Source organism: Gymnoscopelus microlampas (genome assembly GCF_963454915.1).
Source record: "Gymnoscopelus microlampas genome assembly, contig: SCAFFOLD_70, whole genome shotgun sequence".
In the NCBI taxonomy this organism is placed as follows: domain Eukaryota; kingdom Metazoa; phylum Chordata; class Actinopteri; order Myctophiformes; family Myctophidae; genus Gymnoscopelus; species Gymnoscopelus microlampas.
Genome location: NW_028155780.1, coordinates 67,447 through 198,953, shown reverse-complemented (window position 1 = coordinate 198,953; position 131,507 = coordinate 67,447). Strand labels below are relative to the sequence as shown.

Here is a 131,507-nt window from a genome sequence, read left to right as displayed (position 1 = left end):
GTGACGAAAACAGAAAAAAAATTGTTCCCCCAAAAACCTGTTAGGAGCACGTTTCAGGCAATTAAAGCTGATTGGTAGTGATTTTTTTTGTGAATTTTTTTTTCCGTTTCGGTAGTGACGAAAAGTGACGAGTGACGAAAACAGAAAAAAAATTGTTCCCCCAAAAACCTGTTAGGAGCACGTTTCAGGCAATTTAAAGCTGATTGGTAGTGATTTTTTTGTGAATTTTTTTTCCCGTTTCGGTAGTGACGAAAAGTGACGAGTGACGAAAACAGAAAAAAAATTGTTCCCCAAAAACCTGTTAGGAGCACGTTTCAGGCAATTTAAAGCTGATTGGTAGTGATTTTTTTGTGATTTTTTTTTTCCGTTTCGGTAGTGACGAAAAGTGACGAGTGACGAAAACAGCAGAAAAAATTGTTCCCCCAAAAACCTGTTAGGAGCACGTTTCAGGCAATTTAAAGCTGATTGGTAGTGATTTTTTTGTGATTTTTTTTTTCCGTTTCGGTAGTGACGAAAAGTGACGAGTGACGAAAACAGAAAAAAAATTGATCCCCCAAAAACCTGTTAGGAGCACGTTTCAGGCAATTTAAAGCTGATTGGTAGTGATTTTTTGGGATTTTTTTTCCCCGTTTCGGTAGTGACGAAAAGTGACGAGTGACGAAAACAGAAAAAAAATGTTCCCCCAAAAACCTGTTAGGAGCACGTTTCAGGCAATTTAAAGCTGATTGGTAGTTATTTTTTTGTGAATTTTTTTTTCCGTTTCGGTAGTGACGAAAAGTGACGAGTGACGAAAACAGAAAAAAAATTGTTCCCCCAAAAACCTGTTAGGAGCACTTTTCAGGCAATTAAAGCTGATTGGTAGTGATTTTTTTTGTGAATTTTTTTTTCCGTTTCGGTGGTGACGAAAAGTGACGAGTGACGAAAACAGAAAAAAAATGGTTCCCCAAAAACCTGTTAGGAGCACGTTTCAGGCAATTTAAAGCTGATTGGTAGTGATTTTTTTTGTGAATTTTTTTTTCCGTTTCGGTAGTGACGAAAAGTGACGAGTGACGAAAACAGAAAAAAAATTGATCCCCCAAAAACCTGTTAGGAGCACGTTTCAGGCAATTTAAAGCTGATTGGTAGTGATTTTTTGGGATTTTCTTTCCCGTTTCGGTAGTGACGAAAAGTGACGAGTGACGAAAACAGAAAAAAAATTGTTCCCCCAAAAACCTGTTAGGAGCACGTTTCAGGCAATTTAAAGCTGATTGGTAGTGATTTTTTTGTGAATTTTTTTTTCCGTTTCGGTAGTGACGAAAAGTGACGAGTGACGAAAACAGAAAAAAAATTGTTCCCCCAAAAACCTGTTAGGAGCACGTTTCAGGCAATTAAAGCTGATTGGTAGTGATTTTTTTGTGAATTTTTTTTTCCGTTTCGGTAGTGACGAAAAGTGACGAGTGACGAAAACAGAAAAAAAATTGTTCCCCCAAAAACCTGTTAGGAGCACGTTTCAGGCAATTAAAGCTGATTGGTAGTGATTTTTTTGTGAATTTTTTTCCCGTTTCGGTAGTGACGAAAAGTGACGAGTGACGAAAACAGAAAAAAATTGTTCCCCCAAAAACCTGTTAGGAGCACGTTTCAGGCAATTTAAAGCTGATTGGTAGTGATTTTTTTGTGATTTTTTTTTTCCGTTTCGGTAGTGACGAAAAGTGACGAGTGACGAAAACAGAAAAAAAATTGTTCCCCCAAAAACCTGTTAGGAGCACGTTTCAGGCAATTTAAAGCTGATTGGTAGTGATTTTTTTGTGAATTTTTTTTCCCGTTTCGGTAGTGACGAAAGTGACGAGTGACGAAAACAGAAAAAAAATTGTTCCCCCAAAAACCTGTTAGGAGCACGTTTCAGGCAATTAAAGCTGATTGGTAGTGATTTTTTTGTGAATTTTTTTTCCGTTTCGGTGGTGACGAAAAGTGACGAGTGACGAAAACAGAAAAAAAATGGTTCCCCCAAAAACCTGTTAGGAGCACGTTTCAGGCAATTTAAAGCTGATTGGTAGTGATTTTTTTGTGAATTTTTTTTTCCGTTTCGGTAGTGACGAAAAGTGACGAGTGACGAAAACAGAAAAAAAATTGATCCCCCAAAAACCTGTTAGGAGCACGTTTCAGGCAATTTAAAGCTGATTGGTAGTGATTTTTTGGGGATTTTTTTTCCCCGTTTCGGTAGTGACGAAAAGTGACGAGTGACGAAAACAGAAAAAAAATGTTCCCCAAAAACCTGTTAGGAGCACGTTTCAGGCAATTTAAAGCTGATTGGTAGTGATTTTTTTGTGAATTTTTTTTTCCGTTTCGGTAGTGACGAAAAGTGACGAGTGACGAAAACAGAAAAAAAATTGTTCCCCCAAAAACCTGTTAGGAGCACGTTTCAGGCAATTAAAGCTGATTGGTAGTGATTTTTTTGTGAATTTTTTTTTCCGTTTCGGTAGTGACGAAAAGTGACGAGTGACGAAAACAGAAAAAAAATTGTTCCCCCAAAAACCTGTTAGGAGCACGTTTCAGGCAATTTAAAGCTGATTGGTAGTGATTTTTTTGTGAATTTTTTTTTCCCGTTTCGGTAGTGACGAAAAGTGACGAGTGACGAAAACAGAAAAAAAATTGTTCCCCAAAAACCTGTTAGGAGCACGTTTCAGGCAATTTAAAGCTGATTGGTAGTGATTTTTTTGTGATTTTTTTTTTCCGTTTCGGTAGTGACGAAAAGTGACGAGTGACGAAAACAGAAAAAAAATTGTTCCCCCAAAAACCTGTTAGGAGCACGTTTCAGGCAATTTAAAGCTGATTGGTAGTGATTTTTTTGTGAATTTTTTTTCCCGTTTCGGTAGTGACGAAAAGTGACGAGTGACGAAAACAGAAAAAAAATTGTTCCCCCAAAAACCTGTTAGGAGCACGTTTCAGGCAATTTAAAGCTGATTGGTAGTGATTTTTTTGTGATTTTTTTTTTCCGTTTCGGTAGTGACGAAAAGTGACGAGTGACGAAAACAGAAAAAAAAATGTTCCCCCAAAAACCTGTTAGGAGCACGTTTCAGGCAATTTAAAGCTGATTGGTAGTGATTTTTTTGTGATTTTTTTTTTTCGTTTCGGTAGTGACAACTAGTGACGAGTGACGAAAACAGAAAAAAAATTGTTCCCCCAAAAACCTGTTAGGAGCACGTTTCAGGCAATTTAAAGCTGATTGGTAGTGATTTTTTTGTGATTTTTTTTTTCCGTTTCGGTAGTGACAAAGTGACGAGTGACGAAAACAGAAAAAAAAATGTTCCCCCAAAAACCTGTTAGGAGCACGTTTCAGGCAATTTAAAGCTGATTGGTAGTGATTTTTTTGTGAATTTTTTTTTCCGTTTCGGTAGTGACGAAAAGTGACGAGTGACGAAAACAGAAAAAAAATTGTTCCCCCAAAAACCTGTTAGGAGCACGTTTCAGGCAATTTAAAGCTGATTGGTAGTGATTTTTTTGTGATTTTTTTTTTCCGTTTCGGTAGTGACGAAAAGTGACGAGTGACGAAAACAGAAAAAAAATTGATCCCCCAAAAACCTGTTAGGAGCACGTTTCAGGCAATTTAAAGCTGATTGGTAGTGATTTTTTGGGGATTTTTTTTCCCCGTTTCGGTAGTGACGAAAAGTGACGAGTGACGAAAACAGAAAAAAAATGTTCCCCCAAAAACCTGTTAGGAGCACGTTTCAGGCAATTTAAAGCTGATTGGTAGTTATTTTTTTGTGAATTTTTTTTTCCGTTTCGGTAGTGACGAAAAGTGACGAGTGACGAAAACAGAAAAAAATTGTTCCCCCAAAAACCTGTTAGGAGCACGTTTCAGGCAATTAAAGCTGATTGGTAGTGATTTTTTTTGTGAATTTTTTTTTCCGTTTCGGTGGTGACGAAAAGTGACGAGTGACGAAAACAGAAAAAAAATGGTTCCCCCAAAAACCTGTTAGGAGCACGTTTCAGGCAATTTAAAGCTGATTGGTAGTGATTTTTTTGTGAATTTTTTTTCCCGTTTCGGTAGTGACGAAAAGTGACGAGTGACGAAAACAGAAAAAAAATTGATCCCCCAAAAACCTGTTAGGAGCACGTTTCAGGCAATTTAAAGCTGATTGGTAGTGATTTTTTGGGGATTTTTTTTCCCGTTTCGGTAGTGACGAAAAGTGACGAGTGACGAAAACAGAAAAAAAATGTTCCCCCAAAAACCTGTTAGGAGCACGTTTCAGGCAATTTAAAGCTGATTGGTAGTGATTTTTTTGTGAATTTTTTTTTCCGTTTCGGTAGTGACGAAAAGTGACGAGTGACGAAAACAGAAAAAAAATTGTTCCCCCAAAAACCTGTTAGGAGCACGTTTCAGGCAATTAAAGCTGATTGGTAGTGATTTTTTTGTGAATTTTTTTTCCGTTTCGGTAGTGACGAAAAGTGACGAGTGACGAAAACAGAAAAAAAAATTGTTCCCCCAAAAACCTGTTAGGAGCACGTTTCAGGCAATTTAAAGCTGATTGGTAGTGATTTTTTTGTGAATTTTTTTTTCCCGTTTCGGTAGTGACGAAAAGTGACGAGTGACGAAAACAGAAAAAAAATTGTTCCCCCAAAAACCTGTTAGGAGCACGTTTCAGGCAATTAAAGCTGATTGGTAGTGATTTTTTTTGTGAATTTTTTTTTCCGTTTCGGTGGTGACGAAAAGTGACGAGTGACGAAAACAGAAAAAAAAATGGTTCCCCCAAAAACCTGTTAGGAGCACGTTTCAGGCAATTTAAAGCTGATTGGTAGTGATTTTTTTGTGAATTTTTTTTTCCGTTTCGGTAGTGACGAAAAGTGACGAGTGACGAAAACAGAAAAAAAATTGATCCCCCAAAAACCTGTTAGGAGCACGTTTCAGGCAATTTAAAGCTGATTGGTAGTGATTTTTTGGGATTTTTTTTCCCGTTTCGGTAGTGACGAAAAGTGACGAGTGACGAAAACAGAAAAAAAATGTTCCCCCAAAAACCTGTTAGGAGCACGTTTCAGGCAATTTAAAGCTGATTGGTAGTGATTTTTTTGTGAATTTTTTTTTCCGTTTCGGTAGTGACGAAAAGTGACGAGTGACGAAAACAGAAAAAAAATTGTTCCCCCAAAAACCTGTTAGGAGCACGTTTCAGGCAATTAAAGCTGATTGGTAGTGATTTTTTTTGTGAATTTTTTTTTCCGTTTCGGTAGTGACGAAAAGTGACGAGTGACGAAAACAGAAAAAAAATTGTTCCCCCAAAAACCTGTTAGGAGCACGTTTCAGGCAATTTAAAGCTGATTGGTAGTGATTTTTTTGTGAATTTTTTTTCCCGTTTCGGTAGTGACGAAAAGTGACGAGTGACGAAAACAGAAAAAAAATTGTTCCCCAAAAACCTGTTAGGAGCACGTTTCAGGCAATTTAAAGCTGATTGGTAGTGATTTTTTTGTGATTTTTTTTTCCGTTTCGGTAGTGACGAAAAGTGACGAGTGACGAAAACAGAAAAAAAATTGTTCCCCCAAAAACCTGTTAGGAGCACGTTTCAGGCAATTTAAAGCTGATTGGTAGTGATTTTTTTGTGAATTTTTTTTCCCGTTTCGGTAGTGACGAAAAGTGACGAGTGACGAAAACAGAAAAAAAATTGTTCCCCCAAAAACCTGTTAGGAGCACGTTTCAGGCAATTTAAAGCTGATTGGTAGTGATTTTTTTGTGATTTTTTTTTTCCGTTTCGGTAGTGACGAAAAGTGACGAGTGACGAAAACAGAAAAAAAATGTTCCCCCAAAAACCTGTTAGGAGCACGTTTCAGGCAATTTAAAGCTGATTGGTAGTGATTTTTTTGTGAATTTTTTTTCCCGTTTCGGTAGTGACGAAAAGTGACGAGTGACGAAAACAGAAAAAAAATTGTTCCCCAAAAACCTGTTAGGAGCACGTTTCAGGCAATTTAAAGCTGATTGGTAGTGATTTTTTTGTGATTTTTTTTTTCCGTTTCGGTAGTGACGAAAAGTGACGAGTGACGAAAACAGAAAAAAAATTGTTCCCCCAAAAACCTGTTAGGAGCACGTTTCAGGCAATTTAAAGCTGATTGGTAGTGATTTTTTTGTGAATTTTTTTTCCCGTTTCGGTAGTGACGAAAAGTGACGAGTGACGAAAACAGAAAAAAAATTGTTCCCCCAAAAACCTGTTAGGAGCACGTTTCAGGCAATTAAAGCTGATTGGTAGTGATTTTTTTTGTGAATTTTTTTTTCCGTTTCGGTGGTGACGAAAAGTGACGAGTGACGAAAACAGAAAAAAAATGGTTCCCCCAAAAACCTGTTAGGAGCACGTTTCAGGCAATTTAAAGCTGATTGGTAGTGATTTTTTTGTGAATTTTTTTTTCCGTTTCGGTAGTGACGAAAAGTGACGAGTGACGAAAACAGAAAAAAAATTGATCCCCCAAAAACCTGTTAGGAGCACGTTTCAGGCAATTTAAAGCTGATTGGTAGTGATTTTTTGGGGATTTTTTTTCCCCGTTTCGGTAGTGACGAAAAGTGACGAGTGACGAAAACAGAAAAAAAATGTTCCCCCAAAAACCTGTTAGGAGCACGTTTCAGGCAATTTAAAGCTGATTGGTAGTGATTTTTTTGTGAATTTTTTTTTCCGTTTCGGTAGTGACGAAAAGTGACGAGTGACGAAAACAGAAAAAAAATTGTTCCCCCAAAAACCTGTTAGGAGCACGTTTCAGGCAATTAAAGCTGATTGGTAGTGATTTTTTTTGTGAATTTTTTTTTCCGTTTCGGTAGTGACGAAAAGTGACGAGTGACGAAAACAGAAAAAAAATTGTTCCCCCAAAAACCTGTTAGGAGCACGTTTCAGGCAATTTAAAGCTGATTGGTAGTGATTTTTTTGTGAATTTTTTTTCCCGTTTCGGTAGTGACGAAAAGTGACGAGTGACGAAAACAGAAAAAAAATTGTTCCCCAAAAACCTGTTAGGAGCACGTTTCAGGCAATTTAAAGCTGATTGGTAGTGATTTTTTTGTGATTTTTTTTTTCCGTTTCGGTAGTGACGAAAAGTGACGAGTGACGAAAACAGAAAAAAAATTGTTCCCCCAAAAACCTGTTAGGAGCACGTTTCAGGCAATTTAAAGCTGATTGGTAGTGATTTTTTTGTGAATTTTTTTTCCCGTTTCGGTAGTGACGAAAAGTGACGAGTGACGAAAACAGAAAAAAAATTGTTCCCCCAAAAACCTGTTAGGAGCACGTTTCAGGCAATTTAAAGCTGATTGGTAGTGATTTTTTTGTGATTTTTTTTTTCCGTTTCGGTAGTGACGAAAAGTGACGAGTGACGAAAACAGAAAAAAAAATGTTCCCCCAAAAACCTGTTAGGAGCACGTTTCAGGCAATTTAAAGCTGATTGGTAGTGATTTTTTTGTGATTTTTTTTTTTCGTTTCGGTAGTGACAACTAGTGACGAGTGACGAAAACAGAAAAAAAATTGTTCCCCCAAAAACCTGTTAGGAGCACGTTTCAGGCAATTTAAAGCTGATTGGTAGTGATTTTTTTGTGATTTTTTTTTTCCGTTTCGGTAGTGACAAAGTGACGAGTGACGAAAACAGAAAAAAAATTGTTCCCCCAAAAACCTGTTAGGAGCACGTTTCAGGCAATTTAAAGCTGATTGGTAGTGATTTTTTTGTGATTTTTTTTTTTCGTTTCGGTAGTGACAACTAGTGACGAGTGACGAAAACAGAAAAAAAATTGTTCCCCCAAAAACCTGTTAGGAGCACGTTTCAGGCAATTTAAAGCTGATTGGTAGTGATTTTTTTGTGAATTTTTTTTTCCGTTTCGGTAGTGACAAAGTGACGAGTGACGAAAACAGAAAAAAAATTGTTCCCCCAAAAACCTGTTAGGAGCACGTTTCAGGCAATTTAAAGCTGATTGGTAGTGATTTTTTTGTGATTTTTCTTTTTCGTTTCGGTAGTGACGAAAAGTGACGAGTGACGAAAACAGAAAAAAAAATGTTCCCCCAAAAACCTGTTAGGAGCACGTTTCAGGCAATTAAAAGCTGATTGGTAGTGATTTTTTGGTGAATTTTTTTTTCCGTTTCGGTAGTGACAAAGTGACGAGTGACGAAAACAGAAAAAAAATTGTTCCCCCAAAAACCTGTTAGGAGCACGTTTCAGGCAATTTAAAGCTGATTGGTAGTGATTTTTTTGTGATTTTTTTTTTCCGTTTCGGTAGTGACGAAAAGTGACGAGTGACGAAAACAGAAAAAAAAATGTTCCCCCAAAAACCTGTTAGGAGCACGTTTCAGGCAATTTAAAGCTGATTGGTAGTGATTTTTTTGTGAATTTTTTTTTCCGTTTCGGTAGTGACGAAAAGTGACGAGTGACGAAAACAGAAAAAGAATTGTTCCCCCAAAAACCTGTTAGGAGCACGTTTCAGGCAATTTAAAGCTGATTGGTAGTGATTTTTTTGTGAATTTTTTTTTCCGTTTCGGTAGTGACGAAAAGTGACGAGTGACGAAAACAGAAAAAAAATTGTTCCCCCAAAAACCTGTTAGGAGCACGTTTCAGGCAATTAAAGCTGATTGGTAGTGATTTTTTTTGTGAATTTTTTTTTCCGTTTCGGTAGTGACGAAAAGTGACGAGTGACGAAAACAGAAAAAAAATTGTTCCCCCAAAAACCTGTTAGGAGCACGTTTCAGGCAATTTAAAGCTGATTGGTAGTGATTTTTTTGTGAATTTTTTTTCCCGTTTCGGTAGTGACGAAAAGTGACGAGTGACGAAAACAGAAAAAAAATTGTTCCCCAAAAACCTGTTAGGAGCACGTTTCAGGCAATTTAAAGCTGATTGGTAGTGATTTTTTTGTGATTTTTTTTTTCCGTTTCGGTAGTGACGAAAAGTGACGAGTGACGAAAACAGAAAAAAAATTGTTCCCCCAAAAACCTGTTAGGAGCACGTTTCAGGCAATTTAAAGCTGATTGGTAGTGATTTTTTTGTGAATTTTTTTTCCCGTTTCGGTAGTGACGAAAAGTGACGAGTGACGAAAACAGAAAAAAAATTGTTCCCCCAAAAACCTGTTAGGAGCACGTTTCAGGCAATTTAAAGCTGATTGGTAGTGATTTTTTTGTGATTTTTTTTTTCCGTTTCGGTAGTGACGAAAAGTGACGAGTGACGAAAACAGAAAAAAAAATGTTCCCCCAAAAACCTGTTAGGAGCACGTTTCAGGCAATTTAAAGCTGATTGGTAGTGATTTTTTTGTGAATTTTTTTTCCCGTTTCGGTAGTGACGAAAAGTGACGAGTGACGAAAACAGAAAAAAAATTGTTCCCCAAAAACCTGTTAGGAGCACGTTTCAGGCAATTTAAAGCTGATTGGTAGTGATTTTTTTGTGATTTTTTTTTTCCGTTTCGGTAGTGACGAAAAGTGACGAGTGACGAAAACAGAAAAAAAATTGTTCCCCCAAAAACCTGTTAGGAGCACGTTTCAGGCAATTTAAAGCTGATTGGTAGTGATTTTTTTGTGAATTTTTTTTCCCGTTTCGGTAGTGACGAAAAGTGACGAGTGACGAAAACAGAAAAAAAATTGTTCCCCCAAAAACCTGTTAGGAGCACGTTTCAGGCAATTAAAGCTGATTGGTAGTGATTTTTTTTGTGAATTTTTTTTTCCGTTTCGGTGGTGACGAAAAGTGACGAGTGACGAAAACAGAAAAAAAATGGTTCCCCCAAAAACCTGTTAGGAGCACGTTTCAGGCAATTTAAAGCTGATTGGTAGTGATTTTTTTGTGAATTTTTTTTTCCGTTTCGGTAGTGACGAAAAGTGACGAGTGACGAAAACAGAAAAAAAATTGATCCCCCAAAAACCTGTTAGGAGCACGTTTCAGGCAATTTAAAGCTGATTGGTAGTGATTTTTTGGGGATTTTTTTTCCCCGTTTCGGTAGTGACGAAAAGTGACGAGTGACGAAAACAGAAAAAAAATGTTCCCCCAAAAACCTGTTAGGAGCACGTTTCAGGCAATTTAAAGCTGATTGGTAGTGATTTTTTTGTGAATTTTTTTTTCCGTTTCGGTAGTGACGAAAAGTGACGAGTGACGAAAACAGAAAAAAAATTGTTCCCCCAAAAACCTGTTAGGAGCACGTTTCAGGCAATTTAAAGCTGATTGGTAGTGATTTTTTTGTGAATTTTTTTTCCCGTTTCGGTAGTGACGAAAAGTGACGAGTGACGAAAACAGAAAAAAAATTGTTCCCCAAAAACCTGTTAGGAGCACGTTTCAGGCAATTTAAAGCTGATTGGTAGTGATTTTTTTGTGATTTTTTTTTTCCGTTTCGGTAGTGACGAAAAGTGACGAGTGACGAAAACAGAAAAAAAATTGTTCCCCCAAAAACCTGTTAGGAGCACGTTTCAGGCAATTTAAAGCTGATTGGTAGTGATTTTTTTGTGAATTTTTTTTCCCGTTTCGGTAGTGACGAAAAGTGACGAGTGACGAAAACAGAAAAAAAATTGTTCCCCCAAAAACCTGTTAGGAGCACGTTTCAGGCAATTTAAAGCTGATTGGTAGTGATTTTTTTGTGATTTTTTTTTTCCGTTTCGGTAGTGACGAAAAGTGACGAGTGACGAAAACAGAAAAAAAAATGTTCCCCCAAAAACCTGTTAGGAGCACGTTTCAGGCAATTTAAAGCTGATTGGTAGTGATTTTTTTGTGATTTTTTTTTTTCGTTTCGGTAGTGACAACTAGTGACGAGTGACGAAAACAGAAAAAAAATTGTTCCCCCAAAAACCTGTTAGGAGCACGTTTCAGGCAATTTAAAGCTGATTGGTAGTGATTTTTTTGTGATTTTTTTTTTCCGTTTCGGTAGTGACAAAGTGACGAGTGACGAAAACAGAAAAAAAATTGTTCCCCCAAAAACCTGTTAGGAGCACGTTTCAGGCAATTTAAAGCTGATTGGTAGTGATTTTTTTGTGATTTTTTTTTTTCGTTTCGGTAGTGACAACTAGTGACGAGTGACGAAAACAGAAAAAAAATTGTTCCCCCAAAAACCTGTTAGGAGCACGTTTCAGGCAATTTAAAGCTGATTGGTAGTGATTTTTTTGTGAATTTTTTTTTCCGTTTCGGTAGTGACAAAGTGACGAGTGACGAAAACAGAAAAAAAATTGTTCCCCCAAAAACCTGTTAGGAGCACGTTTCAGGCAATTTAAAGCTGATTGGTAGTGATTTTTTTGTGATTTTTCTTTTTCGTTTCGGTAGTGACGAAAAGTGACGAGTGACGAAAACAGAAAAAAAAATGTTCCCCCAAAAACCTGTTAGGAGCACGTTTCAGGCAATTAAAAGCTGATTGGTAGTGATTTTTTGGTGAATTTTTTTTTCCGTTTCGGTAGTGACAAAGTGACGAGTGACGAAAACAGAAAAAAAATTGTTCCCCCAAAAACCTGTTAGGAGCACGTTTCAGGCAATTTAAAGCTGATTGGTAGTGATTTTTTTGTGATTTTTTTTTTCCGTTTCGGTAGTGACGAAAAGTGACGAGTGACGAAAACAGAAAAAAAAATGTTCCCCCAAAAACCTGTTAGGAGCACGTTTCAGGCAATTTAAAGCTGATTGGTAGTGATTTTTTTGTGAATTTTTTTTTCCGTTTCGGTAGTGACGAAAAGTGACGAGTGACGAAAACAGAAAAAGAATTGTTCCCCCAAAAACCTGTTAGGAGCACGTTTCAGGCAATTTAAAGCTGATTGGTAGTGATTTTTTTGTGATTTTTTTTTTTCGTTTCGATAGTGACGAAAAGTGACGAGTGACGAAAACAGAAAAAAAAATGTTCCCCCAAAAACCTGTTAGGAGCACGTTTCAGGCAATTTAAAGCTGATTGGTAGTGATTTTTTTGTGATTTTTTTTTTCCGTTTCGGTAGTGACGAAAAGTGACGAGTGACGAAAACAGAAAAAAAAATGTTCCCCCAAAGACCTGTTAGGAGCACGTTTCAGGCAATTTAAAGCTGATTGGTAGTGATTTTTTTGTGAATTTTTTTTTCCGTTTCGGTAGTGACGAAAAGTGACGAGTGACGAAAACAGAAAAAAAATTGTTCCCCCAAAAACCTGTTAGGAGCACGTTTCAGGCAATTTAAAGCTGATTGGTAGTGATTTTTTTGTGAATTTTCTTTTCCGTTTCGGTAGTGACGAAAAGTGACGAGTGACGAAAACAGAAAAAAAATTGTTCCCCCAAAAACCTGTTAGGAGCACGTTTCAGGCAATTTAAAGCTGATTGGTAGTGATTTTTTTGTGAATTTTCTTTTCCGTTTCGGTAGTGACGAAAAGTGACGAGTGACGAAAACAGAAAAAAAATTGTTCCCCCAAAAACCTGTTAGGAGCACGTTTCAAAATGTGTGCAAATCTGTGTCATAAAGGCTTCCTCTAGGCTAGAGTCAAAGGGTCAGGCTATCTAATACAGACACTTATCTGGACTCTTTATCAATCACAACATCTGGTGTATTAGCTGTTAACGATGTAAAGATGTCTGAGTTATCACAGAGATGGAACATGGATGAAATGACACACGAATGTTTCAAATACAGTAATAGCACCCATACAATCATAAAATGACAAATCAATATTTGACAGTCCAATATTGACATGCATGTTTTGTTTATAATCTCTTACTTGGCCATATTGCCAATTAGCTTATGGGCTTTATCAGCACTGGTGAGATGCAGTGGTGGACATTCACTTGAGTACTGTACGTTTTTTTTAGTACCTGTACTTTCAGTGGTATAAAGTAACTAAGTACATTTACTCAAGTAGGCTACTGTACTCAAGTAGAATTTTGAGGTAGTTTTACTTTCACAACGCGACGTGTTGTGAGCTTGTAGATACAGTATTTTCAATTGATTTTTTTCATGTGATAACATAAAAAATGATTTCAGTCTCATGTTAAAATGTGTCTACCCCCAAATAAATCTATTGAAAATAGCAGATCTACAAGCTCACAACGCGTTGTGATGTGTTGTGAGCTTGTAGATCTGCTATTTTCAATTCTTTTATCTGATAACACAATAAATTATTTCAGTCTCATGTTAAAATGTGAGCCCCCCCCTGAGTGTGTGTGTGTGTGTGTGTGTGTGTGTGTGTGTGTGTGTGTGTGTGTGTGTGGCTCACCTGCTGACGTTTCTGTTTGAGAGAGTTGATCCTTCTGCCGTTTTCCTCTCACATTAATCACATTAATGTATTTTTGTCAATAAAACACTGGTAGAATGTTGCGTGAAACCCAGCGTCCTCAGGAGGCTTGTAAGAACCCATATCCACACAATGTTGATGTTTATATAAGTAACGTTGGTGCACGTTCTGTAGTAGCCCTGAAACATTCAACCAGGTGTTTGCACTTTATCCATTAACGGCCCGTACATCTACATAAACATTCATATTTCATATTTAAAATGCTTACCCATGGCCATGGATGTTACAATTATGTACGGGCCCAGAGAAGTACCTGTATCTTCCGTATTGTTCAATAAAAAACCTGTTAATTCGATCGGTGGCCATTTTCACCATATCCTTTCAACGACGCGACCCTATCGGATGGGAGGTGTATTGCACTCTGATACATTATAAATCTATGAGAAAATGGCCACCGATCGGTTAAGAATACTCTTTATTGAACAATACGGAATATACGGGTATTTCTGCGGGACCATACAGATTCGTAACATCAATGGCCATGCGGTAAGCACTTTATATTTGAAATCTGAACGTTTATGTAGATGTACGGCCCGTACATTTCTGGACAGACATAAGATTCATATAGCATAGTTTCGAGTCCTTTTGACGTGCTTTTGAAGGATATTTTCTTTGTTTTGATTTATTTTCTTCGGACGTTACCGTGGTCCGTTGCTATGGCTGTTGTTGCAGGAAATTATAGAAATAAAGAGGCGACCCCATTGGTTGTAACGGGAATCACGTGCCAAAAACCGCACCACCCCTTTGAAAGTATTACTACACTGCTAAGAAAATAGTACCGACTTTTAAACACTGATTATAAAAATACTGCGCCAAATCAGATGGCGGTAACTTTATTTCTTACTTACTACCAATAGATCTTTTTTAAGAAGCAGAGATTATCTAGATCCACTTGATGGGAACGAAACTGAACAAAAAGGGCCTAGACAATATGGCCTAAAAGGGAAGCATTGGCTTTACAACATTTTGACGTTTATGGGGGCGGTAATCTGAGTTCCCAGAAGTTTTCGCCAGCTCTGGCGAGGAACTTCTGGGCCAGAGCCCTGGTATTTGTGGGCGGGATGTAACTTACGCTCAGAATGTGAGCGGACACGCCTCTTACCGGTCTGAGAGCTGTGCAACTCGTCTAAAAAGTCCGACGAGAGGCAAACAGCAGTACACAACAATGGCGGCCGAAATTTCTCAAGGGGAAATTGCTTCCCGTCGATCCTATTTAGATGCAACACCCACTGCATGTGGATCCCGCCCCCTTTTCTTCATTGGCTGTTGATTTGAATCAGAACTCAGTGGCCGCGCCCCTGTTGTCCAAGATCCAAGCCGAAGACTCCCAGACTATGGGGGCGGTAGTACCCCCGTTGTTATCTATACTGACCATAACCCCCTGACTTTCCTGAATTCTCTGCAGTGTCCAAACCAGAGGTTGATAAGGTGGTCACTGTTCCTGCAGTCCTATACCTTGGACATCCGTCATGTTAAAGGGACGGAGAACGTGGTGGCCGATGTGTTATCACGGGCTCCTCATGACTGAGGCCTTAACTGTCTCGGTAGGTAGGTCCTCCTCTTGCCTCTGTCTTTCACCCCTTAAATGCTTCCTTAAGTTGGAACCGGTTGCTGGGGTGGAGGTCTGTGACAGGGTGCGGGCGGCCATTGGAGTAGAGGTTTGGTATAGTAGATAGGTAGTATATTTAAAGTAAATTGGATACCGGTGATCCCTTTGGGACCCCGTCTTTAAGGGGGGGGGGGGGTGACGGTTCCCTGTATTGTATTATAGTATGATAATGTTATGTCACTCTTAGGTTATATGCTTATGGTTTAAAGTTGTTTTGCATTCATTTGTGTTTCTCATTGGTTCCAATAGGACTTGGGGAGCAGTGAGATGTTGGCAATCAGCCAAATTGGCGTGCACCTGGGCCCGGGTGTCCACGCCCTATAAAAGCCTGCCTCCCCAGTCCTCTTTCTCTCCTTCAGTTCAGTTGCTTTTGCTCCTCAACCAACCTACACCTCCTTGTTTCCACCTTATGTTCACACATTCAACACTCACACACTACACAATCCACTCATGCATACACGCATTACACTACTGACTTTACGGATTTCCACACCTCATCTGTTCATTTATGATCTATTTGTTCATTTTGGTTATTTAATTTAATAAACACTATATTCTTTGCGTCTCCCCTGTATTTTTGTAGTGTCCCCTGGCCCCCCTAGGCCAGGGTCATAACAATATCATGTACAGTATACATTTGCTGCTACTGTATGCTCACGCATCTTTATATCTTACCCCAGATCATTTGTTTGTGTCTTTGATTGATCTCTCTCTTCTTCTTCTTCTACCCTTTCATTTTTGGAAATAAAAACGACAGAACTTGCAAAAAATCTAATTCCACCCACTTTTTTATTTCTGTAGTGTAAACCTATTATGTGACAATACAGACGATTCTGATTCTGATTCACATCACAATTTAATAATGTAATACAACTTAATAATGATCATAGCTATTTCATTAAGTGTAACAATTACTGTCATAATTCATAAAACATACATGCAAAGTATTTTTGCCTCAGTTAACTGGTATTAAATAAGAAAGGTAATGAAATGGTGCCCAATTCATTGAGCATGTAATAGCACACAGCACAATGACATCAAATCATGATATAAATACTAAACTTCTGGAGAAACAGTCCTACCTTATACAATCAATATGGTTTGTCATTTTAATATAAATAAATAACACAACAATAATTTGGAATACCTTTAAGTAAAAGAAGAAAGAAAAAAAGGTACTGTTAACACTAAACTGATTGTATTAATGTTTTAAAATAAGAAAAGCAAAAGAGATGGAGAATGACTCCAGAAGATGCGTCCTAATGGAAACTTCTACTGACAGGAGCATTATAAATCTCCATGATAGTTTTGCTTGTCTATCCAACTCCCTGACAACATGCAGCCGTTTAATTTGATCCTCCCAATGAGCTGATTTATAGTGGAACGTTTTTTTCTCCCCCTTGGTGTGAACAGTGTTGGGACTAACGTGTTACAAGTAACGCGTTACTGTAACGCCATTATTATTTTCAGTAACTAGTACTCTAACGCATTCTTTTTTTAATTCAGTAACTCAGTTACCGTTACAACATGGTGCGTTACTCCGTTATTTTTTATATAATATTTATATATACAGCGAGGCGAACAGTGACTGAGAATTGTACTTAAGTACAGTACTTGAGTAAATGTACTTATTTACTTTACACCAGTCTTTGTCACAGGCGGAGACGCGCTGTGAGGTGAGCGGCTTTGCAAGCTCTCTCTCTCTCTCTCGCTCGCTCGCTCTTTCTTTCTCTCTCTCTTAACAGCGTGTGTGTATTTCTGGGACTAGGAATACCACGATAACGCAATGGTGACTATGAACCACGTACCCAAACCCGTTGGAGGCTGCTTTTCCCAAGCTGAAATCTGCACTTAAACTGCAAGGCTTCATGGCTGTGTTGTTGAACACACACAGTTTAACGTCGGGAAAGTTACACGACTCACTCGCCCAGGTGGTGTCAATAATAGGCTACTAATCACCGTAATCGTAACAAAATTCAGAATCACAGCGCTGCCTGTTTCGGATTCCGCATGTTAAAGTATATTAATTCATTTGTTCGTCTATTTATTAACTGCTATTGCAGTCTTACCCTGCGGTATCACCGTAATCGTAACAAAATTCAGAATCACAGCGCTGCCTGTTTCGAATTCCGCATGTTAAAGTATATTAATTCATTTGTTCGTCTATTTATTAACTGCTACTGCAGTCTTACCCTGCGGTATCACCGTAATCGTAACAAAATTCAGAATCACAGCGCTGCCTTTTTTAGATAATTGAAATAATGTCATGCACATTTTCCAGTGCATAGCCTACTGCAGGCCTTGTTGACTAGATTTAGAAGAGATTTTGAAGCTCTTGCTCCTGAAATGATCGATTATTTCTAAGGTGAAAAGCCATCATTTAACATGCAAGTCAATTGGTGAGAAGCAAAGATTGCCAGCAAATGGTAATGTAGGTAATTAATGTATTTGTGCAAGATGACCCTGCTACTGTATATAAAATGTGTATATTACTCGTTCATCATGGTTCATGTTCAAATAGCTCAATCCAAAATATAATGCTGTAGGCCTAAGTGTTAGGCTGTATTTACGCACCTGCTTGTAATTAATGCTTAAACATAATTATGACCGGTATTTTTATCAGATGTCTGATCAATTTGAATCATTCCGGACATTGGGACCAGCAGATTACAATCCTATAGCGTGACCCCTAGTATAGACCACATTGCTTAGCGCAGAGTTCAGTGATGCAAAAGCAGGTCAAGTTGCTCAACAGATTGTATTATTCTCCAATGCAATAACAGTACTGAAATGAAGGCTATAAGGGCAATAATGGGAGCCCTTTTTTTTTTTTTAAGTAACTAAAAAGTTACTTTTCACAGTAACGCATTACCTTTTGGTGTAAGTAACTAGTAAAGTAACTGAGTTACTTTTAAATGAAGTAACTAGTAATGGTAACTAGTTACTGTTTTTTAGTAACTAGCAAAACACTGGGTGTGAATGCACTGATATCTTTTTAGAGCACTTAAGTGACTGAAAATCTTCTCACACTGTTAACACTGTGACAAGAGTTTATTCCAGAGTGGATGCGCTGGTGTCTCTTCATGTCATTTAACTGTCTGAAACTGTTGTGACAATGTTTACAATGGAAAGTTTTTCTCTAGTGTGGATACGCTGGTGTGTCTCAAGAGTACTTGACCAGCTGAAACTCTTGTCGCATTGTTTACAATGGAAAGGTTTTTCTCCAGTGTGGGTGCGCTGGTGTGTCTTCAGATGACTTGACTGAAAGAAACTCTTGTGACAATGTTTACAATTGAAAGGTTTTTCTCCAGTGTGGACACGCTCGTGTGTCTTCAGATCATATGACCGAATGAAACTCTTGTCACAATGTTTACAATGGAAAGGTTTTTCTCCAGTGTGGATACGCTGGTGTTTCTTTAGGTCACCTGAACAACTGAAACTCAGGTCACAATGTTTACAATGGAAAGGCTTTTCTCCAGTGTGGACACTCTGGTGTGTCTTCAGATGACCTGACTGAAAGAAACTCTTGTCACAATGTTTACAATGGAAAGGTTTTTCTCCAGTGTGGACACGCTGGTGTGTCTTCAGGTGAACTGACCGACTGAAACTCTTGTCACAATATTTACAGTGGAAAGGTTTTTCTCCAGTGTGAACACGCTGGTGTTTCTTTAGGTCACCTGAACAACTGAAACTCTTGTTACAATGCTTACAGTGGAAAGGTTTTTCTCCAGTGTGAACACGCTGGTGTGTCTTCAGGGAACCTGACTCACTGAAACTCTTATCACACTGTTTACAGTGGAAAGGTTTTTCTCCAGTGTGGACACGCTGGTGTCGCTTCAGGTTAGATGAACGGCTGAAACTCTTGTTACACAGTTTACAGAGGAAAGGTTTTTCTCCAGTGTGGACACCTCCACTTGTCTCCCCCCAATCATCACTGTCTTCAGTGACTTCAGTGTCAGATTCAAGTTCAACTTCAACTTCAGAGCAGTGTGAAGAGATGTGTTCATCATCAACTTCACTTTTCACTGCTAGTAATGTCAACATTGATCCATCAGTCACCTCTGGTCTTTGAAGTATCTCCTCCTGTTCCTCTTTAATGTGTGGAGGCCCTGGTTCCTCCTGGAGCAGACTGGGGCTCCTCTTCTGTTCAGGAGAATCCTCCTCTTTACTCACAAACATGTGCAGGATGGCTAGGAGCAGAAAAATAACATGATAGTGAACACCTAAAATGTATATCTATTGTTCTATCGTCCATGTACATAGCTATTACCTACTAAGACTGACAAAACAGTTACTAAATAAGTACAGGTTGTTACAGGTGGTTCTGGAAACTCTAAAGCAGGCTCAAAAGTGTTAGCAAGATTATAGCAGCATACATATTTTTAAAAGCAACCTGAACCAATATATTTAGTTATATTACCCAACAAATGAATTACGGTGATAGAACAAATATTCAATTTGAATCATTAAAGATTTTTGTGTTATCCTTTTAGCCTAAATGTTTTACTGTACCTCCATGCTGTTAACCTTGTTTGACTGATAACGTATTAAATCAATCAATCAATATGTGAGCTCTGATTTGGGAGTAAGTGAGGCTGTAGGCCAAGCTATATACAACTGGATTTTCTGCATATACAGTATGTATGTATGTCACCTCCAAAGTAGACCAATCATAGCTCATGCCACTAAGTGCATGACGTTATGAAACAGAAGCACCTCCAAACACAAAAGCTTGACATGTCTGGTGAAAGTTAACTCACTGAGTGCCAGGATTGCCAGAATTATTTCAGAATTGATTCTGAAAAGTGCCAGAGTTTTTTTCACAGAAAACAAAAAGTGCTTAGGAAGAGAGATATAGCCTTTTTTAGTTCTAAGTTAAACAAGGAGTGGATGGAGCTGCACATCTTCAGGTAATGATATCTTGGGTTCTGAACTTTAAAAAAAAAAAAAATAAAAAAATAATCTTTTCAATGTTTTCAATTTTTTCAAAAACACGTCAAACACGTTAATGGCACGTTGCGCAATAGCGGTAAAACACGTGAAACACGTTAATGGCACTCAGTGAGTTAATGGGTCGTAGTTTAAAATGTATGTACACTTATTTTCATGACCAGGCCCTGTACAGTATGTCTAGAAATTAGTCTGTGAATCTGTCTGTGTCTGGGACTAAATTCACAAACCACTGTACCGATCAGCGCCACATTTCTTTAACAGGCAGACCCATATTGCAGACTGCACACCATTCAGACAAATCATCATATATAATTCACAATTCACCAGACGATCAGCGCCACATTTCTTGTGCATGCTGCCAATAGGTCAAGCAAGTTTTTTTCCACATCTAATAGAATGAGCTGCAAGTCATGGTCATTATATTATTCCGTTTTTTTTACATAATTACTAAAGTGCAGACTGTTTGCTTTCAAGTGACGAGCCATGCACTGAAATCTCCTTTATAGACCAGCTGAAATGGCTTTTTGCAACCATATCTTAACGTAATACCCAGTGAAACAGAAGTTGGGTGTCTCTGAGCCAATCACAGATGAGTTTTCGAGCTCAATATTTATAACAGTCACACAGCGAACATATGTGATTTAAAGTATGTGATCTATGCTTTGGTCTACGGCCACTCTGTAGAAAAATGTACAATTTGTTGCAGTTTTCCTTTTGTATTGCATTTGTGAAAAAGAGGACGTGCTTTTGGATATTGTAATGAGAATAAAACATGTTAAAAAGGAATATTGGGTGATATTTAATGAAGGCTATGAATATCCAGATATTATCATTGTCATTATATTTTTTGCCGAGATTATCGTATAGTGACAATACTTACTGAGGTGTGAGTGGTCTTCAGGTTCCTCCTGTTTAATAGAAATGTCCCTGGCTGAGTCTGGAGAGTTCATCTTCACCTGCAGTCTGGACTCCACACACTGGTCTGAAATGAAGCAATTGAATAAGGACTTTAATAACTTGAGACCGAGTGGTGTCAAGAATAACAATAATATTTTCAAAATGGCCTAAGCCCAACTCTCCAACGTATGAATCTTGGGTGCAAAGATTATAGGATTCACATTAGGGAATTATTCATGATTAACTTAACTCATTCAGTGCTATTGACGTGTAACACGTCCATTTTTTCCGAAGCCCAGAGTGCCAATGACGTGTAACATGTCCAAACAGTGTTTTCAGTGTTTACACTAGATGGCGCTGTTCCCCAACCTGTGATCTATCATTTCACTCTCAGGCACACAAAGAAACAGGAGATCACGTGATCGCAAAATCTCAGTCACCATTTGATTCCTTGTTATTCGATTTGGGAAAACGTCTGTATCTTGCCTCCCTTGTTCTCATCTGAACTCTGAATGTTTGGCCAGACATGTTAAATTAAACGGCCAAAAACTAGAGAATGGACGGTCGAAATGAGACGCTTTGATTTTTTTTGCGGAAGCACATTAAAAGGTAGGGTAAGTGATTTTCTTTGGTTAAAATAAAAGTTAAATAGCTCTATATTCTGATAGTACACATTGCTATAGAGTGTTTGTTCAGTAAAAGGAGTCTCCTTGTCTCTCCAGCTCTTTATAAAACAGAAAATGCATTTTCGTTTCAGTTTCATTTCCAATTGTATCCAATCAGGATAGAGAACTCAATCAGGATATAGATTAAACAAGTGAAATTGGAAGTGATGACACTAAGAAATGAGCAGGCAAAATTGGAACTGGAATACTATAAAAATGAAGCTTAAAAATGGGTACTTTCTCCTGATTGGCTGAGATTTTGACACCTACCGGAAAATGTATTTTCTGTTTATTAAAGAGCTGGAGAGACAGGGAGACTCCTGTTACTGAACAAACACTCTATAGCAATGTTTACTATCAGAATATAGTGCTTTAACCTTTTAACAAAATACTTTTTGTTTTAACCCAAAAATATCACTTACCCTACCTTTAAGACTACACATGGAAATGTGTCAAAAGATGGACTCCTGCGATGCACCAAGATATATTTTGTCATGATTGATGCATAGTAAAGAAATGATATTGCGACAGCTCTACAATAGAACAGAAACAATTTAAGAAAAAGAGAGAGAACATTAAACTTACTGAGGTGCGGGTGGTCTTCAGGTTCCTGTTTAATAGAAATGTCCCTGACTGAGTCTGGAGAGTTCATCTTCACCTGCAGTCTGGACTCCACACACTGGTCTGAAATGAAGGAATTGAATAAGGACTTTAGGGTTCCATGGTTCTACTTCCCCTAAAACATGATCATTGGGTATCAATATAATATAAGGAGATAGAATGTTTTTCCAAAACTTGTACAGTAAACTGTGGAGTGTCGCTAGGCAACCGCCTGTCAGGTAAGCACCTCAACAGGGAGAGTCAGTGGGGCAGCGACCCCAGCCGGGCTGCGTCATCGAGGGACGCTACCTGCCAATCCACCTATGGAATCAACCTGATTGTAGCGCACCTGCGTTTCCCAGCTGGGGAGCGCACCAGCACAACAAAAGCACCGTCTCTGCCTCAGTGTGGCCTGACTCTCCACGTTGACCAGACAGGTGCACAGGCGGTAAGCAAACCTCCCCACTCATTCTCCTCCTCATTATTTGGTGTGATAACTTGGAGTCTAATTGTAATATTTCTGTTCTAGGCAACATAGGATCCGACACTGACTTATGGAAATGTTCATGGACTGGAACCCCACGCAGTGGGCGCGAAGGAGAAACGCATGGACAATTATGACACAGAGCCACAAAGGACAAGAAGTTGTGTTTGTTTATTTAAAATGTCTTCACCTCCATGGCAGCAGGGGTTTCCCCCTTCCACTGTGACTTTTATTGAAATAAAACGCCCTGTGAGGCCTTCGAAAATACTGTCTCCGAGTGTTGGTCTGGTTCAGTCCTCACAAAACGTTAAAATATATTTGTATGTGGACACACCCACTAGTTCATTAAGTATACCTGGTTGGCACATGTGTCCGTTTTTTTTTCCTAACTACTTCCTAACTTCATATTAGGGGCTGTAGTCTGTTCTCACCAAGTGGGCCGAGTGGTCCGCTTCGTGGGGGGGCGACAAAAACTATGCCTAAACCTAACCTTAATCCTAATAAAATAATTTGAGACACATTTTAGATTAGATAAATAAACAACAGCGGGAGAGGGATTCAATCCAGAGGCGCTGGGATTGTAAATCCAATGTTTAACGTTGCACGCCACCGAACCATGTGGTTCCTACTGCATCACAGAAGGAGGCGTTGCCACGATTGGATAGGACAACGACACACGCTGACAGGACAGCCCATGGCTCTGCACAGTTGTTTACATAGGGTCTAGATTAGAACAGTGGTTCTAAAACTGAGGTACGGGGACCCCCAGGGGTCCTTGAGGGGGTTCCAGGGGAGCCCCAGCAAAATGTACAGCATCAAAATCAGTGCAACCAGTTTAAACCTATAATACGTAGGTGATCTGAAAATAGCAGATCTACAAGGTATTGTATAATGATGAATCCCGATGAGACATATTGGGCACTATTCACTAAGCTGTTAACGCACATATTTTTTACGTAAATGAATTTACACAACTTCCCATGTAAATAGTCTGATTCATTCATCTTTTTTGACGGTGAATTTTGCAGGAGGCACGCTCTTTCTCACGTCTGCTCGGAGGCAGACTTACATAGGACCAAAGCTTGTGTATGTCATTAGGATGCCTTATTCTTCATGAAAAATCAATTACAATAGTGCCAAACCTCATGTTGTGTGAACTTGTGTCCAACATTTGTCAACACATAAAAAAGAAAATATAGGCCGGGCCTATGTCACACGATCTATTGCTTGTATGCCTATTATAGACATTTTTTTTCTCCTTCTTTTCAGTATTTAGAGCTGAATCAATGTTCCCTTTGCGTGTTTGCCGTTTTTGTAAAATTGTGATTTAACAATAAACTTATGAAGTATACACACTATATAATTTGAAGAAATTAGGAGAAAACCTTTGTCAATTAAAGGTGAGTTTGGAGCTAAACTGTCAATTTGCAGCCCATGAAAGACAGGGAAACTATCACATTAACATTACTGTGGACAGAGTAAAGATCCTACTGCTTTACAAGATACGTTTACACCTCATTGCTTATTATGGAGATTAACCACAGTAATGCTATAAAACACTGATGTAACTATAGGGTTACAATGATAATAGTGACGTCAACAACAACATGCTTCAAAACAAAGTATATCAATGTCTTGCTGCTGCTGCTGTGGTGCTATAGCCTTATATCAAGACTCTCGTAGATGTATTTAATCTCTACGACAGTCTTACTTAGATTACCCTGGAATGCAAACTACTGTTTCAGATTAAAGTTTTTTTTTTTTACTTGGTCTGCTCTTTTTTCCCTCTACACCTATAGCCTCGCGCTGCAAGGCGTTGAGAGCTTGTAGATCTGCTATTTTTGGCAAATGTTCCCCTCAGAAAAGGAATTCTAGGGTTCAAGTGGTTAATGTAAAAAAAAAACGAAATCCTATCACACAAAGATTTGGCGGACCCCCTAGCCTATAGTAGCTCTGAGGACCCCCTAGGATTCCCGGACCCCCTGTTGAAGACCCCTGGCCTACACCATTGTGAGCTTGTAGATCTGCTATTTTCAAATGGCTGAAATGTAGGGCTGAAGTGGTTAATGTGTGTTCTGTAATAATAATCCAATCTAATACTCGGTAAGGCATGACTCTGTTTGTGTTTATGATCACTTCATAACAACCTAACAGCAATTATATTTGTTCCAAATTAAATGAGTTAATAAAGACAAAGATGGAACAAGACGTGATCCGTTCATCTTAAATGTTATAAATAGATGAAACAACATAATGAGTTGTTCTTTACCTGCTGTGTTTCAGTGGTTGAGCTGCTAACAAACGTCCTCCTGCTGCTTAACGACGACACTGTTTAGAAACGACACGTTTTACTTTTCTTTGTATTTTACTTTTATATAAATCTATGGTATTTTTAAGTGTCAACAACAGTCAGTCAACACACCATGTTGTTTTCACTACTGCATTGTGGGTATGTTCTTCTTCTGACAACACTTTGTCTAGACGCCAATTGGTGTATTGCTGCCCCCTACTGTTGGTCTCGGGTACTATCCATTGTTTATATACAGTAACAGTACTATGTGACCTTCCTGACCTGTAGACAAGAGAACATCCATCTAGGAGTAAAGCACTTCATCCAACTATTACATTTAATTTATCATATAAATACAAATAATTAATTAATTCATGATCAATCCCTATTGTGGGCATGTCATTATTTGCATAAGAACAAAACTTCCAAAGCTTAAAGAATGGTGAAAATAGCCAATCTACAAGCTCACGTGTCAATATGTGATGCATTTTCAGCTTGTAGATCAGCTACTTTCACTGTCTTGCGTGACACTTTTGTGCGTCAAAGTATAAAATAGGCCTAAAGTCATTGATTAGTTGATATATAGCCTATTTAAAACAATATACTGTATATAAAATATATTCTTGAGTTTTGGATTAATCAGGAAAGTAATCTATAGAATAATCGTGAAGAAAATCATGGATAATTAAAGCCCTACATCTATCACAGCTTTCATCAGTGCACATTGATGCTGCACAGGTCTGATCACGTCTCATAGAAATGCAGGATAGGCCTACAACATATACCAACCCATACCGTGTTACATGATACAACATTCACAACACCATGTATTAATCATGTGTTAACAATCATTTTCTAACCATGTAAATATATCACTATGTCTATGATAAATGCAGACTGTTTTGTATATTCAGACTGTGACACAGTAGAAATATCACAAGCTTTTTAGCAGCAGAAAGTGTTTATATTGATTGATTGAATACTTTAACAGTTTGCAAAAAAATCAGTACAGTTTAATACAAATACAATGCTAAAAGGATTGAACCCAAGAAAGCACTATGGCTTGTTTCCATTGGGGTCCTGTATTCAATTCATAGGAACATTTAATGACAGGAAAATATACAATACTATGCGAAAACATCATATAAATGAGTTGTAATAAAAAAAAAAAAAGTAAACAGATCTAGGGGGAGGGGGGGGGGGGGGGCATTTCTGGTTATAGGCTTGAAGTTTATTTAGAGGGGCCAGTTCTGAATTGCAGCCACCTGTAAGTGTAACACAAAAAGCCCTGGGGGCTCGTTTCCATTGTGGTCCTACTATGGAGCCCCATTGGGTGTGTAATGGAACACAGCGTGATTACATTAAATGGGATTGTCCATGATGGCCAGGTGTTTAGTCTTCAGCAGGATGAAGAACTCCTGACCATCATGGACAATCCCTCCCACCCCCTACATGACACTGTGGCAGGGCAGAAAAGCTCCTTTAGTTACACCCAAGTTACAAGAAGGAGCGCTATAGGAGATATTTCTGCCTGCAGCAATAAGACTGTACAACTCCACATCTGGTTGACCTGATCAGGCTGATCAGGCTGTTTAGGATGCATGGGGGATGTGGGATGCAAGCCATTGGACTCTTTAGCGTTTGGTCTATCATTTTTTTATATTGTAGGTTGACTATGCTTAGATGGATATTTTAGATATTTTTATTAATATAATGCATTTTTATTGATGTCTCTACTCTCTATGAGAGTTGCTGTAACACCTTAAATCACCTAAATCATAACATAAAAACTGTACAATTCTACCATATGAAATGTGTGGTTTACATGGTCATTCCTAGTATAAGTGGAAAAAAAACCAAAACAATTTGCAATACATGACTGCAGGGTCTGACTAATATTACGTACCCCCCCCCCAATACTTCTCCAAATGCCTCCTTGCCCTGCCTAGGAGGTACTGTTGCAAGTGGTAAATTGCAAATTTCTCTCAGTAAACAAAAACATCTACTGATGCACAAACTTAGACACATAATCAATGTTGTTTCCTGGCGTCACTTTGATTGATTGATTGAATACTTTATTTAGAAATTTGCAAAAAAAAGCACATGAAAGTACAGTTTAAATACAAGGTCAACTACATAGGATTGAACAGCCCATGAAAGCCTAATGGCTTGTTTCAAATGGGGACCCCATGTACTCAATTCATAGTGAAACACTGGGTGTTTCGGGTCTTGCAACCATAGACATATAAGGTAGACGCCTCCTCCGGCTCTGAGGCGTCTGTATCTCGGGCGCCATTTTGGAGAAGGCAAGCTTCCGGATTCTTGACCAATCACGTGCATCTTTTCCGGCGTTTGGCAGAATATAGTTGTATAAAAATATAACGGGATATTTTTACACAACTAGATTCTGACAAGTCCCGGAAAAGACGCGCTGTGATTGGCCAGTAGTCAGGAAGCTTGCCTTCTCCAAAATGGTGCCGCGATACAGGTCGCTCCAATGAACTGCAGAGGCCAATGAGGTATCTAGGTTTCTATATCTATGCTTGCAACAGACAACCTCCTCCAGGCGACCCGACCGAGGCTGATCAGATCCCACCCAAGTGGCATGCTACTGCCCCCAATGTCTCTTGAGGGTAGTTAGAGACAGTGCTAATTCGGGGGTTAGGGTTTAGCGTGGCAGGTGAGATGTTAGCAGCAAGTGTTGACACTAGGAGGCTCTGGGCACTGTGGGTTGACTCCGGGCCTCGCTCCTCCTTCGTCTGACCAAAAGTGGGCATTCACAATATACTTTTCAAATCCATTGCCTGTTGATCGTGTGTAAAACAATACAAAACATAAGTTTCTTAAATATAAATAAATACATAATTAAATTACAATTGGGTTCTAGGTTCCGGGCTCTAGGTGGCACCATATTAGGAAGTGTTCATCTCTTACTTTCAATGGTGTGACATCACGTTGTCTTTCTATTACTATACATCAATAACACCAAAATATAAATGTAATAGCGCAATATAATAAATAAAATGTGCTTTTGTTTTTAAACATTTAACACTTAAAACTATTTGTTGTGAGCTTTTGAAATAACAAAACAAGAGCTGGGATATGTGTCCAAAAGACGAGTCCTAATGGAAACTTCGGGACTGGTCTTCAAAATTGTGAATGCAGATTTGCCCGAAATGCCCCCTATACCCGCATATCTGTATAAATACCTCAAAAAGGTTAGTGACACCCACAGTCACGAAACTAGAAGGGGGCGTAAACAACAATCTGGTACCACCCACCCATAAAAAAACATGGGCAAATTCTCCTTCTACAGCACAGCCACCAAGGTATGGAATAGTCTAACACCATCCCTCAAAAAATGCAGTTCGCTGGGCTCATTCAAAACAGCCCTAAAAACTCATCTTTCTGGAGGCCAAAAGAGGAGCTAGTACCAGTTTCCCTGTAGACAGACGACCCCCCCTCCCCTTTTTTGGGCGGTGCAACCGCCCCTATATGTGAGGTTTGGACCCCCATCCATTTCACCCCCCCCAACCCTGCGCTGTGATTGGCCACCATTGTACCCCCCTAACCCTGCACCGTGATTGGCCACCATTGTACACTGGTTGACTCCATTCAGGACTGTGATTGGCTAGTGAAACACATGACACATGTGCAGTCCTATAAATAGGACTTAAAAAAAAACACATTTATGTTTTTTTTTAAGTGAATCACCCACTGTGATGACCACTGTGACCACACCGCCCACTTCACACTGGGTGTGATTTTTTGTATATACTTTGTATTTTTTTTCCTCTGTATTTTTATGTTGATTTTTGAACTGTTTAGTTGCTACTATATATGTCTATGAAATTAATTCAAGGACCCAAGGGACCCCAAACGGAAACAAGTCCGCAAGGACTTTTTTGGCCGGACCTTTTAGACATAAGGTATTATAAATGTAACTGTGTTGTTTTACATTCTTTTGCCTAATAAAAATTTCAATCAATCAATCAATGTTGACAAGAGCAGTATAAATATCCATGATATTTTTGATCGTCTATCCAACTCCCTGACAACATACAGCTGTTTAATTTGATCCTCCAAGTGAACTGATTTCAGAGCACTTAACTGACTGAAACTCTTCTATCACACTGTAAACATTGTGACAAGATTTGATGAGGACACGCTGGTGGACACGCTGGTGTTTCTTCAAGTCCTGTGACCGACTGAAACTCTTATCACTATGTTTACAGTGGGCAGGTTTTTCTCCAGTGTGGATACCCTGTTGTGTCTTCAGGTCACCTGACTGTCTGAAACTCTTATCACTATGTTTACAGTGGGCAGGTTTTTCTCCAGTGTGGCTACGCTGGTGTGTCTTCAGGTGACCTGACTGAGTGAAACTCTTGTCACAATGTTTACAGTGGAAAGGTTTTTCTCCAGTGTGGACACACTGGTGTGACTTCTGTGCACTTGAGTCACTGAAACTCTTGTCACAACATTTACAGTGGAAAGGTTTTTCTCCAGTGTGGACACGCTGGTGTCTATTCAGGTCAGCTGACAGACTGAAACTCTTGTCACACCATTTACAGTGGAAAGGTTTTTCTCCAGTGTGGACACGCTGGTGTCTATTCAGGTCAGCTGACAGACTGAAACTCTTGTCACACCATTTACAGTGGAAAGGCTTTTCTCCAGTGTGGATTAACTGGTGTCTTTTCAGATCGGTTGACCTAGTGAAACTCTTGTCACAATGTTTACAGTGGAATGGCTTTTCCACATTGAGGACACGCTGGTGTATCTTCTGTGACCTTGAGTCACTGAAACTCTTGTCACAATATTTACAGTGGAAAGGCTTCTCTCCAGTGTGGACATCCTGATGTATTTTCAGATTTGTTGAAATAGTGAGACTCTTGTCACAATGTTTACAGTGGAAAGGTTTTTCTCCAGTGTGGATACGCTGGTGTGTTTTAAGGTTATCTGACCGACTGAAACTCTTGTCACAATCTTTACAGTGGAAAGGTTTTTCTCCAGTGTGGATACGCTGGTGTTTCTTCAGGTCAGATGACCAAGTGAAACTCTTGTCACAATATTTACAGTGGAAAGGTTTTTCTCCAGTGTGGATACGCTGGTGTTTCTTCAGGTCAGATGACTGAATGAAACTCTTGTCACAATGTTGACAGTGGAAAGGTTTTTTTCCAGTGTGGACATACTGGTGTATCTTCAGACCAGATGTATCAATGAAGTTCTTGTTACAATATTCACACTGGTATGGCTTTTCTTCAATGTGGACACGCTCGTGTCTCTTCAGGTTACCGGAGCATCTAAAACTATTGCCACAATCTTTACAGAAGAAAGGCTTTTCCCCATTGTGGACACGCTGGTGTCTTTTCAGATTAGCTGACCAAGTGAAACTCTTGTCACAATGTTTACAGTGGAAAGGTTTTTCTCCAGTGTGGCCACGCTGGTGTGACTTCTGTGCACTTGAGTAACTGAAACTCTTGTCACAATATTTACAGTGGAAAGGTTTTTCTCCAGTGTGGACCCGCTGGTGTCTTTTGAGATCAGCTGACACACTAAAACACTTGTCACAATATTTACACTGGTAAGGTTTTTTTCCAGTGTGGACATACTGGTGTATCTTCAGACCAGATGAATCAATGAAGCTCTTGTTACAATATTCACACTGGTATGGCTTTTCTTCAATGTGGACACGCTCGTGTCTCTTTAGGTTACCGGAGCATCTAAAACTCTTGCCACAATCTTTACAGACGTAAGGCTTTTCCCCATTGTGGACACGCTGGTGTCTTTTCAGAGAAGCTGACCTAGTGAAACTCTTTTCACAATGTTTACAGTGGAAAGGTTTTTCTCCAGTGTGGCCACGCTGGTGTGACTTCTGTGCACTTGAGTCACGAAAACTCTTGTCACAATATTTACAGTGGAAAGGTTTTTCTCCAGTGTGGACACGCTGGTGTCTATTCAGGTCAGCTGACAGACTGAAACTCTTGTAACACCATTTACAGTGGAAAGGCTTTTCTCCAGTGTGGATTAACTGGTGTCTTTTCAGATCGTTTGACCTAGTGAAACTCTTGTCACAATGTTTACAGTGGAAAGGTTTGTCTTTAGTGTCGATACGCTGGAGTGTCTTCAGGGGACCTGACTCACTGAAATTCTTGTCACAACGTTTATCATCATTGTCTTCACTGGTCTCCTCCCAATCATCACTGTCTTCAGTGACTTCAGTGTCAGATTCAAGTTTAACTTCAACTTCAACTTCAGAGCAGTGTGAAGCGATGTCTTTATCATCATCTTCACTTTTCACTGCTAGTAATGTCAACATTGATCCATCAGGCTCCTCTGGTCTTTGAAGTATCTCCTCCTGTTCCTCTTTAATGTGAGGAGGCTCTGGTTCCTCCTGGAGCAGACTGGGGCTCCTCTTCTGTTCAGGAGAATCCTCCTCTTTACACACAACCATGTGCAGGATGGCTAGGAGCAGGAAAATAACATGATAGTGAACACCTATAATGTATATCTATTGTTCTATCTTCCATGTACATAGCTATTACCTACTAAGACTGACAAAACAGTTACTAAATAAGTACAGGTTGTTACAGGTGGTTCTGGAAACTCTAAAGCAGGCTCGGAAGTGTTAGCAAGATTATAGCAAAAATACATATTTTCAAAAGTAACCTGAATCAATATATTTAGTTATATTTAATTTGAATCATTAAAGCTTTTTGTGTTATCCTTTTAGCCTAAATGTTTTACTCTACCTCCATGCAGTTTACCTTGTTTGACTGATAAAGTATTAAATCAATCAATCAATTAATATGTGAGCTCTGATTTGGGAGTAAGTGAGGCTGTAGGCCAGGCTATATACAACTGGATTTGTCTGCATATACAGTATGTATGTATGTCACCTCCAAAGTAGACCAATCATAGCTCATGCCACTAAGTGCATGACGTTATGAAACAGAAGCACCTCCAAACACAAAAGCTTCACATGTCTGGTGAAAGTTAATGGGTCGTAGTTTAAAATGTATGTACACTTATTTTCATGACCAGGCCCTGTACAGTATGTCTAGAAATGAGTCTGTGAATCTGTCTGTGTGTCTGGGGCTAATTTCACAAACCACTGTACCGATCAGCGCCACATTTCTTGTGCATGCTGCCAATAGGTCAAGCAAGTCATGGTCATTATATTATTATTTTTTTACATATTATTAAAGTGCAGACTGTAAGCTTTCAAATGACGTGCCATGCACTGAAATCTGGAAATAGTTGAAGAAGATATACTTATTTGAATGTTGTTAACCACTTAAGGGACTACTTTACCCATTTTCAAGGCAGTGCTGAATCAAGTGTATGTTACTGCATTGTCTATTTCTCACCTCAAATGTTTTTGGAAACATTTAATGTACTGTTTATGACATAATCAACAAACGCACCATTTGGCCATATTCTTTGTTCAGATTGAGTGACACTGTCCTCTAGTATCTAGCATAGGCTGATGAATCATAGCTGTTTGAAAGACTACTTGACAAGTGTTTAATATAATAAGTTAAAATTGGTTAGTACCCACCGATTAGAAAACCCAGCTAATTGGCATGGTTAAAGTGTCCGCCCTGAGATTGGGAGGTCAGGGTTCAATACCCCGGCCGGGTCATACCAAAGACTATAAATAGGACGCAATGTCTCCCCGCTTGACACTCAGCATCAAGAGTTGGATTGGGGTAAGTCTGTGTACATCATGGCTGGAGGAGGATATACTTGTACATCAAGCCACCTCACGCCACAGAAACAGGAGATAAACTCCTGCCCTATGGGCCACATGGCTCTGGAATAATTAGTTCTCAAGGCTACCTATATTATGTATATTATGTACATATTATGTTATTTTGTTTTGTTTGACAGGAAGTGATTCAGATTGGAAAGATTCTCAACAATTATACATTTATATATTTTTTGGCATCTATTGTCAACTATGTCCCCATTACGACCACAGATATTCTCTGAAAGTTTGAAAAAAATGGTTAGTTAAAGGGCAAGACCACTTTGGTAGAGGTTTGGGTTGTGTAGTTACCAAAGTGGTCTTGCCCTTTAACTAATACTAATGTTGAGCAGGGTCGACTCTGTACTTATCCTTTCTCTTTTCCCTCTACACCAAATCTCTTGAATTTGTAGATCAGTATTTTTTCAAACCCCCCCCCCCTCCCCCCCACCCGCCAGCAAAGGGATGCTAGGGTTGAAGTGGTTACACCTCAAATCAAGAAGCTTCTAAAAAGCTTCTCAAAGATCTGTTAAGATTATGATACACCATAAAATCAGTTTTCATAGTTTTCACCTACTACCAAACTTTTACCAGGCATGTCAGGCTTTCATGTACTTCTGTTTCATGACGTCATGCACTTAGCGGCTTGAGCTGTGTGACAGACAAACCCTGTTCTAGATGCTTTGGTCTACGGCCACTCTGTAGAAAAAGGTACAATTTGTTGCAGTTTTTCTTTTGTATTGCATTTGTGAAAAAGAGGACGTGCTTTTGTATATTGTAATGAGAATAAAACAAAAAAGGAATATTGAGTGATATTTAATTATGGCTATGATTATCCAGATATTATCACAGGGACGCGGGAAGTACTTTAGAGCAAGGGGTGCTGGTAAACGGGACACATGCACGCGCGCGCAGCGCGCATGCATGTGTCCCTCGTGCGCGCGCGCTTCTCGCGATTTTTTTCGGGTCTCCCGCGGATAAAGTTACTTGTTTTGTTACTTTATTTCGGTTTTAGGGTTAGGGTTAGGGTTGGATTAGGGTTATGTGATTTAATTATTTTGGGGGAGCCGCGCCCACCGGAGAAAATCTCTCACACACACACACACGCACGCGTTCAGCCTTTTTTTTTTTTTTTTCTCACAACGGCAGGGGGTGCTGCAGCACCCTCAGCACCCCACTTCCCGCGTCCCTGTATCATTGTCATTATATTTTTGCCAAGATTCTCGTATAGTGACAATACTTACTGAGGTGTGGGTGGTCTTCAGGTTCCTCCTGTTTAATAGAAATGTCCCTGGCTGAGTCTGGAGAGTTCATCTTCACCTGCAGTCTGGACTCCACACACTGGTCTGAAATGAAGCAATTGAATAAGGACTTTAATAACTGGAGACCTAGTGGTGTCAAGAATAACAATAATATTTGCAGACGCTAAAGGCAAAATGGCCTAAGCCCAACTCTCCAACATATGAATTTTGGGTGCAAAGATTATAGGATTCACATTAGGGAATCATGCTTAACTTAACTTGTTCTGTGCCAAGTAAATAAATAATGGCCAATAGTGCGATCTCTCATTATTCTTACCTTTTCAAGTAGTCACAGAATATTTATCTCCGGTATGATCGATCCCCGATCGTTTCTAAATAGCATGTCTGGCCAAAAAATCAGAGGAAAACAAGGGAGGCAAGATACAGACGTTTTCCCAGATCGAATAACAAGGAAGCGAATGGTGACTGAGATTTTGCGATCATGTGATCTCCTGTTTCTTTGCGTGCCTGAGAGTGAAATGGTAGATCACAGGTTGGGGAACAGCGGCATCTAGCGTAAACAATGAAAACACTGTTTGGGCGTGTTACACGTCAATAGCACTGAATGAGTTAAGACTACACATGGAAATGTGTCAAAAGATGGACTCCTGCAATGCAAATAACGCCCTTAAGTGAATAAGGTTAAAGCAGCCAATCTGTTATTCATGTTCCTGCAACCATGCACAGACAGAGTGATTACTATAGGGCCGTAGACTTTGATGTGTCATGAGTTGTAGAAATGGTTTAATGTAAAACAGAGGAAGCACATGGTGCAAAGAAGTATAGTTAAAACACTGAGTTGTGACCCAAAATACATCCCCATGTTACAACTAATGTTCACAAGTAGGGATGGGATCACATAATCAGCCTTTATTTGACCTCTGTGAGGGCAGTGGTCAAAGTAGGACTGCTCAATTAATCAATGTTTTTTTATTTTTACACATTTTTTTACTGCTTACAATTATGAAAAAAACACCCATTATTTTATGGACCCGACAAACCTAAAATACTGTTCTAACACAGTATAGCTATAGTCCATATGAAATATGAAATGTAGTCTAGCTGTAGCAGCCTACGATAAGAGACAAGAAAAGACAAGAAGAGACATTCACTTGGATGAATAAGGAATCCATGATCACACATGCCACGGTGCACTTTGATTCCACGGAGGTTTGATGTGCTTTGTGCGTACGCTCTCTGCTCTCATAGCCTATATTGAGCTGCAGTAATCTGATCCCTGGTCAGTCAGTATCATAGCAGCATTTGATTATTGCAGCCCGAGGTTTGATGTGCTTTGTGCGTACGCTCTCTGCTCCCATAGCCTATATTGAGCTGCAGTAATCTGATCCCTGGTCAGTCAGTATCATAGCAGCATTTGATTCTTGCAGCCCGAGCCCCACGGGCATCTGCTTCTTTCACACCCACAGGCAGAATACAAAGAACAACGATTTGTTGTGTATTAGCTTGTCTGGCACCTAGTTGATCGATGAGAGAGCAACGTAGATACATAGCCAGTAACAGAACGGTAATTGCGGCGAGAGGCAACGATGGAGTCAATGCACAACAACGATTGCGCAACACAATGGGAACAGTGGGGTGCTAGACCAGCGCCGGTGGGGAAAACAAATTAAAATAAATAGACCAGCGGTCGGCGAGATCGACAAGTCGATTGCTAAATAGTGGGGGGACGTTCGGGCCCTTCTGACCCCCGCCTTCCGGTGCTTATGGTGTGTGCACCGCAAGACAACACAACCAATTTGTTTAATCATCGAGATATTATCATGATATATTTTGTCATGATTATTGCATAGTAAGAAATGCATATTGCGACAGCACTACAATAAAACAGAAAAAATGAAAGAAAGAGAGTGAACATTAAACTTACTGAGGTGCGGGTGATCTTCAGGTTCCTGTTTAATAGAAATGTCCCTGACTGAGTCTGGAGAGTTCATCTTCACCTGCAGTCTGGACTCCACACACTGGTCTGAAATGAAGCAATTGAATAAGGACTTTAGGGTTCCATGGTTCTACTTCCCCTAAAACATGATCATTGGGTATCAATATAATATAAGGAGAAAGAATGTTTTTCCAAAACTTGTACAGTAAACTGTGGAGTGTCGCTAAGCAACCTCCTGTCAGGTAATCACCTCAACAGAGTCAGTGGGGCAGCGACCCCAGCTGGGCTGCGTCATCGCGGGACGCTACCTGCCAATCCACCAATGGAATCAACCTGATTTGAGCGCACCTGCGTTTCCCAGCTGGGGAGCGCACCAGCACAACAAAAGCACCGTCTCTGCCTCAGTGTGGCCTGACTCTCCACGTTGACCAGACAGGTGCACAGGCGGTAAGCAAACCTACCCACTCATTCTCCTCCTCATTATTTGGTGTGTTAACATGGAGTCTAATTGTAGTATTTCTGTTCTAGGCAACATAGGACCCAACACTGACTTATGGAAATGTTCATGGACTGGAACCCCACGCCGTGGGCGTGAAGGAGAAACGTATGGACAATTACAATCTGGGAACCCATCGCCAAATAAAAAGGAAAAACAGTGCCCTCTGCTGTTTTTTACTCTTTCACTTGGCTCTGGGACGAGCTGAATGGAGCACCCGTGCGCAAGGAAACCGGGGTTTTGGCCTGCCCTCAGCGCTCCACTTCTGGTGGTGTGCTTATGTTTTCATTCCCACTAACAATATTTCTACACAGAACAATAACACCACTTCTACCAGAGAACATGGATCGTTTTGGTTATAAGCCCACTTGTTTCTATGATGAAAGAGCAAGTTAAAATGTGAATATCTTCCCGTGGTTTTGTCTGCTCCAAGGACGCTATTGTTAAATGAGTTTCGGTTTTACTTCAGTGGGAAGGAAGCGCACAGACAGTAAAACCCGGCCACTACATTTGATTGGGTAAAGCGCGGTCTGCTTCCTGATCTGAAGGCACGCCCACTTGTAAGCTAACGCGCACACGTTCTGAACGGGGCTCTCGACAGATTCAGTAGCGTAGCTCTGAATCTGTTCTTGAGAGATTAGGACAATTATGACACAGAACCACAAAGGGGAAGTGTCTTCACCTCCATGGCAGCAGGGGTTTCCCCCCTTCCACTGTGCCATTTATTTAAATAAAACGCCCTGTGAGGCCTTCGCAAATACTGTCTCCGAGTGTTGGTCTGGTTCAGTCCTCACAAAACGTTAAAATTATATTTGTATGTGTCGTTTTCCTACCTGATCGTAGTAGCTTGGCCACGCCCCCTTCTGTGACGCACGCGGAACTGCTAAATTACGATTCTGTCCTTATCGGTACATGACTCGAACGGCGCTGACTCGGCTCTAGTGGACGTAGAGGCACTAGAGACAGCGCGCCTATATGTCGTTGTAACAGTTTTTTTTGCATAACTACTGCCTAACTTCATATTAGGGGCTGTAGTCTGTTCTCACCAAGTGGGCCGAGTGGTCCGCTTCGCGGGGGGCGACAAAAACTATGCCTAAACATAACCTTAATCCTAATAACATAATTTGCGACACATTTTAGATTAGATAAATAAACAACAGCGGGAGAGGGATTCAATCCAGAGGCGCTGGGATTGTAAATCCAATGTTTAACGTTGCACGCCACGGAACCATGTGGTTCCTACTGCATCACAGAAGGAGGCGTTGCCACGATTGGATAGGAGAACGACACACGCTGACCACACACTTATCCTAGTCCCCACCCTCCCTCCTCATGAAAGGACAGCCCATGGCTCTGCACAGTTGTTTACATACGGTCTAGATTAGAACAGTGGTTCTAAAACTGAGGTACGGGGACCCCCAGGGGTCCTTGAGGGGGTTCCAGGGGAGCCCCAGCAAAATGTACAGCATCAAAATCAGTGCAACCAGTTTACACCTATAATACGTAGGTGATCTGAAAATAGCAGATCTACAAGGTATTGAATAATGATGCATCCCGATGAGATATATTGGGCACGATTCACTAAGCTGTTTACGCCCATATTTTTTTACGTAAATTAATTTACACAATGTTTTATCTTTTTCGGTATTATTTGTATTGATATTGAACTGTGGTGCCACTATATATGTCTATGAATTGAAGACCAAGGCCCTCATTGGAAACAAGTCCGCAAGGACTTTCATGAACGGACCTGTTAGACCAAGTATTTTAAATGTAATTGTGCTGTTTTACATTTTTTTGCCAAATAAAATATTCAATCAATCAATACACGGCACGCTATATACTTTGAAGAAATTAGGAGAAAACCTTTGTCAATTAAAGGTGAGTTTGGGGCTAAACTGTTCATTTGCAAATTGCAGCCCATGAACAAGACAGGGAAACTATTTTCAATGCCATACATTACCTGGATGGTCATTCTAGGTCTGACACACTACAGCATGATAAATGTTTAGTTGGTAAGGATTCAATGTCTGGTGCATGAAGACATGGAGCTCTAACTTCACTTGACAATCACATTAACATTACTGTGGACAGAGTAAAGATCCTACTGGTTTACAAGATAAGTTTACACCTTGTTGCTTATTATGGAGATTAACCACTGATGCTATAAAACACTGATGTAACTATAGAGTACAATGATAATAGTGACGTCAACAACAACATGCTACAAAACAATGTATATCAATGTTGCTGCTGCTGCTAAGGAGCTATATTAGATAAAGACTCTCGTTTATTGTACATATTTCTTGTTTTTCATACCAGTAACCTGTAAGGTGATTGCATGACGTTCTGATAGTAGTGTATATCTGTCTGTTTTCATGTCATCATGATTTGAGTGTGTGGGATCTCATTTTAAATATAAGCCATTGTGCTTTTATGAGCGATCCATTTTAGAGGACCTTGTATTGTGAATTGTACTTCCATGTACTGTTTCCATGTGTTTTCTAAATAAAGTATTCAAGCAATCAATCAAAAACTCTCATAGATGTATTTAAACGATTTTGACAATTTTATCTCTACGAGTCTTAGATAACACAATGCGCCCCCTCACTGACGCCCATTGATAACTTCCGACAGAATCGTCAACAAAGGGGATTAAAACACTTCTTTGTTAAAGAATATGGACTAATACATTACACAAACACGACGGACACACAGTTAACATTTGGGGCAAGCGGGAAATCACCTTATATTTTACATTTGTACATGTTTGAAGAAATACAGGCTTTACTGGTGACATTCCAGGACAATCTGGGGGGTGGGGGCACTAAGACTACTAAAAAAAAGTCTAAATCGATCAAATACATCTACGAGTCTTTATCTAAGGCTACTATGGAGCTGTTGTTTGTGTTTATGATCACTTCATAACAACCTATAACAGCTAAGACTAATAGATTTATGTTCCAACTTAAATGAGTTAATAAAGACAAATAGATGAAACAAGACGTGATCCGTTCATCTTCAATGTTATAAATAGATGAAACAACATAACGAGTTGATCTTTACCTGCTGTGTTTCAGTGGTTGAGCTGCTAACAAACGTCCTCCTGCTGCACGACACTGTTTAGAAACGACACGTTTTACTTTTCTTTGTATTTTACTTTTATATAAATCTATGGTATTTTAAAGTGTCAACAACAGTCAGTCAACACACCATGTTGTTTTCACTACTGCATTGTGGGTATGTTCTTCTTCTGACGAACACTTTGTCTAGACGCCAGTTGGTGTATTGATGCCCCCTGCTGTTGGTCTCGGGTACTGTCCATTGTTTATATAGTAACAGTACTATGTGACCTTCCTGACCTGTAGACAAGAGAACATCCATCTAGGAGTAAAGCAGTTCATCCAACTAATCAACTCAAATTATAAAAAAAATATTGTTAATCATTAATTTGATAAATTAACCGATTAATAATCAAAAGCAAATATATAGAAAATAGCAGATCTACAAGCTCTCGACACATCACCGTGCGATGCGTTTTGAGCGTGTAGATCAGCTATTTTAACATGTCTTACACAACACAGACATAGGACTGATGTTGTCAATCAATTTGTTGAGAAGTAAAAACATAAAGAAAAAAACAGCTCCTAATTATGTGATTAATCAGAAAAGTATTCTATAGATGAATTGTTTAGATAGTCATGGATAGTTGCAGCCATACATCCATCACAGCTTTCATCAGTGCACATTGATGCTGCGCAGGTCTGATCATGTCTCATAGAAATGCAGGATACAACATAAACTAATATATACCATGTTACAGGATGCAACATATACCTTGTATTAAACATGTTATTACCCATATCATTTTCAAACTATGTAACTATATCAATATGTCTATAATAAATTCAGACTGTATGGTATATTCAGACTGTGACACAGTAAGAGTATCACAAGCAATGTGTTCCAAATAGTTATGAGTGGTTATTGTACCAGAATGTTCTGGGGAAAAGGAAACAGTTCAGTAAGATAGGTTGATTGTAATGGATGAATTGCAATGGGTCAGGCTGACCTAAAATGGTGTAACTAATCATGAGATTTCATATTATTGTGTGCCAAAATCTAGGGCCACAAGAAGGTATAAAAACACACGCACCATCCTATTTCATCAGTCCTGTCTGCAGGTATGGCTCTGTTGGTATATTAACAAATGTTATATAGGTTCACAAAACATCTATTGATGCACAAACTTGGACACATCATCAGCGTTGCTTCCTGAGTCACTGGTTGTTTCGGGTCTTGCAACAAGCACCCTCCTCCAGGCGTCTCGACCAAGGCTGGAGGCTCTGGTCACTGTGGGTTGCCTCCGGGCCTGGCTCCTCCCGCGTCTGACCAGAAGTGACTTCTGAGCGTTCTTGAATGTCTTGAACCCTCTTGAATGTTACAAGTGTGTATTCAAAAAATGCCATTGTTTTAATGCCATTACTATTAATAATATCCTCCTGCCTTTATTTTCATGCCGTTTTAAGGGAAGTGCTTCTGGTGCAGCAGCACAGCAGCTTCTCCAAGGATCCTCAAAAGGGGGTTATTGCCCAATAATAGGCTATTATTGGGTATACTTTTGTTCCCATTTTGATAAAAAATAAATAAAGGCAGGAGGATAATAATAATAGTAATGGGCCATTACTATGGCATTAAAACAACGAAAGAAAACTATTCAACTATTTGACTATTACCAACAAGGTCGACTAGTGGTTATACTAGTTGGTGAAAGCCCTACACCACCCCAGGTTAGCGTCTCTCCGGCCGTCCTCTGTCTCTTTAGATGTCACCACGCTCTTTGTGGTCGTCACCCATTGGTCACTGGTACTCCCAGAGTATTTCAGTTAACAAAACATCTACTGATGCACAAACTTGGACACATCATCAGTGTTGTTTCCTGGAGTCACTGGTCAACAGTATACTTCTAGAGATGCATACAGTTGCTTCCTGATTAGTCTTTTTTGTTTTACTTGTTTCTTTCTTCTATATTCTTTCTCTATTTTAACTCTTCCTGTAACTGTAGATGTTGAGAGCTTGTACAAAAAATCTCACCCACTCTTTTACGTCTGTAATCATGTGACGTGATCATGTGACACTAAAGCTGAATTGTGCCTGCAGACTAAATTCTTCCACACATCCCAAATAGTAATGTTAAGAGATCATAGCTTATATTTCACTTTCCTGATAATAATCCATTAGACGTATTGCATAGTAATTAAACATCTTAAACATATGTGTGTGTGCTGTATGGCTTTGCACAGGCTTTAATTTGCTATCACATCACACTCTTAATCATGTAATGCAACTTAATAGTGATCAGAGTCATTACATTAGTTGTAATTATTAAAAATGAATCATAAAAAAAATACATCCGTCAGTTAACCAGCATATAATTAAAATGATTGAAATGGTTTAATTGACATACTTAACAGACCTTAACGTCCACGCCATAGTATATATCATGTACATTATACATCTGCTGCTATGCTCACGGACCTTTATATCTTACAGAACTTGCACAAAATCTAATTTCACCCACTTTTTTATTTCTGTAGTGTAAACCTGTTATGTGACAATAAAGCCGATTCTGATTCAGATTCACATCACAATTTAATAATGTAACACAACTTAATAATGATCTAACTTTTTCATTTAAGTGTAACAATTACTGTCATAATTCATAAAACATACATGCAAAGTATTTTTGCCTCAGTTAACTGATATTAAATAAGAAAGGTAATTGAAATGGTGCCCAATTCATTGAGCATGTAATAGCACACAACACAATGACTTCAAATCATGATATCAAGCTCAAATTCTGGAGAAACAGTCCTACCTTATACAATCAATATGGTTTACATAGTCATTTAATATAAATACATAACACCACAATAATTTGGAATACCTTTAAGTAAAAGAAGAAAGAAAAAAGTTACTGTTAACACTAAACTGATTGTATTAATGTTTTAAAATAAGAAAAACAAAAGAGATGGAGCATGACTCCACAAGATGAGTCCTAAAGGAAACTTCAATTGACAGGAGCATTATAAATCTCCAAAATATTTTTGCTTGTCTATCCAACTCCCTGACAACATGCAGCCGTTTAATTTGATCCTCCCAATGAGCTGATTTATAGTGGAACGTTGTTTTTTCTCCCCCTTGGTGTGAATGCACTGATATCTTTTTAGAGCACTTAAGTGACTGAAAATCTTCTCACACTGTTAACACTGTGACAAGAGTTTATTCCAGAGTGGATGCGCTGGTGTCTCTTCATGTCATTTAACTGTCTGAAACTGTTGTGACAATGTTTACAATGGAAAGTTTTTCTCTAATGTGGATACGCTGGTGTGTCTCAAGAGAATTTGACCAGCTGAAACTCTTGTCACATTGTTTACAGTGGAAAGGTTTTTCTCCAGTGTGGATACGCTGGTGTGTCTTCAGATCATATGACCGACTGAAACTCTTGTCACAGTGTTTACAATGGAAAGGTTTTTCTCCAGTGTGGATACGCTGGTGTTTCTTGAGAGTGCTTGACTCATTGAATCTCTTTTTACACTGCATACATTGGAAAGGTCTTTCTCCAGTGTGGATGCGCTCGTGTCTTGTCAGGCCGCCTGACTGAGTGAAACTCTGGTCACAATATTTACAATGGAAAGGCTTTTCTCCAGTGTGGACACTCTGGTGTGTCTTCAGCTGACCTGACTGACTGAAACTCTTGTCACAATGTTTACAATGGAAAGGTTTTTCTCCAGTGTGGATACGCTGGTGTGTCTTCAGGTCAGATGACTGAATGAAACTATTGTCACAATGTTCACAATGGAAAGGTTTTTCTCCAGTGTGGATACGCTGGTGTGTCTTCAGATGACTTGACTGAAAGAAACTCTTGTCACAATGTTTACAATGGAAAGGTTTTTCTCCAGTGTGGATACGCTGGTGTTTCTTGAGAGAGCTTGACTCATTGAATCTCTTTTTACACTGCATACATTGGAAAGGTCTTTCTCCAGTGTGGATGCGCTCGTGTCTTGTCAGGGCGCCTGACTGAGTGAAACTCTGGTCACAATATTTACAATGGAAAGGCTTTTCTCCAGTGTGGACACTCTGGTGTGTCTTCAGATGACCTGACTGAAAGAAACTCTTGTCACAATGTTTACAATGGAAAGGTTTATCTCCAGTGTGGATACGCTGGTGTTTCTTCAGGTCAGATGACTGAATGAAACTATTGTCACAATGTTCACAATGGAAAGGTTTTTCTCCAGTGTGAACAAGCTGGTGTGCATTCAGGTCACCTGACTGACTGAAACTCTTATCACACTGTTTACAGTGGAAAGGTTTTTCTCCAGTGTGGACACGCTGGTGTCGCTTCAGGTTAGATGAACGGCTGAAACTCTTGTTACACAGTTTACAGAGGAAAGGTTTTTCTCCAGTGTGGACACCTCCACTTGTCTCCCCCCAATCATCACCGTCTTCAGTGACTTCAGTGTCAGATTCAAGTTCAACTTCAACTTCAGAGCAGTGTGAAGAGATGTGTTCATCATAAACTTCACTTTTCACTGCTAGTAATGTCAACATTGATCCATCAGGCTCCTCTGGTCTTTGAAGTATCTCCTCCTGTTCCTCTTTAATGTGTGGAGGCTCTGGTTCCTCCTGGAGCAGACTGGGGCTCCTCTTCTGTTCAGGAGAATCCTCCTCTTTACACACAACCATGTGCAGGATGGCTAGGAGCAGAAAAATAACATGATAGTGAACACCTAAAATGTATATCTATTGCTCTATCTTCCATGTACATAGCTATTACCTACTAAGACTGACAAAACAGTTACTAAATAAGTACAGGTTGTTACAGGTGGTTCTGGAAACTCTAAAGCAGGCTCGAAAGTGTTAGCAAGATTATAGCAACATACATATTTTAAAAAGTAACCTGAATCAATATATTTAGTTATATTTAATTTGAATCATTAAAGCTTTTTGTGTTATCCTTTTAGCCTAAATGTTATACTGTACCTACATGCTGTTTACCTTGTTTGACTGATAAAGTATTAAATCAATCAATCAATTAATGTGAGCTCTAATTTGGGAGTAAGTGAGGCTGTAGGCCAGGCTATATACAACTGGATTTGTCTGCATATACAGTATGTATGTATGTCACCTCCAAAGTAGACCAATCATAGCTCATGCCACTAAGTGCATGACGTTATGAAACAGAAGCACCTCCAAACACAAAAGCTTGACATGTCTGGTGAAAGTTAATGGGTCGTAGTTTAAAATGTATGTACACTTATTTTCATGACCAGGCCCTGTACAGTATGTCTAGAAATGAGTCTGTGAATCTGTCTGTGTGTCTGGGGCTAATTTCACAAACCACTGTACCGATCAGCGCCACATTTCTTGTGCATGCTGCCAATAGGTCAAGCAAGTCATAGTCATTATATTATTATTTTTTTTACATGTTATTAAAGTGCAGACTGTAAGCTTTCAAATTACGTGCCATGCACTGAAATCTGGAAATAGTTGAAGAAGATATACTTATTTGAATGTTGTTAACCACTTAAAGGACTACTTCACCCATTTTCAAGGCAGTGCTGAATCAAGTGTATGTTACTGCATTGTCTATTTCTCACCTCAAATGTTTTTGGAAACATTTAATGTACTGTTTATGACATAATCAACAAACGCACCATTTGGCCATCTTCTTTGTTCAGATTGAGTGACACTGTCCTCTAGTATCTAGCATAGGCTGATGAATCATAGCTGTTTGAAAGACTACTTGACAAGTGTTTAATATAATAAGTTAAAATTGGTTAGTACCCACCGATTAGAAAACCCAGCTAATTGGCATGGTTAAAGTGTCCGCCCCGAGATTGGGAGGTCAGGGTTCAATACCCCGGCCGGGTCATACCAAAGACTATAAATAGGACGCAATGTCTCCCCGCTTGACACTCAGCATCAAGAGTTGGATTGGGGTAAGTCTGTGTACATCATGGCTGGAGGAGGATATACTTGTACATCAAGCCACCTCACGCCACAGAAAGAGGAGATAAACTCCTGCCCTATGGGCCACATGGCTCGGGAATAATTAGTTCTCAAGGCTACCTATATTATGTATATTATGTACATATTATGTTATTTTGTTTTGTTTGACAGGAAGTGATTCAGATTGGAAAAACTCTCAACAATTATACATTTATATATTTTTTGGCATCTATTGTCAACTATGTCCCCATTATGACCACAGAGCCACAGGGTTGAAGTGGTTACAGCTCAAATCAAGAAGCTTCTAAAAAGCTTCTCAAAGATCTGTTACAGATTATGTTACACCATGAAATTAGTTTTCATAGTTTTCACCTACTACCAAACTTTTACCAGGCATGTCAGGCTTTCATGTGCTTCTGTTTCATGACGTCATGCACTTAGCGGCTTGAGCTGTGTGACAGACAAACCCTGTTCTAGATGCTTTGGTCTACGGCCACTCTGTAGAAACATTTTCAATTTGTTGCAGTTTTTCTTTTGTATTGCATTTGTGAAAAAGAGGACGTGCTTTTGGATATTGTAATGAGAATAAAACAAAAAAGGAATATTGAGTGATATTTAATGATGGCTACTGTATGCATATCCAGATATTATCATTATCATTATATTTTTGCCAAGATTCTCGTATTGTGACAATACTTACTGAGGTGTGGATGGTCTTCAGGTTCCTCCTGTTTAATAGATATGTCCCTGGAGTCTGGAGAGTTCATCTTCACCTGCAGTCTGGACTCCACACACTGGTCTGAAATGAAGGAATTGAATAAGGATTTTAATAACTAGAGACCTAGTGGAGAATAACAATAATATTTGCAAACGCCTAAGCCCAACTATCTAACATATGAACCTTGAATGCAAAGATAATGACATTGATTTGTTAGGGTAAAAATCTTGCCAATTACATCCCCAAGCTACAACTTATGTTCATAAGTACGGATGAGCGATCCTTAAAACCCCAAACTCATGTTAGAGTTGTGCCAGTCTAAATGAGATTTGCCCAAGGTAAGATGTGTTCCTCAGTGCACAATATTTTCAACAAGAGTTTGTATGTTTACTGTGATACCGTGATGAATACTGGTTGTCCTAAACATGCTAAGTGTACCTACTGTACATGAAGTAGTGATGCTTTGCACATGTTTTCAATTAGTCATTTTGTCAAACCAAACGGTGTACTGTTTACAACAAACTACTTTTGGTCACGTTGTTAATTCTGTTGTAGACGTGCTGAGGCTCGGGTTTTACACCAAAAGAAGTGACTGACCAGAGACGTTTTGTGTACTCTCACCAGAATAAACTGTCAATAAGAGAGAGAAGTGGTCTGGAACTTCATGAACACAACGCAGATCAAACATTACATGTGCGCCACAAGACAATATGACCAATTTGTTACTACTATTACCTTTAAATCACATTTCATTTTGTCTGGTTCCACACTGTTGAAGCAAAATAATTTCCCTGCGAATAGTGCAGCTAGCAACTGTATGACAATTAAAGACAAATGAAGCTGGAAAAGAGAGACTTACTGAAGTCAGGCTGGTCTTCAGGTTCCTCCTTTTTCACTGAAACGGATCTGGCTGGGTCTGGAGAGTTCATCTGCACCTGCAGTCTGGACTCCACAGAGTCTGGAATGAAACAATTAAAATCCCAGAGGAGATTAGGATTAATTAAGAACAGAACGTCCTCTTATAATCAACTTCAACAAATAGCAGACATGAGAGAAGGAGTAATTTATTGTGTTAATCACTTGTCAACTGGGCAAGTTACTTTTTTTCACAGAGCACTTTGATTATGAATAATAACCTTTTTCACATCAAGTTGCCCAGGTGATGAATATTATGTGGATATATTATGAATATAATGTAAATCTCTCTCTGAAAGAAAATGTTCGCTCTTAATCCTACATTTTCATGTTTTCTTTTTTCAGGTAAACACTCCAGTTACACAATTTTCTTATTGCGCACACACACACACACACAATTTTCTTATTGCGCACACACACACACACACACACACGCACGCACGCACGCACACACACACACACACACACACACACACACACACACACACACACACACACACACACACACACACACACACACACACACACACACACACACACACACACACACACACATTTTAACAACGCACTATTCAGCCATCCTCTTGGTTCAGATTCAACAGAGAAGCACTACCCTCTAGTATTTAGCATAGGCTAATGAATCAGAGATGTTTGAAAGACTACTTGACAAGTGCTTATTATATGTTAAAATTGGTTAGTACCCGCCGATTAAAAAACCCAGCTAATTGGCATGGTTAGACTAGAGTGTTCGCCCTGAGATTGGGAGGTCGGGGTTTAATACTCCGGCTGGATCATACCAAAGACTATAAATATGACGCAATGTCTCCCCGCTTGACACTCAGCATCAAGAGTTGGATTGGGGTAAGTCTGTGTACATCATGGCTGGAGGATATACTTGTACATCAAGCCACCTCACGCCACAGAAACAAGAGATGAGCTCCTGCCCTATGGGCCACATGGCTCGGGAATAATTGGTTTTCAAGGCTTACTTACCTACCTACCCACCGATGTTGTATGTATGTTTTTGTTTTACAGGAAGTAATTAAGATTGGAAAAATTCTCAACAAAATATATATATTTATTTTTTGGCATCTATCGTCATATATATCCCCATTACGACCACGGATATTCTCTGAAAGTGTGAAAAACATGCTTAGTTAACAAATACTATTGTTGAGCAGGGTCAACTCTGAACTTAATCCTTTCTCTTTTCCCTCTACACTAATATGTCACAGGTTTAACGGTTGAACCCCTGTTCATACACAAACTCATAATACATGTGACTTAATAACATAGTAAAAAAACATGTACTGTATTTGCTTTCATTCGACTAACAATTGATCACTGGCAAATGTGACATCGATGTTAATCAAATTCAGATTAAATGTTTCTTTTTCACAGGTTCAATGACATTTTGTGGCAAAAAGAGAAAAATGAGTTTGAGTGAAGACGCGTTGAGTTTAGATCAGCAATTTTTCAAATGCTCCCCCAGTACAGGGATTTTAGGGTTGAAGTGGTTACACCTCAAATCAAGAAGCTTCTAAAAAGCTTGTCAAAGATCTGTTATCTCACACAGAGCAGACTAACAGAACCATTTCTAGACCTCTCACCCCCTACCTTTCATTGCAGACTCCACAGAGTCTGCAATGAAACAATTCAAATCCCAGAGGAGTTTAGTATTAATTAAGAAGAGAAACTCTTCTCATTCTCAACAATAACAATAACAGACAACAAGGAAGGGGTAACTTATTGTGTTCATAACTTGTCAACTGTTAAGTAACTTTTTCATGAAAGACTTCAATTATAATTCATAACCTTTATCACTTCAAGTTGCCCAGGATCAGAGTATTTTATTTGTTTGCAGTCTTGCATATTATGTAGAATAATTAATTTTCACAAATTGTTCTTTTCTTTTTTCTTTATTTTTAATAATCCTCAATTATTTAATAATTATTTGTGAAAATGGAAATAAAAAATACAAAAAATATATTCACTAATGTTCAAATTCTCAAGACTTGGATTGGGGTAAGTCTGTGTACATCATGGCTCAGATACACCACAACATTGGGATCCCCCTGTATTTGTCTAAATACTTCCTAAATGTTAATGAAGTCCATGATCATAACACCAGAGGAAGCTCCACAAATCATGTTCAACCCAGATTTGGCTCAACAAAGGGAATGAACTCGTTCTCATGCTATTCATCAAAAATGTGGAACGCCCTACCAAAAGGAGTAAAGGAGTGCAAACCCCTACTCACTTTCAAAACTGCCCTAAAGATACACCTTCAGGAGGCTGCAATTCGAAAATGGCCCTGTCTAAGTCTTAACCGCCCCCCCCCCCCCCCCCCACCCTATTTCTTTTTTTCTCTTGTACATTTATTTTCACTCTTCACACCAGTAACCTGTAAGCTGATTGTATGACTTTCTGTATAGTAGTTGTGTATATCTGTCTGTCTCTTATATGTCATCATGATTTGTGTGCATGGGGATCTCATCTTAAACAAGCTCAGTGCTTAATGAGCCTCCCAGTTTAGTAGACCTTGTATTGTGATTTTTTTGTACTTCCATGTACTGATGTTCTCATGTCTTACTAAATAAAGTACATCAATCAATCAATCAGGGATATACTTGTACATCAAGCCACCTCATGCCACAGAAACAGGAGATAAGCTCCTGCCCTATGGGCCACATGGCTCGGGAATAATTAGTTCTCAAGGCTACCTACTTACCCACCGATGTAATCTCATATTATGTTTTTTTTTGTTTGACAGGAAGTAATTCAGATTGGAAAAATTCTCAACAATTATACCTTTATATATTTTTTGGCATCTATTGTCAACTATGTCCCCATTACGACCACAGATATTCTCTGAAAGTGTGAGAAAAAAAGCTTAGTTAAAGGGCAAGACCACTTTGGTAGAGGTTTGGGTTGTGTAGTTACCAAAGTGGTCTTGCCCTTTAACTAATACTATGTTGAGCAGGGTCGACTCTGTACTTGATCCTTTCTCTTTTCCCTCTACACCAAATCTCTTGAGTTTGTAGATCAGTATTTTTTCAAATACCCTCAGCAAAGGGATGCTAGGGTTGAAGTGGTTACACCTCAAATCAAGAAGCTTTAAAAAGCTTGTCAAAGATCTGTTATCTCACACAGAGCAGACTAACAGACCCATTTCTAGACCTCTCACCCCCTACAAAGGCACACCATAAAATCAGTTTTCATAGTTTTCACCTACTACCAAACTTTTAACAGGCATGTCAGGCTTTCATGAGCTTCTGTTTCATGACGTCATGCACTTAGCGGCTTGAGCTGTGTGACAGACAAACCCTGTTCTAGATGCTTTGGTCTACTCTGTAGAAAAATTTACAATTTGTTGCAGTTTTTCTTTTGTATTGCATTTGTGAAAACTTTTGGATATTGTAATGAGAATAAAACATGTTAAAAAGGAATATTGAGTGATATTTAATGATGGCTATGAATATCCGGATATTATCAATGTCATTATATTTTTTTGCGGATAGTGACAATACGTACTGAGGTGTGGGTGGTCTTCAGGTTCCTCCTGTTTAATAGAAATGTCCCTGGCTGAGTCTGGAGAGTTCATCTTCACCTGCAGTCTGGACTCCACACACTGGTCTGAAATGAAGCAATTGAATAAGGACTTTAATAACTTCTGACTGTACTACATGTACTGTAGTAACAATCGTGTTGATAAAGTAATCAATCAATCAATACAACTCTTCATTATTTAGCTGTAAATTCACTTTCTTCGTTCTAAAATAATAGCAGAGGAAAAGAGACAAGTTGTATCTTTGTTATAAGAAAGTTACTGTAAGTTTGACTACCTGTAAATAAAACACTACATACCTATCCTGTACAACTTTACTACAGGTTGCAGCATTGCATCAAACAGTCCATGTCTCTGGTCCATCTGTCGCTGTTCCTCTGACCATGTTAATGATCTTTTGGAGGCCATCTCTCTTGATAGCGTAGATCTCTCCCTGTGGTTCTCTGTGGAAATCACCAATAGAATAAAACATTTACTTATCATTCATCAATATTCATAAAATATTTCAGAGTGCTGAGCTATGGTGTAAAAGCTTTACTCCACTATAATAGAGACATATAAAATGCCTCAGATACATTACAATCTCAGTTTTACAGTAAATGTGGTTTATTTCTTTTCTTTTTTTTACACTACAAGACCTTTAAGATTAAAGTCTGACACACTATCAGCACTACAAGACTTGAAGGTCAGTAAGTATTTCTGAGTTTCTCAAAAGCAGCGCTGAGAGTGATCAGTTCAACACTGAATACCTCATAAACCGTACTGATGAGCTAAAGAGAACGATACTGATTAATAATAATACATAATCCACCTTTAATTGACCTTTGTGATAGGAGTGATCAAAGTAGGGCTGCTCAATTACTACAATTATATTTTAACTATGGCTTCCAAAAGAATGTGAGAGAACACACACACACACACACACACACACACACACACACACACACACACACACACACATACACACACACACACACACACACACACACACACACACACACACACACACACACACACACACACACACACACACCTGGGTGAGTCAAATCAAAGTGTGGTTCCTTAGTTAACGTTCCTGGACGTCCCTCAGTCCTCCAACCGTCACAGGGTCAGGTTCCAATCTCATCCCACGTTGTCAGAGGAACACAGAGTGAAGCCCTGGTTGCTCAAAGCTCTACCTTAGCATTAGCGTTAGCATTAGTCCATAAAACAAACAGTATTTGAACGTCGTGTGTAAATTCCTCCTGTTTTCATAACTTTACACAGACTGTCGAACAAAGACAATCTCAGACACAAGTCACACAAAGGTTTGTTCACTGTAAACTTATAATATAACAAACTTTCTCTGCATCACGTTCACTCTCTGCTGTCTGTTTGTCTCTCTCGTTCACAACGGACGACCCGGACCAGAGAGGGAGGAACAACCGGATACGTGTCTGTCCGTCCCTCTCTCTCATCCGTGTTGAAACACACACTACTCTTGAGTTCCCGCAGATTGTTAACCCCACAAATGCTGCTTTACATCATAAAACATGAAACATTGTTTTTAAACAGAACTGTTTACATACAGTTCAGAGTTTTGTTTATTGTACCAGAATGTTCTGGGAAACAGACAGTTCTGTATAGATAGATTGATTGTAATGGATGAATTTCACTGGGCCAGGCTGACCTAAAATGGTGTAACTAATCATTAGATTTCATAATAAAAAAATAACTTTAAAAAAAAAGTACACCAAGTCTTAGGGCCATAAGAAGGTGTAAAACAAGACCCACAATCCTATTTTGTCAGATCTGTCTGCAAATGGTTGTTGGATGTATATTAAATGTACTGTATATAACCTATATAATTGAGATCTGAAGATGCATATACGATATACCGTACCTGTTTTTAAAATCTTTGTATTTGTTTTACTTGTTTGTTTCGTCTATATTATTTCTTTATTTTAAGTCTTCCTGTAACTGCAGATAACTGTGACTGTTATCATGTGATGTGATGTGACAATAAAGTTGAGCATTCTGATTCCTGCCTCCAGACTAAATTCTTCCACACATCCAAAATAAAGTAATGTTAAGAGATCATAGCTTATGTTTCACCTTCCTGATAACAATTCACTAAACAATTCATAATAATGAAACATATCACAATATAAATGTAATACAACTTATAATTATAATAATGATCATAGCCCTCCCATTAATTGTAACAACTACTGTCATGATTCTTTAAAAAAAGTTACATGCACAGTATTTTTCCCTCAGTTAACTGATATCTAATAAGTAAAATAATTGAAATAGTGCCCCATTCATTGGGCATGTAATAGAACACAGCAAAATTATATCAAATCATAATATTAAAACTGTAAAATTCGAGTAAATCAGTTCTAGCTTATACAATTGATATGGTTTACATGGTCATTTATAATATAAAAAAATAATAACACCGCACTATTGTGCAAAAAATATGTATTGTGGTAAAATTAATACTAATAATAATGTTACAGATAACACTTCTAACTGATTGTTGTAATGTTTTAATAGAAAATAAAAAAGCTTGTGGAATGTATCCTAAAGATGAGTCCTAATGAAAACTTCTGTTGACAGGAGCAGTATAAATATCCATTACATTTTAAAATGTCTATCCAACCCCCTGACAACATACAGCTGTTTAATTTGATCCCTCCAGGGAAGGTAATTTAGTAGAAAGTTGTTTTTTTCCCCTTGGTGTGAATACGTTGATGTCTTCTCAGAGATCTTTCCTGACTGAAACTCTTGCCAAACACATTTAACATTGTGACAAGAGAACAGTTTCCTCCAGTGTGGGTGCTGTGCGGAAAATGTACCCTTCGCTGGGGCGTTTCACTGTTTTAGTGCTCCTTCAGCAGCCACTGCTTAAAAATGTTGGTGCTTTTCGGCGTTAGTTGAGTCTTCTTTCACTTTCTCCCCGCCGTTTGATTTAAATGACATTAAATCATAATATAAAAACTATAGCTGGGGAATGACTCCAAAAGCCAAGTCCTAATGGAAACTGTTGACAGGAGCAGTATAAATATACATGATATTTGTGCCTCTCTATTCAACTCCCTGACAACATACAGCTGTTTAATTGATCCTCCCAGATTTATAGTGGAAAGTGTTTTATTTTTTCCCCTTTTGGTGTGAATGCACTGATTTTCAGAGCACTTAACTGACTGTCACAATGTTTACAGTGGAAAGGTTTTTCACCAGTGTGGAAACGCTGGTGCTTCTTCAGAGAACCTGACCGACTGAAACTCTTGTCACAATGTTTACAGTGGAAAGGTTTTTATCCAGTGTGAACACTCTGATGTATAATCAGGTCAGTTGACACAATGAAACTCTTGTCACAATGTTTACAGTGGAAAAGTTTTTGCCCACTGTGGCGTATTGTACACCAATGCTGGTGTATATTCTGGTGAACTGACTGATTGAAACACTTGTCACAATATTTACAGTGGAAAGGTTTGTGGATACGCTGGTGATACCTCAGAGAACCTGACTCACTGAAACTCTTGTCACAATGTTTACAGTGGAAAGGTTTTTCTCCAGTGTGAACACGCCGGTGTGTCTTCAGGGAACCTAACTCACTGAAACTCTTGTCAAAATGGATTTCTAAAATGTAAAACCATTCTTCCTTTGTCCATGTTCTATGTAGAAAATGAGCTATTGCCTACTTAGATTGACCAGTTTATAACTAAAGGTTATTACAGGTGTTTCTGGAAACTGACAGCCTAAACTCAGGCTTCAACGTTTTAGCAAGATTTCAGCTAAATACATATTCTATATAGATGTGACAGGGTCAAAGCAGGGGGGTGAAACCAAATTGTAACATTTTTTATTGATGATGAAAAACCTGTATTACGCACTTAAAAACATCATTCTCTTAACTATATTTCTGCACTGCATGTTTTATGGTTGACAATGTATTTCCCCCCGGTCCCCGAGCCACTTGACATTGGACTCCCCTATAGGCTGTGTGACATTGGCCTTGTGACAGCGGACGGCCAATGTCCCCAGGTCACGCTGGTGGCAGAGCGAATGAGGGCGGAGTAGGGTGTGGCCCACCTTATTCAAAAGTGAGCGCGAGCCACTTGGACAGCAGAGAGACAGGCATACAGGGCAGTGTGGAAGTGACAGCCAGAAGGGACGGTTGTGCACAGGAGGAGCAGACATACCACGGAGCAGAGGTGGGGAATACAGTGATCGCGGCACGTACCAAGCCACCAGCAGCGGACGGTGAGCAGACGGCGCAGTAGCAGCAGAGACGGGGAGGACAGACAGACGAACCAAGGAACGGAGGAGAGGTCCAGTGGCGATAACGTTGCGCGCTTCACACCCTCAAAGCCAGACGTACAGTCTGGCGGGCGAGTAAGTGTCCTTCTATGCAACGTTACCTTTATAAACCCACGGTCCTAAACCTCATATGTGAAATATACCTGAACAGATGAACTGGTTCTAGTTTCTATGATTGCAGGCAATACGCACGAAGACAAGAAGAGACAGTGATTCCTGGCCTAAACCCCCGCTCCAGTTAAACCCCATATAAGGACATTCCCACCTTTTGCATTGAACCGTGATGAGTATATGACATATATCAATTGAATTGGCACTTGGCACTTTACTGCTTCAGTAATAGTTGGCACTTTAACGCTAAATTCATTATTTATTTGCTATAGTTTGCACAAGCCCTGTCTGTTTTTAGTGTTTGGTGATTGTCTGTATTCCTGTATTTTAGTTAGTTAGTGGGCGCATTAGGAGGTTGAGGTTTTAGAATTAGTGTTATATTTTGTTTATGCTTTTCAATATTTTATGGCTCATAGACGCCACTGTATTAGCTTAATAAAATAGATTACCTTTTTATACAAACCTGTTTCCGTCCAGCTTTCTCCAAGGGATATGTGTTGAAGTGTTGTTCTCATTTAAAAGTATTGTACTTACCTGGGTAAACTCGAACCTGTGAATAGCCTAAGAAAGAGTGTTACAGAGGACCCTACCTCTTAAATAAAAAGGTGGCGTAGTCTTGCAGTACCTAACAAACAGTATTATTCTCACAGTAATTACGCACCCCGCACTTTACCGTGCAACTGATATTTTATTGTTGTGAGTTTAATGTGTATTGTTATTTATTTATTATTGAGACAAAGTAAAGAGTGTCAGCATTCTAAAAAGAAGTGGCAAGTTACATGTGACAACCTGGCCACCGTCACATATTTGGCGTAGCGCGGCAGGACTGGGTAGAGAACAACACAAAATCCCTAAGAGAAACTGTATTGAAATTCTGCTGTTTTGCTGCTTTTTGTTTTGTTTTGTTTGGTTGAATCAAGAAAGTAATGATGATGATGCCAGTGTATCCAGGGGCACCGTGGCTACCTAAGTTTTCGGGCATAGAAGGTGAGGAGAAATACAGGGAATGGAGAGAACAGATTAAAGGATTATTGGGCACTCAGGATTTAACAGAGGAGAAAAAAGTTGCTTTTGTAGTACAGACCCTTACTGAGGAAGCTAAGCGACAAATTAGTGTAATTGACAAGGAAGATCGCAATACAGTGGCCAAAGTCTTTAAATGTTTAGACACGTTGTATAAAACATCTGTTTCTGCTTCCCAAGCTCGTGCCTTGTTCTATGGCTGTGCGCAACGCGCAGGCGAAAGTGTGCAGGCTTATATTTTGAGGCTTAGAGAGTTGTTCTGCGGGCTGCGGCGGCTCGACCCAGACACCGCTCCCTCCGATGCCATTCTGCGAGAGCAGTTACTTGTAGGACTGTCTGAAGGCCCTCTGGGTCAAGCCTTAAGAATATATGCCCGTCGAAACCCCACAGAAGACTTCGCCGCCCTAAAAAATGAGGCCTTCCTACTAGACACTGAACATAGAAGAGAAGGGACTGCTGAAATCTTGTGCCATGCTGTTAAAGACGCACTGAAGTGACATTTTCGGTCATTTTATTTTGAAGGTTCAGCCTGAAACGTCGGCTCAACGACTCTAATCCAATCAGAAGGTCCCATCCCTTCAGGCTATGGGACGTTGGATCTCAATCACTTCAGCCGTGGGCAACACGGCTAGTGTTTGTTTACAAGTGAGAGAGAGACGGCCAGTGAAGCGCGTTTGCTACTACCTGGCTTATTTCTAACCTATAATGTTTTCAGATACATATTTTAGTGTGCAGATGAAGTTTAAAATGAGTAATACACTCATCTTCAATGAGATTCAAAACGGAGTATCTCTGTAATTAAAATCAGCTGTGTTTGAAGAACGTGCAGCTATGGGAATCAAACAGGTGCATGTAATCAAGATTCATTTATATTCACGAAGGTCGAGTTATGTCATCACGCAGCACGTTTTCGTTTACAGGAAGTAATTAAGATTGGCTTTTTAGGGACTTTAGATGTAAAAATACACAAAAATGTTTTATTTTTATTTTTTTTGGCATCTATTGTTAGGTATGCCCATATGATGACCACGGATATGCTCTAAAAGTGTGAAAAACATATTTTTCATTTCACTACACCTTTAAACCTGTCTCTATCCCAACACCCTCACAGGAATCTGAATGGAGAGAGAAACTGAAACAGGAGATTATGGAAGACGTCAAATCGCAAATGCAGGGGTTTACGCAGGAGCTCATGAAAGAGATCAGACCGCTCCTTCGACCCAACACCACCGATACACGACCTCGCGGTTCGCCTCCATCTGAACGACGCCGGGAGCCGTACCAACGCAACGAGTGGGATGAGGGAGGTAGGCCGATCTGTAGGAGCTGTAGGCAGTCTGGGCACATTGCTCGCTTTTGTAAATCTGACCCCAATCATTTAAACTAGTACGCCCTGTCGCCGAGGTCCGGGAGACAGGGGTGCAGCGCGCACTCGCCAGATCAAGGGCTAATGAAGTGTTTATTGGGGACTGTCCGACTATTGGGATCACTATGGGAGGAGTCCACTTAAGGGGGTTACTGGATACTGGGTCACAAGTCACATTAATGCAGCAAAGCTTATTTGAGGAAAAATTCTCACACCTAACGTTGGGAAATGGGCCCCTTGTTTTTAAATTACGCGCCGCTAATGGTCTTGACTTACCGTACACTGGCTATGCCATATTGGACCTAGAGCTGGAGGGAATGAAGATCCCAGGGAGAGGAGTTGTAATCGTGAAAGATGAACATTGTACTCAACCGCTGATTATTGGGATGAATGTCGTGAACGCTGTATGGCATGCCCTCTTTAAATGGCCTGGGAGGCCTGTGTTTCCATGTCAGCAGGGAAGGACGCTGTGGAAGGACGCATTCGCCACCTGTAGGAGGGTGGAGGCAGTGACGAACGAAGATGGGTCCATCGGTTATGTGTGGCCGGTCGGCCGGCGGAAGATTCGAATCCCCGCGCAGAGTGAAGTGATGATCTGGGGCCGCGCTTGGAGAGGACCAAATGGAGCGGACTACGAGGCCTTGATGGAAGCCTTGCCGGATGGAAAAGATTTGGGAGTGGCCCGTGCCCTCGTCACGGTGCGCCACGGACGTGTTCCCATACGAGTGTGCAACCCACACGCATATAGTCTGGTCCTGGACCGCCACCAGAAGCTGGGGAGGCTGTACCCGGTGGAAGAAGCGGATGTCCGAGGCGGCAGGGACCTGAGCCTGTCCCTGGGGACCGACGGAGAGGTGGAAGTGGCCGTAATCAGTGTGGAAGATGATGGACCACTGAAGACCCTGCCCGAAGAGATGTAAGTGTTGACGGAGCGTGATGACCTGCCGGAGGCGCAGAAGAGAGAGTTACACGAGATGTTGTGTCGGTGGAAGAAGGTGTTCGCCATCCATGACGAGGATTTCGGACGGACGGACGTCGTGCAACACCAGATACCGACCGGAGACGCGGCACCCATACGAGAGCGACACCGGCCGTTGCCGCCCTCCATGTACCGGGAGATGAAGACCCTCCTGAATGAGATGCTGGAGAAGGGAGTCATCAAGGAGAGTTGCAGTCCGTGGGCGGCACCTATCGTACTGGTCAAGAAGAAAGATGGCAGCTGGAGGTTCTGCGTCGACTACAGGAAACTTAACGCCGTGACGCACAAGGACGCCTTCCCCCTACCCAGGATAGAAGAGACGCTCACCAGCCTGACGAAGGCGCAATGGTTCTCCACGTTAGACCTGGCCAGCGGGTATTGGCAAGTAGGAATGGATCCCCGGGACCGGGAGAAGACCGCCTTTACGACCCCGCTGGGCCTGTTCGAGTTTCAACGCATGCCGTTCGGGCTTTGTAATGCGCCCGCGACGTTCCAGAGGCTGATGCAGCAGTGTCTGAGTGGTCAGGTGACAGAATCCTTGCTGGTATATCTTGATGACATTATAGTATATTCACCTGACTTCTCCTCTCATCTACAGCACCTCGAGCTCGTCTTCCAACGCCTGTGGAGACATGGACTGAAGCTGCGGTTAGACAAATGCAAACTTCTGCGGAGGGAAGTGCAATTTCTGGGCCATGTCGTGGACAAAGAGGGAGTGCGGCCCGATCCGGAGAAAGTGGTGGCAGTGCGGGACTGGACACCACCCTCAACGGTCCGCGAGGTCCGCGCGTTTCTAGGTCTAGCGGGTTACTATAGGCGTTTCGTGTCCTCTTTTGCTGCTATAGCACGACCCTTAAACAACTTATTGATAGGAATCCCAAATGACGTAAAATCCCACCAGTGTAAAGTCGAGTGGACTTCGGAGTGCCAGCGGGCGTTTGATGCGTTAAAGAGTGCCCTCACACAAGCCCCGGTGTTAGCGTATGCGGATTATACACAGCCTTTTGTGGTTTACACTGATGCGAGTGGCCGTGGGTTGGGAGCGGTTCTAGCCCAGGTCCAAGACGGTCACGAACGTGTAATAGCTTATGCAAGCCGCAGTCTCCACCCGACCGAGCAGAATGACGCAAATTATAGCTCGTTCAAATTGGAGCTTTTGGCCCTTAAATGGGCCGTGACCGAGAAGTTTAAAGATTATCTCACTGGCGCTCGATTCACAATATTCACGGACAATAACCCTGTTGCGCATCTCCAAACGGCTAGATTGGGAGCTGTGGAACAACGGTGGGCTGCTCAACTTGCGTCGTTTACTTTCGACATCAAGTATCGACCGGGCAAAAACAACGCCAACGCTGATGCCCTATCGCGGTTCCCAGTGCAGCCTGTAGATGTGGCGGCTGTACAATCGACGCCAGCAGCCCGGGAGGATGAGTGGAGAGAGACGCAGGATCGGGATCCAGATGTGCAGGTGGTGAAGAGGTGCGTGGAACGGGGGAGAGCCCCTAATATGGTGGAGAGGAAGAATTGGACTCGGGGAGCGCGGCAACTGTTACGCCAGTGGAACAAACTGATTATACGAAATCATGTGTTATATAGGAAGGTGACCGATCCTTATACCAAAGAACAATACTCACAGATCATTTGTCCAGGTTCACGCAGAGAGGAGGTATGGAGAGGAATCCACACGGCCGCGGCGCATGCTGGGTTGGAGAGGACCTTGGCCCAGCTGCGACGTCGGTTCTATTGGCCAGGCATGGAGGGAGCGGTGCGTCAGTTACAACAGGGTTGTGTCGCCTGCAGCCTGCAGAGGAACAGGTCAGAGCCTCGGGCCCCCTTACAACCCTTTGAAGTCTCATATCCACTAGAAGTAATAGCCATTGATTTCCTCACATTAGGTAGGCCTGCTGATGCGTGGCAAAACATTCTGGTAGCTACTGACTTATTCACCCGTTATAGTTGGGCTATTGCCACCCGAGACCAGACTGCGCACACCACTGTCCGTGCGTTATGGACGCATATTATCCAGCCGTTCGGCTGTCCGGCCCGGTTCCACTCAGATCGAGGCCCCAACTTCGAGTCCGAGTTAATGCACCATTTATGTCAGACTTATGGTATTGCAAAAAGTCGCACCACTCCGTACCACCCGGCTGGGAACGGTGGAGTGGAACGATTTAATCAGACATTACTGAACATGTTGCGATCACTAGACACTGATAAACAAGGAAGATGGAATGAGCACTTACCCGAGTTAGTTCATGCTTATAACAACACGATCCATAGTGCTACGGGTTATGCCCCCGCCTACTTAATGTTTGGCCGACATTTGAGGCGCCCTATAGATGTCCAGTTAGGAGTGCAGTCAGCGCAAGAGCGCATGGGAGTGGGTGGCTGGGTACAGGACCACCAACAGAGAATGGCGACAGCTTATAGGACCGCAGGGGAGAGGATGGGAGAAACGGCCAAGAGGAGAAAGCAGGTTTATGACCGTAGGGCCGGTATTACACCCCTATTACCAGGAGAGAGAGTGTGGATTCGAAATAGGAAGAGAGATGGCCAGGGGAAATTGAGTACGTGGTGGGACCCCGAGCCTTACGCAGTGATGGAACAGGTGGGAGCTACGGGGTTGGTGTACCGAGTCAGACCCGAGAAGGGGGGGCGAGAAAAGACCATACATAGAAATGCGTTGAAAGTGTGTGTAGCCCCCAGGTCGCCCCACGAGGACCCCCCAGCTGTAGTGCAGCCCGAGCAGGTAGAAGCAACAACGCCGCAGTATTATGGGTTTCTCTCCGTCCCGAGAGCACCAGATGAGCCACGGCGCTCGGGAAGAGCAAATATAGGCCAGCCACCCCAGAGGTATGGACATGATTAGGGACAGTTGCAGGGACTGGCAACGGAAAAGTGGGGGGGGATGTGACAGGGTCAAAGCAGGGGGGTGAAACCAAATTGTAACATTTTTTATTGATGATGAAAAACCTGTATTACGCACTTAAAAACATCATTCTCTTAACTATATTTCTGCACTGCATGTTTTATGGTTGACAATGTATTTCCCCCCGGTCCCCGAGCCACTTGACATTGGACTCCCCTATAGGCTGTGTGACATTGGCCTTGTGACAGCGGACGGCCAATGTCCCCAGGTCACGCTGGTGGCAGAGCGAATGAGGGCGGAGTAGGGTGTGGCCCACCTTATTCAAAAGTGAGCGCGAGCCACTTGGACAGCAGAGAGACAGGCATACAGGGCAGTGTGGAAGTGACAGCCAGAAGGGACGGTTGTGCACAGGAGGAGCAGACATACCACGGAGCAGAGGTGGGGAATACAGTGATCGCGGCACGTACCAAGCCACCAGCAGCGGACGGTGAGCAGACGGCGCAGTAGCAGCAGAGACGGGGAGGACAGACAGACGAACCAAGGAACGGAGGAGAGGTCCAGTGGCGATAACGTTGCGCGCTTCACACCCTCAAAGCCAGACGTACAGTCTGGCGGGCGAGTAAGTGTCCTTCTATGCAACGTTACCTTTATAAACCCACGGTCCTAAACCTCATATGTGAAATATACCTGAACAGATGAACTGGTTCTAGTTTCTATGATTGCAGGCAATACGCACGAAGACAAGAAGAGACAGTGATTCCTGGCCTAAACCCCCGCTCCAGTTAAACCCCATATAAGGACATTCCCACCTTTTGCATTGAACCGTGATGAGTATATGACATATAGCAATTGAATTGGCACTTGGCACTTTACTGCTTCAGTAATAGTTGGCACTTTAACGCTAAATTCATTATTTATTTGCTATAGTTTGCACAAGCCCTGTCTGTTTTTAGTGTTTGGTGATTGTCTGTATTCCTGTATTTTAGTTAGTTAGTGGGCGCATTAGGAGGTTGAGGTTTTAGAATTAGTGTTATATTTTGTTTATGCTTTTCAATATTTTATGGCTCATAGACGCCACTGTATTAGCTTAATAAAATAGATTACCTTTTTATACAAACCTGTTTCCGTCCAGCTTTCTCCAAGGGATATGTGTTGAAGTGTTGTTCTCATTTAAAAGTATTGTACTTACCTGGGTAAACTCGAACCTGTGAATAGCCTAAGAAAGAGTGTTACAGAGGACCCTACCTCTTAAATAAAAAGGTGGCGTAGTCTTGCAGTACCTAACAAACAGTATTATTCTCACAGTAATTACGCACCCCGCACTTTACCGTGCAACTGATATTTTATTGTTGTGAGTTTAATGTGTATTGTTATTTATTTATTATTGAGACAAAGTAAAGAGTGTCAGCATTCTAAAAAGAAGTGGCAAGTTACATGTGACAACCTGGCCACCGTCACATATTTGGCGTAGCGCGGCAGGACTGGGTAGAGAACAACACAAAATCCCTAAGAGAAACTGTATTGAAATTCTGCTGTTTTGCTGCTTTTTGTTTTGTTTTGTTTGGTTGAATCAAGAAAGTAATGATGATGATGCCAGTGTATCCAGGGGCACCGTGGCTACCTAAGTTTTCGGGCATAGAAGGTGAGGAGAAATACAGGGAATGGAGAGAACAGATTAAAGGATTATTGGGCACTCAGGATTTAACAGAGGAGAAAAAAGTTGCTTTTGTAGTACAGACCCTTACTGAGGAAGCTAAGCGACAAATTAGTGTAATTGACAAGGAAGATCGCAATACAGTGGCCAAAGTCTTTAAATGTTTAGACACGTTGTATAAAACATCTGTTTCTGCTTCCCAAGCTCGTGCCTTGTTCTATGGCTGTGCGCAACGCGCAGGCGAAAGTGTGCAGGCTTATATTTTGAGGCTTAGAGAGTTGTTCTGCGGGCTGCGGCGGCTCGACCCAGACACCGCTCCCTCCGATGCCATTCTGCGAGAGCAGTTACTTGTAGGACTGTCTGAAGGCCCTCTGGGTCAAGCCTTAAGAATATATGCCCGTCGAAACCCCACAGAAGACTTCGCCGCCCTAAAAAATGAGGCCTTCCTACTAGACACTGAACATAGAAGAGAAGGGACTGCTGAAATCTTGTGCCATGCTGTTAAAGACGCACTGAAGTGACATTTTCGGTCATTTTATTTTGAAGGTTCAGCCTGAAACGTCGGCTCAACGACTCTAATCCAATCAGAAGGTCCCATCCCTTCAGGCTATGGGACGTTGGATCTCAATCACTTCAGCCGTGGGCAACACGGCTAGTGTTTGTTTACAAGTGAGAGAGAGACGGCCAGTGAAGCGCGTTTGCTACTACCTGGCTTATTTCTAACCTATAATGTTTTCAGATACATATTTTAGTGTGCAGATGAAGTTTAAAATGAGTAATACACTCATCTTCAATGAGATTCAAAACGGAGTATCTCTGTAATTAAAATCAGCTGTGTTTGAAGAACGTGCAGCTATGGGAATCAAACAGGTGCATGTAATCAAGATTCATTTATATTCACGAAGGTCGAGTTATGTCATCACGCAGCACGTTTTCGTTTACAGGAAGTAATTAAGATTGGCTTTTTAGGGACTTTAGATGTAAAAATACACAAAAATGTTTTATTTTTATTTTTTTTGGCATCTATTGTTAGGTATGCCCATATGATGACCACGGATATGCTCTAAAAGTGTGAAAAACATATTTTTCATTTCACTACACCTTTAAACCTGTCTCTATCCCAACACCCTCACAGGAATCTGAATGGAGAGAGAAACTGAAACAGGAGATTATGGAAGACGTCAAATCGCAAATGCAGGGGTTTACGCAGGAGCTCATGAAAGAGATCAGACCGCTCCTTCGACCCAACACCACCGATACACGACCTCGCGGTTCGCCTCCATCTGAACGACGCCGGGAGCCGTACCAACGCAACGAGTGGGATGAGGGAGGTAGGCCGATCTGTAGGAGCTGTAGGCAGTCTGGGCACATTGCTCGCTTTTGTAAATCTGACCCCAATCATTTAAACTAGTACGCCCTGTCGCCGAGGTCCGGGAGACAGGGGTGCAGCGCGCACTCGCCAGATCAAGGGCTAATGAAGTGTTTATTGGGGACTGTCCGACTATTGGGATCACTATGGGAGGAGTCCACTTAAGGGGGTTACTGGATACTGGGTCACAAGTCACATTAATGCAGCAAAGCTTATTTGAGGAAAAATTCTCACACCTAACGTTGGGAAATGGGCCCCTTGTTTTTAAATTACGCGCCGCTAATGGTCTTGACTTACCGTACACTGGCTATGCCATATTGGACCTAGAGCTGGAGGGAATGAAGATCCCAGGGAGAGGAGTTGTAATCGTGAAAGATGAACATTGTACTCAACCGCTGATTATTGGGATGAATGTCGTGAACGCTGTATGGCATGCCCTCTTTAAATGGCCTGGGAGGCCTGTGTTTCCATGTCAGCAGGGAAGGACGCTGTGGAAGGACGCATTCGCCACCTGTAGGAGGGTGGAGGCAGTGACGAACGAAGATGGGTCCATCGGTTATGTGTGGCCGGTCGGCCGGCGGAAGATTCGAATCCCCGCGCAGAGTGAAGTGATGATCTGGGGCCGCGCTTGGAGAGGACCAAATGGAGCGGACTACGAGGCCTTGATGGAAGCCTTGCCGGATGGAAAAGATTTGGGAGTGGCCCGTGCCCTCGTCACGGTGCGCCACGGACGTGTTCCCATACGAGTGTGCAACCCACACGCATATAGTCTGGTCCTGGACCGCCACCAGAAGCTGGGGAGGCTGTACCCGGTGGAAGAAGCGGATGTCCGAGGCGGCAGGGACCTGAGCCTGTCCCTGGGGACCGACGGAGAGGTGGAAGTGGCCGTAATCAGTGTGGAAGATGATGGACCACTGAAGACCCTGCCCGAAGAGATGTAAGTGTTGACGGAGCGTGATGACCTGCCGGAGGCGCAGAAGAGAGAGTTACACGAGATGTTGTGTCGGTGGAAGAAGGTGTTCGCCATCCATGACGAGGATTTCGGACGGACGGACGTCGTGCAACACCAGATACCGACCGGAGACGCGGCACCCATACGAGAGCGACACCGGCCGTTGCCGCCCTCCATGTACCGGGAGATGAAGACCCTCCTGAATGAGATGCTGGAGAAGGGAGTCATCAAGGAGAGTTGCAGTCCGTGGGCGGCACCTATCGTACTGGTCAAGAAGAAAGATGGCAGCTGGAGGTTCTGCGTCGACTACAGGAAACTTAACGCCGTGACGCACAAGGACGCCTTCCCCCTACCCAGGATAGAAGAGACGCTCACCAGCCTGACGAAGGCGCAATGGTTCTCCACGTTAGACCTGGCCAGCGGGTATTGGCAAGTAGGAATGGATCCCCGGGACCGGGAGAAGACCGCCTTTACGACCCCGCTGGGCCTGTTCGAGTTTCAACGCATGCCGTTCGGGCTTTGTAATGCGCCCGCGACGTTCCAGAGGCTGATGCAGCAGTGTCTGAGTGGTCAGGTGACAGAATCCTTGCTGGTATATCTTGATGACATTATAGTATATTCACCTGACTTCTCCTCTCATCTACAGCACCTCGAGCTCGTCTTCCAACGCCTGTGGAGACATGGACTGAAGCTGCGGTTAGACAAATGCAAACTTCTGCGGAGGGAAGTGCAATTTCTGGGCCATGTCGTGGACAAAGAGGGAGTGCGGCCCGATCCGGAGAAAGTGGTGGCAGTGCGGGACTGGACACCACCCTCAACGGTCCGCGAGGTCCGCGCGTTTCTAGGTCTAGCGGGTTACTATAGGCGTTTCGTGTCCTCTTTTGCTGCTATAGCACGACCCTTAAACAACTTATTGATAGGAATCCCAAATGACGTAAAATCCCACCAGTGTAAAGTCGAGTGGACTTCGGAGTGCCAGCGGGCGTTTGATGCGTTAAAGAGTGCCCTCACACAAGCCCCGGTGTTAGCGTATGCGGATTATACACAGCCTTTTGTGGTTTACACTGATGCGAGTGGCCGTGGGTTGGGAGCGGTTCTAGCCCAGGTCCAAGACGGTCACGAACGTGTAATAGCTTATGCAAGCCGCAGTCTCCACCCGACCGAGCAGAATGACGCAAATTATAGCTCGTTCAAATTGGAGCTTTTGGCCCTTAAATGGGCCGTGACCGAGAAGTTTAAAGATTATCTCACTGGCGCTCGATTCACAATATTCACGGACAATAACCCTGTTGCGCATCTCCAAACGGCTAGATTGGGAGCTGTGGAACAACGGTGGGCTGCTCAACTTGCGTCGTTTACTTTCGACATCAAGTATCGACCGGGCAAAAACAACGCCAACGCTGATGCCCTATCGCGGTTCCCAGTGCAGCCTGTAGATGTGGCGGCTGTACAATCGACGCCAGCAGCCCGGGAGGATGAGTGGAGAGAGACGCAGGATCGGGATCCAGATGTGCAGGTGGTGAAGAGGTGCGTGGAACGGGGGAGAGCCCCTAATATGGTGGAGAGGAAGAATTGGACTCGGGGAGCGCGGCAACTGTTACGCCAGTGGAACAAACTGATTATACGAAATCATGTGTTATATAGGAAGGTGACCGATCCTTATACCAAAGAACAATACTCACAGATCATTTGTCCAGGTTCACGCAGAGAGGAGGTATGGAGAGGAATCCACACGGCCGCGGCGCATGCTGGGTTGGAGAGGACCTTGGCCCAGCTGCGACGTCGGTTCTATTGGCCAGGCATGGAGGGAGCGGTGCGTCAGTTACAACAGGGTTGTGTCGCCTGCAGCCTGCAGAGGAACAGGTCAGAGCCTCGGGCCCCCTTACAACCCTTTGAAGTCTCATATCCACTAGAAGTAATAGCCATTGATTTCCTCACATTAGGTAGGCCTGCTGATGCGTGGCAAAACATTCTGGTAGCTACTGACTTATTCACCCGTTATAGTTGGGCTATTGCCACCCGAGACCAGACTGCGCACACCACTGTCCGTGCGTTATGGACGCATATTATCCAGCCGTTCGGCTGTCCGGCCCGGTTCCACTCAGATCGAGGCCCCAACTTCGAGTCCGAGTTAATGCACCATTTATGTCAGACTTATGGTATTGCAAAAAGTCGCACCACTCCGTACCACCCGGCTGGGAACGGTGGAGTGGAACGATTTAATCAGACATTACTGAACATGTTGCGATCACTAGACACTGATAAACAAGGAAGATGGAATGAGCACTTACCCGAGTTAGTTCATGCTTATAACAACACGATCCATAGTGCTACGGGTTATGCCCCCGCCTACTTAATGTTTGGCCGACATTTGAGGCGCCCTATAGATGTCCAGTTAGGAGTGCAGTCAGCGCAAGAGCGCATGGGAGTGGGTGGCTGGGTACAGGACCACCAACAGAGAATGGCGACAGCTTATAGGACCGCAGGGGAGAGGATGGGAGAAACGGCCAAGAGGAGAAAGCAGGTTTATGACCGTAGGGCCGGTATTACACCCCTATTACCAGGAGAGAGAGTGTGGATTCGAAATAGGAAGAGAGATGGCCAGGGGAAATTGAGTACGTGGTGGGACCCCGAGCCTTACGCAGTGATGGAACAGGTGGGAGCTACGGGGTTGGTGTACCGAGTCAGACCCGAGAAGGGGGGGCGAGAAAAGACCATACATAGAAATGCGTTGAAAGTGTGTGTAGCCCCCAGGTCGCCCCACGAGGACCCCCCAGCTGTAGTGCAGCCCGAGCAGGTAGAAGCAACAACGCCGCAGTATTATGGGTTTCTCTCCGTCCCGAGAGCACCAGATGAGCCACGGCGCTCGGGAAGAGCAAATATAGGCCAGCCACCCCAGAGGTATGGACATGATTAGGGACAGTTGCAGGGACTGGCAACGGAAAAGTGGGGGGGGATGTGACAGGGTCAAAGCAGGGGGGTGAAACCAAATTGTAACATTTTTTATTGATGATGAAAAACCTGTATTACGCACTTAAAAACATCATTCTCTTAACTATATTTCTGCACTGCATGTTTTATGGTTGACAATGTATTTCCCCCCGGTCCCCGAGCCACTTGACATTGGACTCCCCTATAGGCTGTGTGACATTGGCCTTGTGACAGCGGACGGCCAATGTCCCCAGGTCACGCTGGTGGCAGAGCGAATGAGGGCGGAGTAGGGTGTGGCCCACCTTATTCAAAAGTGAGCGCGAGCCACTTGGACAGCAGAGAGACAGGCATACAGGGCAGTGTGGAAGTGACAGCCAGAAGGGACGGTTGTGCACAGGAGGAGCAGACATACCACGGAGCAGAGGTGGGGAATACAGTGATCGCGGCACGTACCAAGCCACCAGCAGCGGACGGTGAGCAGACGGCGCAGTAGCAGCAGAGACGGGGAGGACAGACAGACGAACCAAGGAACGGAGGAGAGGTCCAGTGGCGATAACGTTGCGCGCTTCACACCCTCAAAGCCAGACGTACAGTCTGGCGGGCGAGTAAGTGTCCTTCTATGCAACGTTACCTTTATAAACCCACGGTCCTAAACCTCATATGTGAAATATACCTGAACAGATGAACTGGTTCTAGTTTCTATGATTGCAGGCAATACGCACGAAGACAAGAAGAGACAGTGATTCCTGGCCTAAACCCCCGCTCCAGTTAAACCCCATATAAGGACATTCCCACCTTTTGCATTGAACCGTGATGAGTATATGACATATAGCAATTGAATTGGCACTTGGCTCTTTACTGCTTCAGTAATAGTTGGCACTTTAACGCTAAATTCATTATTTATTTGCTATAGTTTGCACAAGCCCTGTCTGTTTTTAGTGTTTGGTGATTGTCTGTATTCCTGTATTTTAGTTAGTTAGTGGGCGCATTAGGAGGTTGAGGTTTTAGAATTAGTGTTATATTTTGTTTATGCTTTTCAATATTTTATGGCTCATAGACGCCACTGTATTAGCTTAATAAAATAGATTACCTTTTTATACAAACCTGTTTCCGTCCAGCTTTCTCCAAGGGATATGTGTTGAAGTGTTGTTCTCATTTAAAAGTATTGTACTTACCTGGGTAAACTCGAACCTGTGAATAGCCTAAGAAAGAGTGTTACAGAGGACCCTACCTCTTAAATAAAAAGGTGGCGTAGTCTTGCAGTACCTAACAAACAGTATTATTCTCACAGTAATTACGCACCCCGCACTTTACCGTGCAACTGATATTTTATTGTTGTGAGTTTAATGTGTATTGTTATTTATTTATTATTGAGACAAAGTAAAGAGTGTCAGCATTCTAAAAAGAAGTGGCAAGTTACATGTGACAACCTGGCCACCGTCACATATTCATAAGTAATCTGAATTGATATATTTAGTTACTTTACCCAACAAATAAATAATGGTGTTAAAGCAAATACTTAATTTGAGTCCTAAAATTATCAAACGATATTAAAACATAATGCTTCACTTGTGAGCTCTGATTTGGGAGTAAATTAGGCTGTAGGCCAAGTCGTATACAACAGGTCTGTCTGTCTGTCTGTATTTACAGTCTGCTACTTTCAAAGTAGACCAATCACAGCTCATGCCGCTATGTGCATGACGTTATGAAACGGAGCCACCTCCAGACATGAAAACTTGATATTTCTGGTGAAAAGTTTGGAAGTACATTACATTTATTACAGTCATTTAGCAGACGCTTTTATCCAAAGCGACAATAAGTGCATTCAACATAGGTAGGCAGGAAACTACGAATCACCAGAAGTCTTAAGTGCATTTTCTTCTGAAACAAGCAACTGAGAGTATACCTAGCGCTAACGTAAAAGTGCAATATATCAGCTACCTACTTTCTTAAACAGAAGAAGTAATTAAACACCACCGTAATAAATCTAGCACTGTGTGTGTTGTTCCTAATCAGAACCTTGAATTGAACACCTTAAACAGGAAGTAGTTTAAAATCTATGTGAACAGATTTGTATGATGTGGCTCTGTATGTTTAGACATTTTTGCTGGTATTTTTTTGGTTTACCATTGATATCGCAGTGTAAATTTGATATTGTGACAGCCCTACAGAACAGAGCATATGAAAGAAAGAGAGAGCACATGAAACTTACTGAGTTGTGGATGGTCTTCAGGTTCCTCCTGTTTAATAGAAATGGCCCTGGCTGAGTCTGGAGAGTTCATCTTCACCTGCAGTCTGGACTCCACACACTGGTCTGAAATGAAGGAATTGAAAAAGGACATTAATGACTGGACACAGTAGTCTCCAGTTATTAAAGTCAAACAACATATGAACGTTGGGTGCAAGGATAATGGTTTACACAGTTTATATACAGTATTGTAGAAGATATCAGGCTTAACTTAAGATTACACAAGAGAAATGTATCAAAGGAGTGATTCCAACGATGCAAATAATGGTGTAAAGTGAATAAGGTGAAAGTAGCCAATAAGTGCAGTTCAAACACTGAAATGTGGCCCAAAATACGTCCCCAAGCAAGCAAAACTTATGTTCACAAGTAGGGATGGGGAATTATATTTGATCACATAAACAGCCTTTATTTGACCTCGATGAAGGCAGTGATCAAAGTTGGGCTGCTGAATTATTCACATTCTATTGTCAATTACAATTTTGGCTTCCAACAATTATGAAAACAAGATAAAACAGTGATCATGCCACGATCCATTTCGCACAATGATCGTTTTGTCTTGTTTTTAGTCATAAATCCAGTGCAACCCTTTAATTTACATCGGTGCACTTTGGCCCCTCCCTAAAAGCTCAAACTCAGTCTCATTAGACTGAGATGTTTAGATCTCACAGATCTAGTCAAGATGATAATGATGGAGAGCCTTTTTCAAGGAATCTGATGAGGGAAAAGAAACAAAAAGCAAGAAAGCAGCCCATGAACAAGACAGGGAAACTACTTTCAATGCCATGCATTACCTGGATGGTCATTCTAGGCCTGACACACAACAGCATCAGTTTTGCCATGTCTGCTAATATTATAAGCGACTTTGGGCTTGTTTATCTGTAATGTCGCTTGTAGACATTGGTAGTTGTGTTTTTATGGACTTGTTCTGGTCCTTATTTGGGCTTGCTTCCCTAATGTTGTTTAAACCAGTGGTTCTCAAACATTGTTCCCAAAATGAATACCCCCCCCCCCCATCTAAAAAGCATTTTGTGCCAGGGACCCCCTTACCAGATTTGTGTTGTTGAAATGTTTCAAGATTCTTTTGAAAATAGCAGATCTACAAGCTCGAAATGCGGCGTGTTGTGAGCTTGTAGATCTTTTCATAGATCTAGTTGCTTATTTCCCTCGCTGTACAGCACGACAAATGCTCAGACAAATGTTTAACTTCACTTGACAGACAATCACAGTAACATTACTGTGGACAGAGTAAAGATCCTACTCATGTAGCCTTGATAGAAGACTGTCATATATTATCTGACAGTCTTGGAGTAGGTTCAAAATAGTCTTTGCACTTTCACACTTGGGGTCTGTACATCTACATAAACGTTCAGATTTCAAATATAAAGTGTTTACCTCATGGCCACGGATGTTACAATTATGTACGGGCCCTCAAAGGTACCCGTATCTTCCGTATTGTTCAATAGAAAACATTTTAATCCTGATCGGTGGCCATTTTCCTCATAGTTATAATGTATCAGAGTGCAATACACCTCTCAACCAATAGGGTCACGCAGTTGAAAGGGTCACCAGACATGTCGACCCAAGACAGGTCGACCAGCCGCGATTTTGAGACAGCTCGACCCAGATCGACCGGGTCTGGTTGTCTGAAGTAGTAGCTCTGTGTAACCCCTAGAGGGTAGTAGAGTACAAGGTACAAGGTGACGGTGAGGGAGGTCCTGAGTATATATCTGTGTAACCCCTAGAGGGTAGTAGAGTACAAGGTACAAGGTGACGGTGAGGGAGGTCCTGAGTGTATTTATAGTATATTTAAGAGTAAATATTGTAAGCATGCTCCCCCAGTTGCATACTTTTTTTTAAGAAGTGTTATAGTATATTTAAGAGTAAATATTGTAAGCCTGTTTTGTCCTCCTCTCCTCTAAAATCATTTGAAAGTAGCAGATCTACACTAGTTGCCATCATTAAACACAACACAAGAGGTGAAATGAATTAAAGTAACTGTTCTTTTATTTGACAAAACAGGGCAGTGTGAAACAATTTCAATGATTGAAAAAAAGGTCAAAAATAGTAGTATATACAAAAAAATGTGAAATAAAATGTATATTACAAAAAGGCTGAGTCTTTGTGCACTATTTCAGTCATACTATCAAAACAATTTCAATGATTGAAAAAAAGGTCAAAAATAGTAGTATATTACAAAAAGGCTGAGTCTGATCGAATGTGCACTATTTCAGTCATACTATCAAACTATCAAAAATAGTTATATACAAAAAATGGGGGAATAAAAAAGAGAAAGGAGACCAGGCTAGACCTCGCTGTCCGCTCTTGCCAGTCCGACCCCGTGTGGCATCGTGTTCACCTCAGCAACAGCTGCCAGCAGCTGGGTGATGTCCAACTCCTTCATTGCATAGGCATCCCATAGTTTCACCAGTTTGCCCTGTGTGTCCTTAGTTTTCTTTCACTGGTAGCGTGCCACCATATCCATTGTGACGAGACGTTGTAGGTGTGAGATACAGAGAAGTTTGATGAGCATCATCATGCATTCAGAGTATCAAAAAGTGAGGCAAGGTGTATAATTAAACTGTCTGAACTTAAAATGTATACACCATTTGATGTTCAGAGCTCATACAGTGTTTCAGATGAAAGTTTGTATGTTATACCTTCATTCATAATGTTGGAATGAATGACAGAAAAACTGACTGGACTGGGATATTATTGCCAAAATAAATGTTTTAAACTGTTTTAAAGTGTTATTTGTCTAATCCCTTTAGTGTTTAACTCTGGTATAAAGAGTAAAACATTTAACAACACCCCACTTTTTGCTGTGTACAAATAATATAGTGTATTCAAAGCACAGCATACAATCAATAAAGGCATTACCATTATAACTATAACTTTTCTTATATATCAGACTTTTATACTTCATGTGATTATTCACAAAACCCCTAGGAGAGGTCTTACTCTGCTATGGGGATGGATGGATGATGGTGCTGATGATGATGGCTGATAGCCTTAGGAATGTGATTGATGTTGTTGATGGCCAGTGTCTCTGTGTTTCTACATATTCACCTTGTAAACAAAATGTAAGTAAGATGAAATATGCAATAGAAATTAAATCCCAATTACTCCCAATTACTCAGTGTGAGTACTCAGTACGAAATGAAGTTGCTTTTTGGATATCTCACACAACACTATTTCAGAACAGGATTTACTTTGCAGGATTTATTCATTTGATTATGGATTTTTAGAACGAAAGAACCGTCCCACAAAGATTATTTTGGAGAGTGCTGGCAATGGCATTGGTTTGAATTCTATTCAGACATTGTGTCTTGTGAAAAACATCCCACTGTTGTTTGGTGACATTACTCCTGCAGGGAACAAAAACTGGAATTTGTTACTGTTGCTACCTCAAATAATGAACATTGTGTTTTCACCTTCTCTCACTCTAGGCATGACAACATATTTAAAGCATTTGATTTTGGAGCACCACACACTATCTAAGCATTTGTATCCACACAGAAATGTAATACTGAAGCATCACTTTATGATCCATTATCCATCTGCTATATAAAGATTATTTTAAAAAATTCAAAAACATAACAAAATCACTGGCTAAAAAGCATCAGATGACCATTGCTCATCACTGGGAAACCTCCATTCTCAAGCACAATGAGTATGGGCCAATCAAACCTTTTTCCCTCAGTTGTGAAAATGTGGTTAACAATTCTAATCTTGAAATGATCTTGTCAAAAGAACTTTAAAGGGACATTAAGCATGTATACAAGTCTTACATCCATCAAGCTATGGGGATGAATGATGGTGCTGATGATGGCTGATAGCCTTAGGAATGTGATTGATGTTGTTGATGGCCTGTGTCTCTGTGTTTCTCTGCATATAGCTGCATTCTATATACAGTTTTAACTTTAAAGGGACATTAAGCATGTATACAAGTCTTACATCCATCAAGCTATGGGGATGAATGATGGTGCTGATGATGGGTGCTAGCCTTAGGAATATGATTGATGTTGTTGATGGCCAGTGTCTCTGTGTTTCTCTGCATATATCTGCATTCTATATACAGTTTTAACTTTAAAGGGACATTAAGCATGTATACAAGTCTTACATCCATCAGTGTTTGAGGTGATGAAAAGGAAATAGGCTGAAGCTAAACATTTATGATAGCCTATCCTTCCTTAAATGTATAGCTCTCATTATTAACATTAAAAAGATATGCCAATAATAGAAATACCAGATCCTTTAGATTGATTGAAGTTTGCACAGGAAAAGGTACCAGTACAGTACATGAGTTTACTGTTACAAGGTCAACTAAAATGATATAACCAACCAAAAAAGCCTATAGTAACTGTAGTTACTAGTTACTTTCCATCAGTGTTTGAGGTGATGAAAAGGAAATAGAGTGCAAGAATAATTGTCAGACAACACAGAGCTGCTGCTAATGTGTAGACTGAATGTCACTTTATGACTGAATGACAAAATAATCATTTCCATAACACATACAAATAATATAGTGTATTCAAAGCACAGCATACAATCAATAAAGGCATTACCATTATAACTATAACTTTTCTTATATATCAGACTTTTATACTTCATGTGATTATTCACAAAACCCCTAGGACAGGTCTTACTCTGCTATGCTGTGACAGTACAAGCATACATGTATACAAGTCTTACATCCATCAGTGTTTGAGGTGATCAAAAGGAAATAGGCTGAAGCTAAACATTTATGATAGCCTATCCTTCCTTAAACAAGGACACGGTCATATGCTGTGTAGCATACATATTCACCTTGTAAACAAAATGTAAGTAAGATGAAATATGCAATATAAATGAAATCCCAATTATAATATTTGCATCTCATATACGACAACACTGACTGAGCTGCTGCTAATGTGTAGACTGAACGTCACTTTATGATGTTCTGTAAACGGCCTCTGGGTGGCTCCCTTTAGCTTCCATTAGCCTCCATTAGCTTTGTAACGAGTGCAACAAAAACACCAACAGTCCCACACCAATACAGTCTTGAAGCTAAAGCATTCATAGAAACGTATTATAACATGGCAACTTTGCACTTTACCTGAAAAGGGGAGAATAAAGTGAGTGCAAGAATAATTGTCAGACAACACAGATTGAGGATCGCCAGGCTGAACCAATTGATAATAGACACACTGTAAGGATTTAGAGCTGAGGTAAGGAGGTGTCTAATGGCTGTGCTTGAAAGCCTTATCACATCAAGAAGACAATAGGGCTTGAGGTAAGGAGGTGTCTATCTCAATGGCTGTGCTTGCTTGAAAGCCTTGACAGACAAATAATAATTCTTTGGTAAATCAATGTACATATTATTATTATTATGTCTCTTTCCCTCTCTCTCTCTCTCTCTCTCTCTCTCTCTCTCTCTCTCTCTCTCTCTCTCTCTCTGTCTGTCTGTCTGTCTGTCTGTGTCTGTCTGTGTCTGTCTGTCTGTGTCTGTCTGTGTCTGTCTGTGTGTCTGTCTCTGTCTGTGTCTCTCTCTCTCTCTCTCTCTCTCTCTCTCTCTCTCTCTCTCTCTCTCTCTCTCGGTCCGGGTCGAATTTGGGTCGAGTTGTCGGGTCCAAGCGGGTCGACAGCGGGTCGACCGGTCCGGGTCGACCTGTCTTGGGTCGACAGGTCTGGTGACCGTTGAAAGCATACGGAGATCTGACACAGATCGGATTAAAATGATTAAAATTGAACAATACGGAAGATAAGGGTACTTCTGAGGCCCCGAACATAATTGTAACATCCGTGGCCATGAGGTAAACACTTTATATTTGAAACCTGAACGTTTAAGTAGATGTACGGACGGACCCAAAGTGTGAAAGTGCAAAGACTATTTAGAAATAACTTCAAGACGTTCATTATGACCGATGACCGTCTTGATCCAAGCCTACTCATGTACAAGCAACGTCTGATCATTGTTTATATGGACATTAACCATTACATTAATAATAGTTAAATCAACAACATGTAGCAAAACAATGTACGTATAGCTGCTTTGAGTACTTGTTGTGTTAATGATCACATTAATTATAATCTATCAAGTAACAGCAATTACATATTATATTCCATATTGAGTCAATAAATACAAAGTAAAGCCAACATAATGAGTTGATCTTTACCTGCTGTGTTTCAGTGGTTGAGCTGCTAACAAACGTCCTCCTGCTGCTTAACGACGACACTGTTCAGAAACGACACGTTTTACTTGTCTTTGTATTTTACTTTTATATAAATCTATGGTATTTTAAAGTGTCAACAACAGTCAGTCAACACACCATGTTGTTTTCACTACTGCATTGTGGGTATGTTCTTCTCTGACGAACACTTTGTCTAGACGCCAGTTTCCTCCGAGGTGGAAAGACTGGTGATGCGAGGTTAGACGCCAGTTGGTGTATTGCTGCCCCCTGCTGTTGGTCTCGGGTACTGTCCATTGTTTATATACAGTAACAGTACTATGTGACCTTCCTGACCTGTAGACAAGAGAACATCCATCTAGGAGTAAAGCACTTCATCCAACTAATACATAATGTATTATTAAAAACAAATTGATAATCAATCATTTAATACATTTATCAATTAATGATCAATCCCTATTTTAGGCATGTCATTATTTAAAAAAGACAAAAAAAACTTCCAGAGCTTAAAGAATAGTGAAAAGAGCCGATCTACAAGCTCACAACGTGTCACGATGTGATGCATTTTGAGCTTGTAGATCAGCTACTTTCACTAGTCTTGCAGGACACTGTTGTGCAGCATCGTGTAAAATAAGGCTAAAGTAATTGATTGATTCGTTGATATATATTTAAAAAATATATATCAACGATTTTTTGATTAATCAGGAAAGTAATCTGTAGATGAACTGCTTAGAAAGTCATGGATAGTTGCAGCCCTACATCCATCACAGCTTTCATCAGTGCACATTGATGCTGCACAGGTCTGATCACGTCTCATAGAAATGCAGGATACAACATATACCAACATACCATGTTACATGATAAATATTTGTTAAAAAAAAAAAAAAAGAACATGTAAATATATCACTATTTATATGATACATTCAAACTGTATGGTATATTCAGACTGTGACACAGTAAGAACATCACAAGTTACTTTTTGAGCAGAAATGTTGTTTATATGAATCATTGCATGCATAAGAGAATGATGGAATGCATGTTCCAGACAATTCAGAGTTTGGTTATTGTACCAGAATGTTGTGGGAAACAGGAAAAAGGTTCTTAAGATTTATTGAATGTAATGGATGAATTGCATTGGGTCAGGCTGACCTAAAATGGTCTTTAACTAATCATGAGATTTCATATTATTGTGTTCTAAGATGTATGGCCACAACACGTTATAAAAGCAGACCCACAATTCTATTTTATCAGTCCTGTCTGCAGACGTGGCTCCATTGGTATATTAATAAATGTATATATTTCTGAAGATGCATACTTGCTCCTTCCTGTTTAGTTTAGTTTAGTTTTGACTTGCTCTGTGTTCCTTTCTTCTATATTCTGTCTCTATTTGAACTCTTCCTGTAACTCCAGATGTTGTATAATTGTAATCGTCCTTAACATCTGTAATCATGTGATGTGAACATGTGACCCTAAAGTTGATTCTGAATTGTGCCTGGAGAATAAATTCTTCCAAACAACCTAAATATAATAATGTTAAGACAGCATAGCTGATGTTTCACCTTCCTGATAACCATATTATACATTAAAGCATAATAATGAAACATCTTGCATGTGTGTGTGTGTGTGTGTGTGTGTGTGTGTGTGTGTGTGTGTGTGTGTGTGTGTGTGTGTGTGTGTGTGTGTGTGTGTGTGTGTGTGTGTGTGTACGCACGCACACGTGCGTGTGTGTGTGTGTGTGTGTGTGTGTGCTATAGTGCTTTGCATAGGCTTTAATGTAATACCACATAACACTCTAATAATGTAATACAACGTAATAGTGATCATAGCCATAACATTAATTGTAAAAAATACTCATCATAATTCATTAAAATACGTGAATTTTCTCCCCTCAGTTAACCAATATTTAATAAGTAAAATAACTGAAATTGTGCCTCCCATTGGGTGTAATGAAACACAGCAAGATTACATTCAATCATATCAAAACTGCAGAATTCTAGAAAAAATGTTGTACCATATACTGTATATAGTTTATAGCCATTTATAGTATAAGTGAATAACAACAATAATTTGCAATACAGAGAACTGCAAGTCTGACATTAAGGTTTTTCTAAAGTACTTCTTTAATCTACTTGTCCCATCCGAATTCCTCCTGGCCCTGTTTACGGGGTACCGTTGCCAGTGGTGCAGTGCATACATTTCTCTCACAATATACTTCTCAAATCCATTGTATGTTGGTCATGTGTAAAACACTACAGAACATATTATCCTTATTATATCAATAATTCATTAATTATATTTCATCGTAGATTCAAATAAGGTTCCAGGTTTCAACAAATTTAAACAGTCATTTGAAGCATGGACAGGTAAATGCAATAAAAACAGGCAGAAACTGAACCAATCAAATCAATCAGTAGTAATTTCAGATCAGACAGTACTATATACTAACTTTTCCACTGGTAGCACTGGTGCAGTACTGTCCCTTTAAGACTGAGGGCCCTAACTTGCATTTTTAAAATGTATTTCAAAAAATATTTAAAAATAGTGAAAAGTAATCCTGGTCTATCTACTACCTCCCCCTGGTCAGCCGGGGCACCTAATGGAGGGGAAAGGAACTGGTTGGAATAACGTGTTCCTTCCACGCGCTACGTCTAACCAGGGAAACTCCCCCCTGTCAGGTGAAAAGAAGCGGCTTGCTAGCTCTCATGCATTGAAGGAGGCATGAGCTCGGCTCTAGGCTCTCCCTAGGCTGGCAGAGGGAGTGTAGCGCCCAGGATTACTTAGACAATTGGCACTGAGTGAAAAAATGGGTTGCAAAAATCGTGGGAAAAAAAAGTTTAGTTAAATAAAAAAGAAGTGAAAATAACCGATCTACAAGCTCACAATGCATCAATTATGTCACTATGACTCAGACTTAACCATAAATAAACCCGATCCGCCCATAGGCATATAGGATCCGGTTGTCCAGATGCTATGCCCATACATGGTGAAATGCATAAATGGGACCGACAACTCTAGTAATAAAAAATGCCTATTAAGATTAGGCAAAATAGGGCCCTTAGAGTCTGCAGTGCGTGCAAATGACATCATCTACTACATCATAATATAACAACTATAACATTCTAGTAAAACTGTTCCATACAATTGATATGGTTTACATGGTCATTTATAGTAATAAAAATAATTTACAATACCTCTAGGTAAAAGTTACTGTTATAATACACTGATGACTCCAAAAGCTGAGTCCTAATGAAAACTTCTGTTGACATGAGCAGTATAAATATTCATATTTTTGCCTCTCTATCCAACTCCCTGACAACATACAGCTGTTTAATTCGATCCTCCCAGTGAGGTAATTTATATTGGAATGTTTTTTCTTTTTCCCCTTTTGGTGTCTGTGAATGCACTGATGTCTTTTCAGAACACTTAACTGACTGAAACTCTTCTCAAACTGTTAACGATGTGTCAAGAGTGGAAAGGTTTTTCTCCAGTGTGGATACGCTGATGATTCTTCAGTCCCGATGACTGATTGAAACTCTTGTCGCAATATTTACAGTGGAAAGGTTTTTCTCCAGTGTGGATACGCTGATGTGTCTTCAGTCCAGATGACTGAATGAAACTCTTGTTGCAAAGTTTACAGTGGAAAGGTTTTTCTCCAGTGTGGATACGCTGGTGTTTCTTTAGATCAGATGAATGAATGAAACGCTTGTCGCAAAGTTCACAGTGGAAAGGTTTTTCTCCTGTGTGGATATGCTGATGTGTCTTCAGTCCAGATGACTTAATGAAACTCTTGTCGCAAAGTTCACAGTGGAAAGGTTTTTCTCCAGTGTGGACACGCTGGTGTATCTTCAGGGTATCTAACCGACTGAAACTCTTGTCACAATGTTTACAGTGGTAAGGTTTTTCTCCAGTGTGGATAAGCTGGTGTTTCTTCAGATAACCCGACTGACTGAAAATCTTGTCACAATGTTTACAGTGGAAAGGTTTTTCTCCAGTGTGGATACGCTGGTGTGCCTTTAAAGAACTTGACTCATTGAAACTCTTATTACAAAGTTTACAGTGGAAAGGTTTTTCTCCATCTGGTTGATGTCTGTCGTTCAGGAAGTCTATGTAAGCCATTAGTTCTTCTGGTTGAGTTAAAACCTTGGTAAATTGTTGATGACTATAGGATCCTGGTTGATCATCATCTCCTTGTTTCTGTCTGGTTGTAGAGCTGGTGATTTGAGTCTGCGAAGACTGGGACCTCACTTCTGAGAGAGAGAGAGAAGAGAGAGAGAGAGAGAGAGAGAGAGAGAGAGAGAGAGAGAGAGAGAGAGAGAGAGAGAGAGAGAGAGAGAGAGAGAGGTCAGTACAAATACATATAGCTTCCATCATCATCAAACAAGTCAATTGTTTAGGAGCACTACAGCTTCCTTGTTAATATTTCTGATATAATCTTTTTTTAATCTTTTTTCCCCAATTTAGTCGTCATACCAACTCCCAGTTTCCCCACACATGTAGTACCTGTCCCTGTGTTTAACACTGACTGACCTCCACTGGTCTCCTCCCAATCATCAATGTCTTCAGTGACTTCAGTGTCAGATTCAAGCTCAACTTCAACTTCAATTTCAGAGCAGTGTGAAGAGTTGTCTTCATCATCAACTTCACTTTTCACTGCTAGTAATGTCAACATTGATCCATCAGGCTCCTCTGGTCTTAGAAGTATCTCCTCCTGTTCCTCTTTAATGTGCGAAGGATCTGGTTCCTCCTGGAGCAGACTGGGGCTCCTCTTCTGTTCAGGAGAATCCTCCTCTTTACACACAACCATGTGCAGGATGTCTAGGAGCAGAAAAATAACATGATAGTAAACACTGGATTCCTGAAGTGTAAATAAACATTTCCATCCTCCATGTTTCCATCCTAACCCTAACCCAGATGTAGTCTACTGCCCAGGGACCAATTTGTACACATACTGCAGATATAAAATGTACACAGGGACCCCTCCAGCGTTAATCTAACTCTGGAATGTACAAATGGAACCAAATGGACATGTAAGGGACCATTTGGTTAAATTTTGTACACTCTCAGGTATACAGAAACTCCCAAAATGGCTCAGTTTCTGACTGTGCGTCTACAAGGGCTTGTGTGTTTTCTTTGCTGTGTTATTGGTTCCCGAAAGAGGAAATTTGACCATAGGCCAAGCCATATAGAACAGGTACATAAAAAAAATACCACCAAAGTGGAAAAAGCGGCACTTCAAAAGAATAGATGCAAGACAGGCTCAGATACACGTTCTTCTATTCAAAGAGAACGCTAATGAGTTTCGTATAGAACAGGGTTTGTCTGTGTGTATGTAGACCTACAGCATGTATTTCCCCTCAAAAGTAGACCAATCATATCTCATGCCGTTAAGTGCATGACATCATGAAACAGAAACATCTCCACACATGAAAGCTTGAAATGTCAGGTGAAAGTTGGGTCGTAGTTTAAAATCTATGTAAAATAGTTTTTATGGCATGTATCTGTACGTCTAGAAATAGGTCTGTGAGTCTGTGAATCTGTCTGTCTGTGTGTCTGGGACGAATCTCACAAACCGTTTTCAAGGAAGTATTTTTCCACTTCTGATAGAATGTACTATGTACAATGTGAAGTTATATGGTGCAGTTTTTCTATTAGTGTTGCATTTACTCAAAAGAGATGTGGCTTTTGGTTATGCTATTTCGTTATGGTTTATTATTATCAGTGTCAAGATATTTTTGCAATGGTTATTGTACAGCGAGAATTAAGATATTGTTGCAGTTCTACAACAGAACAGAACAAAATGACAGAAATAAAAAGAACATGAAACTTACTGAGTGGATGCTCTTCAGGTTCCTCCTGTTTAATAGAAATGTCCCTGGCTGAGTCTGGAGAGTTCATCTTCACCTGCAGTCTGGACTCCACACACTGGTCTGAAATGAAGGAATTGAATAAGGACTTCAAAACTGGAGACCTAGTGGTGTCCAGAATAACAGTAATATTATAGAATAATAGCAATATGCAGAAGGTAAAGGCAATATGGCCTAAGCCCAACACTCCAGCATATGAATCTTGGGTGCAAAGATTGTAGGATTCTTATATTATTGAAGAAATCCTTCATAATTCAAGATTACACAAGGAAGAATGTGACAAAAGATGGACTCCTACGATGCAAATAATGGTTTAAAGTGAATAAGGTGAAAGTAGCCAATCTGTTTTTATGTTTCTGCAACCAGACAGAATGAGCAATTTGTTTAATCATCAGGATATTATCATTGTCATGATATATTTTGTCATGATTATTTCTCAGTAAAATTAGATATTGTGACAACCCCACAACAGAACAGAAAAAAATTAAATAAAAACATTCAAGAAAGAGCGAGCACATGAAACGTACTGAGGTGTGGGTGGTCTTCAGGTTCCTGTTTAATAGAGATAGCCCTGGCTAAGTCTGGAGAGTTCATCTTCACCTGCAGTCTGGACTCCACACACTGGCCTGAAATGAAGGAATTGAATAAGGATTTTAAAGATGGGGTTCCATGGTTCTTTTCCCCCTAAAACATAGTCATTGGGTATTATTATTATACTAGAGATTCAGGCCACTTACACCTAACGTCACACTGCCCATCCTTGCTGCTGCGTGCGCCGAGTTTGAGGACGGTCTGTCCCATATATGCACATGACCATATAGGGGCATAGCGGTCGGATCTGTGGCTCTCTGCTCATAGACTCAGTGCATTCTGTAAACTGGTCCGATGAAGTGAACGGCGGTGACGCAACTCTTCTTATATGGCTCTGGTGCTGACTGATTAGTTTGTGGCTGATGCCATGACGACACATTGAGGCTAGACAACACACTCCATATTTGGGCATAGTTGCATTGGGAACTCCTTATATGGTTATGGCTGAGTCAGAGTGACGTCAGAGGTCCGTCCGCCCGCCGGCTGGCCGGCCCGTCCTCCATTAGTCATTTTAATATAGGATTAGGAAGGATGTTTTTCTAAAAACTGTACAGTAAGCGTTAAAATGATATTTTCATGTGTAGCACCACCTCAGCACCACCCACCTGACCCAGTCCCTCCTCCTCCTCCTATATGACCACCCACCTATACTAGTCCCCCCACCCCCCTCCTCATGAAAGGACAGCCCATGGATCTGCACAGTCGTTTACAAAAGGGTCTAGAACAGTGGTTGTCAAACTGACTTCCGGGGACCCCAGCTGGGTCCTTGAGAGGGTTCCGGGGGGGTCCCCCAGCAAAATGTATGGCATCAAAATCAGTGTAACCAGTTTAAACCTGCCGTATATACGTAGGTGATCTGAAAATCGCAGATCTACAATGTATTGACTAATAATGCATCGCGATGAGACACATTGTGAGCTAGATCAGCTTCTTTTTTTTCCTTTTTTTACAACTTTTACTTTGAACTGGAAGATAATGGATGAACAAGTACAACATGATCCTTACAGTATTATCCTTCAGGTTGTTTAAGAAAACAGACAACTACATTATTACTACAGCATGTATATATAGTTAATGGGTTTGGAGCTAAACTGTTAATTTGCAGCCCATGAACAAGACAGGGAAACTATTTTCAATGCCATACATTACCTGGATGGTCATTCTAGGTCTGACACACTACAGCATGATAAATGTTTAGTTGGTAAGGATTCAATGTCTGGTGCATGAAGACATGGAGCTCTAACTTCACTTGACAATCACATTAACATTACTGTGGACAGAGTAAAGATCCTACTGGTTTACAAGATACGTTTACACCTCATTGCTTATTATGGAGATTAACCACAGTAATGCTATAAAACACTGATGTAACTATAGGGTTACAATGATAATAGTGACGTCAACAACAACATAAAACACCACAATGTATATCAATGTCTTGCTGTAGCCATGGTTCACATGACGCTCGTCTGCCACAAGCGTCATGGAGCTACTTCCTGTTCTTTTGAACATTTTGCACCGAAGGGAGGAGGGGGGATTCCCAAAGGGAGGGAGGGAGGGAGGGGGGGGGGGGTATATACAGCATATTATATGACGGCGCTACGCTACCCGGCCGCTATCGACGAACGCCACGGTTGGCGTTCACCGCCGGAGTGAGGCTGATTAGCGGCTCGGCGTGACGCGCGGCTCACGCTGATCAAGGACGCCGAGTGGACGCGGCGTGTCCCGCTCGGCGGACGCCCCGGTCGGCGTGGCGTGGGGACGGCCTCACGCCAGAAATGTGCGATATTTTGCTAGCTGGGGACAACCAGTACATCTACATTAACATTAAAATTTCAAATACTAAGTGCTGACCCTACGGCCACGGATGTAACAAGTTCAAGCGCCTGGGTCTAAGTACCCTTATCTTCCGTATTGTTCAATAAAAAGCATTTTAATCAGATCCGCGGCCATTTTCTATTAAAAAAATAAATTATTATAATGTATCAGAGTGCAATACACCTCTCAACCAATAGGGCCGCGTAGTTGAAAGTATATGGAAAATATTCGGAGAAAATGTCCGGCGATCTTTTTATTGAACAATACGGAAGATAAGGGTACTTAGACCCAGGCGCTTTAACTTGTAACATCAGTGTCCGGGGGGTCAGTACTTCATATTTGAAATCTGAATGTTTATGTAGATGCAATCAGTGGTGAGCTGTGGATTTTTGAACTAAGGGTACTGTATTTTATGACGTCACGCGCGCGCACGTGCGCGCACATAGCCACTCAGCTCAGTGCTAGTTGAAATACTGCATTCAACATGTGATTATTATGTAATCATATGTATTATTATCTTGTTGTTTTGTTGCATTGTTAATTTGTTGTTTTTATTTTTGTTTCAAATTAATTATTGTATTTTCCTTTTAATTTTATATAAAAGCCCTTTACATAGACTCACCCACACATAAGTAGGCCTACTTAAAATAATCAGACAACTTGTCTTTGTCTTGTCTCAGAGAACTGGGTCCTCTGCTAAGCGACCCCCTTCACACCTTGCAGTGCAGAGATGTTGTCTGTCATTGTGAGAGGAATGTAACACATTCAATTCAAGTCCGTGTCTTTTCTCGAGTAGCCTAATGTTATGCAAAGCAGCCAGGTAGACGCTATTGAGAACGGCTCGCCATTGACGGCGCAAACCTTGAGAGGCTATTGTTTTGAAACTTTAAGGCGTTAAAGACCGCCGCTGACGGTGCGTGCACGCGCGCCCCCAGCTCCCACAGTGTCAGAACTAAGGGTACGCCGTACCCCCCCGTACCCCCTACAGCTCAACCCTGGATGCAATGGTTGTAAATGTAAACATTTCAAAAAAACAGGAAGAAGTAGCTCCATGACAGTCATGATATGACACTTATGTTTTTCAGGGCTAGTCTTGCTGCTGCTATGGAGCTGTTGTTAGTGTTTATGATCACTTTATAACAAGCTAACAGTAACAGCTAAGACTAATTAGATTTATGTTCCAACTTAAATGATGAGTTAATAAAGACAAATAGATGAACAAGACGTGATTCGTTCATCTTAAATGTTATAAATAGATGAAACACAACATAATGAGTTGATCTTTACCTGCTGTGTTTCAGTGGTTGAGCTGCTAACAAATGTCCTCCTGCTGCTTAACGACGACACTGTACAAAGAAAAGTAAAACGACACGTTATACTTTTCTTTGTATTTTACTTTTATATAAATCTATGGTATTTTAAAGTGTCAACAACAGTCAGTTAACACACCATGTTGTTTTCACTACTGCATTGTGGGTATGTTCTTCTTCTGACGAACACTTTGTCTAGACGCCAGTTGGTGTATTGATGCCCCCTGCTGTTGGTCTCGGGTACTGTCCATTGTTTATATACTGTAACAGTACTACAATATGCAGTGGTGGAAAGTATCTAAGTACATTTACTTGAGTACTGTACATAATGGAATACAGTTCAGAGTTTGGTTATTGTACCAGAAGTTCTAGTTCTAGTAAACAGGAACATAGTTCTGTAAGATAGATTGATTGTAATGGATACATTGGACTGGGTCAGGCTGACCTAAAATGGTGTAACTTATCATGAGATTTCATAATATTGTGTGTTAAGATGTAGGGCCACAAAAGGGTCTAAAAACACACCCACAATCCTATTTCATCAGTCCTGTCTGCAGATACAGCTCTGTTGCTATCTGTTGCTATATTAACTTATACATACGTATAATAATGCATAGCTGCATATATAGTTACTGTAGTGAAGGGAATGCTCTATGCTGAATTTCGGGTGCTGATTCTATTGTTCCCTAGGTTCACGCCGGTGTGTCGACCAGAACACCACTTTAGGCCCTTAATATTTCCAGATATGAAAGAATAGGACAGAGAGGCGCTTGATGCTTGATTGTCCTCTTTTACTGGTCTCCTTTGCAGCAGTACAGACATGTAGTAGTAACAGTTCAACAATAATACACACATGTGTGTGGTCTGGGAATAAACAGAATAGAGACAAAATAAGTGCATTAATAAAAGTGGTCTGTACCAATAATTACACATATCAAACCAGTCAAATGGTGTCATCTAGCTAGAGAGATACAATACCAAAATAGTATACACTTCACAGTTTAGAATTAAGAATAGTAGTTGTATATCCAAATACAATATGTATAGGAACTGTCATAACAGAACTGTGACTAGAAATGACTGTAGCTTGAATTAGGCAGAATGCATCAGCATGACAAATAAACATACTGTAATGTCAGAAAGTCCTATACTTTTAGGCACTACTGGTTGCCGATGGCCAGGGGTTAAGTTCAGACGTGTGCTCTATAAAAAAAACTGAAGTTCAAACCGTAAATTGAATTCAACAAAAAGGGTGATTTATTCTGTCACTTGGTCGTCACTTAAACATACTAAATAATAAATACAATTAACCTTAAACGCAAGGGAATACAGCCCAACAGTCCTCTCAAACACAGTATTCTCGAGCACAGTCAAAAACTGTGTGCCTCTGCCACAAGCAACACCTGCGCTTGATTACTGACCCTGTTATCTTGGCCATGACCACGTCCCACAGATGCAGTGCTTGGCCTTGACCCCGCCCTGCAGACACAGTGTTTGGCCTTGACCGCACCCCGCATACGCAGTGACATCATCAAAAAATGAGAAAAAAAACAGAAATCATACATATGGCTTGTGGTGTCATAAGTCCTGTACTTCTGGCACTACTGGTTGCCGACGCTAGAGTTGTTTACTTTCAACATGTTGTGGGGTATCGATCAAAGCCAAGAGTCAGACAGTGGTGGTACAAGCCCAAACATGGGTTTTTATTCAAATGAATGGCACAGAATCACTGCATAAACGGTCAAATCATAATAAAGGTGAGTATCTAGCACTGTGAATAATTGTTTAGCAAAAGTTCTTCCCAGGGCTGGGGCTCAGTAGACATCAATCATTCAGCAAGGTGCGACACAGTTTCAAGAGGGGGGGGGGGGGGGGGGCAGTGAGCTCCGCTTCACACCTTCGGCTCAGAGAGCATTGTTTCTACAGGGAATCACTTATTTAGAGGGGCCGTCCTCACCCCTTTCAGTAGGCCTCGCTCTGCCTTTGCATGCGAGGCTGGTATAAGATCCATACGGTGCCTATAACATATAAGAGACAATACTTTAGCGGACTTTTCACTTATCAAACACACAAGCTTTGGAAGGGAAAAATAGTGGAGTCTTTTTCTTACCGCCTGGCTGCCCGTCCTTCACCATGGAGAGGTTGATACTAGTGAGGGTGAGAGAGCAGAGAGTATTTGTAGCCAACGCCCTGGCCATCACACAGGTGCGCTGAATTGTAGTTGATCGAGGAGGTAGAGTGGCAGGTACCGCCCCTCGATGACGCAGCCTAGACTGAGGCGCTGCCTTTTGGTCCTCTCTCTGTCTCTCTCTCCCTGCCTCTCCATGGTTATGGGCTTACCTGCCAGGCGGTCTCGTGGCGAGACTCCACAATGTGCTAAAAAGACTGAAGTCCAAACCGTCCGTAAAGTTCATAAATAAACGCTTTATTCTTAGTAGCTTTCGTGCCAATCACTCCAGCATACAAATAAAAAATACAATTAAACATAAACAGTTAAACGTAGGGTGGCTAAACCAACAGCCCTCCTAAACACAGTCAAAAAACTGTTTGCCTCGCATCAGCAACACCTGCCCTTGATTTCAGACCTGGTTAAATACCTTGGCAACCTTGGCCTTGACCGCGCCCTGCAGTGACGTCATCAAATAGAAAACATGGCTCAAATGACTCTTACACACCAGCCCCTAATTGCTACTGGCATAAAACAGAGCAATTAAAAAACAACAAATTACAAAGAGCCATATATCAAAACAAAATCAAAATACAAAAACCCTTTTAGGTAATAATAATTCAAGCAATATTCAAAATTGCATATCCAATCTTGACAAAAGGCATATTTTAGAGAGAGGGGTGATGAGGTGATTTATCCTTTCCTTTCTTGAGCTCTGCCACCTTCCTTTCCTCCTCTTACTTGAGCTCTGCCATCTTCTTTTCTTCCTCTTTCTTTGGCTCTGCCATTATCCCTTCTTCCTCCTTCTAGAGCTTTTAGCAGCTTCCTTCATGGCTGCAGGCTTCTTGGCCTTCTTTGCTGCCACCTTCTTTGGCTTTTTATCGCGGTAAACTCTCAGGATTTGACCCGCTATTTCGGAATAAAGGGCACTTGGTTACTTTAGCTTAGCAATCAGTGTCAACAGTTAGACCTCTAAAAGTGAAATCAGAAATCCAACGAAATAATACATAGAATTAGATACTTAGATATATAACTTTGGACCTTTTTCTAGTAAATTGAGGAAATTGCAGATTAAGGAAATTAAGGATTTAAAAGTGAAAGAAAAAACAAGACACTATCCACCTCCCTACCAACATACAGGTGTTTAATTTGATCCGCCCAGTGAGCTAATTTATAGTAGAACGTTTGTTTCCCTTGGTGTGAATAAACTGGTGTCATTTTAGATTACTAAAACAACTGAAACTCTCGTCATAATGTTTACAGTGGAAAGGTTTTTCTCCAGTATGGATACGCTGGTGTGTCTTCAGGTCACCTGACCACCTGAAACTCTTATCACAACATTTACAATGGAAAGGTTTTTCTCCAGTGTGGATACGCTGGTGTTCCTTCAGGGCACCTGACCACCTGAAACTCTTATCACAACATTTACAATGGAAAGGTTTTTCTCCAGTGTGGATACGCTGGTGTTTCTTCAGGGCACCTGACTCATTGAAACTCTTGTTACAATGTCTACAGTGGAAAGGTTTTTCTCCGCTGTGGATACGCTGGTGTGCCTTCAGGTCACCCGACTGAATAAAACTTTTGTTACAGTAAGTACACTGGAAAGGTTTTTCTCCGGTGTGGATACGCTGGTGTCTCTTCAGGTTATCTGAGTGATTGAAACTCTTGTTGCAATGTTTACAGTGGAAAGGTTTTTCCCCAGTGTGGATACGCTGGTGTTTCTTCAGGTCACCTGCCTGATAAAAACTCTTGTTACAGTGCCTACAGTGGAAAGGTTTTTCTCCGGTGTGGATACGCTGGTGTGTCTTCAGGGAACCTGAATGACTGAAACTCTTGTCACAATGTTTACAGTGGAAAGGTTTTTCTCCAGTGTGGATACGCTGGTGTCTCTTCAGGTAACCTGAGAAATTGAAACCCTTGTTATAATATTTACATTTGAAAGGTTTTTCTCCATCTGGTTGAGTTAAAGTCTTGGTAAACTGTTGATGACTGGAAGATCCTGGTTGATCAGTGTCTCCTTGTTCCTGGCTGGTTGTAGAGCTGGTGATTTGCTGACAGGCTGATGAGGTGATCTCTCCATTCCTCAGCATTTGGCAGTAGGGGTCGTTGTGTTTACTCCTGATGTGTTTAAGGAGGAAGACCTGAGATGTGAAGGAGTATGAACACTCAGAACAGGAGAAGAACTGAGTTTGGGAAGACTGGAACCTCACTCCTGCGAGAGAGAGGGGGGGGGGGGGGGGGGGGGGGGGGTGTGAGAGGAGGACAGAAGGGGAGAAGGCAGGTTAAAAATGGTAGAGTACACATACAACTTGAAAGCTTCCATCATCAAACAAGTCCGTTGTTTAGCTTCCCTGTTAAAATGTCTGATTTAATTGTATTTTTCATCAACCTCTTTTATTCCACCTCCCAGGTTTCCCAGGTTACCTCCCTCCTGTGTTTAACACTGACTGACCTCCACTGGTCTCCCAATCATCACTGTCTTCAGTGTCAGATTCAAGCTCAACTTCAATTTCAGAACAGTGTGAAGAGATGTCTTCATCATCATCTTCACTTTTCACTGCTAGTAATGTCAACATTGACCCATCAGGCTCCTCTGGTCTTTGAAGTAACTCCTCCTGTTCCTCTTTAATGTGTGGAGGCTCTGGTTCCTCCTGGAGCAGACTAGGGCTCCTCTCCTCTTTACACACAGCCATGTGCAGGATGTCTAGTTGGAGCAGAAACATAACATGATAGTGAACACTGGATTCCTGAAGTGTGAATAAACATTTCCATCCTCCATGTTCCATGTAAAAAAGGAGGTATCACCTACTTAAGGTGCATTCCCACTGAAAGATAAATAAATAATCTTTCTAGTCACTTGAATCTCATCATTTTGGTCACTGGGTGTTTAATATGTGTGAAAATAAGAAAGATTCAGCAACTACAAGTTCTATTTCATGGCAGAAATATTGATAATTTATAATCAAGCTGTGAAAAACACAAAGCGTGTGTTTTTCCCCCTTCCCAGCCTGCTGCCCAGGGACCCAATTTGTACACATACTACAGATAGAAAATGTACACAGGGACCCCTCCAGCTAAATGGAACCAAATGGACATGTAAGGGACCATTTGGTTCAATTCTGTACACTCACAGGTATACAAAAACTCCCAAAAAGGCTCAGTGTCTGGCTGTGCGTCTTCAAGGGCTTGTGTGTTGTCTTTGCTGTGTTATTGGTTCCCGTCAGAGGAAATTTGGTCATATGCCAAGCCATATAAAACATGTACATAAAAAAAAGTGACCACCAAAGTGGAAAAAGCGACACTCCAAAATAATAGATGCAAGACAGGCTCAGATACACGTTCTTCTATTTAGAGAGAACGCTAATGCGTTTCGTATAGAACAGGGTTTGTCTGTATGTATGTACAGTATGGATTTCCCCTCAAAAGTAGACCAATCACATCTCATGCCGTTAAGTGCATGACATCATGAAACAGAAACATCTCCACACATGAAAGCTTGAAATGTCAGGTGAAAGTTGGATCGTAGTTTAAAATCTATGTAAAATAGTTTTATAGCGTGGCTCTGTACTTCTAGAAATAGGTCTGTGAGTCTGCTAATCTGTCTGTCTGTGTGTCCGGGACGAATCTCACAAACCGTTTTGACGATCAGCGCCAAATTTATGCACGATGATCAAGGAAGTATTTTTCCCCTTCAGATAGAATGCACTATGTGCAATGTGAAGTTATATGGTGCAGTTTTTCTATTAGTGTTGCATTTGCGCAATAATAAATGTGCTTTTTGGTTATAGTAATGAGACAAACAAGGTTAACAATGAATTTTGAGAGATCTTTTAATGATATTAGCTACATATCAGCATGATTATCATAAGTTGTCAAGATATTTCTGCAATGGTTATTGTAGAGTGAAAATGATATATTGTTGCACTTCTACAACAGAACAGAAAGAAATTACAGAAAGAAAGAGCATGTGAAACTTACTGAGTGGATGGTCTTCAGGTTCCTCCTGTTTAATAGAAATGTCCCTGGCTGAGTCTGGAGAGTTCATCTTCACCTGCAGTCTGGACTCCACACACTGGTCTGAAATGAAGGAGTTGAATAAGGACTTTAATAACTGGAGACCTAGTGATGTCAAGAATAACAGTAATATTTGCAGAAGGTAAAGGCAATATGGCCTAAGCCCAACTCTCCAACATATGAATCTTGGGTGCAAAGATTATAGGATTCATATATTAGGGAAGGAGTCATTCGTAATTTAAGATTACAAAAGTAAAACTGTGTCTCCTGCGATGCAAATAATGGTCTGAAGTGAATAAGGTGAAAGCAGCCATTCTGTTTTTTATGTTTCTGCAACCAGACAGAATGAGCAATTTGTTTAATAATCAGGATATTATCATTGTTATGATATATTTTGTCATGATTATTTCTCAGTAAAATTAGATATAGTGACAGCCCTACAACAGAACAGAAAAAAAGGGGGAAAAAAAACATTCTAGAAAGAGTGAGCACATGAGACTTACCGAGGTGTGGGTGGTCTTCAGGTTCCTGTTTAATAGAGATAGCCCTGGCTGTAGAGTTCATCTTCACCTGCAGTCTGGACTTCACACACTGGTCTAAAATGAAGGAATTTAATACATGGTAAATGGTGCATTTATATAGCGCTTTTATCCAAAGCGCTTTACATAGATTGTGCATCACATTCACCCATTCACACACACATTCATACACCGATGGCGGAGGAAACCATGCAAGGCATCGGGAGCAATTAGGGGTTCAGCGTCTTGCTCAAGGACCCTTCGACACTAACTCTGGGGGAGCCCGGGATCGAACCCATCCGGCCACTCTACCCCTGAGCCACTGCCGCCCGGCACCACCACTTTGGTAGTATTTTATGTACTTATAAGGTTATGGCTGAGTCAGAGTGACGTCAGAGGTCCGTCCGTCTGCCGGCTGGCCGGCCCGTCCTCCATTAGTCATTTTAATACAGGATTAGGAGGATGAATGTTTTTCCAAAAATTGTACAGTGTTAAAATTATATTTTCATGTGTAGCTCCACCCACCAGTTCATTAAGTATACCTGGTTTGCACCTTAGCACCACCCACCTGACCCAGTCCCTCCCCCTCCTCCTATATGACCACCCACCTATCCTAGTCCCCCCACCCCCCCTCCTCATGAAAGGACAGCCCATGGATATGCACAGTTGTTTACAAAAGGGTCTAGAACAGTGGTTGTCAAAATGACTTCCGGGGACCCCAGCTGGGTTCTTGAGAGGGTTCCGGGGGGGTCGCCCAGAAAAATGTATGGCATCATAATCAGTGTAACCAGTTTAAACCTGCCGTATAGTGATCTGAAAATAGCAGATCTACAAGGTATTGAATAATGATGCATCGCGCTCATTAACATGTGGACAGAGTAAAGATCCTACTGGTTTACAAGATACGTTTACACCTCATTGCTTATTATGGAGATTAACCACAGTAATGCTATAAAACACTGATGTAACTATAGTGTTACAATAATAATAGTGACGTCAACAACAACATAAAACACAACAATGTATATCTTGCTGTAGCCATGGTTCATATGACGCTTGTCTGTCACAAGCGTCATGACGCCACTTGTTCCTGTTTTTTGAACATTTTGCACCGACAACCAGTACATCTACATTAACATTCAAATTTCAAATATAAAGTGCTGACCCCCCGGCCACGGACGTGACAAGTTAAAGCGCCTGGGTCTAAGTACTCTTATCTTCCGTATTGTTCAATAAAAAGCATTTTAATCATATCCGCGGCCATTTCTATTAAAAAAAAAAGAATAAATATAATTGATCAGAGTGCAATACACCTCTCAACCAATAGGGCCTTGTAGTTGAAAGTATATGGAGAAAATTTGGAGAAAATGGCCTGCGATCTGATTAAAAAGGTTTTTATTGAACAATACGGAAGATAAGAGTACTTAGACCCAGGCGCTTTAACTTGTAACATCCATGGCTTTGGGGTCAGCACTTTATATTTGAAATCTGAACGTCTATGTAGATGTAATGGTTGTAAATGTAAACATTTCAAACATACATCAAGAAGTAGCTCCATGACACTCATGTTTCGGGGCTAGTCTTGCTGCTGCTATGGAGCTGTTGTGTTTATGGTCACTTATAAAACAAGCTAACAGCTAAGAGTAATTAGATTTATGTTCCAACTTAAATGATGAGTTAATAAAGATAAATAGATGAAACAAGACGTGATCCGTTCATCTTAAATGTTATAAATAGATGAAACAACATAATGAGTTGATCTTTACCTGCTGTGTTTCAGTGGTTGAGCTGCTAACAAACGTCCTCCTGCTGCTTAACGACGACACTGTTTAGAAACGACACGTTTTACTTTTCTTTGTATTTTACTTTTATATAAATCTATGGTATTTTAAAGTGTCAACAACAGTCAGTCAACACACCATGTTGTTTTCACTACTGCATTGTGGGTATGTTCTTCTTCTGACGAACACTTTGTCTAGACGCCAGTTGGTGTATTGCTGCCCCCTGCTGTTGGTCTCGGGTACTGTCCATTGTTTATATACAGTAACAGTAAAGCAAAGCAAAGTTTGTTGTTTACCCAGGGTGTCGGACTAAGCACGAAGCTTGTTTCCAGCCGGACCCTGCATGGAAGCCTTGCTCAAGGGCTATTCAGCGGTGATTCATGATTGATGTGATGAATTGGGGAATCGAACTAGGGACCTTCCGGTATCAAGGCCGCCCCTCTAACCACTAGGCCACCGCTGCCACTAAACGTGTGTTCCCATACCGGGAGTCGAACCCGGGCCGCCTGGGTGAAAACCAGGAATCCTAACCGCTAGACCATATGGGAGTACTATGTACTATGTGACCTTCCTGACCTGTAGACAAGAAAACATCCATCTAGGAGTAAAGCACTTCATCCAACTAAGCAAATGAATTGATTATAGAAAAAAAAAAGTGTTAATCATTGATTTAATAAATTAACCAATTAACATTCAATAGGTCATTCATTGCAGGCAAAATCTTCCCACAAATGTAAAATCCAAAAATATTGAAAATAGCAGATCTACAAGCTCACGACACGTCACATGTTTTGAGCTTGTAGATCAGCTATTTTCACAAGTCTTACACGACACTATTGTGCAACATAATATAACATAGGGCTGACGTCCTCAATCAATTTGTTGAAAAAAAATAAACATATAAAGAATAAAACTATTACAATTATTTGATTAATCAGAAAAGTAATCTATAGATGAATTGCTAAGTCATGGATAGTTGCAGCCCTACATCCATCACAGCTTTCATCAGTGCACATTGATGCTGCACAGGTCTGATCACGTCTCGTAAAAATGCAGGATACAACATAGTACACTAACATATACCATGATACAGGATGCAACATATACCTTGTATTAAACATGTTATTACTCACATTTTCAAACTACAGTATGTAACTATATCAATATGTCTATGATAAATTCAGACTGTATGGTATATTCAGACTGTGACACAGTAAGATTATCACAAGTTATTTCAAAACAATGTATGTTCCAAATAGTTATGAGTTTCCCATTATGGTTATTGTACCATAATGTTCTGGGAAGATTGATTGATTGTAATGGATGAATTGCAATGGGTCAGGCTGACCTAAAATGGTGTAACTAATCATGAGGTTTCATATTATTATGTGCCAAGATCTAGGGCCACACAAAGGTATAAAAACACACCCACAATCCTATTTCATCAGTCCTGTCTGCAGGTATGGCTCTGTTATATTAACAAATGTTATATAGGTTCAAAACACATCTACTGATGCACAAACTTGGACACTGTCTCTTGGGGGCTTAGGGTAGCAGGTGAGATGTTGGCAGCAGGTGTTGGCGACACTAGGAGGCTCTGGTCACTGTGGGTTGCCTCCGGGCCTGGCTCCTCCTGCGTCTGACCAGAAGTGCGTCTGACCAGAAGTGACTTCTGTGCGTTGTGTCGTCGTTGTCGCTTTCAAACATCTCATTCTGCCTTGATGGGTTTTTAAACCCTCTTGAATGTTGCAGGTTTTACCTCAGTATGTAGCTTGCTTTGGGTTCTTCCCCTCAGAAGAAGAGGTTAGGGCTGCCAACCCTCTCCATCCCGGGTTTCCGTCTCTCCGGCCGTCCTCTGTCTCTCCAGAGTATTTCAGTTAACAAAACATCTACTGATGCGCAAACTTGGACACATCATCAGTGTTGTTTCCTGGAGTCACTGGTCAACAGTATACTTCTAGAGACGCATACAGTTTTTTTTACTTGTTTCTTTCTTCTATATTTCTTTTAATATATTTTAACTCCTCCTGTAACTGTAGATGTTGAGAGCTTGTACAAAAACACTCTTTTACATCTGTAATGATGTGATGTGACACTAAAGTTGATTCTGATTTGTGCCTGCAGACTAAATTCTTCCACACATCCCAAATAGTAATGTTAAGAGATCATAGCTTATATTTCATTTTCCTGATAATAATCCATTAGGCTTATAGCGTAGTAATAAAACATCTTGCACAAATGTGTGTGTGTGTGTGTGTGTGTGTGTGTGTGTGTGTGTGTGTGTGTGTGTGTGTGTGTGTGTGTGTGTGTGTGTGTCGATAAACAATGCGGCCCCCCAGAGTGAGTGTGGAAATTTTGTGGCCCTCACCATATACAAAGTTGCCCACCCCTGATGTACAGTATACATCTGCTGCTATTCTCACACACCTTTATATCTTACCCCAGTTACTATGTGTAAATATGTACATCATTTGTTTGTCTTTGATTGATCTCTCTACCCCCTTGCCCCCCCTTCTTCCCTTTCATATTTTCTATGGAAATAAAAACAACATAACTTGCACAAAATCTAATTTCACCCACTTTTTTATTTCTGTAGTGTAAACCTGTTATGTGACAATAAAGCTGATTCTGATTCAGATTCACATCACAATTTAATAATGTAATACAACTTAATAATGATCATAGCTATTTCATTAATTGTAACAATTACTAGTCATAATTAATAAACTGCATAATTGCAGCCTCCTGAAGGTGTTTCTTTAGGGTACCCCACAAATGCTGGTTTACATAATAAACAGGACACATTGTTTTCAACAGAACAGTTTCTAGACAGTTCTGAGTTTGGTTATAGGGCATAGCAGTACTAGTGACGGCCATTTTGTGGTGCCACAAATCAAAAGCCCATTCATTTTTCATAGATATTTCCGAAAATATTTATATTAATTATTTTAAGCCTGGAACCAAGCCATCCACGCTCCTGGTGAATAATGACCATAAAATATTTGTTTCTGTGTCAATTATTTTTTGAAAACCGCAAAAAGGGGGTATTTATTCAATATAGTATGTAATATAATTAGATATGTTTTGACACTGAATCAAATATGTTATGGTCATGATTCACCAATAGTGTAATAATTACTGGCAAAATTAATCAAAAATGCATGCAAAGTAGTTTTCCCTCAGTTAACTGATTTAATACCTAAAATAATTCAAATAATACCACATTAATTGGGCATGTAATAGAATACAGCAAAATACATTAAATCAAATGATTAAAACTAAGATTCTAGAAAAAACAGTTATACCGTCTACAATTGATATGGTTAAAATAGTAATTTATATAGCTTTATATAGCTTGAGGAACCATTCAATGGAGTTCAATGGACAGGTGGTGCCATCTTGGGAGGTTTACAGCAATTTTTCTAAGAAGAAAAGAAAGAGCTCGGAAATGTCTCCAAAAGGCAATTCAGGCATTTAGCAGACACTCTTAATCCAGAGCGATTTACAGTAAGAAATACGAGTACTAATGGAGGCCTCTGTTGACAAGAGCAGTATAAATCACTATATGTTTGTTTGTCTGTCCAACTCCCTGCCAACATACAGCTGTTTAATTTGATCAGTGAGCTGATTTATAGAGGACCGTAAAAACAAATCATCCTTGGTGTGAATGCACTTAACTTAACTGACTGAAACTCCTTTGTCACATTGTGACAGGAGTTTATCCAGTGTGAATACTCTGGTGTCTCTTCAGGTCTCCTGACTGACTGTAACTCTGTTCACAATGTTTTCAGTAATAATAATAATAATAATAAGGGTAATAATAATACACTTTATTTGTATAGCACCTTTCATGACATGCAATGCAGCTCAAAGTGCTTTCCAGAGCAAGAATTTAGCGTGGACAAGCTGGTGCTTCTTCAGGTGACCTGAGTGACTGAAACTCTTGTCACACTGTTTACAGTGGAAGATTTTTTCCAGTGTGAACACGCAGGTGTGACCTAAGGTTATCTGACCGACAGAAACTCTTGTCACAGAATTTACAGTGGAAAGGTTTTTCTCCAGTGTGGATACGCTGGTGTGTCTTGAGGTTTTGTGAGTGACTGAAACTCTTATCACAATGTTTACAGTGGAAAGGTTTTTCTCCAGTGTGGATAAGCCGCTGGTGCCTCTTCAGCGCATCTGACCGACTGAAATTCTTGTCACAATCTTTACAGTGGAAAGGTTTTTCTCCAGTGTGGATAAGCTGGTGTGTCTTTAGGTCACCTGACCGACTGAAACTCTTGTCACAATGTTTACAGTAGAAAGGTTTTTCTCCAGTGTGGATAAGCTGGTGTGTCTTCAGGTGAAATGACCGACTGAAACTCTTGTCACAATGTTTACAGTGGAAAGGTTTTTCTCCAGTGTGGACACGCTGGTGTGTCTTCAGATGACTTGACTGAAAGAAACTCTTGTCACAATGTTTACAGCGGAAAGGTTTTTCTCCAGTGTGGATACGCTCGTGTTTTTTTAAGTCATCTGACCGACTGAAACTCTTGTCACAATGTTTACAGTGGAAAGGTTTTTCTCCAGTGTGGATACGCTGGTGTGTCTTGAGGTGACCTGAGTAACTGAAACTCTTGTCACAGAATTTACAGTGGAAAGGTTTTTCTCCAGTGTGGATACGCTGGTGTGTCTTGAGGTGACCTGAGTAACTGAAACTCTTGTCACAGAATTTACAGTGGAAAGGTTTTTCTCCAGTGTGGATACGCTGGTGTGTCTTGAGGTGACATGAGTAACTGAAACTCTTATCACAATGTTTACAGTGGAAAGGTTTTTCTCCAGTGTGGATAACCTGGTGTGCATTAAGGTTACCTAACTGACTGAAACTCTTTTTACAATGTTTACAGTGGAAAGGTTTTTCTCCATCTGGTTGATGTCTGTCGTTCAGGAAGTCTGTGTAAGTCTTTAGTTCTTCTGGTTGAGTTAAAGCCTTGGTAAATTGTTGATGACTATAGGATCTTGGTTGATCAGCATCTCCTTGTTTCTGGCTGGTTGTAGAGTTGGTGAGTTGAGTCTGCGAAGACTGGGACCTCACTTCTGAGAGAGAGAGAGAGAGAGAGAGAGAGAGAGAGAGAGAGAGAGAGAGAGAGAGAGAGAGAGAGAGAGAGAGAGAGAGAGAGAGAGAAGGGAAGAGGCAGGTTAGAAATGGTGAGTACAAATACAATAGCTTCCTTGTTAATATTTCTATAATTTTTCATCTTTTATTCCCCAATTTAGTCGTCACACCAACTCCCAGTTTACCCACACATGTAGTTCCTGTCCCTGTGTTTAACACTGACTGACCTCCACTGGTCTCCTCCCAATCATCACTGTCTTCAGTGACTTCAGTGTCAGAATCAAGCTCAACTTCAACTTCAGAACAGTGTGAAGAGATGTCTTCATCATCAACTTCACTTTTCACTGCTAGTAATGTCAACATTGACCCATCAGGCTCCTCTGGTCTTTGAAGTATCTCCTCCTGTTCCTCTTTAATCTGTGGAGGCTCTGGTTCCTCCTGGAGCAGACTGGGGCTCCTCTCCTGTTCAGGAGAATCCTCCTTTTTACACACAACCATGTGCAGGATGTCTAGGAGCAGAAAATAACGTGATAGTATAGCAATATTAAAACATAATACTTCACTTGTGAGCTCTGATTTGGGAGTAAATTAGGCTGTAGGCCAAGCCGTATACAACAGGTCTGTCTGTCTGTCCAATCACAGCTCATGCCGCTTAGTGCATGACGTTATGAAACAGATCCACCTCCAGACATGAAAGCTTGATATTTGAAAAGTTTGTGCGTAGTTCAAAAATCTATGTAAACAGATTTTTATGATGTGGCTCTGAATGTCTGGACATTTTTGCTACAGTTACCATTGTTATTGTACAGTGTAAATTTGATATTGTGACAGCCCTACAAAACCGAACATATTAAAGAAAGAAAGAGCACATGAAACTTACTGAGTTGTGGATGGTCTTCAGGTTCCTCCTGTTTAATTGACATGGCCCTGGCTGAGTCTGGAGAGTTCATCTTCACCTGCAGTCTGGACTCCACACACTGGTCTGAAATGAAGGAATTGAAAAAGGACTTTAATAACTGGAGACCTAGTGGTCTCAAGAATAACAATAATATTTGCAGAAGATCAAGGAAATTGTCCTAAACCCAACTGGGTACAAAGATAATGGGATGTATATGTTAGGGAAGAAATCACTCTTAAGCCAAGATTACGTAAGGACAAATGTGTCTATGGACTCTTTTGATGCAAATAATGGTCTCAAGTGAAATAAGGTGAAAGTAGCCCTTCTGTTTTGAAAGTTTCTGCAACCAAGCATCAACATATGCTGGTTGCTTTATGGTGCATACTGCACTGGGGCATGATGCATGACACATGGGTTTCTAGTTATAGCAACATTAGTGAGACTCCATGGAGTTTCTAAAAGATGTAAAGGGTCATCAAATTTACCCATTGTGGATTAAATTCTCTACTTTGAACTGGATGTTAATGGGTTGAGCAAGTAAAACATGGTTCTTGCAGTATTATCCTTCAGAACTTCTGAAGGAGTCTGGTTTAAGAAAATAGACAAAATATGCAGTATATAGTTAATGCCGCAGTTTTCTTGTGCAATATATCATATTTTTAACCCATTCCTTCTGGTGTAAACTTATGATGTGACAATGAACTTGGAAGTATACACACTATATCATTTGAACGATAAGGAGATACACTTTGTTAATGATAATACTAATACATAATGATAACAGAATAAATGTGTTAACCCATTCAGACCTGGAACGCATCTGTGTGTCATTTTTGATTTGAGCTAAAAAGCATTATTTTACACTTTGGCTATTCAAAAATAGCAGATATACAAGCTCGTAGCGCGGCACTTTGAAAAATTGTGAAAATGTGTGCAAATCTTTGAATATGTATTCTTTTAAAGCGAACATTTGTAACTCAAATCTTTGCTTCTGGGGGGTCCCTGGAACAAAATATTTTGAGATGGGGGTCTGCGGCTAAATACTTTTTTTTGGGGGGGTCCTTGACCCGAGATTTGAGTACCACTGATAATAGAAACAGGTTTTTCAGAATACTGTTGGGATTTACAAGACATTTGTAGAATCAGCTTCAGGTCTTAATGGGTTAACTCATTGAGTGCCATTAACGTGTTTCACGTGTTTTTACCGCTATGGCTCAACGTGCCAATGACGTGTTTGAGGTGTTTTTGAAAAAATAGTAAAAAAAATAAATAAATGAAAAAAATATATATATATTTTTTTTAAACATGTCCAGAACCCAAGATATCATCATCTGAAGATTTGCAGCTCCATCCACTCCTTGTTTAACTTAGAAATGAAAAAGGCTGTATCTCGCTTCCTAAGCACTTTTTGTTTTCTGTGAAAAAAAACTCTGGCACTGGGACAACATAATATAGAAATATTTTTTGTTTATTCGTTTCTGTTCTTTTACATACACATAGGTAGTACAATTGAGTGCCAGAATTGCCAAACGTTTGAAAAAAAAAAAAAAATCTGGCACTCACTTAAGAGGCCAAACTGACCATTTGCAGCCCATGAACAAGACAGGGAAACTATTTTCAAAGCCATGCATTACCTGATGGGTTATTATATCTCTAAAACTCAAATTAATTCTTTGTCTATAAGCAGAGCCGAGCGACTGGCAGAGCGTTAGAGAGAACTCACTAACGCTCTGGACCAGAGCTACATTAATAGTGACATAATCAATAGGCTGCTGCTGCTAGTTGTAATGAGTTTATGACAGTGGTGTAAAGTAACTAAGTACATTTACTCAACTACTGTACTTTTACATTTTGAGGTATTTTTTACTTTACTGGAGTATCTTCAATACTTTAATCTACTCCATTACATCTCAGCGGCAAATATTGTACTTTTACTCCTCTACAATTATGTGAAAACTTGAGTTACTAGTTACTTTGCAGATATAAATTATTATATTATAAAACATACATTAACCACTTTAGCCCTATTTTATACCTAGGCCATTTGAAAATAGCCGATCTACAAGCTCACAAGGCGTCGCATCGCCTATTTTCAAATTGATTTATGTACTTCATTTAGTAAGACATGAGAACAACAGTACAGGGAAGTACAAATTCACAACACAAGGTCTACTAAACTGGAAGACTCATTAAGCACTGAGCTTGTTTAAAATGAGATCCCCATGCACACAAATCATGATGACATATAAGAGACAGACAGATATACTCACTACTATACAGAATGTCATACAATCAGCTTACAGGTTACTGGTATGAAGAGTGAAAAATATGTACAAGAGAAGAAAAAAAAAGGGGGGGGGGGGGTTAAGACTTAGACAGGGGCCATTTTCGAATTGCAGCCTCCTGAAGGTGTATCTTGTGAGCAAACGTTTTAGTACTTCTACTTTTGGTACTTTAAATATATTTTGATGCCAATAATACCATTGTACATTGTAAAATATCTGAGTATTTAATTCTTCCACCACTGGTTTATGACCACATTTTATAGCGAGTAAGAGCAATTCGATCATGTTACATCTTAAATGATGATTCACAAAGATGAGGTTCAGGTTACCCTCTTGCTACTCATATGACGCTCGTCTGTCACAAGCGTCATGACGCTACTTGTTCCTGTTTTTTGAACATTTTGCACCGACAACCAGTACATCTACATTAACATTCAAATTTCAAATATAAAGTGCTGACCCCCCGGCCACGGACGTAACAAGTTAAAGCGCCTGGGTCTAAGTACTCTTATCTTCCGTATTGTTCAATAAAAAGCATTTTAATCATATCCGCGGCCATTTCTATTTAAAAAAAAAGAATAATTATAATTTATCAGAGTGCAATACACCTCTCAACCAATAGGGCCTTGTAGTTGAAAGTATATGGAGAAAATTTGGAGAAAATGGCCGGCGATCTGATTAAAAAGGTTTTTATTGAACAATACGGAAGATAAGAGTACTTAGACCCAGGCGCTTTAACTTGTAACATCCATGGCTTTGGGGTCAGCACTTTATATTTGAAATCTGAACGTCTATGTAGATGTAATGGTTGTAAATGTAAACATTTCAAACAACAATCAAGAAGTAGCTCCATGACACTCATGTTTCGGGGCTAGTCTTGCTGCTGCTATGGAGCTGTTGTTAGTGTTTATGGTCACTTATAACAAGCTAACAGCTAAGAGTAATTAGATTTATGTTCCGACTTAAATGATGAGTTAATAAAGATAAATAGATGAAACAAGACGTGATACGTTCATCTTAAATGTTATAAATAGATGAAACAACATAATGAGTTGATCTTTACCTGCTGTGTTTCAGTGGTTGAGCTGCTAACAAACGTCCTCCTGCTGCTTAACGACGACACTATTTAGAAACGACACGTTTTACTTTTCTTTGTATTTTACTTTTATATAAATCTATGGTATTTTAAAGTGTCAACAGTCAGTCAACACACCATGTTGTTTTCACTACTGCATTGTGGGTATGTTCTTCTTCTGACGAACACTTTGTCTAGACGCCAGTTGGTGTATTGCTGCCCCCTGCTGTTGGTCTCGGGTACTGTCCATTGTTTATATACAGTAACAGTACTATGTGACCTTCCTGACCTGTAGACAAGAGAACATCCATCTAGGAGTAAAGCACTTCATCCAACTAAGCAAATTAATTGATAATAGAAAAAAATGTGTTAATCATTGATTTAATAAATTAACCAATTAACAATCAATAGGTCATTCATTGCAGGCAAAATCTTCCCACAAATGTAAAATCCAAAAATATTGAAAATAGCAGATCTACAAGCTCACGACACGTCACATGTTTTGAGCTTGTAGATCAGCTATGTTCACAAGTCTTACACGACACTATTGTGCAACATAATATAACATAGGGCTGACGTCCTCAATCAATTTGTTGAAAAAAATAAACATATAAAGAAAAAAACTATTACAATTATTTGATTAATCAGAAAAGTAATCTATAGATGAATTGCTTAGAAAGTCATGGATAGTTGCAGCCCTACATCCATCACAGCTTTCATCAGTGCACATTGATGCTGCACAGGTCTGATCACGTCTCATAGAAATGCAGGATACAACATAAACTAATATATACCATGATACAGGATGCAACATATACCTTGTATTAAACATGTTATTACTCATATCATTTTCAAACTACAGTATGTAACTATATCAATATGTCTATGATAAATTCAGACTGTATGGTATATTCAGACTGTGACACAGTAAGATTATCACAAGTTATTTCAAAGCAATGTATGTTCCAAATAGTTATGAGTTTCCCATTATGGTTATTGTACCATAATGTTCTGGGAAGATTGATTGATTGTAATGGATGAATTGCAATGGGCCAGGCTGACCTAAAATGGTGTAACTAATCATGAGGTTTCATATTATTATGTGCCAAGATCTAGGGCCACACAAAGGTATAAAAACACACCCACAATCCTATTTCATCAGTCCTGTCTGCAGGTATGGCTCTGTTATATTAACAAATGTTATATAGGTTCACAACACATCTACTGATGCACAAACTTGGACACTGTCTCTTGGGGGCTTAGGGTAGCAGGTGAGATGTTGGCAGCAGGTGTTGGCGACACTAGGAGGCTCTGGTCACTGTGGGTTGCCTCCGGGCCTGGCTCCTCCTGCGTCTGACCAGAAGTGACTTCTGTGCGTTGTGTCATCGTTGTCGCTTTCAAACATCTCATTCTGCCTTGATGGGTTTTTAAACCCTCTTGAATGTTGCAGGTTTTACCTCAGTATGTAGCTTGCTTTGGGTTCTTCCCCTCAGAAGAAGAGGTTAGGGCTGCCAACCCTCTCCATCCCGGGTTTCCGTCTCTCCGGCCGTCCTCTGTCTCTCCAGAGTATTTCAGTTAACAAAACATCTACTGATGCGCAAACTTGGACACATCATCAGTGTTGTTTCCTGGAGTCACTGGTCAACAGTATACTTCTAGAGACGCATACAGTTGTTCCTTCCCGTTTAGTCTTTTTTTTTTTTACTTGTTTCTTTCTTCTATATTTCTTTTATATTTCTTTTTTTATATTTTAACTCCTCCTGTAACTGTAGATGTTGAGAGCTTGTACAAAAACACTCTTTTCCATCTGTAATGATGTGATGTGACACTAAAGTTGATTCTGATTTGTGCCTGCAGACTAAATTCTTCCACACATCCCAAATAGTAATGTTAAGAGATCATAGCTTATATTTCACTTTCCTGATAATAATCCATTAGGCTTATAGCGTAGTAATAAAACATCTTGCACAAATGTGTGTGTGTGTGTGTGTGTGTGTGTGTGTGTGTGTGTGTGTGTGTGTGTGTGTGTGTGTGTGTGTGTGTGTGTGTGTGTCTGGATAAACAATGCGGCCCCCCAGAGTGAGTGTGGAAATTTTGTGGCCCTCACCATATACAAAGTTGCCCACCCCTGATGTACAGTATACATCTGCTGCTATTCTCACACACCTTTATATCTTACCCCAGGTACTATGTGTAAATATGTACATCATTTGTTTGTCTTTGATTGATCTCTCTACCCCCTTGCCCCCCCTTCTTCCCTTTCATATTTTCTATGGAAATAAAAACAACATAACTTGCACAAAATCTAATTTCACCCACTTTTTTATTTCTGTAGTGTAAACCTGTTATGTGACAATAAAGCTGATTCTGATTCAGATTCACATCACAATTTAATAATGTAATACAACTTAATAATGATCATAGCTATTTCATTAATTGTAACAATTACTAGTCATAATTAATAAACTGCATAATTGCAGCCTCCTGAAGGTGTTTCTTTAGGGTACCCCACAAATGCTGGTTTACATAATAAACAGGACACATTGTTTTCAACAGAACAGTTTCTAGACAGTTCTGAGTTTGGTTATAGGGCATAGCAGTACTAGTGACGGCCATTTTGTGGTGCCACAAATCAAAAGCCCATTCATTTTTCATAGATATTTCCGAAAATATTTATATTAATTATTTTAAGCCTGGAACCAAGCCATCCACGCTCCTGGTGAATAATGACCATAAAATATTTGTTTCTGTGTCAATTATTTTTTGAAAACCGCAAAAAGGGGGTATTTATTCAATATAGTATGTAATATAATTAGATATGTTTTGACACTGAATCAAATATGTTATGGTCATGATTCACCAATAGTGTAATAATTACTGGCAAAATTAATGAAAAATGCATGCAAAGTAGTTTTCCCTCAGTTAACTGATTTAATACCTAAAATAATTCAAATAATACCACATTAATTGGGCATGTAATAGAATACAGCAAAATACATTAAATCAAATGATTAAAACTAAGATTCTAGAAAAAACAGTTCTACCTTCTACAATTGATATGGTTAAAATAGTAATTTATATAGCTTTATATAGCTTGAGGAACCATTCAATGGAGTTCAATGGACAGGTGGTGCCATCTTGGGAGGTTTTCAGCAATTTTTCTAAGAAGAAAAGAAAGAGCTCGGAAATGTCTCCAGAAGGCAATTCAGGCATTTAGCATGCAGACACTCTTAATCCAGAGCGATTTACAGTAAGAAATACGAGTACTAATGGAGGCCTCTGTTGACAAGAGCAGTATAAATCACTATATGTTTGTTTGTCTGTCCAACTCCCTGCCAACATACAGCTGTTTAATTTGATCAGTGAGCTGATTTATAGAGGACCGTAAAAACAAATCATCCTTGGTGTGAATGCACTTAACTTAACTGACTGAAACTCCTTTGTCACATTGTGACAGGAGTTTATCCAGTGTGAATACTCTGGTGTCTCTTCAGGTCTCCTGACTGACTGTAACTCTGTTCACAATGTTTTCAGTAATAATAATAATAATAATAATAATAATAAGGGTAATAATAATAATACACTTTATTTGTATAGCACCTTTCATGACATGCAATGCAGCTCAAAGTGCTTTCCAGAGCAAGAATTTAGCGTGGACAAGCTGGTGCTTCTTCAGGTGACCTGAGTGACTGAAACTCTTGTCACACTGTTTACAGTGGAAGATTTTTTCCAGTGTGAACACGCAGGTGTGACCTAAGGTTATCTGACCGACAGAAACTCTTGTCACAGAATTTACAGTGGAAAGGTTTTTCTCCAGTGTGGATACGCTGGTGTGTCTTGAGGTTTTGTGAGTGACTGAAACTCTTATCACAATGTGTACAGTGGAAAGGTTTTTCTCCAGTGTGGATAAGCCGCTGGTGCCTCTTCAGCGCATCTGACCGACTGAAATTCTTGTCACAATCTTTACAGTGGAAAGGTTTTTCTCCAGTGTGGATAAGCTGGTGTGTCTTTAGGTCACCTGACCGACTGAAACTCTTGTCACAATGTTTACAGTAGAAAGGTTTTTCTCCAGTGTGGATAAGCTGGTGTGTCTTCAGGTGAAATGACCGACTGAAACTCTTGTCACAATGTTTACAGTGGAAAGGTTTTTCTCCAGTGTGGACACGCTGGTGTGTCTTCAGATGACTTGACTGAAAGAAACTCTTGTCACAATGTTTACAGCGGAAAGGTTTTTCTCCAGTGTGGATACGCTCGTGTTTTTTTAAGTCATCTGACCGACTGAAACTCTTGTCACAATGTTTACAGTGGAAAGGTTTTTCTCCAGTGTGGATACGCTGGTGTGTCTTGAGGTGACCTGAGTAACTGAAACTCTTGTCACAGAATTTACAGTGGAAAGGTTTTTCTCCAGTGTGGATACGCTGGTGTGTCTTGAGGTGACCTGAGTAACTGAAACTCTTGTCACAGAATTTACAGTGGAAAGGTTTTTCTCCAGTGTGGATACGCTGGTGTGTCTTGAGGTGACATGAGTAACTGAAACTCTTATCACAATGTTTACAGTGGAAAGGTTTTTCTCCAGTGTGGATAACCTGGTGTGCCTTAAGGTTACCTAACTGACTGAAACTCTTTTTACAATGTTTACAGTGGAAAGGTTTTTCTTCATCTGGTTGATGTCTGTCGTTCAGGAAGTCTGTGTACGTCTTTAGTTCTTCTGGTTGAGTTAAAGCCTTGGTAAATTGTTGATGACTATAGGATCTTGGTTGATCAGCATTTCCTTGTTTCTGGCTGGTTGTAGAGTTGGTGAGTTGAGTCTGCGAAGACTGGGACCTCACTTCTGAGAGAGAGAGAGAGAGAGAGAGAGAGAGAGAGAGAGAGAGAGAGAGAGAGAGAGAGAGAGAGAGAGAGAAGGGAAGAGGCAGGTTAGAAATGGTGAGTACAAATACAATAGCTTCCTTGTTAATATTTCTATAATTTTTCATCTTTTATTCCCCAATTTAGTCGTCACACCAACTCCCAGTTTACCCACACATGTAGTTCCTGTCCCTGTGTTTAACACTGACTGACCTCCACTGGTCTCCTCCCAATCATCACTGTCTTCAGTGACTTCAGTGTCAGAATCAAGCTCAGCTTCAACTTCAGAACAGTGTGAAGAGATGTCTTCATCATCAACTTCACTTTTCACTGCTAGTAATGTCAACATTGACCCATCAGGCTCCTCTGGTCTTTGAAGTATCTCCTCCTGTTCCTCTTTAATCTGTGGAGGCTCTGGTTCCTCCTGGAGCAGACTGGGGCTCCTCTCCTGTTCAGGAGAATCCTCCTTTTTACACACAACCATGTGCAGGATGTCTAGGAGCAGAAAATAACGTGATAGTATAGCAATATTAAAACATAATACTTCACATGTGAGCTCTGATTTGGGAGTAAATTAGGCTGTAGGCCAAGCCGTATACATCAGGTCTGTCTGTCTGTCCAATCACAGCTCATGCCGCTTAGTGCATGACGTTATGAAACAGATCCACCTCCAGACATGAAAGCTTGATATTTGAAAAGTTTGTGCGTAGTTCAAAAATCTATGTAAACAGATTAACCGAACATATTAAAGAAAGAAAGAGCACATGAAACTTACTGAGTTGTGGATGGTCTTCAGGTTCCTCCTGTTTAATTGACATGGCCCTGGCTGAGTCTGGAGAGTTCATCTTCACCTGCAGTCTGGACTCCACACACTGGTCTGAAATGAAGGAATTGAAAAAGGACTTTAATAACTGGAGACCTAGTGGTCTCAAGAATAACAATAATATTTGCAGAAGATCAAGGAAATTGTCCTAAACCCAACTGGGTACAAAGATTATGGGATGTATATGTTAGGGAAGAAATCACTCTTAAGCCAAGATTACGTAAGGACAAATGTGTCGATGGACTCTTTTGATGCAAATAATGGTCTCAAGTGAAATAAGGTGAAAGAAGCCCTTCTGTTTTGAAAGTTTCTGCAACCAAGCATCAACATATGCTGGTTGCTTTATGGTGCATACTGCACTGGGGCATGATGCATGACACATGGGTTTCTAGTTATAGCAACATTAGTGAGACTCCATGGAGTTTCTAAAAGATGTAAAGGGTCATCAAATTTACCCATTGTGGATTAAATTCTCTACTTTGAACTGGATGTTAATGGGTTGAGCAAGTAAAACATGGTTCTTGCAGTATTATCCTTCAGAACTTCTGAAGGAGTCTGGTTTAAGAAAATAGACAAAATATGCAGTATATAGTTAATGCCGCAGTTTTCTTGTGCAATATATCATATTTTTAACCCATTCCTTCTGGTGTAAACTTATGATGTGACAATGAACTTGGAAGTATACACACTATATCATTTGAACGATAAGGAGATACACTTTGTTAATGATAATACTAATACATAATGATAACAGAATAAATGTGTTAACTCATTGAGTGCCATTAACGTGTTTCACGTGTTTTTACCGCTATGGCTCAACGTGCCAATGACGTGTTTGAGGTGTTTTTGATAAAATAGTAAAAAAATAAAATAAATGAAAAATCTTTTTTTTTTTTTTTTTAAACATGTCCAGAACCCAAGATATCATCATCTGAAGATTTGCAGCTCCATCCACTCCTTGTTTAACTTAGAAATGAAAAAGGCTGTATCTCGCTTCCTAAGCACTTTTTGTTTTCTGTGAAAAAAACTCTGGCACTGGGACAACATAATATAGAAATATTTTTTGTTTATTCGTTTCTGTTCTTTTACATACACATAGGTAGTACAATTGAGTGCCAGAATTGCCAAACGTTTGAAAAAAATAAATAATCTGGCACTCACTTAAGAGGCCAAACTGACCATTTGCAGCCCATGAACAAGACAGGGAAACTATTTTCAAAGCCATGCATTACCTGATGGGTTATTATATCTCTAAAACTCAAATTAATTCTTTGTCTATAAGCAGAGCCGAGCGACTGGCAGAGCGTTAGAGAGAACTCACTAACGCTCTGGACCAGAGCTACATTAATAGTGACATAATCAATAGGCTGCTGCTGCTAGTTGTAATGAGTTTATGACAGTGGTGTAAAGTAACTATGATAAAGTAGGTTTTTTCCTTATCACCCATATGTATAGATACCAATGCAGGGCGAAACATCACATCAGTATGTATACAAAGTACCAGTAACTTTCAAAGGCGACAAAGAAAAACCAGACTCAGGACACAGGCAGCCATGGATGTAATGAAATATCTTGTATTCAGACAGAGAGAGTGGAAGGTTACAGTATCACAGGGGTTAACGCATCATCGGTCGTCGTCTCTCTGCCATTAAACAGAGAAAGCACTGGACTTTAACAGCGTCCAGTAACATAAACATATGACATCATTGAAGATACAGCGAGCGTCCAGCCGTCAGAGGTGTCCTCCTACTATTGGTGGATAGTGATGATTACGTCGTCGTCAGATGAGGATGATGATGGTAGATGATGAAGATGATGAAGATGGTGTGACAGTTTATCTTTGAACAACAGCGTCCACATGTCTCGGACAACATGTTGGCCTCGGGTCTGACCTGTCACTGGTCAGTGATGACTTCAGTGGCGCTGAAGGAATTGTTAGCGCAGAGGAGAACATCGAGATACAGTGTTCTTAAAACAACTGATAGCCACAGAACAGGCCTGTAACTACTTTGACCTTGCATAGACAGAGAAATAGCAGAATAGTACATGACAGAGTTTAAGCCAATATGAGCAGCTATTATATTCATTTGACATTTAAAGCAGGTTAAGGGCACTAGACAAATTATGATCAATCAAAATAACTCCATCAAACTAAGTACATTTATTTTTTTTTTATTTAACCTTTATTTAACCAGTAAAAACACATTGAGACACAGTCTCTTTTTCAAGTGGGAACTGGCCAAGATGCAGCGTTAAATTTACACAGTCTAAGCTTTAACATACAAATACAAAAACAAACAACAAAATATTAAATTTACTCAACTACTGTACTTTTACATTTTGAGGTATTTTTTACTTTACTGGAGTATCTTCAATACTTTAATCTACTCCATTACATCTCAGCGGCAAATATTGTACTTTTACTCCTCTACAATTATGTGAAAACTTGAGTTACTAGTTACTTTGCAGATATAAATTATTATATTATAAAACATACATTAACCACTTTAGCCCTATTTTATACCTCGGCCATTTGAAAATAGCCGATCTACAAGCTCACAAGGCGTCGCATCGCCTATTTTCAAATTGATTTATGTACTTCATTTAGTAAGACATGAGAACAACAGTACAGGGAAGTACAAATTCACAATACAAGGTCTACTAAACTGGAAGACTCATTAAGCACTGAGCTTGTTTAAAATGAGATCCCCATGCACACAAATCATGATGACATATAAGAGACAGACAGATATACTCACTACTATACAGAATGTCATACAATCAGCTTACAGGTTACTGGTATGAAGAGTGAAAAATATGTACAAGAGAAGGAAAAAAAAGGGGGGGGGGGGGGGGTTAAGACTTAGACAGGGGCCATTTTCGAATTGCAGCCTCCTGAAGGTGTATCTTGTGAGCAAACGTTTTAGTACTTCTACTTTTGGTACTTTAAATATATTTTGATGCCAATAATACCATTGTACATTGTAAAATATCTGAGTATTTAATTCTTCCACCACTGGTTTATGACCACATTTTATAGCGAGTAAGAGCAATTCGATCATGTTACATCTTAAATGATGATTCACAAAGATGAGGTTCAGGTTACCCTCTTGCTACTCATATGACGCTCGTCTGTCACAAGCGTCATGACGCTACTTGTTCCTGTTTTTTGAACATTTTGCACCGACAACCAGTACATCTACATTAACATTCAAATTTCAAATATAAAGTGCTGACCCCCCGGCCACGGACGTAACAAGTTAAAGCGCCTGGGTCTAAGTACTCTTATCTTCCGTATTGTTCAATAAAAAGCATTTTAATCATATCCGCGGCCATTTCTATTTAAAAAAAAAGAATAATTATAATTTATCAGAGTGCAATACACCTCTCAACCAATAGGGCCTTGTAGTTGAAAGTATATGGAGAAAATTTGGAGTAAATGGCCGGCGATCTGATTAAAAAGGTTTTTAATTGAACAATACGGAAGATAAGAGTACTTAGACCCAGGCGCTTTAACTTGTAACATCCATGGCTTTGGGGTCAGCACTTTATATTTGAAATCTGAACGTCTATGTAGATGTAATGGTTGTAAATGTAAACATGTCTGTAGAGCCTTTACCTGTAGCTATACACTGCGAGGGCGAGGGGCAACTGTGTTGCTTTTTAGTTAGACGCGTGCACCATGAAGTCAATGTCCAGAGAGGTTGTATACTGTCGGATATGTCAATCCATTTATTAAGCATATCTTTGTCATACACCACTCAAACCAATAACATTGAACGCCGACCAGCGTGGCGACATGTTCACGTTTCACGGTCAAAAACTGTTTGGCCTTTTCCCCTTCCACACCTGGGGATCGTCAACCAAGGCCAAGTATAAATGGGTAACCACCCCCTGTGGTGGTTCCCATGGTGACAGACAATGCCACACCTCTCCTGTGGTTGCCATGGTGACTCACAATGACACACCTCTGCACAGAGAGTTAAAATAAAACAAAATAGGCATTTTGGCTCCAACACACCGGCCCCTAATTGAGGATGGCAGGAGGCCAGGAACAATTCAAAATAATAATCACAAAATGGAGCCAAATAATTCATACAAAAGTATTCAAAAACAATTCTGAATTAGAGGCTTTAAATTGTGGCTTCTTGAAGCAAGCACAGTTTAGTTACTGGTCTATCCAGTGTGCTTGTTTTGGTCTTCACTCGTGCAGAACGCACCAGTCCTTTCCTGTCGGGATAAGTCTCCAGGACTCTTCCAAGTAACCAGGAACCACGTGGAGCTGTGGCGTCTGCAATCAATACAATGTCTCCAGGGACAAGACTTCGTCTCTCCTTACTCCACCTCTGCCGCTCCTGTAGCAAAGGTAAGTATTCTCTCAGCCAGCGTTTCCAGAAAAGGTCTGAGATGTATTGGACTTGTCTCCATCTCCTTTTGAGGTAGAGGTCGGACTTCTCAAACAATCCAGGTGGTAGGATCGGCATTCTTTTCAATGTGAGAATGTGATTGGGAGTGAGAGCTTCCAGATCGTTGGGATCTCCAGACAACCTTGTTATGGGGCGGTCATTCAGGATGGCTTCGACTTCACACAGCACCGTATGAAATCCCTCGTCATTCAAGGTTTGCTGGTGTAGAACTGATGTTAGTATCTGTCGAATCATCCGTATGATGCGCTCCCATGCACCTCCATGATGAGAGGCAGTTGGTGGGTTGAAGCTCCACTGAATTCCTTCCTCCAGAAACGCTGATTGTATTTTGCTGTGGTTTAAAGCAGCAAGAGCTTCCCTCAACTCTCTTTTAGCACCAACAAAATTGGTTCCATTGTCAGATCTTAAATGAGAGATGGGTCCTCTTCTACAAACAAACCTGCGTAGAGCATTTATACAGGAGTCTGTATCCAATGAGTAAGCGACTTCCAAATGAACTGCTCTACATGCCATACAAGTGAAAATGACTCCATAGCGTTTTTCAAGGGAACGGCCCCTCTTGATCTCAATCGGGCCGAAATAATCAACTCCAACGTTGGTAAATGGAGGAAGATCAGCAACGATTCTCTCTAGAGGCAAGTCTGACATCTTCTGCTCACCCAACTTCCCTCTATGGCGTCTGCAGAAGACACAGTCGGACAGGATCTTTCTTGTTGCTGCATTGGCACTTGTGATCCAATATCTTCTCCTCAATCTGGAGAGCACATGGTTTCTCCCACCATGGCCCAGCTGTTCGTGGATGTGCTTTAGTATGAGAGTGGATACATGGAGGTCTTTCGAGAGGATAACAGGATGTTTTGATTCCTCAGACATTGCTGCCCTACTCAACCTCCCTCCAACTCTAAGCAAGCCATCCTCCAGAATGGGGTCCAGTTTATAGATGGAACTGTCCTTCTTTACTTCACCCTTTCCAGCTGTCAACACGGCAAGTTCATCAGGGAATCTTTGCTGTTGAGTGAAGCGAATGATGGCAGTTTCAGCTGTAGAAAGATCATCTGGTGTCAAGTTCTGGTTTCCCAGTGCAGCTCTAAGGCGTTGCATTTCCTGTTCCACTTTGTCTGCATCTTCATGACTCAGTTGGTTTCTTTTATGACTCATCTCCAATAGAGTCTTCCTTAATTTCAGGATCCAAGCAACTGACCTCTTCAACCTTTTCCAGTCAGAAAAGTAGGTGATCAGTTGGTGTGTGGCACTTGGTGCATCGACAATTACTGCATGGCTGGTGAGCTCCTTTTTCACCTCAGGGTCCTCAGCAGCAATGTTGTACTCCAAGATACTATATGGCCACTCTTCCTCTGGTTTCCACAGAAACTCAGGGCCTTCAATCCATGTTCTGTTGGTTAGCAAATCATCCACCTTAACTCCTCTTGAGGCTTTGTCTGCAGGATTCTGGGTAGTATGAATGTACCTCCACTGTGTGACAGCAGATGCTCTTCGGATGGCAGAAATCCTGTTTGCCACAAAGGTGTGAAATCTCCTATCTTCGTTTCTGATGTATTTTAAAACTGAAGTGCTGTCAGTCCAGAAACAAGATTTCTCCAGGCAAAGCTGAATTTCTCCTCTGAGCATGGTGTCCACACGAACAGCAAGAGCAGCAGCAGTGAGTTCCAAGCGTGGAATGGTGATTTGCTTTAGTGGGGCAACTCTGGCTTTGCCTAGCATGAAAGAGACATGACACCTGTTGCTGTTGTTCCATATCTTCAGATAGGTCACCGTGCCATATCCACTTTCGCTGGCATCAGAGAAGTGATGTAACTGACCACAGATGGATTCTCCAAAATCCGCCGTCTTGAGGCATCTTTCAACCTTGAATGCCATCACTCCTTCCAGGTCTCTCAACCACTTCGTCCACTGCTGTTGGAGAATTGGGTGAATTTCATCATCCCATCCATAGTTCCTCCTACACATATCTTGCAGTATGAGCTTGGCTGGAAGAGTGAGTGGGGCAAGAAATCCTAAAGGATCATAGATGGAGCTGACCATAGATAGAATCCCACGTCGAGTATGAGGCTGTTCTTTGAGTGCCAACTTGAACTTAAAAGTGTCTGTCTCAACACACCAATGAAGTCCAAGGGCTCTCTCGACTGGCAGTTGGTCTCTGTCCAAATCCAATTCATGCAGATTCTTGGCTCGTTCTGCCTCTGGAATGGATAGCAGCACTCCACGATTGTTGCTAATCCATTTTGTCAAATGGAAGCCTCCTTTTTGACAAATAACAGTCAAATCTTTGACCATTTTCACAGCCTCCTCTTCCGATGGCAAGCTCTTAAGACAGTCGTCCATGTAGAAGTTTCTGTTGACTGTGTCAATTACATCAGCAGGGAAACTGGTGTCGTTATCTTCTGCTGTCTTTCGGAGGGCATGACAAGCACAGCTAGGAGAAGACACTGCCCCGAACAGATGCACAGTCATCCTATATTCTACCAGTTCTTGGGCTACGTCGCCGTCAGGCCACCACAAGAACCGAAGAAAATCTCTGTCCTTCTGTGCCACATTGACTTGATGGAACATTGCTTTAACATCAGTCATTAAGGCTACAGGTTCTTGCCGGAATCGTGTGAGGACTCCTAACAGACTGCTGGTGAGGTAAGGGCCTTGTAGAAGCTCCTTGTTGAGAGATTTTCCTCTGTACTCTGCTCCACAGTCAAATACGACACGCAGAGTTCCTTTCTTGGGATGGTACACTCCATGGTGTGGAATGTACCATACTTTTCCATCTGAACGTTCCACTTGATGTTCAGGTACACGTTCAGCATATCCTTTACTGATTACATCACCGAGAAAGTTGGTGTACTCTCTGTGGAACTTCTCATCTCTCCCAAACCTCCTTTTCAGTCCAAGTATGCGTTGCCTAGCAACACTCTGATTGTTTGGCAGAGAGACGTCCTTCTTTTTAAAGGGAAGATCCAAGGTGTAATGTCCATCTTGAAGCTTGCATGAATCAGCCATGATTTCCATGAACTTCATATCATCCCTTGACATTTCCTCTTTGTCTTCGGATGACCTTTCATTAAAATCATGGTTGTACTGATTGTTCAGCAACTCCTCCAGCTTCGTTATGGAGATCCTGTTAACAGTAGCAGCGGGGTAGCCACTCTTACTCCGCTCCTCACTGTAACCTGAAAGGGGCCCATTAATTACCCACCCCAATAGGGTCTTAATGGCATATGGCCCACTGCCACGACTGTTGACCACTTCCCATGGTTCAAGCATTTTGGAGGCATTGGTGCCTATCAATAACTCCACACCAGCTTGAATGCGAGGAAGGACAACCCCTTCCAAGTATGGCCACTTAGCCAACTCCTCTTCTGTAATGATGTTCCTTGTGGTTACTGGCATCTTCTTCTGAGTGTAGACCTTGGGCAGGTCATAAAACTGTTTGCCAGTAAGGCTGGAGATTTCCAAGTCTGTCAGCATGTAGCTGGACACTGATGTTTTCGGGCCCATGGTGAGTAAACTGATCTGTGCTTTCCTTCCATTAAGGTTCAGCCTTCTCATTAGGGTTTCCGAACAAAAGGTGTCGGTGCTGCCAGGATCTAGAAATGCATAAGTTGTAATGATTTTGTCTCCCTTGCGGGACTTCACCTGTACAGGCAAGATTGACAGAGTGCCGTTGCTGCTTCCGGCCCCCGTTTGTCCACATGTTTGCAATGAGATCTGTGCGTTGCTCACCAAAGGTTTCCTTGTCTGGTTTGTATTTGTGTTGCTTGCTCTCTCCTTCTGATCAATATGAAGAACGGTGGGATGGTTTTGGTTGCATACCTTGCAGGTCAAGCGCTTCTCGCAATTCCTGCTAAGATGTCCAATGCGAAGGCAGCCAAAACAGATTCCTTTTTGTCTTATAAAAGTAATCTTGTCCCTGTGGGTCTTCTCCTCCATCTGAGGGCATTGGTCCAGAGGGTGAGTTTTAGAGCAGCATATACAAGTGTTGGTGTTGTGAGCAGATGCATGGTCTTTCTTTGGAACGTGTTTAGATCTTGCTTGGTCTTCCACTGCAGGGGCTTCGTTGGTAGTAACTGTGGTTGCAAAACTGTCACCTTTGAATTTGGGTTTGATTTGTGACTTCATTCTGTTCATGTTCATAGGTTTACTTCCTGTACTTGGTGGTGTATGTTGAATGTCCCCAAAGACTGGGTCTGAGACAATCTTGAGCTGGCGCTCGATGAAGGTGACAATATCAAGGAATTGGGGTCTGCGACGGTGTCTTTCCACTATAGAGATTGCAGAGACTCTCCACTTCTCTCTGAGCTTGTATGGAAGCTTTGAAATCAACAATTTCATGTTCGCTGGCAAATCTAGTTCCCTCAAGTACTGTATATTCTCCATGGCGTTGCAGCACTCGCGGAGGAAAAGAGAATAGGCTTGAAGAGATTTTACGTCTTCAGTCTTTACTAGCGGCCAGTTGAGCATCTTTTCCATATAAGCTGCTGTAATTTTGTATTCATCACCGAAGTGTTCTTCAAAGAGATGTTTTGCCATTTCGTAACCTCTGTCTGGAGCCATGTGCTGACAGCTTCGCACAAGCTCCTTGGGCTGACCCTTTGTGTACTTCTCCAAAAAGTACAAACAATCACCTATGTTTCTAGTGTTTTTCTCCACACAATGAACAAAGGCTCTGACAAAAGTTCTGTACTGCAGAGGATCTCCGTCAAAACATGGGATCTCTCTGGGTGGCAGTAAGTGAGTGGTTTGCTGCTCCACTAGCAGTGCTGTTATTTCATTTTGTTGTTTTAATAGGTTGCATACAGTTGGGGTTTCGTTGCTTTGAGGTGAGATTACAGTTGCCGTTGTTAGCTGCACAGGAGGGACCATGTAAGTTGCATTGTCCTGGCTATTGTCCTGTGCTGTGTCCCAGTATAGCTTGTTGGCTTTGCCAAAATGAAGGTTGTTGAATGGTTGGTTGTTGCTGTTGCCTAGCTTGTGATTGCCATAGTGATGGTTGTTGCACATATGATTGCTGTTCATATGCTTGCTGTGGTACTGGTTGTTGTTGCTGTGGTACTGGTTGTTGTTGCTGTGGTACTGGTGGTTGTGGCTGTGGTCGCTGTGGTGGTTGTTGCTGTGAGGATGCTTTGTACTCTTTGGCATGGGGATTGAGTGTGACTGTGGGTTCCTTTGGCCTTGTTCCTTTCCTATAGTAGGAGTCCATTCCATCTGAATGTATGAGTGAACGAGCTTGGTGACTGGGGGATTGTAATATTGCTAGTTTTGCATTGGTAGCTGCCAGTTCTGCATCAAGCTCCATTGTTTCCTTTTTCTTTTTCAACATTTCTTCCTGTTCCTCCAGAGCGTGCTTCTCCTTTAATGCAGCAGCCCGAATTACAAGCGCAGCTCTCTCTGCCTCTGCCTGTAGGCGAGCTGAAGATGTTGAAGATCTGCTGGACCTGCTGGTCCCAGACCTTGTGTGGCTTTTGCGAGCTCTACTTTCCACATTTGAAATGCTGTCATTTGGATTTATGAGATTTTCCACGTCATCCACCTCCTCCTCCTCCTCAACACCACTTTCCACAATTTTGGGAATTTTTGTCCATGCATTCACCTCATCAATAAACTCATTGACATTGATCAATTTGGCCTTGAACCATATGTCATGCTTTTCCTGTTCTTCAGGAGGCATTAATGGCAACAGAGCCTCCTGAGCCTCTTTTGCTTCCTTGCATAAGTGGAGATATTTCATAAATGTGCTTTGCACCTCCTGTTTGCATCCAGTTTTCTTTAACTCCAAAATCGTTTTTTGCAAGGTAGCTGCCTTGTTTAATTTAGATTTTCTCTCCTTTTGTAAAGTGTCGAGTTTATCCATTAGTGCTTTTGGTGTCATTATGCTTTTGCGTTTGGTGACAATCTGTGATTCGGCTTCAACATTGTGCATGATTTGGCCTGTGTCCACCTTGGACTGTTTTTCAGCCACTGTGGGCTGTGACTGCTCCTCAGTCTGTTTAACCTGTGCGGATTCAAGTTCAACCATTTGACTTTGATATGCATCACCATTTGAATGAGTTTCCGCCACGGCGGGCTCATCTTGACTCTGAACACTTTTATCAGAATCCATTTCAGCAATACAAGACCCACAAAATATGAAACCGTACTTTTGGTTAAATCACAGAAAAAACCCACAGTTAATCATCACAGTCAGAACCTTAATAGACAGAACACAACACACCCACGAACGGGTTGCAAAAACATGAACCACCAATGCATTGGATTTGTCTCTTTTCTTTTCTCAAAGGACCTTGTGTGCACGCATTGTTTTTTATATATGGCCATATATGGTAACCATGGTAGCGCGCTACATACCTGTTGTCCGTTTGTCTTTGTTAAACTTCGAAAAAGTCTTCAAACAGCGCTCTTTGTCCGAGCGCTATTCAATCAACTCCTTCGGTGCAGGACCGCTCTTTCTCCGTTCAAACGAACGGTGCGGCTCGCCGCGATCAACTCCTTCGGTGCAGGCCGCTCGTCCGAGCGCTGCTCGATCAACTCCAAACGTGCAGAGCAGCTCCTTGTCCGTCCAATACGGACGATCAACTCCAAACGTGCAGAGCAGCTCCTTGTCCGTCCAACACGGACGATCAACTCCAAACGGTGCAGGCCGCTCGTCCGAGCGCTGCTCGATCAACTCCTTTGGTGCAGAGCAGCTCCTTGTCCAAACGCCGCGTCGCGAGCAGCACCGGGTCCTCCTGGTCCACCCGCTGCGAGGCCGCCCGGCCGTGCGATTCTCCGTCGCCGAAAGCCGTGCTCAAGCGCCGACGTGTCCTGGTCCTAATTGTCCTTTGTTCAGCAATTCAAACAAAACGGGTGCATCAAACAATTGTCTATAAATCCTCAGGGTCTCGTGCTGTCCCACTGATCAGCCGTTGAATCCCGAGGTTTTCCAATAAATAAAACAAAAGTATCAATTGTCCATTTCAAAATAAAGAGCCAGTTTTTGACTTAATGTAGAGCCTTTACCTGTAGCTATACACTGCGAGGGCGAGGGGCAACTGTGTTGCTTTTTAGTTAGACGCGTGCACCATGAAGTCAATGTCCAGAGAGGTTGTGTCAGTCGGCAGAACTATTATTATTATGATTTTGCTGTGTTTTGATTATGATTTACTTTGCTGTGATATCATTTATTTTGGTTTGTTGTGATTTCGATTATACTTACTTTGCTGTGATTTTGTTTATTACTTTTTGCTGCATGTTGAGTTATTTGAGTTGATTTATTTGTGTTGTGTGTATTAATGATTTTGTTCTGCCACTGACTGAACTGAGCCTGTCAATCACTGGAATTAGCGAAACGCCTACAGCTGGGCACAGACGCACAGACACGGTCCGCCAACCAGAGCACGCGCTGGAAACCCACGGAGCCAGTTGGCACACAGGGGGTGTGTACAACAGAGAACGGGGAAATGTTTGAAAGGGAAAGGGAAAAGAGACAGAGGGGAGAGACACACGAGAGAGACACACAGGAGCGACAACACCGTGGAGGGAGAGGATCAGCTACGGACAGTGGAGAGTGGGGAGAGCGACGGCCAGCACAACTTAAGAGCAGAGAGACGAGCAGACGGCGTGGATCACCTCAGAGACGGAGAGAGAATACTGAACAGTGCGACACGCAACTACCGCAGCGGCAGAGCAATTGCTCTGCCTTGTCGGTGAGTACCTGAATCGGCCCGCACTGTCGAAGATTAATCACATTTGGCTACGCCATTACCTGAGAAACTGAGTTGTGCAAACTGTTGAAATTCGAGTGATCTGCCGCTACGCTCTCTGTCCCTCTAGGAGCTGTGGACGGCGCCGCGTCAGAAGATCCCCACACTTCCTCAAACAGAACTGTCCCCCCCTCCAATCCATTCCAAGTCACGGTCACTTTAATTTACAATTTTAGCTTAGTGTGTTTTCATTTAGTTTTAGTGGTCTCATAGTTTTATTTGTGGTATCTGAATATTTTAAAGTGTTTAATTAAAGTTGTATGTTTTATTCTTTAGAATATTGTAAAGGGCTTTTTATAATAAAAAAGGTATTTACCTTTTTAAACCAGTTAACCTTGCCTGCTTCAAATATTTCTTTGCCAAAGCTTTTTAAATTATTGGTCGAACCTGTGTTGCCTATGTCACTTGTTAAGTGACTGATATTTCAGAGGACCAAATACCTCTTCTAAAAAAGGTGGCGTAGTCGGTATTATTCTTTTAAGGTTCAGACACAGCACATTTTGCACTTTATAACTTAGCAGGCCTGTGTCTGGCCGGGTGGCCACATTTGGCGTATGTCGGCAGGACCAATATAAAGTGAAGGCAAAGAAATTTGAAGCAAGGTGTTTTTGTTTAAAATTAAGTTCTTTTTCATTTCAATTTAAACATGATGATGCCAATTTTTCCCGGTGCCCCGTGGCTGCCGAAGTTTAATGGAACAGCAAATGATATTAAATACATAGAGTGGAAAGAACAAATTAGAGGGATATTGGGAGCACAAGCATTAGAGGAAGCTACAGGTGTGGCTATCATTATTGGGGCCTTAGCTGGAGAAGCTAAACGACAGGTTAATGTACTAGAAACTGCGGAAAAGAATACTGTGTCAAAAGTCTTCACATATTTAGACTCCCTTTATCATGAGACGACCCCCCATGCAGTACTACGCTCACAGTTTTTTAGTTGTGTTCAACGCCCCAGTGAGTCAATGCCATCTTTCTTGCTAAGGTTGCGTGAACTTCATAGTAGGCTGCGGCAACATGACCCTGACGGCCCTCCCTCCGCAGCTAACCTGCGGGATCAATTGCTACTGGGCCTACGAGAGAGCCCTCTGTCTCAGGCTATCAAGGTCTATGCACGCCGCAACCCCGACAAGGATTTCACTGCATTACGCCAGGAGGCGCTGTTGCTAGAAGGAGAGTATGGACGGCCACAAGCTGAGGTAACTTGCTCTGCAGTTGACAATTCATATGTCCGCCCTCGTGTTCCCACTCCACAGGAAGCCGACTGGAAAGAGGCCATGAAACGGGAGATAATGGAAGATGTAAAATCCCAGATGAAGGGACTCGCCCAGGACTTGATGAAGGAGATCCGACCGCTCCTCCAATCTACAACGCCACCGCCTCTCCACTCACCCAGAGACAGGCCACCTCCTGTACAGACCAGAAGAGACTCCCCACAGCCCTCTTACGCCAACGACTGGGACGAACAGGGTAGGCCCATTTGTCGCCATTGTGGAAGAGCAGGCCATATTGCTAGGAATTGTAGGAGCAGGCCACAGTTAAACTAGAGTTCCCTGCTGCTGAGGCCCGAGGGGCAGGGGTTGATAACCGGTTGGGAGAGTTGAGGGCCACTGAAGCATTTGTTGGACGATGTCCAAACCTAGAAGTAACTATTGAAGGGGTAAAACTCCAAGGCATTTTAGATTCCGGCTCACAAGTCACTTTAATGAGCCAGAGTTTATTTGAGGAACATTTTACACAAGCAAAGCTTGGTAGAGCCCCCTTAATTCTAAAATTGAGAGCCGCCAATAATCTTGCGATCCCTTACACCAGCTATGCTGTATTAGACTTTGAGATAGACGGGATTAAGATATCGGGGCGGGGGGTTCTAATTGTAAAAGATGAGGACACCACTAAACCCCTGCTTATTGGCATGAACGTGGTTGAAGCGTGCTGGGATGCACTCTTTAAGTGGCCCGGAAGGTCTGACCTCTCTCCCCGCCAGCTCAAGAACCCAAAGATCTGGAGAGAAGCCTTTGCAACCTGCCGTCGGGTGGAAGCCACCGTGGAGGAGGATGGATCCCTAGGATATGTGCGGCCGGCTGGCCGTGGCACCATAAAGGTACCCCCCAGGAGTGAAATGCTAGTGTGGGGACGAACTCGAATGGGCCCCAATGGAGAAGACTACTATGCCATGGTAGAAGCACTACAGGAGACCAGCAATGTTGGTGTTGCCAGAACATTGGCGGTAGTAAGACGAGGGAGAGTCCCCATCCGTGTATGTAACCCCCACCCTTACAGTATGTCTATAGGCCGCTTCCAGAGACTAGGGAAATTGTACCGTGTGGATGAAGCTAATGTACATGGTTCCCATGATTTAGATCTGTCCCTGGGTGAAGACTGTGTTGTTGATGTGGGACTGGTGGATGTTACCTGTGACCAGGAGAGCCGAGGCCTACCAAAAGAGGTGATCGAAATGACTAACAAATCTAATCTGTCTGCAGAGCAGAAGGAGGAATTGCATGCCCTGTTCCTTAAATGGGAGCGAGTAGTTGCCAGAGACGAAGAGGACTTTGGACGGACCGACCTGGTGCAACACCGCATCCATACCGGCGACGCAGCACCCATCAAAGAGAGGTACCGCCCCCTTCCTCCTCTCATGTATAAGGAAGTCAAAACTATGCTTGCAGAAATGTTGACAAAAGGAGTGATCAAGGAAAGTTGCAGCCCATGGGCAGCACCTATAGTGCTAGTTAAAAAGAAAGACAACAGTTGGAGATTTTGTGTGGATTATAGAAAATGAAATGCTGTAACCCATAAAGATGCTTTCCCCCTGCCTCGAATCGAGGAGACCCTGACCAACTTGACCCGAGCTGAGTGGTTCTCTACTCTTGACTTGGCCAGCGGTTACTGGCAGGTTGAGATGGACCCCCGAGACAGAGAAAAGACAGCTTTCACCACTCCCCTGGGCCTGTTTGAGTTTGAGCGCATGCCCTTCGGACTCTGCAACGCCCCGGCCACATTTCAGCGCTTGATGCAACAGTGCCTAAGCGGACAGGTGACAGATTCCTTATTAGTATATTTAGATGACATCATAATTTATTCCCCTGACTTTGCTTCCCACTTACAACACCTAGACAAAGTGTTTGAGCGCCTCCAGCAGCACGGGCTGAAGGTGAGGATGGACAAATGCAGGCTCCTCCAAAAAGAAGTTAAATTCTTGGGCCATGTAGTAGATCGTGATGGGGTAAGACCAGACCCAGGCAAAATCTCAGCAGTCTCAAATTGGCTAATCTGAGTTCCCAGAAGTTTTCGCCAGCTCTGGCGAGGAACTTCTGGGCCACAGCCCTGGTATTTGTGGGCGGGATGTACGTCACGCTCTGAATCTGAGCGGACACGCCTCTTACCGGTCTGAGAGCTGTGCAACTCGTCTAAAAAGTCCGACGAGAGGCAAACAGCAGTGCACAACAATGGCGGCCGAAATTTCTCAAGGGGAAATTGCTTCCCGTCGATCCTATTTAGATGCATCACCCACTGCATGTGGATCCCGCCCCCTTTTCTTCATTGGCTGTTGATTTGAATCACAACGCAGTGGCCGCGCCCCTGCTGTCCAAGCTCCGACGCTAACCCTCCCAGACTACAAATTGGCCAGTCCCTGGTACTGTAGGTCAGGTTCGAGCATACCTAGGCCTAGCTGGTTATTATAGACGTTTTGTGTCTGGGTTTGCTAAGGTCGCCCGCCCCCTCAATGCGTTACTGACAGGAATTCCAGTCGATCGGGCCACCAAGTCCTGGAAAGTAAAGTGGTCCCCAGAATGTCAGAAAGCCTTTGAAGCATTGAAAACTGCACTGACAACTGCCCCTGTCTTAGCCTATGCTGACTATAACCTTCCCTTCATTGTGTATACAGATGCCAGCAACCTGGGCCTTGGCGCGGTCCTGGCCCAAGTCCAAGAAGGGCAAGAGAGAGTAGTAGCTTATGCAAGCCGGAGCCTGCATCCAACCGAGCGGAACGACGCCAATTATAGTTCATTCAAATTGGAACTTCTAGGTCTAAAGTGGGCGGTAACCGAAAAATTTAAAGATTACCTGACCGGGGCGCACTTCACCATCTATACGGACAACAACCCAGTCGCCCACCTACAAACAGCCCGCCTAGGTGCGGTAGAACAGCGTTGGGTAGCCCAGCTGGCCTCCTTCGATTACGACATAAAGTATCGCTCCGGTAAGAGTAATGTCAATGCAGATGCCCTGTCTAGGTGCCCAGCCCCTGCTGAGCCCCCCGAGCCCCCTGGACCAATTGCCAGCGTGGCTGCTGTTGAGCTGACCCCTAGTGGAGGAGAGGAATGGGTCAGCAGTGAATGGGAAGACGCACAGCTGGGTGACCCGGACATTCAAACCATCAGGAGGTATGTGGAGAAGCAAACATGTCCCAGCAACCCAGAACGTTTGGCAATGTCTCGTAGAGCCCAGAGTCTGCTCCAACAGTGGAAAAAGTTGCAAGTCAGAAATAACATCTTATGTCGAAAAGTAATTGACTCTCATACACTCGAAGAACACTTCCAGGTTGTGTGCCCAAGTTCCAGGTGTCAAGAGGTCTGGAGAGAGTCCCACGAGGCTGCCGCACATGCTGGTGTGGACCGTACCTTAGGCTGGATCCGCCAGCGGTTCTACTGGCCGAGCATGGAGGGAGAGGTACGCCAGTTCCACCAGGGTTGTGTTGCCTGCAGCCTACAGAGGGAGAGAGTTGAGCCTAGAGCCCCACTAAACCCTACCACTGTTTCCTACCCTCTAGAAGTCATAGGGTTAGACTTTTTATCATTAGGCAGACCTGCAGATACTTACCAGAACATCCTTGTTGCTACTGATTTGTTTACACGTTACTCCTGGGCAATCCATACCCGTGATCAGACAGCGCAGACTACAGTAAGGGCTTTATGGACCCATGTAATTCAACCTTTTGGCTGCCCTGCCCGTTTTCATTCGGACCGTGGTGCTAATTTTGAGTCCACGTTAATGAAGCAGCTCTGTGACACATATGGTATAGCCAAGAGTCGAACCACGCCCTACCACCCGCAAGGGAATGGCAGTGCTGAACGTTTTAATCAAACCCTGTTGAATATGCTCCGCTCCCTAGAGACAGATAAGCAGCATCATTGGCCCGAATATATGCAAGAGCTAGTACATGCTTATAACAATACCCCACATACTGTAACTAACTATGCCCCCTCCTTCCTCATGTTTGGGCGTCATCTGCGGCTCCCTGTAGACGTTGGGTTAGGTGTGGGCCCCCAACAGCCAAGGTTCGACTTGGATAGCTGGGTGACAGGGCACCAACACAGATTGTCCACAGCCTATGATCTGACTAGACAGAGAACGGGTCATGCAGCCTCCCAAAACAAGCAGCGTTATGACAAGAGAGCCAAAGCTTTACCTTTGTTGCCTGGGGAACGTGTGTGGGTCAGAGATAGGAACAGGCAAGGAAGAGGAAAGTTGTGCCCTTGGTGGAATCCTGAACCCTATGTGGTCCTACGCTCAGTGGGTGATACTAGGTTGGTGTACCAAGTGCAACCAGAGAAGGGCGGGCGAGAACAGACTATTCACAGAAATAATTTGAAGGTGTGTATAGCTCCCCCACTGGAAGCCCCTCTGCCAGTAACAGAAACCCAGGAGCCCCCAGTACCTGTATTTTATTGTTTCCCACCAGTAGTGGCAGCTAGACTTCCCCCAGTAGAACCAGATGGACATCTCCGGCGTTCCACCAGAACAAACTTTGGCCAGCCGCCCAATCGATACAGAGACTGAGTTGTGGCAGGGGACTGCCAACAGAAAAGTGTGGGGGGATGTCAGTCGGCAAAACTATTATTATTATGATTTTGCTGTGTTTTGATTATGATTTACTTTGCTGTGATATCATTTATTTTGGTTTGTTGTGATTTCGATTATACTTACTTTGCTGTGATTTTGTTTATTACTTTTTGCTGCATGTTGAGTTATTTGAGTTGATTTATTTGTGTTGTGTGTATTAATGATTTTGTTCTGCCACTGACTGAACTGAGCCTGTCAATCACTGGAATTAGCGAAACGCCTACAGCTGGGCACAGACGCACAGACACGGTCCGCCAACCAGAGCACGCGCTGGAAACCCACGGAGCCAGTTGGCACACAGGGGGTGTGTACAACAGAGAACGGGGAAATGTTTGAAAGGGAAAGGGAAAAGAGACAGAGGGGAGAGACACACGAGAGAGACACACAGGAGCGACAACACCGTGGAGGGAGAGGATCAGCTACGGACAGTGGAGAGTGGGGAGAGCGACGGCCAGCACAACTTAAGAGCAGAGAGACGAGCAGACGGCGTGGATCACCTCAGAGACGGAGAGAGAATACTGAACAGTGCGACACGCAACTACCGCAGCGGCAGAGCAATTGCTCTGCCTTGTCGGTGAGTACCTGAATCGGCCCGCACTGTCGAAGATTAATCACATTTGGCTACGCCATTACCTGAGAAACTGAGTTGTGCAAACTGTTGAAATTCGAGTGATCTGCCGCTACGCTCTCTGTCCCTCTAGGAGCTGTGGACGGCGCCGCGTCAGAAGATCCCCACACTTCCTCAAACAGAACTGTCCCCCCCTCCAATCCATTCCAAGTCACGGTCACTTTAATTTACAATTTTAGCTTAGTGTGTTTTCATTTAGTTTTAGTGGTCTCATAGTTTTATTTGTGGTATCTGAATATTTTAAAGTGTTTAATTAAAGTTGTATGTTTTATTCTTTAGAATATTGTAAAGGGCTTTTTATAATAAAAAAGGTATTTACCTTTTTAAACCAGTTAACCTTGCCTGCTTCAAATATTTCTTTGCCAAAGCTTTTTAAATTATTGGTCGAACCTGTGTTGCCTATGTCACTTGTTAAGTGACTGATATTTCAGAGGACCAAATACCTCTTCTAAAAAAGGTGGCGTAGTCGGTATTATTCTTTTAAGGTTCAGACACAGCACATTTTGCACTTTATAACTTAGCAGGCCTGTGTCTGGCCGGGTGGCCACAGTTGTATACTGTCGGATATGTCAATCCATTTATTAAGCATATCTTTGTCATACACCACTCAAACCAATAACATTGAACGCCGACCAGCGTGGCGACATGTTCACGTTTCACGGTCAAAAACTGTTTGGCCTTTTCCCCTTCCACACCTGGGGATCGTCAACCAAGGCCAAGTATAAATGGGTAACCACCCCCTGTGGTGGTTCCCATGGTGACAGACAATGCCACACCTCTCCTGTGGTTGCCATGGTGACTCACAATGACACACCTCTGCACAGAGAGTTAAAATAAAACAAAATAGGCATTTTGGCTCCAACAATGTCAAACAACAATCAAGAAGTAGCTCCATGACACTCATGTTTCGGGGCTAGTCTTGCTGCTGCTATGGAGCTGTTGTTAGTGTTTATGGTCACTTATAACAAGCTAACAGCTAAGAGTAATTAGATTTATGTTCCAACTTAAATGATGAGTTAATAAAGATAAATAGATGAAACAAGACGTGATCCGTTCATCTTAAATGTTATAAATAGATGAAACAACATAATGAGTTGATCTTTACCTGCTGTGTTTCAGTGGTTGAGCTGCTAACAAACGTCCTCCTGCTGCTTAACGACGACACTATTTAGAAACGACACGTTTTACTTTTCTTTGTATTTTACTTTTATATAAATCTATGGTATTTTAAAGTGTCAACAACAGTCAGTCAACACACCATGTTGTTTTCACTACTGCATTGTGGGTATGTTCTTCTTCTGACGAACACTTTGTCTAGACGCCAGTTGGTGTATTGCTGCCCCCTGCTGTTGGTCTCGGGTACTGTCCATTGTTTATATACAGTAACAGTACTATGTGACCTTCCTGACCTGTAGACAAGAGAACATCCATCTAGGAGTAAAGCACTTCATCCAACTAAGCAAATGAATTGATTATAGAAAAAAAAAAGTGTTAATCATTGATTTAATAAATTAACCAATTAACATTCAATAGGTCATTCATTGCAGGCAAAATCTTCCCACAAATGTAAAATCCAAAAATATTGAAAATAGCAGATCTACAAGCTCACGACACGTCACATGTTTTGAGCTTGTAGATCAGCTATTTTCACAAGTCTTACACGACACTATTGTGCAACATAATATAACATAGGGCTGACGTCCTCAATCAATTTGTTGAAAAAAAATAAACATATAAAGAAAAAAACTATTACAATTATTTGATTAATCAGAAAAGTAATCTATAGATGAATTGCTAAGTCATGGATAGTTGCAGCCCTACATCCATCACAGCTTTCATCAGTGCACATTGATGCTGCACAGGTCTGATCACGTCTCGTAAAAATGCAGGATACAACATAGTACACTAACATATACCATGATACAGGATGCAACATATACCTTGTATTAAACATGTTATTACTCACATTTTCAAACTACAGTATGTAACTATATCAATATGTCTATGATAAATTCAGACTGTATGGTATATTCAGACTGTGACACAGTAAGATTATCACAAGTTATTTCAAAGCAATGTATGTTCCAAATAGTTATGAGTTTCCCATTATGGTTATTGTACCATAATGTTCTGGGAAGATTGATTGATTGTAATGGATGAATTGCAATGGGTCAGGCTGACCTAAAATGGTGTAACTAATCATGAGGTTTCATATTATTATGTGCCAAGATCTAGGGCCACACAAAGGTATAAAAACACACCCACAATCCTATTTCATCAGTCCTGTCTGCAGGTATGGCTCTGTTATATTAATAGTAGTTAGTAGTTAGAGTTTATTTCGGTCAACAAAATCATACACGTATATGGCTTTTCATACACCAAAAGACAAACAATCAAGAACAAAAACAATCAAAAACGAAAGCAAAATAGAAGAAGACCTGACCGAAAAGGTGTAGGCTGAAGCTAATAGCTTATAGTGCCTACCCTTCTTTAAATAGAAAATCAAAAGATAAATAAAATAAATAAATAAATAACAAATCAAATATCTGTACTCAATCATTGAAAAGAAAATATTCCTATGTTATATAAATGCAAATATATATATATATATAATTATCTATATATAATTTTTACAAGCTTTACAAAAAGAAAAAAAGTAAAGAAAACAAAGAAAACAACTCCACATCACTACATTTCCTATAGAAATGTACATGTATATAATTATCCTATCATACTAATATATTTTGTTACCATTTTAATTTTATACATTTTCTTAAATTTGCCAATTGAGCTACATAGTTTTAAATCGTTTTCACAGCTGTTCCATATTTGAATTGCTTTTGCTGACACACATTGCCTTTTTACATTTGTTCTGGCCTTTTTTGCCTCAAGCATATTTTCTCCCCTCAGCCAATACCTGGTTTCTTTAACTTCAAACATCCCCTGAATGCAGATTGGGAGCTGGTTGTTGTGCGCCTTGTAGGCTATTTGCACCGTTTTTAAGTGAACTAGATCTTCAAATTTTAGGGTATTTAAATTAATAAAAAGTGTATTAGTTGCTTCATAGTAATCAGTTCTGGTTATTATTCGTATAGCTCTCTTCTGTAATATAAATATTGGATTTGTGTTAGTTTTATATGTATTCCCCCATATTTCCACACAATACGTAATATATGGTACTATGAGGGAACAATACAATATATACAGTGTCTTTTGGTTCAGAATATGTTTGGTTTTATTTAATATTGCTATAATTTTAGACATTTTTGTTTTTACATTATCTATATGAGGTTTCCAGTTTAATTTACTATCAATTAATACACCCAAGAATTTATTTTCATATACTCTTTCTATTTCAACATCATTGATTTTGATTTTTAATTTGCAGTTTATTTTCCTTGTGCCAAATATCATAAATTTAGTTTTACTTAAATTCAGGGATAATTTATTTCTATCGAACCAG

General features: G+C 41.1%; 2 protein-coding genes across 2 annotated transcripts; both read right to left on the bottom strand.

The window, feature by feature from the left end:
* Nucleotides 1–34,783: 34,783 nt before the first annotated feature.
* On the bottom strand, nucleotides 34,784–88,846 carry LOC311041267 (uncharacterized protein; the record flags this gene model as incomplete). Its single annotated transcript, XM_084086168.1, has 7 exons — nucleotides 34,784–34,797; nucleotides 45,831–45,929; nucleotides 46,708–46,806; nucleotides 50,298–50,399; nucleotides 50,631–50,774; nucleotides 88,002–88,039; nucleotides 88,800–88,846. The coding sequence occupies 7 exons, from the start codon at nucleotides 88,844–88,846 to the stop codon at nucleotides 34,784–34,786; spliced, it is 543 nt and encodes a 180-aa protein (XP_083942294.1).
* On the bottom strand, nucleotides 88,846–94,501 carry LOC311041266 (uncharacterized protein; the record flags this gene model as incomplete). The annotated part of the gene is made up of 6 exons (XM_084086167.1): nucleotides 94,357–94,501; nucleotides 92,576–92,668; nucleotides 92,037–92,135; nucleotides 90,511–90,762; nucleotides 89,488–90,270; nucleotides 88,846–88,967 (listed from the first exon to the last, which is right to left on the bottom strand). The coding sequence occupies exons 2-6, from the start codon at nucleotides 92,634–92,636 to the stop codon at nucleotides 88,846–88,848; spliced, it is 1,317 nt and encodes a 438-aa protein (XP_083942293.1). The 5' UTR covers nucleotides 92,637–92,668; nucleotides 94,357–94,501.
* Nucleotides 94,502–131,507: the final 37,006 nt, after the last annotated feature.